The 144179-nt window shown below is 36.5% G+C and overlaps 11 protein-coding genes, 2 long non-coding RNA genes and 1 other non-coding gene across 17 annotated transcripts in view; 5 read left to right on the top strand and 9 right to left on the bottom strand.

Annotated features, from left to right (window-relative positions):
• The first annotated feature begins 7412 nt into the window (after window positions 1-7412).
• On the top strand, window positions 7413-8549 carry LOC145636681 (uncharacterized). Its single transcript, XM_081688244.1, has 4 exons — window positions 7413-7653; window positions 7790-7913; window positions 8005-8304; window positions 8409-8549. Exons 1-4 carry the CDS (start codon window positions 7418-7420, stop codon window positions 8547-8549), a joined length of 801 nt encoding a protein of 266 aa, XP_081544370.1. The 5' UTR covers window positions 7413-7417.
• A 4989-nt stretch (window positions 8550-13538) lies between these two features.
• LOC145635862 (K(+) efflux antiporter 4-like) lies at window positions 13539-30497 on the bottom strand. Of its 2 annotated transcripts, none has more exons than XM_081687235.1 (20): window positions 29887-30497; window positions 29604-29647; window positions 26493-26551; window positions 25935-26013; window positions 25744-25805; window positions 25576-25651; window positions 23113-23187; window positions 22708-22779; window positions 22532-22615; window positions 21831-21899; window positions 21289-21366; window positions 21001-21089; window positions 19221-19317; window positions 19083-19136; window positions 16703-16798; window positions 15483-15671; window positions 15312-15389; window positions 15060-15104; window positions 14239-14328; window positions 13539-13940 (listed from the first exon to the last, which is right to left on the bottom strand). In XM_081687235.1, exons 1-20 carry the CDS (start codon window positions 30110-30112, stop codon window positions 13911-13913), a joined length of 1692 nt encoding a protein of 563 aa, XP_081543361.1. In that variant the 5' UTR covers window positions 30113-30497; the 3' UTR covers window positions 13539-13910. The 2 variants fall into 2 exon arrangements, with proteins under 2 accessions (XP_081543361.1, XP_081543360.1); XM_081687234.1 differs by having other exon boundaries at window positions 13539-14097; window positions 29887-30366.
• A 7433-nt stretch (window positions 30498-37930) lies between these two features.
• On the top strand, window positions 37931-40902 carry LOC145634609 (uncharacterized). Of its 2 annotated transcripts, XR_014113446.1 has the most exons (4): window positions 37936-38075; window positions 38516-38720; window positions 39863-39998; window positions 40569-40902. It is a non-coding gene; the product is annotated as an uncharacterized LOC145634609 (long non-coding RNA). The 2 variants fall into 2 exon arrangements; XR_014113445.1 differs by lacking the exon at window positions 38516-38720 and having other exon boundaries at window positions 37931-38075.
• Window positions 40903-57366: 16464 nt separating this feature from the next.
• LOC145636683 (uncharacterized) lies at window positions 57367-57774 on the top strand. Its single transcript, XM_081688245.1, has one exon. It carries the CDS (start codon window positions 57367-57369, stop codon window positions 57772-57774), a length of 408 nt encoding a protein of 135 aa, XP_081544371.1.
• A 1837-nt stretch (window positions 57775-59611) lies between these two features.
• On the bottom strand, window positions 59612-66323 carry LOC145636684 (uncharacterized). Its single transcript, XM_081688246.1, has 8 exons — window positions 66016-66323; window positions 65792-65912; window positions 65207-65689; window positions 64757-65122; window positions 62674-62838; window positions 62104-62592; window positions 61954-62010; window positions 59612-59665 (listed from the first exon to the last, which is right to left on the bottom strand). The coding sequence occupies exons 1-8, from the start codon at window positions 66321-66323 to the stop codon at window positions 59612-59614; spliced, it is 2043 nt and encodes a 680-aa protein (XP_081544372.1).
• Window positions 66324-74524: 8201 nt separating this feature from the next.
• LOC145636685 (uncharacterized) lies at window positions 74525-75635 on the bottom strand. The gene is made up of 4 exons (XM_081688249.1): window positions 75608-75635; window positions 75427-75564; window positions 74906-75195; window positions 74525-74845 (listed from the first exon to the last, which is right to left on the bottom strand). The coding sequence occupies exons 1-4, from the start codon at window positions 75633-75635 to the stop codon at window positions 74525-74527; spliced, it is 777 nt and encodes a 258-aa protein (XP_081544375.1).
• A 3123-nt stretch (window positions 75636-78758) lies between these two features.
• LOC145636686 (uncharacterized) lies at window positions 78759-79352 on the bottom strand. Its single transcript, XM_081688250.1, has 2 exons — window positions 79027-79352; window positions 78759-78945 (listed from the first exon to the last, which is right to left on the bottom strand). The coding sequence occupies exons 1-2, from the start codon at window positions 79350-79352 to the stop codon at window positions 78759-78761; spliced, it is 513 nt and encodes a 170-aa protein (XP_081544376.1).
• A 131-nt stretch (window positions 79353-79483) lies between these two features.
• Window positions 79484-100448, bottom strand: LOC145634610 (zinc protease PQQL-like). 2 transcript variants are annotated; one of them, XM_081686021.1, is made up of 21 exons: window positions 100103-100448; window positions 98492-98738; window positions 98282-98407; window positions 95081-95218; window positions 94850-94984; window positions 94502-94759; window positions 94295-94432; window positions 94144-94213; window positions 93848-94061; window positions 89536-89641; window positions 88937-89170; window positions 87066-87230; window positions 86813-86962; window positions 86640-86731; window positions 84976-85057; window positions 82475-82558; window positions 82273-82389; window positions 82061-82171; window positions 81860-81940; window positions 81506-81688; window positions 79484-80038 (listed from the first exon to the last, which is right to left on the bottom strand). In XM_081686021.1, the coding sequence occupies exons 1-21, from the start codon at window positions 100309-100311 to the stop codon at window positions 79967-79969; spliced, it is 3012 nt and encodes a 1003-aa protein (XP_081542147.1). In that variant the 5' UTR covers window positions 100312-100448; the 3' UTR covers window positions 79484-79966. The 2 variants fall into 2 exon arrangements, with proteins under 2 accessions (XP_081542147.1, XP_081542148.1); XM_081686022.1 differs by having other exon boundaries at window positions 98492-98733; window positions 100103-100346.
• A 1772-nt stretch (window positions 100449-102220) lies between these two features.
• On the bottom strand, window positions 102221-104680 carry LOC145634611 (anthocyanidin 3-O-glucosyltransferase 7-like). Its single transcript, XM_081686023.1, has 2 exons — window positions 104125-104680; window positions 102221-103232 (listed from the first exon to the last, which is right to left on the bottom strand). The coding sequence occupies exons 1-2, from the start codon at window positions 104585-104587 to the stop codon at window positions 102343-102345; spliced, it is 1353 nt and encodes a 450-aa protein (XP_081542149.1). The 5' UTR covers window positions 104588-104680; the 3' UTR covers window positions 102221-102342.
• Window positions 104681-105938: 1258 nt separating this feature from the next.
• LOC145634612 (uncharacterized) lies at window positions 105939-106903 on the bottom strand. Its single transcript, XR_014113447.1, has 2 exons — window positions 106399-106903; window positions 105939-106274 (listed from the first exon to the last, which is right to left on the bottom strand). It is a non-coding gene; the product is annotated as an uncharacterized LOC145634612 (long non-coding RNA).
• A 17271-nt stretch (window positions 106904-124174) lies between these two features.
• LOC145637422 (small nucleolar RNA R71) lies at window positions 124175-124281 on the top strand. Its single transcript, XR_014114208.1, has one exon. It is a non-coding gene; the product is annotated as a small nucleolar RNA R71 (small nucleolar RNA).
• Window positions 124282-135785: 11504 nt separating this feature from the next.
• On the top strand, window positions 135786-136274 carry LOC145636687 (uncharacterized). Its single transcript, XM_081688251.1, has one exon. The coding sequence runs from the start codon at window positions 135786-135788 to the stop codon at window positions 136272-136274; it is 489 nt and encodes a 162-aa protein (XP_081544377.1).
• A 1427-nt stretch (window positions 136275-137701) lies between these two features.
• Window positions 137702-141436, bottom strand: LOC145635863 (GTP-binding protein YPTM2-like). Its single transcript, XM_081687236.1, has 8 exons — window positions 141131-141436; window positions 140659-140731; window positions 140480-140527; window positions 139753-139800; window positions 139601-139672; window positions 139353-139508; window positions 138513-138616; window positions 137702-138107 (listed from the first exon to the last, which is right to left on the bottom strand). The coding sequence occupies exons 1-8, from the start codon at window positions 141142-141144 to the stop codon at window positions 138014-138016; spliced, it is 609 nt and encodes a 202-aa protein (XP_081543362.1). The 5' UTR covers window positions 141145-141436; the 3' UTR covers window positions 137702-138013.
• A 1254-nt stretch (window positions 141437-142690) lies between these two features.
• Window positions 142691-144179, bottom strand: part of LOC145635864 (uncharacterized) — an 8305-nt gene continuing 6816 nt past the window's right edge. The window contains exons 8-9 of the mRNA XM_081687237.1: window positions 143129-143242; window positions 142691-142997 (exon numbers count right to left, since the gene is read on the bottom strand). Coding sequence (XP_081543363.1) covers window positions 142836-142997; window positions 143129-143242 — 276 coding nt within the window. The 3' untranslated portion in view covers window positions 142691-142835. The remainder of the gene's footprint in view (window positions 142998-143128; window positions 143243-144179) is intronic.

Raw genomic sequence — 144179 nt, forward strand, 5'->3', positions numbered from 1 at the left:
TTTTTGAAACAACACCTCCGCTGGGAAGTCAGTCACTAAATGCCTCACATACCGTTGTGTGTTCGAGTCTGCCATTCTTTCGGCCTCGGCCCTTACTGTCATAGCATCGCAATACCGAATAACAAACTGAGACAACGTTGTCTGCTTGTCAACATACCCTTTAAAAAAATGATTGAAACTCTCTGAACGTTGAGTCGTTTTCATCCCAGCCCAGAATAAATGTTTCAAATACGCGGGAATCCACATTACTCGTTCCTCATAGAGCCCTATTCAATATAACTGCAATTATTAGTTTCATCCAATATACACTAGTTTACGACAAATACTAAGTGACACAAACAAAGACAGCTACAAAAGCTTCTGCTACTTGTATGTACTAATTGCAGTGGTACATTAAAATTGTTAGTGGCAAAACAAAAATAACCATTGGAACAATGCTACTACTTAGTGGTACATAACGCACAGACCAATATATTTACTCAAATATTCAAATCATCAACACCCCAAAAACACATACAAAATCATGAGTAACTTTACTAAGAAACGATAAAGTATAAAACATTGAGTGGAAGAAACTAACCCTCTAGCCAAGCATTGTCTTGTAGCTCGTAATGCTGAATTGCATCACACCATCGAGCTTCAAATTCATCAGCATCTAAACTACCGTATATGAGGCTATCAAAGTCACCCTTTAAAACTTCGTAATCATCATCACGCTTCACATACTTACCAAATTTCTGCAGGATGTGCCATATGCACCACCTATGGGTCGTTTCAGCCATTGTACAATGCACAACTTTCCTAATTGCCGGATCTTGATCCGTCAGAATAGCTGTAGGGGCTTTACCGCCCATACAATGCAGCCATGTCCTCATCACCCACTCATACGTTTCTGCTGTCTCTCGAGAGATCAATGCACAACCAAACAATATACTCTGTCCGTGGTGATTCACACCAAGAAATACAGCAAAGGGCAAATGGAATTTGTTAGTCAAGTACGTACTATCAAAACAGACAACATCGCCAAACTCCTCATAGGCAGCTCTTCTCCTCGCATCCACCCATACAACATCTTGTAAGGAAGCATCCTTCCCAAACCTACACAGATGGAAAAAATTTTGATTATCTGCACTCATTTTGTTGAAGTACTCAATCATCCCATTTTCATCACCCTCGGTAAGCTCCAACCTCTTTTTCTCCTCCTCAGCCACCGCATTCGTCAAGTCTTTTTGAGTAAAAGTCAACTGATCCACTCCATTCACCTGCCTACCGAAACAACCGTACATCTGGGAAACCTTCACCCTTGACTTCTTCGCAGAAACCACCTGTTTCACCAAGTGCTTATGTTTGGTAACCAAATCGTGCTTCCTGTACATGGAAACATCCTTGGACTTTCCCGGTGTAACTGGATGACCACTGTGCTCCAAGTTCACCCTACGAACAACCTAATTCCCTTCTGCATTAACACTTGCATACAACTCCACCTCACATCCATACTTTTTTGTTTTCCTTTGTACAACTGTCTCCTCGTCCTGAATCAAACCTTCCTTCAGTGGATCAACTTTACGCTTCCTACACTACTAGAAATAGGCTAAATTGCGACGGAATACTTACGACGGACATGTTGTTCCGTCGTTAAGGTGGATAATTACGACGGAACAAAATTCGTCGCAATTTAGCGACGGAAAATTACAATTACGAGGCATTTTCCCTCGTAAAATTTACGACGGAAAAAAGTTCCGTCGTAATTATAAACTTACGACGGAAAATTCCGTCGGTAAAAAATTTGCGACGGAATTTTCCGTCGTAAGTTTATAATTACGACGGAACTTAATTCCGTCGTAAAACTCATTGTCATATTTGAAATTTAATTTTGTAGCCTTGACCTAAAAAAAGGGGGGGAAAGAAACGCAGAGAGAGAAAGAGAAGTAGCGGCAGGAGAGAGAGAAAGAGAAGGAGAGAGAAGAAAGAACGCGGCGTTCCTGGTGGTTTCCGGCGACGCCCTGGTGAACGAAAGAGAAGGAGAGAGAAAGAGAGAGGCAATTTTTGGAGTCGTTGCACAAAAGAAAGAGAAGGAGAGAGAAAGAGAGAGGGAAGGAGAAGTCGCCGCGATTCTTCCGCCGTCGGTGACCCAAACCACAGCCCTCCGTCACGCAACTGTCGCCGTCAGGTCAGTGTACACCTTTTATTTATTTATTTATTTATTTTTTTTCCATTCGAATCTGAGTTTTTTTTGCTTTGACCACCACAACCGCAGCCTCCGACCTCCGGCCTCCTCCCTTCCCTCGTCGTGGATGGTTGTCGTTGCCGGCGCCGCGCCAAGGTCAGTTTCCCCCACTTTTTTTTTTAATTTTTTTTTGTTAAACAATAAACCCTTATTTATTTAATTTATTTTTTAAAATATTTTGTAGGATTTGTACAATTAGATTGTTTGATTGTCAAAAAGAAGTGCAGATCTAAAGGTTAGTCACATTACAAACTCTAATATTTTGTATGTATGTTACTTTGGTTTGGTTTGGTTTTGTTTAACATAACTTAGTTAAGTTAAGTTTTTTCTAATATAATGTGTTTTAGTTTAGTTTTGTTAACTTTTTTTTTTTTGTAAGTATGTTAGTTTAGTTTAGTTTATCTTTTTGTAAGTATGTTAGTTTAGTTAAGTTTTTTTTTTTTTTTTTTAATATAATGTGGTTTAATTTAGTTTAGTTTTACTAAAGTATATTAGATTAGTTTAATATTATGAAACTTTAGTTTAGTTTATTTTAATATAATGTGGTTTAATTTAGTTTAGTTTTACTAAAGAATATTAGATTAGTTTAATATTATGAAACTTTAGGTACGTTTTGTTTGTTTTGTTTAATATGATGTATGTTAGATTACTTTAGTTTATTATAATCTAGTTTAGTTTTGTTTAGTTTAATATAATGTTTCTTACTTAAGTTTAATTTTTTATAATGCATGTTACTATATTTAATATTATGATATGTTAGTTTAGTTTGGTTTGATTTGTTTATATTAATGTTATGGTTTTATGATATGTTTGTTTATGTTAAGTTTAATTATGATATATTTGTATAATTTTTTGTATGTTAGTTTAGTTTTAATATTTTTTAAAAAATCATTTGCATAATCATATGCCTAGATACCCGTTCAAGGCATACACATTAGGAGTATGTCTTGAATAGTCCCCGGTTGGGACTGTCCTTGTACGTTTATTCTCACTTAGGTGGTGAACGTATTCCTTTGTTTTAATTCTAAGGAAGATCCTTGCTTGTCATTTCTCTATAATGTTCTCTAGGTACATATATAGGTGTTTCTAATCTCCTATATTGTGTACTCGAGGAACTGTAGGGAGATGCTGCCGGATTTTCCATAGAATTGAAATTCTGGCACACATTCACTAGTGAGATTGAACGTACAAGGATGGGTTAGGTTGGAGTGATAAGGACCCTTGGAAATCATTTCTCTTCTCATTTGCATTTCCATAACAGTTTGATCTATAATGAATATATATTGTGCTTTATGACTAATGTGATTAATGGCATATGTGTTAGTTGTGTAGAATTTGTAATCATGAAACGAAAAGAACGTAGCTGGATGTACAAAAGGAAGGTTGGGAATTCTATTAATCCTGAGTTCTTGAAGGGGGTAGATGAATTCCTTAAATATGTGGAAGATCATCCCGAGAGTAGCAACCCGAATGAAGTTAGGTGTCCATGTTTTAAATGCAAAAACAAACGTCTCTGGGATCCAGATACGGTCAAACTTCATTTGTATCGCAGCGGTTTTTTACCTAATTACTATGAGTGGATGTGTCATGGGGAAGGGTTTCCAGGAACTCGTAGAAGGGAGTCAAATGAATATCGTGAAATGGTTTTGGATGCCTTTGGTCAGTCTCAAGATCAAGGCCATTCTGAAGAGCCACCTGTTTCATTAGAGGAGGAGCCTAATGCACAAGCCAAGCCATTTTTTGATTTGTTAAGGGCTTCTGAACAACCGTTATACGAAGGGAGTTCATTGTCTGTGTTAGAGATGGCTTCTAGAATCACTAGCCTAAAGTGTGAGTATAATTTGCCGCACAGATGTGTTGATGGATTTGCTTCTTTGGTTAATGAAGCGATTCCTAACAACAACCACATGGCCGAGACATTCTATGAGGTCAAGAAAATTGTTAAGGGGTTAGAGCTGCCCCATGAAAAGATTCATGCATGCCCGAAAGGATGTATGTTGTTTTGGAAAGATGATGCTCAATTATCTACATGTAGGGTGTGTGGCAGCGACCGATACAAGAAGACTTCTAAAGGTAGCTTAGTGCCTTTGAATGTTCTATTTTATTTCCCTATCACACCTAGGTTGCAAAGGCTTTTTGCAACTAAAAACATTTCTGAGGAAATGACATGGCATGCTAAAAATCCTCGAGTTCAAGGCACAATGGCACACCCTAGCGATAGTGAAGCGTGGAAACACCTAGATAGTTGCTTTCCTGAGTTTGCCTCTGAACCTCGTAATGTTCGACTTGGCCTATGTACGGATGGATTTGCTCCACATGGTCAGTTTGGGGGCCAGTATTCATGTTGGCCTGTCATTTTGACCCCGTATAACTTGCCTCCGTCAATGTGTATGAAAAGACAGTTCATGTTTCTTTCGTTACTCGTTCCGGGTCCTAAAAACCCTAAGGGCAACTTGGATGTTTACATGCAGCCTCTCATACACGAGTTGAAACAGTTGTGGGAAGTTGGGGCAAATACTTACGATATTTCGAGAAAACAAAATTTCAATCTTTGAGCAGCCATCCTATGGACCGTTAGTGACTTCCCGGCTTATGGTATGTTATCTGGTTGGACCACAGTCGGTAAGAAGGCTTGTCCATATTGCATGGAGAAAAGCAAAGCATTTTGGCTCGAAAATGGTGGTAAGGTTTCTTGGTTTGACTGCCATCGTCAATTCCTTTCGACAAATCATCCTTTTTGAAATAGTAAAAATGCATTTTGTAAAAACAAAGTCGAAAAAGGTTCACCACCTCACATCATGTCAGGAGAGGAACTTTGGGAATGTGTGAAAAACCTCCCGAAAGCAACAGATGGCCCCGAGGCACTGAAACGTCTCAAGAATGCAAAAAAAGGGTGGTTCAAGCAAAGCACTCTATGGGACCTTCCATATTGGAAACATCTGCTTGTTCGTCACAACTTAGATGTCATGCACGTTGAAAAAAACTTTTTTGATCAGTTGATTCACACTATAATGGACGTGAAAAAGCAATCTTGTGACACCCCATCAGCTCGGAATGACATTGCTAAATACTGTAAACGGCCCCAGCTACATCTTCAAGAGGATGATAGAGGAAAATAATTCATGCCAAAGGCTCCATTTGCTCTTGACAAGGCTCAGAGAAAGGTTTTGTGTGAGTGGGTCAAACAGCTGCGGTTTCCTGATGGTTACGCTTCCAATTTGAGCCGATGCGTTGATTTGCAATCAGGTAAGTTACATGGAATGAAAAGTCATGATTGTCACGTGTTCATGGAGAGGTTGTTGCCCACTGCTTTGAGAGAATTGCTCCCTACCCATATATGGAATGCAATTACAGAGATAAGCCAATTCTTTCGCGATTTATGTTGCTACACAATTACAGTTAGCGACATGGAGCGATTGGAAAAAAACATAGCTGAGATCCTGTGCAAGCTTGAGAAGGTTTTCCCCCCATCTTTCTTCAACTCCATGGAGCATTTACCAATTCATTTGCCATATGAGGACAAGTTATGTGGACCTGTTCAATATCGGTGGATGTATCCTTTCGAAAGGTAAATCAAAGGTCCTTTCTCAACTCTTACTTTCATCTCTTTCATTGATTTCCGTTACTTATACTTCTACGGCTACATAAACATAATTACAGGTTCCTCAATCACCTGAAACGAAAAATTGGTAATAAGGCTCGTGTTGAAGGTTCCATATGCAACGCTTATCTCACTGAAGAGATATCAAACTTCTGCTCCAATTACTTTCAGCCCTCAGTTGACACAAAAACACGAGATCTAGGTCGAAATGTGAATGCTGATGTGGAATCCCCGGCTGACAACGATGAAATCCCAGAGCTGTTCACGGTGGATAAGGGTCGTGTGTCAAATTTGGGTAAAACTCGGTATTTAGATGACAAGGAACTCGAACGTGCTCATTTGTTCGTTTTAAGAAATACCGGTATTCTTGGTAAATACGAAAGGTATATATGTTTACGATAAACTTTTGAAAATCCCTTTAATTTAATATAATTGCTGCAATGATTAACCATGTGTCATTAATCTATTAGGCAGTTTGAGGACTACATTCTTAGTACTCAAACTTATTTGTCGAGAAGATGTCATGGAGAAATGCGAAAGTGAATTCCCTGATTGGTTTCATCACAAGGTGATAATACTTTTCGAACATTGCATCTCGATTAATTTGTGATAATATAATATAATATATTTCATTTCAATTAGTGTGACGCTTGTATTCGTAACGGTTATAGGTGAGAGAACAAAAACCAAGTTCCGATGTGTTGCGAGCATTGTCTATGAGGCCTTTCAAGCGTGTTCGAACTTGGAACCAGATATTTGTCGGTGGCTTTTATTTCCACACACAGTCCTATGGCAAACACAAATCTACGATGAATTACGGGGTGTGTGTGTCAAGTGAGGACGGTGGAGAGTACTTTGGCATTTTAAACGACATAATTGAACTTGTCTACACCGGTCCCGAAAAAGAGTACAAGACTATTTTGTTTAGTTGTAGTTGGATGGATTGTGGTAAAGGAATGAACATTCATGAACAATACAAGCTTGTCGAAGTAAATCATACTAAGAAGTATCCCAAGTATGATCCATTTGTCTTATCTTACCAAGTGTCTCAAGTGTATTATGCATCTTACCCTAGCCTTAAACGTGATCGGGTTCAATGGTGGGCTGTATTTAGAACTCAAGCAAGGTCGGTGATTGATGCTCCGGTGGATTTAGAGTTTTTGCAGGGTCCTTCCCCACAAGTACATGCAACGCTTTGTCCACCAAATGACATTCCAGACTATGAACTTGATAGTGATGATGATGATGACGATGGCTTTATTATCTCAAGCGATGAAGAAGAAGAAGAAAGCATTGGCTCCAGTGACAGTGACGAAGAAGAGGACATCGATGTATTTTTAGATGACACTAGTGATAGTAATAATGATAGTGATAATGATAGTGGTAGTAGTGATAAGAGTAATGAAGAGGAGAATATGTAGTTACTCCTTTTACTATTGTCTTCGAATGTTTAGTTTTTAATGACTACTCGGATTTGTAATATTGCATTACATTTTTGGTCTCATTTTATTATTTTAATGTCTTATGGATCTAATTTATGAATTTACAATGTGCGACTATGGTACTAATAACTTTTTCAGGTGGTCATCATGGGAGGAGGAAATAAAGGAGAAACGTCCAACAGGAGAAAGTCTAAGGGGAAATCTCCGATTGTACGTGTTGACGAGGATGAGTCAATGGAGGAAGCGGAGGCACATGATTTGGGGGCCTCTCAAGAAATCGTCAGAAATGTACAAGGGCAACAGGAGCAACAGCAGCTTCAGGAACAGGAGCTACAGGACCCGCATCCTAATGACTTGCTAGAGTTGGACCCTTCCACACTTTGGTGCATATGTATTTGTATAATGAAATATCCTTAAATTTGTATTTACTTTGATAAAGTGAATTTGTATTACTTTAACCATGTTTTGTTCACTTTTTGTTGATTATCTACTTACATGAATGTCTATCCTTTATTATAGGTTTGATGATAGGCCGGTGAAGAATGTGCTCTCCGACTCGCTAACCGGCTACTATGTTCAGCCTTGGAGGAATTATGGAGAGGTTGATGAAGATTCGCGAGAGCACTTTTGGAACTTGTTCAACGTATGATAACTTTAACCTAACATAATACATGTTTTATAAATTATATTGATGGAGTTGAATTTTGTAATAAAGACATTTTCTTGATTTGCAGAAAAAATTCAAGTGGGCACCTGAGTTAAACAACCAAGTGAAGGACACTTTCGAAGAAAAGTTTGCAAATCGCCTACGTGATACGTTCTACAACATCACACACAGGCTGAATGGTCGCAAACCAAGATGGCTTAATAAGGATGTCCACGAAGGCATGATGAAAATTGTTGCCACCGATCCAAAATATCAGAAGCGGTCGGAACAAAACAAGAAGAACCGAAGAGGCGGATCCATGGAAAATGTCGTTGAACCGACCCACTTTCAAGGTTCAATGTCATCTGTACAACATGCTAAAAAGATGGTAAGGTTACTACAATATGTCCAGTAACAATTATGTCATTTGTCTATTAATGAATTTTGGTGGGCTAACATGTTTTCATTGATTTTCTGCATGTACATATAAAGGCTGCAAAAAACCAAGGCCAATTACCAAATGCCCATGATCTTTTCTTGAAGACACACTTTAAGGAAGTGCCTGGTAAAGGCCAAGTGGCTGCCAACAACAAAGCAAAAAGGATTGCGGTAAACACTTATTATATGAGTTGAAATATGGCAAATGAGCAAAGTAGAACTCAATATATGCTTATTTTGGATGAATTTGGATGAGTTAGGGTTGAAAATTGACATATGTGCTTATTTATCTTAATTTCTATCCTTAGGCACTTAAAAGTATGTGATATTTGAATGTTATAAGAAAGAACGAGTCCATTTGCTTGAAAACATAGAAAATAGGCATGGTTTTAGCCATATAGGCCAAATTTGGATGATTTTGGATGAGTGAGGGTTGAAAATTGACTTATGTGCTTATTTCTCTTAATTTCTATCCTTAGGCACTTAAAAGTATGTGATATTGGAATGTTATAAGAAAGAACGAGTCCATTTGCTTGAAAACATAGAAAATAGGCATGGTTTTAGCCATATAGGCCAAATTTGGATGATTTTGGATGAGTGAGGGTTGAAAATTGACTTATGTGCTTATTTCTCTTAATTTCTATCCTTAGGCACTTAAAAGTATGTGATATTGGAATGTTATAAGAAAGAACGAGTCCATTTGCTTGAAAACATAGAAAATAGGCATGGTTTTAGCCATATTGGATGATTTTGGATGATTTTGGATGAGTGAGGGTTGAAAATTGACATATGTGCTTATTTCTCTTAATTTCTATCCTTAGGAACTTGAAAGTATGTGATATTGGAATGTTATAAGAAAGAACGAGTCCATTTGCTTGAAAACATAGAAAATAGGCATGGTTTTAGCCATATTGGATGATTTTGGATGAGTGAGGGTTGAAAATTGACTTATGTGCTTATTTCTCTTAATTTCTATCCTTAGACACTTAAAAGTATGTGATATTGGAATTATATAAGAAAGAACGAGTCCATTTGCTTGAAAACATAGAAAATAGGCATGGTTTTAGCCACATAGGCCAAATTTGGATGATTTTGGATGAGTGAGGGTTGAAAATTGACTTATGTGCTTATTTCTCTTAATTTCTATCCTTAGGCACTTAAAATTATGTGATATTGGAATGTTATAAGAAAGAACGAGTCCATTTGCTTGAAAACATAGAAAATAGGCATGGTTTTAGCCATATAGGCCAAATTTGGATGATTTTGGATGAGTGAGGGTTGAAAATTGACATATGTGCTTATTTCTCTTAATTTCTATCCTTAGGCACTTAAAATTATGTGATATTGGAATTTTATAAGAAAGAACGAGTCCATTTGCTTGAAAACATAGAAAATAGGCATGGTTTTAGCCATATAGGCCAAATTTGGATGATTTTGGATGAGTGAGGGTTGAAAATTGACATATGTGCTTATTTCTCTTAATTTCTATCCTTAGGCACTTAAAAGTATGTGATATTGGAATGTTATAAGAAAGAACGAGTCCATTTGCTTGAAAACATAGAAAATAGGCATGGTTTTAGCCATATAGGCCAAATTTGGATGATTTTGGATGAGTGAGGGTTGAAAATTGACATATGTGCTTATTTCTCTTAATTTCTATCCTTAGGCACTTAAAAGTATGTGATATTGGAATGTTATAAGAAAGAACGAGTCCATTTGCTTGAAAACATAGAAAATAGGCATGGTTTTAGCCATATTGGATGATTTTGGATGATTTTGGATGAGTGAGGGTTGAAAATTGACATATGTGCTTATTTCTCTTAATTTCTATCCTTAGGCACTTTAAATTATGTGATATTGGAATGTTATAAGAAAGAACGAGTCCATTTTCTTGAAAACATAGAAAATAGGCATGGTTTTAGCCATATAGGCCAAATTTGGATGATTTTGGATGAGTGAGGGTTGAAAATTGACTTATGTGCTTAATTTTCTTAATTTCTATCCTTAGGCACCTAAAAGTATGCGATATAACTCCATATTGTTGGTTGTTTTTTTAACAATATTTTATTTTATCTTCAATATTTTGTAGGACACCTACCAGAAGAAGCTCGAAGAAACAATGAGTCAGGGGATTCAGAAGAGTCCCAATGAGTTGTACTGGGAGTCGGTGGGTGGGCGCAATAAGAAGGGGCGTGTGAAGGGACTTGGCCAAAGTGCAGAGCTCTACTATGGTAAACAGGGTCGAGGTTCCCGTTCTTCACAGCAATACACGCCGTCTGTCATTTCTCAAATGCAAGACCAGATGGAACACAGGGTGCAAACTCTCCAAACTCAAATGGAAGCCCGAATGGCTGAAATGGAGAGGAGATACAAGGAGAGTTTCGATGAGATGATGAGTCGTCTCAACAACAACGACTCATGTTCCACCATTCATCCTCAGCATCGAGACCCTAGGAACGACCCGGGTGTTGGTGGAGCAGGCCAGGGTTTCCAGGCGATTGCGTAGCTTAGCTTTAGTCTAGCATAGAATCACTCTAACCTAGCTTTTGTTTGGTATAGATACCAAAATGTGGACTATCTTTTGTACTAGGACATAATTATTATATATATATGTACATAACCCTAATTTCGTAGGTCGGTAATTAATTTTTTAAAAACAACAATTTTAGGACTCAATATTTATTTATTTTTTTTTTGTCGATTTATCATTAAAAAAATTCAGGTTTGAAAATGCAGAAAATTACAAAAATTTGTTTTGGGCTGGAAATACTATTTGCGACGGAATATTTCGTCGTAATCTAAGGTTTACGACGGATTATTCCGTCGTAAATAATTAATTGCGACGGAATATTTCTGTCCCAAAATATTATTTACGATGGATTTTTCCGTCGCAAATCTTAGATTACGACGAAATATTCCGTCGTAAATAATAATTTGCGACGGAATTTTCCGTCGTAAATAATATTTTGCGAAAGAAAATTCCGTCGCAATTAATTATTTACGACGGAAAATTCCGTCGTAAATAAATATTAACGACGGAATATTCCGTCGTAATGTAAGGTTTGCGACGGAAATGTTTCCGTCGGAACTTTGCGACGGATCTCCATGAAAGACCAATTCCCCGTCCGACGCTTTTATTTCCGTCGCAAACTGGCCATTTTCCTACAAGGCTTTTCCGACAACCATTTACGACGGAATTCCGTCGTAAACCAACTTTACGACGGAATTTACATAGTTTACGACGAACTTTTTCCGTCGCAATTTTGCTGTTTTCTTGTAGTGCCTAGAAGGTCTTCCGTAGCAGTCACAGGTCCACTTAGCATTCCTCCGCTGCTTACAACACTTTCCAGTACCCAATTCCTTCTTCACCTTCACCCATCCAGAAGCAGCCCTCACTATTCCAAACCCCTTTTGCCTAGCATAGCTCCAGAAGTAAGTATTTAACTCATCCCAACTACCAAATACCATGCCCAAAATTGGGGGTGGTATTTCCTCTTCAACACCGAACACAGTTTGCACCATTTGCCTGCCCTTCTTTGGTGTTGTGAACCCTTCACCATCAACTACGTTTTCACCATGAACTGACTCATAATTTGACCCCAGATTTTCTCCACCATGAACTGACTCATAATCTGACCCTTGATTTTCTCCATCATCTCCTTCTCCCATTTCATTCTCCTCCTCCTCCTCCTCATCCCATTCTGTAAATCCATCCTTACTCCCTAACCCCTCATCATACACATATACATCATCCTCACTATCATCTCCAATTGTCTCAAAACCAACCTACAACACATATACATCCACATTTCATTGTAGTGGATCATTATAGAACCAAACAAGACAATATAACCAACAAAAATATCATGCATTCTGCCCATATTCGAAATCACACAACCCACAAAACCAAAATTTTAGAACAAATGCCGTCACAAAATACATAAAAAAGGAAAAATCAACATTAATATACATCTACTCCATCAATTGAAACTACATTAGCCTACCATCAATTGCAAACAACAACAACAAAAACGATTACAATTGAAAAACAAACTAACCCCTACTCCAAATTCATTACCCACATTACAATATACACAATACTTACTCAGTTAAATACTACCCCTACCAATAACCCCCAGCATGATTACTTAATTTCAAAATACTCAATACAAACCCTAACCTCTCCTTACCCAAGCTTTACTTTTTAAATTTCACAATTGCTTTCATTCATTACCCCATTCTCGCTAAGAAACTAACAACAACGCTTTAGAATACATAAGTTACCATCTCAGAGTCGAATCTCAGCTCCCTTGCGCAACCATGCCCATCTTCTCCATCTTCCCGAATTGCTTCCGCCAGATCGACACCCAAAATATCTTCTACCCAATTTCTCATTCTACTAATCCACTGCTGCACTTACGAATTCACAATTTGACAAAAAAAAAATTGGCTTGCTGAGCTACATTCTTCGTCTCCATTGATGAAGAGCTTCCATTTTTTTTTTTTTTAATAAAATTAACTGACATGCAAGTCATTTTTACCTTAGTGAAAATGTTTTCCCGCTTCTTCTTTTCACTCCCTGTTACACTTCAGTTGTCCCGTTATACTAATGGCCCACTTGCATGATATAAAGTTACAGCTAATTGCAAAATTGTCATCCTATATGTTCCTTCACCCATAGGTGCTATGCGCCAAGACTTAACCGTCCTTAGCTTCTTACCATAGAAATTTATGCGATTTTCCAGGAGAGGTTGAAGTTCAGAAATAACAACAATTATAAATAATTTTAGTAATAAAATCTTGCGTTTAAAATTAGATTATGACAATTACTACACCCTTGATTTTGAATATGAGTGGTATAGTTGAGACTTAGTAGTGATAAACATCCCTTGTTTACTTTCAAATTTGACAAAAAATTGACAAAAATTATGACAATTACTACGTATTAACGTATATCCTTTAAATCCTCAAAAAAGAAGGAATTCAAAATAAAGGGGTTTGAAATTGTCAATAGAAGCAAAAATAAGTGTTTGCTAAACGCAAAATATAATCAGATAAACCTTTTCTTAGAGATAAAATTGATCTAAATAATTGTAAAATTAACCTCCAGAGTAAAGTTTAATGTAAGACAAGCAAATGAACACCGGAAAATTTGCATCCACTATAAATTGTGGATTTTCAAGATACAAAGAACGAAAAATTTCTTTTGCATTCACTTCTATTTAGTGTTGTATGGATCGCTCAGGAAAAATAAGCTCTCATTTCTGATTATACAATTAACATTCCTATAGCTGCATCAGCAGTTCTACTAAACTAAGGAAAGGGTTAGGAAACAGGAAAAATTAAATGAATTACATTACAAAAAAGAACACTAATATACAAAAAATTATGCACGCAATGGGGATACACTTCCAGCCGCTTGAAACTTAGGCAAGTTGAATTGTATTTTTTGTACATTTTCCATTCTTCACTTGCCATATACCTCAGTTCTCAATCTGTCAGAGAGTTTGTATACAGTAGACGCCAATATTGGCGCAGTGTGGCACAAGTTGATTGTCAGTCAACCTCCTTTGCTGTCTTAGGCACCTGTCCCCCAGAGTAAGAAGCCCATCAGGTAATACCCGAAATTTGCTTTTCTGGTTCATGTTTTTATTTAATATCATGAATCATGAGACCCCCCTTGAACGATCAAAGCTATACGCTTAACACTGTCTGAGCGAAGGCTATCGCCTTTAAATCCAATCTGGGAGGATAAGCAATATACAAGTAACCTCAAAACACAAAATTTTACGAGCAGGGAGAAAAATGGCATCTGAATTAAGCAGTTAAACCCAATGCACATACTGAGCTGTTATAACTATTAAGTTCAGTGGAAGATAATTACCTCACTTGAAATGTCAGGAGAAAACCACCGCAGCAACACTCCAAGATGAACAACTGCAGGTATTAACTTAAACAGCAATGGTGTAGTCACCTGAAATATTGAATTTATTAGTCTATAGAGAGAAATCTAAAAAGCATATCAAAGAGTGATTCACATTGCTAGGACAAACCACAAAGAAAGGAGGAAAGAAAAGGGAAAGAGAGCAGGAAGATAGTGGATAATGACAGTGAAGATTTAACCTTTAGTGCTACTGCAGGTTGTCTATGCAAAGGTCACCGTCCTCAAATTTATGTCCAACTAAGTTCTTGTCATTTTAATGAAGATTTTCAGTTACTAAACAGGCACTTAAAAACTTAATACCTGTATATTTTTAAGCAGTATCTGATGGTCTAGGCTGTTTAGCAATCCTCATGCTCTCTCTTTTCGCTTTAATTTCTTTTCTTTTCTTTTCTTTTCTTTTTATCACTCATTACAACAAAAAGGTGTCAGAATATAAAAAGTGGAAGAGGGGTCAGATCATAGCCTAACATCAATCAATCACTTAAGTAAACAATGTTCCCACTTCCCATACATCACAAAAGCTAAAGTATTTCCTTAGGGACTGGCATCAGCAGACAGCAGAGCATAACCCTAAACCCACTACATAAGTTGCGAATCAATATTCGATAGTCCATCAGTATAACAGTGCTACATGAAGAAAAGAATAAAAAGAAATATACAATCCACAAAAATAGAAATCATTAAGTGTAATCATTCCTAAATGTAAAGCGATCTGAACCTATGAAACTTGAGTTCAAAGACATGTCAGTAATCGAACTTACCAAACTGAGAGCGGTTGTGCCAAGCAACAGTAAGTAAACTTTTCCCTGCAAGAAAGAATTACACTCGTTATGTCATGCAAGAGAAGGGAAGTGAGTGGAAATCTTCGGGGGGCTAAGCCCAGCATCAGCCACTCCCGACACAGGTTACAAAAAATATATAACCAGTTCAAATCCTTTTTTTGTAGCAAAATAATTCAAGAGGTCCTCCAAGAACGATAAGATCAGAAGATAGTAAGGGAAAAAAACACTAACCCCAACCAGATGCAAATTGGAAGCACGACTAAGAAGAACAAAAGCAAATTCCCCAATTTGGGCCAATGACATCCCGACCTGTTAATACAAATCAATAAACTTTGACCATAACAACTACAGTCTTAAAGACTGGCAAATTGGGAAAGCTGTAATTACAAAATCAAATCTTACAAGAAGTGAGGTCTTGTTGTTGTAACCAAATGCTTTGACTACTACAGCAATCACAAGTGTTTTTATGATTATCACTAATATGACAGCTGCCAGTAAAATGTCAACATGACTCCAGAGGAAATGAACATGAATTAGCATTCCGATGCTCGCAAGAAAAAGAGCGGCAAAAAAGTTCCGTATTGGCTCAATCTACAAAAGCAGGCATAATGTATAAGGGAAAAAAAAAACTGAAAAAGCATTCTCCAATTATCAAAATGGAGACAGAACTAACAACATTGTCATTAAACATTCAAAAATTGAATGAGAAACTATCTACCCTATGTTTGAAATAATGCTAAATCCAAGTAATAAACAATACTCCTCTAAGAAAAGAAAAACAAAAGAGCACGCATACTTGATTATTATGGTAATATGGTCAAAATTTGAAAAAGATGAGTGGGTGTAAGGAAAATTAAAGGAGATGCTGGAAAAAGGTTGGTAAGTGTACAATAAAGAAAGAGATTGTATAAAGAGGGGTGGGTGTATGATAAAGTAATAGGGACTGCGTAAAAACGGGGTAGGTGTAAGAAAAAGGTAAATAAAGTAAGACAGTGAGTGAAAAGGTGTAAATATAATGGAGCCAAAGGGGTGAGGTAGAAGAAGTATTGCCAAAAATAAAATAACGTGATGCAATCAAAAAGAAGTTTGATTGAGTATTGATAAGTCAAAGAATTTAGAACAAAATACAAAGTGTTGAGAACTTTCTGAAACAGATGAAAACAATAGGTTTTAAAAGCTTTTAGTAATGAAAATAGTTGTATAGGGAAATGAATAGCGCAGAGAAATGTGGAGCTTGTTGCAATATCACAGGAAGAATATTGAATGCATTAAAGTTTAAAAATTGTAAAATCAATTTTTAAAAACAAATGCAAGAAATTGAGTTATGTTATCATAAATACGTAGTAATATAGTTTAGGAAAGTAGGAACTGTATAGGGAAATGTGGAACTCATTGCAGAAGTACAGGATGAAATCTGAATGTTCCAGCTACAACTTTAGAGCTATGTCATTTACAACATACTCAGAAAGTAAGAGCAAAGTTCTATTGGTGAGCCGAGGCTCTTGTTCTTCTTCAGTTATAATCCGTAGAAAATGAAAATTAAAATCAGAGTTGAGTCATAGTTGCAATTGCTTTTGCAATGACATGGATAACTAAATATTTGAAGAAACGAGAAGGCTTGCCTGTTCAAGTGTATGCTGAGCAAGATCAGTAGTTGAAATCATAACTCCAGCCGCAAAAGATCCCAGTTCAAGGCTTAGACCCAGCTTATCACTAGACTGATAAGATAAACTCATGTCAAATGATAGACAAAAAAGGAAACCTGTGGTATCTTTATACAGCTCTCAAAATAAATAAAATAAAGAATTAAGGGACTGTAATACATGAAATTCATGAACTTAAAAGTGAAAGAAGAGATAAAGTAAAAAAAGAGTAGAGAATCAATTCATGAAGCTAAAGATGAGAGCTTTACAGCTCTTCAATTTCAAAGGTCAACTCATTTTCTTGCTCATCAGCTAATTTAACTAATCCCAAGCTACTGGCTTTCTTTTAACCTCAGTTGTCCATTCAAGTCATCCCATAGCAATCAGTGCCAGAGATTCAACTTCCATTCCTAACAATTATCTAATGCTCCTTTGAGCATGGATGGTCAAATTCACAAGAGCTTTCACTAATAATGTCCACAGTGCTACCCCCCATCCCCCCCCCCCCCCCACCTTCCCAAAAAAAAACAAACAAAAAAAAAACCTACAAGTTAGTACGCCTCAACTGGAAGTTCATCATGTAGTGAACAATCTATTCGGACTTTTTTTTTTTTTTTTTCCCCAGTAACTACGCCAGCACGTCTCTTCTGTAGGTGCCACTATACAGGAATGAAATGCAAAAGGTTTATGGCAACATTTAACCAACAATAATCCCTTTTCTTCAAAATGAATCAATTCAACTACAATGCCAGGAAACCAGGCATGCTGAGCTTTGAAAGCAAAAGACCCGACGTAAAGGGGCTCAAAGCCTCAAATTGGTCACTAGTCAACTAACTAAGTCCTAACTTGAGTTTTATAATTTGTAGACAGGTTCTCTGATTATTAATACTCCCAATGTTTCCTCATCCCAAAATGCTTTCACACCTGCATCAGCTCCTAACAAGTCTTCTTCCTAATTCCTTAACCCTTTCTAATCAGCATAAACTGATTAAAAAGAGGAAAATTATGCAAGATAACTTGGAAGTTGAACATCAATTGTTTCCCCCAAATAACCCCAACTTATAATCAATTACCCAAATTTCCTAAAATGCAAATATGAGTCCCAAAGTATTCTTATTTTAATTTAAATAAGGTTTCGGTAAACAAGCTTCACTGAAGAAAACATTGATGAAAAATCACATTCCATTATAGATAAAAAGTTCACTTTAAAAGAGAATTTTGACACTACAAGATTACTATGGTAATTCACTAATTCTGAACAAGAGTTATTTTGAAAAGCACCTTAAACCAAGGGTAAACTTGTATATTGAAGTTGAAAATGAATATACAATTCTTCTTTCCCCGTCCAACATAAAGGTCAATAAATTATGCGTCTCAATTCGTTTGACCTCAAATCCCAATTCAAAACCCCAACACTACAACATACTTATTCATTGTTGTCATAATTACATTCTCGTACTCCCACAAATCTCATTCTTCCCTCATCTCAAGATACTTACACATATCCTTCCTTCTGCTTTTCTAACAAGTTCTCTGCCCAATCTATCTCTATTCTAGGTCAAGTGACTTTAAATTTATTTCTATTTATATCAAATGTCTCAATAACCTATCTACTATTTGCTATAAAGTTACATAAGTGTATCCTTTTCTGAATCAAGGCCTTGAAAAAACAAACTATACGCAATCAAATGACCAAGTTGGAAAAAAAAAAAATTAACACGGTTTAATTTTCTCTGCAGAAGCCTGGTTAGAGCACCCATCCTCTCTCGGTATAAAAAGACCGCATATATGTAAGCTGGCAGGTTGTGAAACGGAGAGATCAAAATAGAGTTCAAAATAAAAAAAAAATTAAAAAAAAATTAAAAAAAAAAAAAAAAAAGTAACACTTGGTGTATAAGATCTTACATATGTAAGCTGCGTAGGTTGTGAAAATAGAGAGTTCATTTAATAAGTAGAACTCGATAGAATAACAACTGTATAAAAAAAAAAAAAGATACCTAGTACATACCATCATTACTAAAGTATAAGAGAATCATAGCAGTAATTTCATTCATTGAACTCTGATCAAGTTAAGCAACAAAGCTGATCTTTATTTGAGTTCTTGCCTAGATGAAAATTGCATAGGACCACTTCTATTTTGCAAAAATAACTATAAGCATGTACGTTTTCCTTTCATTAGTTAAATATCACACAGTTAGGGCACATGGAGCGAAGTTCCTTTCCCATTGATCATATTTAAGAGTGACAATTCCAACAGCAGAAAGAATAGAATCACAAGAAGTATGAACTCAATTACTAAGAATACTATTAAGTGGGTAACATAGAAGAAAATACAAATATGAGGGAAACTGAGGCTAACCCAAGCAACAAGCAGGCAGAAAGCCACTGACGCCAATTGATAAAGTTCATTTGTCTGCACATATAAATACGCAATTAAGATCAAAATTATAGACCAATCACAAAAGAGAGCACCGTTTCAAAAAGCTTAATTGTTTACCTGTGAAGAAAGACTGATCATCAGCTTAAGAAACCGAGGAACAAGAGTTCGAGTCAAAATTGACAAGATAGCCAAAAAGGAGATTAAAGTGAGGAACCTGGATGGCACAAACAATTTCAAATAATAAATGAGAATATTGCCACAGTATCCTACCAAACAAAGAAAGTGAATTTTAGAATCCCAAGGGCAAGCACACAAGCATATACTGAAACAATGCAGGAAGATCATCAAAACCTTTTCAAACAATTTCTTTGGACCTATATATAAACGTACTAAGTAAACATTACAATTAATTAAGAACTCCATTGTCTCAAAAACTAGATATGGGAACATCAGCAGTTCAGCAAAAGAATTTCAACCATAAAGCCTTCAATAGAGCAAGGGATTTCTAAACCATGTGCATATTGCCCACCAACAAATTCAGACAGGAAGATTTCATGGAGGTTTATAAACAGGTATGATTTGAAGCGGATAACCTCAAGGACTAACAGCAGTAGCACAATCAAACTACTGAACAAACACCACTAGAACCATGAGCCATGGCCACAATGACCACCCAAATCGGTTCCAGCAGTAATCCATACAACCATACCCTCCCCCCCCCCCCCCCCCCCCCAAAAAAAAAAAAAAAAAAGAAAGATTGAAAGTTATTATGACTATCATCTCATAAGTGCACTGTAATGCAAGCATCTACTTGGCCTTATCTATTCAATATATCTTTCACTCACAATCGCATACTCAATGCTCTACCAGATACATGTAACAATCAGTTGAACACAATTCTCAATCTTTCATTCAAAAGCAAGAGGTGCTACAGAACAATGTAGCATGGAAAAGAGAACGACTGAAACTAAATCAACTGGAAGTTAAATCACAAAACAATGAAGTAACAGAGAAAAAATAAGAGACAAGAATTAGTAAATACACCATTTAACCATTTTATCTAGTATTTCACAGCTTCCCTTTACTCCTTAGTCATATAAGTAGAATACTCTACCCCTATTTTAACTGGTGCTGCCTCACCAATTTACTTAAGTTGGACCTGTCTCCCCCTCCACTACCCCCCAAAAGTCACTACAGAAAACAGAGGACATGCTTCAAATACACCATTAATTCACTATGGTCAAGGAAGCAGTATGATGGAAGGCCAATAGCTGAGTGCAGTAAATTTGGCTAATGTGGGGAAACAGGGTATCATTGGGCTTAAGTTGTTAAGGCTATTTAAAAGCAAAGAGCGAGGGGTCTTAAGGTAGCACATTATGGGGCAAGAACAAGAGAATTCTTAGGTTGTAGAGTAAAAAGAGGGAAGCAAAGGGAATTTACAGCTGGAATAGCTTGTCTAAAAGTAGGCATAGGAAAAGGCAGTTTCCTTGCAGTCAGTTACCAAGCCATGGAGTCTGGATCTTTTGAGAGTGTATTAGTGATCCAAAGCTTTACGCCCTAAATTTTACTAGTTACTACACTAGCGCTACAAGAGGCTAATATATGGACCAGTGCAATGTCAAACTACTTTATAGATAGAAGATACAAATCAATAAAGCATTAGAAGTTTATGAGCATTGCAAAGTTATGTGTCAGAGTAACTAAGGTGAGCAAAAATTAGAAGAGGGCACATGGAGTTATTACAGTTCCTGCCCCATTTTAAAAACATTTATCCTGATTTGTTGATGACATATGCTAAGGTGTGAAGATTGCATCTCATAGTTGCCCATTTTACAGTAACTACCGACCCATAAACTTATATAGAATCTCATCAATCAATAAGCTAGAAATTACTCACGATTTACTCATGGATATAACTCCTTGAAGAATGCCAGAGGTACCACCAAGAACTGGTAAGAAAGCAAATAGCAAACCTACAGTACAATCCTAGCAACAGCACAGGATTATTAGTTAGAAGCATAAGACTGCATGATCAAATACTAAACAGGATCAACTGACTGCATGCATATATACCTCACTGTCCAGAGACTCCAGACAACTAATCCCCCAACAAATTACATGTCATTATACAGGACCAATCCCACATCTGAATAAAGTTAAATGACAGTATAAAGAAGATGCAAACCTGCAAAATCAGGGTTCCAACAGTGACTTGACCATGAAGGGCATTAACACTATTTTTTTCCATCAAAAACTTCAAGACCTAAGGTAGTTACAAAGAAAATTCAGAATCATGATAAACAATTAACAAAATTACAAGATAAAACAAGTTGTAGTAAGTACGCAAATAAAAAAGAAGAGTACTGAAAACAAAATGTAAACAATGGATCAAAGATGATGCATATACTTTCATATTACAAAAGGTCAAACTTTTGTACTGACAAGGGAAAGACACCTTTTCTTACAAATACAAACACTCAGCATTCGTTTACACAAATAACGCTCATCAGTAAAAATTAACTCGTTAAAGATCCAACAATAGTATTCTGGCCCAACAAATTTTATTCTGGCCCAAAGAATTTTATTCTGGCCAACATTTCAACACAAACTACAAAACTTATGTTTTGAGAAAATCACCAAAACAAGAGCCAGCTCAACACCAAATACATTAAAAAATGGCATAACAACTTCATACAACAATGCCCAAATAAAAGATCAGAGACATACCACTGCAGTCGAAGACATTGACAGGAATAAGCCAACAAAGACACCTTCGGATGTTTTAGCACCACATAGCTGTAAAATCAAAACGCGGACACTGGCCATCATTTCTCACAATAAATGCATTTCACAGGACTCTAAATTAAATGTTCTAAACAAGGAAATAAAAAAAATCATTAATGAAAACCACATTAAATCTACAGAACCAGATGTCCTCTACCCCCCAAAAGTCACTACAAGAAAACATGTTCATCACAATTATCACCCACACTATCATCAAGAAAGCTGAAAATATATTGTGAAAATTTCCTTTTAACGATTGCATAATAGTAGGTTACCCACAATCTGGACCTAAATAACAAATAAAGTCTGTTAATTTTTGTTGCAATGTAACCAAGTAATTTAACTACTCACCTAATAGATACTTTTGAGTTATACTTCACTCCATTTTGCTGGAAAAATTAGAATTTTAGAACTATTCATACTCTCTTATTACGTCTTATTGTGAATTATACGGAAGAAAAAATAGTCATGTGGATTTTGTTGGATTTGTATAAAAATTAGTACATGATTAAAATCTAATTTTTGTAAATCTTAGTAAAATACTATTAAAGATATAGTTTAAATTGTGCAATGACAAGTGTAAACTCTTAAGTGTTGCAAATAAAATGGAGTGGAGGAAGATATAAAGTGAAGAATAGACATACTGAAGCTGTTACTCCGCAGAGGAACATGAACAGAAAAATTTGGGATACACCCCCGAGAATCGCTACATTTCGAACCACGCGAAGCTGTGCAGTAATTTTTAACAAAAAATTGTCAGAAAATTATTGGTTAAACTTTTAAGCTCCAATGAAAGCGCCAACATTAACATTAAAAGAACCTTGGATGCAGAGAACTCCAAGCCCAATGCAAATAAGAGAAATATTACTCCAAATTGAGCCACAGTCTCAACCTGCGGCAGCAAAACAGTAACACACAAATAGACATGAGAAATATTCAGCACAAGGACTTCAATAATCCATCCATCTTACAATATTTTCCCAGCTCGTAATGTGCACATAATGGAAATTGGAAAGCATTGAGGCACAAATGAAAAGGGAGCACATGATCCCTGATCACAAAGACAGACCCCAAAGTTTAAACCCCCTGTGCCCCACCCTTGATATTCTTCCCAAAAGCAAAAAAATGATATCATCTACTATTATAGCAAAACATTTATTAACACATCGTGAAAGAAGGCAATGTTTTACGATAAGTGATTGCCAGAGAAATTTATAATGCATACCTGTACCATCTCAGTCACAAAACTGAAGCCCCCGGGTCCTATAATAGATCCTGCCAGCAGATAACCAGTGATAACCTGCAATGTTGACCTTTTTAAAATTAAGAGAAAATACTATTGTTCTCAGTACAGGAGAGCAACAGTAGCATTACATAAGAAAACCGAAAATGTTATACTCTTGCCTCATTTTTCATTTTAAAGTATTTCTAAAATTTTGACACAATTTCCGTCATGAGGAGTTTCAAAAAATTCAACTCACTTTTTATTCGACGGTGTTCTAGAAAGTTCGACCACTTCTACTTCCTCCAATCCTTTTTAGTTGATTTGTTTTGAATTTTGCCACTATTCACAAACTAATTTGACTAGTTTAAGTTGCTTAGTGTGTATTTCTAAACTACCTTAGAATTTTTACTTTTTGACAATTACAAATATTAACGATTAAATCTTTGCATTGCAAACGTGATAAAAGAAATGTGTCAACAAAATTCCATATTTGGCAAATCATTTTTACTATATTATCCCCCCTCCTTTTTCATTCACTCTCTCCTTTTTATTACATCTAGGCCACCCACCTACTTTTTTACTCCCATCTCTCTTATTCTATCCCCTTTTCCTTACACCCACTCACTTTTCCAAACTTTCCAAGAAACAAGAGTCATTTCCCATCTCATAGAAAAACCTTTTTGCTTTGCTTAGTCCTACCCCCCCCCCCTCCACTAGAGATGATCCTATTTGGTCACATACCTAACGAGAACTCCTATGATCCTTTTATTTTGGTAATTCTGAATAAACGTCTGGATAACCAGCCTAAAGGTTCTCTTATCTATGCCAGTGATAATACTGATCATGACCTTGACATGGAGTTGGAGATGCTAACTATGATGAATGCGCTAGCTATGGATTAAATGTCTTTATAATTATATAGCCTTAAGGCTCTTTCTTAAGGACTACTCACTCCATCTAAAAACTATAATTATATCAATAAATTTAAAATTTTAAAAGATAAGAAGAAAAGAACAGGAAAAAAAAAAAAAAAAAAAAAAAAAAAAAAAAAAAAAAAACTAAACTACTAAAGTGATAGTAGATCAAGATTGGTTTTCACATAATATTTTTAATCTAATTAATTAAGTAATGATAAAAGACAACGATGACTCCGTATATGGCAGTGGACAAGTAATCCTCCATCAAAGTAAAACAAACAAACCAACAGAGTCAACCACGATGACAAACCAGTTAGGAAGAAATCTACGAAAATATTTGCAAATGTCCAAACACCAAAGACAAACTACGAAGGCTAACTGATCCCAAATGAGATTCAATGTGAAATCCAATCAAAGGTCCTATCATTTCTCGCAAACCAACAAGATGCAAAATAATCATACCAACCAAAACCAATGCATGAAACTTGCACGTGTGTCAAGACTTAATCTAGACAAATTCACTACACAAATACAACCTCAAATGCACGTGTCAAAACAGTAATGTAAAATTATAAAATCATATAGCTTCCATTCTCCCTAGACCCCACCTCAAAAGCACAAAAGATACATCCTAAATATGGCTTTGTTTGGAGTTCCAAAGTTGTAACTTATCATTAGTATTAAGCCCATCCAAAACTGCTGTTCAGAGTCCACAGATCACCTATTCACCTTCAACTTCAAAATGTTTGTTAAGGGAAGAAACTGAGTTCTAGGGCCTGAGAGGAATTTTGCAAGTGTTTCTACAACAATTTAAAAGAAAAACCATCATAACTATTCCCCAATCTGGCTCAATTCATTAGAAACAACATTCAAGAGCATTCAACAAATATCTGACCTCCTCCACGCAATCAAAGGGACCTCCTGAATTGAAAGTTCCAAGTAACTAAGAAGCCAACAAAAGAAAGAAATAAGAAAAATTCACCGACAAAGCAAGTCTCTAATACTACTAGGAAACAATGCATTTATAGTACTCACATTTGTACAACTATCACACTGTTCCTTTTGTGAACATTTTGCAAGATTTTGACCCTATGTGACCTTATCATATCAAAGTTGACGACTATCAAATGCCACACTTGAGCAATGAAGAAACTTGGTAGAAAAGAAGCATATGCTTTGACCTCCCCAAATCCATGAATCCATGTAGCTGTGCATACAGCCATACATTAATCCCACTGACAATTCTCTTAACCTATTAAGATCCAAAAGGAATTTCTGCAAAACTGTAATCTATATTTTATTGAAATCAGTTGACCATTTCTAACTTTACAGGTCACGGAGATAGAATTAGCAGATAATATATCGAAGCAAAATCATACAAACAACAGAATGTTACACGTGCAAATGCAATGCCACCACAAAAGGCTGAGACAATGGCAACAATCAGCACTCATGCAATGCAATGCCGCCACAAGTTGCACATGCAAATGAAATGCAACCACAAGGACAATCCATCAGCAGAAGGTAGTGGCATCAAGAGTCATACCGGTTGTCCGGCACATGCAAATGCAATGCCACCACAAGTTGCAGAGACAATGGCAACAACCAGCTCTGATATCAACCTGCAGAAAATTCAGAAATAGTACCCTCAGATATGAAATAATTGTTACCACCTAAAAAATCAATCAATTGACAAGAGAAAGTGGTGAATAACCTAAGGTCTAGCTGCAGCATTGGATACTTCGATTTTGGATTGGATATAATGAAGACATTATCCTGTAAGCAACCATTGGGAAAGCTCAGCCATAAGTATTCATGTGATTTTGAAATTTTGGAAAAGATAGTGAAGGGAAAGATGATGCCACTACAATAGCTGTCAGATAACACTCAAGTTATAGGGTGTACCTTTCTATCTATCAAGGTCGGTGTTTCTTCAGGTCCATTCTCATTGTCCAGATTGAAAACTTGATGAGAAAAAAAAGATCTGAAACAGAAACACAACACATGTAAGAGTTTCAAATACACATATGGATAAGCTACTCCTGTGAAAGTATCACATGAAGACCACACACACACCCAAAAAAAAAAAAAAAAAAAAAAAAAAAAAAAAAAAAAAACACTTTGTATTCTTTATCATTAGCAAATTTTAAGAACACGTAATTGAAATATCTCAAAATCAAAACCAGCAAATCAAATACCCTCCCATATTATAAAACAATAAAGTTTTCTGAAAAAAACAAAAAAAAAAAAAAAAAAAAAAAAAAAAAAAAAACCGCCAAAGTTTGCAACAATGTCAAGCTATGCATATCAAACCAGAAATTAGAAAGAACCATTGTTTCAAAAACACCTCAAATAATCAGCTATCAAGCACCAGTAATTCCTCTTTTTTCATGAAGTAATATCAGAAAGCAATAAATCATGCTACAAGCCAGCTTGTTTATCCACAAAATAAGTTATCCATACTTCTCCTCCTTTGTTTCATTTTTCTTCGACTTCACTCTAGCAACCGTCTCCAAAACAGCCTGTATGAGACAAAGAAAGTTTCTTTAGAGTACTTATAACAGGGGTCTAATAAGAAAAAGATAAGGCAGAAGCCACATATAATAATTTTAAAGCTACATGTGAATATTTGATACAAGCAGGATCCATAAACAACATATAAAACCCTTATAACTAGCCAATTTTCCAACTACCTACCTCCTTCAGACCTTAACCCTACTGTCAAAAGGAGAATCTAAAATGAGGCTTAAAAAAAATTGCCTAATACTATATAAAAAAAAAACCAAACAAAAAGGTATCAGAAAACCATGATGCTTCTCTTATAGCAATACAATGTAGGCCTTCTCTTCAAATGCAAATATATTTACAATACTAAGCAAGTAAGCAAGGTCACTTTCAAAAAAAAAAAAAAGTTTCAAGAAACGTGTAAAAATTCATAAAATAATTATTTATTTTTAATAAAATCAAGAATATAATTTCCCTACAAAAGAACTTATTTTTGAAGTAATTAAAAATCAGTAATGATACAGCCAATAATACAAAAGACATAGAAATGCCACACATCCCCCCTCTTCTATTTGACCACCTTTAAACCTTCATATTCCTTAATCATTAATCACTCCTTCCCAATTCAAGGAAGCTACACCCTCCTCCTGCCAGTTCCACTGAGAGAAGAAAGCTCTGTGTGCAATAGTTAATGATTGGAGAAAGTAGAAGACATAGACAGATCAGAAGCAAAGTTCTAGGTGGATGAGATGTCAGTCTTCATTGATGTCATCCGGTAAAGGTCAGAGCTCCAGCAATCTACTGCAAGAGAGACTACTTGGTGTCAATAATGAGCATGTCCATAGCAATTCAAACAAAATTTCTTGCCTTGTTAACATTCATTGGTAAGAAACGGGCATGGAAGGTACACGTCCTTTCAAAATGCTTCAAAGATCCTTGACTGCGACGTTACAATTTTGCGAAGCATAATCGTTGCCCGCCTAGCATTTCAGAGGTAATTTATACCCAATTTTGGCCTTTTGACATGTGATGTGTTTTAAATAGCTTTGGTCAACACTTAAAGTCTATATATATGTCGTTGTTTTGGGTTGGTTATATTGGTTATACAACCATACAACTATTTTAATACAAGGGTAAATGGGTGGTAGAGGACACTTAAGTGCAAGGAAGCTACTAGGGTTAATCCTAGCCTAGTAAGAATAAGTCATATCTTTTTAATGTTATATTAGGAGTCATGCACAGGTTTATTAGTCCCTTAAGGACAGGGTTTTACATGTAGGAAAAAGGTGGTTTATTATTAGGACTTTAGGAGTCCTAGTCTAATTAGGTGTTTATTTTCTATGTTAATTAGGTGTGTTATATTGCCTATATAAACGATTTATTTTAGACTGAGTAAATTGAGTTTGTGAGTTTTCATGAAAACTATATGAGCTTGTGAAACGCATGTTTTCATGAGTAAGTGAGATGCTTATGCAACCCAAATTGGTAGTCTAAGCAATTTGGTTCCCTAGTTTTAGTTGATCCTAAGATAGGAGAGGCTAATTAATATCAACACGTGAAAGCACAATGACACTCTGAGGAGATAACATAATCATGTTACATTGATATTCAAACACCACTAATTTGTACAAAATTTTCTTTGCATCTGCTACTTAAAACTTCAATTGTTGAAGCAAATATCTTTGCCCACATAAAATAGCAGTTTTCTTTCTTCCTTAGTGGGTACACCTCATTAATGCCAAAGGAACCAGCTACATACACAAACCATCCGAATCCCAATTCATCTTTCTTTTGCAATCCACATCCTTGACCCTTCCAAGTGGAACTCCAAATATAGATAAATACTAGGACCAAAGCTCATAAAAGGAAAACACCAATGTACCCTTCAAACAAAATAAAATTCCTAGATACAATAAATTTCTTCTTAACGTACAATCTTGATAGGAAGTAAGAGCTAAGAACCTTTAATTTGAATCCTGCCCTAACAAAAAAAATTCTACCCTTTAAGGTCAACCAAATCACCTTGGAGGGAACTCACAATGAGATTCACTTTTAAAAAGATACAAAAGCTTATAATAAACTAATGTATCACAACAACACTATATCAAATGATCACCTTCAATCCATACCATCCGTTGGCATGGAACTCAATCACTCAAGTAACAGAATCCTCTCATCAAACACCAGGAGCTCTAAGGAAAGTAACTTATATGCCTTTGATTTTCATCCTAACACCGTTAGATAAACTGAAGCATTAGTACAAGAGGTGAACCTACAAATTAGTGAAAATTGATTCTTCTAAAAAACAATATAGTAAGAGCACTCTGGCTCCATTCTCTAATATGCCAATCATATTCTTTGTTTCACTACCTTTTCCCAATTTATGAGATTCATCATTGCTACTATTTGCACGATCCTATACTAAGATTAATGATATAAATCAAAATGCAAAAAACCCAGATATAGTGAAGTAGAAACATTAAATGTAATCACCATCCATATCCTATAACAGTTAATACTCATAAATAAAGAGGTTACCAGCTAACAGCTCCTGACATACAGTGAAGTTGGATTCTGATTTCTGTAGAATCTATACTTAATCATATCACGTCTTACAGCTTAGCTTATTTCATAACTTTCTAGAGCTAATATCCTGTTAATTATATGTCCTGGATATTCATTCCAGAAGATAATATAAGACCCAGGAGGCCTGGACATAGAAAGATCAATTTAATCTATTCTTTCAATCTTGCAAAGATATCGAAGAGCCGACATACTGCAAAGCACCGTAATCAACACATTGCATGTTATTCAAAACAATTAAATCCAATGCCAGTTCTATAAACACACAATTGAATATAAACCTGAACTCGGCACTGTCATCAACACAAACAAGCTACTTTCTAGAAAAGGAAACACTTTGCATGTGATTCCACTAAACAATATCTCAGATTTCAGACAGCCAATCTCACAAGAACTCGAAAACGAAAGATCCGAAAACATGCAAATTCAAACTAATTTCACACATCTACATTACCAAATTAAGCTTAAAGAAACGGCATTACTAACCTGCTGCTCCGCAACACTGTTGTTAAAACTTCCAGAATCAGCAACTGCACAAAATAACCAACTATTTTATTAATAAAAGATCCACATTATTCAATAGAAATCACACCGACAATTTTCAACACTGATCTACCAACCCTAAACTAAAGCAAAACCACAAATCGAAAATCCGAAAAACCCTAACTCATGCAATTGGCAACAACTTCAACCAAAAATTAGGGGAAAAAAAGCACAATATCAGATCTAATCCAAAAACCTCAAAAACGAAAAAATTAGAATTAACAACCTTCATTTTGATCATTTTCGGGGAATTCCTTCTCCAAAGCACGATCGAACATGTCGGCGAAACTATTAGTAGAATTCGTAGTATTGGTTTCAGTGAGATTAACATCGCCATTGATAAAGCTCGTCGAATCATTGGAGATGTTTAAACAAAGAACGAAAGGCGAAAAGCAGAGAAGAAGATCGAGAAGAATGAGTAAGGAGAGAGAAAATGAAGTGAGTTTCGCCATTGTTGTTAGGTTGGTTGCAACAGAAATGAGGAGAGAGAAAAATATGGTGGACAAAACAGAGCGATGTGTGTGTGTGATAGAGTAGTAAGGGCGCGCCGCGCGCGTTTTCGACGGCTTCGGAGATGGTGCTACTACGAGTGTGTGCGTGCGTTTACGAGTGTTCGATTATATGCCAAAATGCCAAAAAAATAAGGGGACATTGTATCAATTGAGTATGAGTCAAAAAAAAAAAGGAAAAATTGTCGTAAATAATACGACCGCTAAAAACAAGTCGACCTTTTAATTATCTCTAAATAATACCACCTTTAGTACTAATCCGCTCTAATTAGGTTACAATAAATTGTAACCGGTTACAATAGGTGAACTGGTGACGTGTCACAGACCGTTGGGAAATTTATTTAATTTTTTTTTTAAAAAAAAACCTTTCTCCTATCTTTTCTATTTATCCTTCTTTATAAAATGTTCTTCGTATTTGTCACCATTAGCATGAAAACTCAAATGCTCTCTCTTCCAATGCTCCTTGTTCATCTCTGTTATTTTTTTAAAAAAAATATCAAAAATTGAATGGCTGGCAAGAGGCAATCATCTAGTGGTTCATCGTCAAGCTTTGTGAGGGAGGAGAATCAGAAAATTCACTGCAGTTGTGGCAATTTTGCGGTGGTGAGATCTGTAAAAAAGGGTGCTAACATCGGGATGAAGTTTTATGGTTGTCCTTTGTGGCCGGTTTGTTTTAAATTACTCTCAATTGCTCTAAAATGTTCTGAATTGCTATCAATGTAGCTAAAGTTGATTAATTTGAGTTTGACAGTTTCTAATTGCAAATTTAATTACATTATTGTAGGACACCCAATGTGAAATGTTTAGGTGGGTTAATCAGAGCAACCCCATGGAAGATCTTCAATATCATGTTTTGGAGAAGGAAACAAGAATTTGCGAGTTGGAGTATGAGCAACAATGCAGAGAAGATAAAATCAAGAGGTTACAATTGAAGAAGGATAACCTAGAAGAGGATGTTCAAGAAATGAAGAACGAAGTGTATGCGATGCGGGTAGAGATGATGAATTGTTCGAGGAACGAGAAGAATTTATCCATGGCTTTGGTTTTTTCTTGGATTTTCTTTGTTGTAGTCTTGTTTTATGTCAAATTTTAGGTGGGATTTTAGGTGGGGTTGTAATTTCCTTGAAGATATAGTAAGGGGACTTGTTTTTATATTTGTAGTTTGTGTTCAGATGTAATGGTACTTGAGTAATGAAATGCAATTAGAAATAATTTCTCAATATAACATAATTATTGTCTTTATAGATGTGAAAGCTGATAACATATAGAATGATTGTTCAAAAGACTTAGCTTACACATGTTACATTGTTCAAAACACAAGCCAATATACACTACATTGTTGTTCAAAAAACTTAGTGCTAATCATAGTTTCTCAAAAGTACATAATCTGAACAGAAGTTTTTATGGTTGTTGCTGATGGACTGTAGAGGTTTGGCTTGACTGTGTGGATATGTGTGGCTCTTGATCTCTTGCTCTATTCCTTGTAGAGGGGCCCTGAAACAGAATTTTTAAAAATAAAGTTAACAGTCAGTAAAGAACAGGAACAAAAAACAGATAAAAATATGCTTACTTGTAGTATTGGGGCACCATCAGCACTGAAAAGCACACCAACCCCAATTGGAACCTGACCCCTTCCTCTGCCTCTACCCCTTCCTCCTCTTGTTCCTCTAACTGAATGACTTGCATTAGCAGCACCACCTCTAGTACCACCTCTGGCAGCACCTCTAGCACCCCTACCACTGTAAATTACCCTTCCACCCCTGCCTAAGTGAGTTGGTTGTGCAGTGTTGGAGTGGTGTTGCACATTAGCAGAAGAAGCTGAAGCATAGGGGGGGTCAATTACTTGGTGATCAGAAGATGTTCCTGCAGACCCATCTTTTCTAGGTCTTCCTCTTCCCCTTTTTGCTGCTGGCTCTTGGTGAACATAATTGTCTTTATCAGGACATCTCCTCTTATTGTGGCCTTTAACCTTGGAGAGACTACATGTCATTTCAATTCCAGTCCTTGACAAAGATCCTGGCTTCTTTGGAAGTTCATAAGGATCTTTGATCCTATTTTTTCTAGGTCTTCCAGGACCTACTTTGATGGGAGGTGGGTCTAAGTTGCAGGGCACCTTAGGCCAATGCCTCTCTCCTTCACATGGAGGAATAGACCCACCATAAACCCTGAGGTATACATCCTTCTTATAACATTCATCCACAAAAGATTCAGCATCCTTGTTCTTAAAGAAGATACATGCTATGGCATGACAACATGGGACCCCTAACATATCCCATCTCCTACAAGTGCACTGCTTTGCCTCTAGATCTACTTTGAGTTGGTCAAGGAAATGCTTCACTTTGAACATTGTGTCTGAAGAAGGTAAAACATCACAAAATGCAGCCTTACTTTTTTCCTTTTCTAATATGGCCTGGATTCTAGGACACAAAACAGATGTTGACTTCTGCATTTCTTGTCTTTTAGTCACCAACCTTTGCATCAAAGCTACTCTAATGTCCTCTAACATATATATCAGATGTTTTATTCTGGCATTAATAATGTATGAGTTGAATGTTTCAGCCATATTAGATGTTATTGCATCTGTCTTAATGTCAGAATTCAAGAAAGCTCTACAAAAGAGGTTTGGGTTATATGAAGTGAAAGCTATGGCTGCATCTGGATTTAACTCTCTCAACTCCTCTAAATACTGGTCATAATCTGCTATGTTGTAGGATTTAGCAATTTTCCAGAAATGTAATTTCATTTCATCTCCTCTAAATGTTTTATGCCATAATGCAAAAATGTGTCTAGCACAGTGACGATGCTCAGCATTTGGAAGGACAGCAGCAACAGCATGAATAATAGCCTTGTCAAACCCAAAAAAAAAAAAAAAAGCAACACAAATCAACTACAGCTCACCAAACATACATAAATCACCAAATATGATATCATATCAATCCACAACTGAAATAATAGCAATTTTTTTTACCTAATTGAGGTTTAGTGTTTACCTGGTGCTCATCTGATATAATTGTAACCCCACTGCCATCACCAAGCTCCAAATCAGATTGCAATTGGGTGATAAACCATGTCCAAGATGAGTTGTTTTCACCTTCAGCTGCTGCCCATGCTATGGGGTACATTTGTTCATTAGGATCTCTCCCAACAGCACTTAGAATTTGCCCACCAAGGAAGGTCTTTAAGAATGCTGCATCTATACAGATCACTTTTCTGCACCCTTCCTTCCAACCTTGCTTCACTCCTTCAAAACAAGTGTACAGTCTCTGAAAAATAGGTGGATTTGTCTGCTTGGAAGTATCAACCACCAACTGAATACTTGTATCAGGGCTTGATGATTTGATAGCTTCTATATACCTCTCCACTTTCATATAGTGTTCCTTCATGGAGCCATGGAGTAGTCTGTGTGCATGGTATTTGACTTTGTATGCAAAATCCCTCTTAACAATAACCTTATAAGCTCTCCTAATTGCTTCAATGATTTCCTTAGCTGGCCAGTGAGGCCTTGCTTTAAAAATCTCCAACATTTCTCTTGCAGCCCATGTTGATTTGAGTTGTCTGTTCTTGTTCATATTCCTATGACAAGTGTGACTGCCATCCACCCTCTTCACTAAGAATGTTGCATTTCTGGAATGCCATGCACCATACAAATAAAAAGGACACCCCTCAACACATCTCACTCCCACATGTTGCTGCCTGTTCTTGTTACTCATAACAAAGATCAAATCCCTGCCGTGCATAATTGCATACCTAGCTACAGCTTGTTTAAAGTCACTCCTATTTGCAAATCTCTGTCCTACTAACCAAGTGAATGTAGAAAAATCAGTCTCACCACTCACAAGCATACCTCTCCTTCCCTTCCTTCTAGCTCCTGCATTTTCATCATCACTATTCTCAGGTGTGTGAATCTCTTCTTCACTATTTTCATACTCACTGACATAACCACCAGCACCAGATGATTCAGCAGCAATATCTACTTTACCCTTTGGTTGTTTAGGAACACCAAATCTCCCTTCACAGGCCTCTCTTTGAAGCTGACTTGCTATTTCAAGGATCTGGCTGTTGCAATTTTTAACCCTCTGTCTAGCTAATTCTACCTCTTCATCACTGTTGTCTGACTCACCAGTGAATAAATCAACCCTATCAAGACCCTCATCAACCTCAAAGTAACCATCATCTTCTACCTCTAGATCTACATCATCATCTTCACCAATTCTTTCATCATCCTCACCCTCAGCAGGCACAAACTCAGGATCTGATTCATCCTCAGAATCAGTACCAAAATCACAAAGCTCTTTCAAGGTCAGTGGACTATCTGGCCTATTGTCTTCCCATTCATAATCTGTAGTGACACTAGGGTTTGACTGATTTTGGTTGGCAGTGTCATGTGCAGATTCTAAGTTGGAAATAGCTTTTGAAGTAGTGGATGGTTGAGTCAAACTGTTGTTATAAGCATGTGGTAAAGTAGATGCTGTTGAGCCAACTTTTTTGGTTAAAGGGGGACCAGGTAAGGAAGTTGATGCTGTTACATTGGATTCCATGTGCTTTCTGGGGCTTCTCCTAGGTGGGCCCAAGTGCTGTGACTCTGGACCCTTTTTGGGAGTTAATTTTTTAGGCTTAGTTGGTATGGGGGGTGGGATATTTTCTGAGATTGGTGGGCTTGAGTGGCTATCAGAAGGAGAGTGCAACACATACACATCAACACTCCTATGCTTCATCACTATCTCACCCATTTCTAACACTTCTGCATCCCCTATTATCTTTCTTAACCCATCTGCTAAAGACAGATTGGGAACTAAAAAATATAGCCCTGCAATGTCACTATAATCCCCACATTTCTTTCCAAAGTGAACTAGCTCCCAATAACATAATTCATCTGGAGCAACCTGAAATGTCCTTCCCATACCACCCATGTACACTAACTCTCCTTTACCAACAACATGCTTAAATCTGCCCCCATACCAAAACCTCAAAGTCACATTCTCAAACAACCTATTATTGCTCATTATCACCTAAAATTAAGCACATAAACCCAGATTATCATCACAAACAGATCAATAATAGATTGCACCAAAAAATAAACCCCAAAAAAACCTCAATTTAGCAATCCAATTAATGTTATTCTACAAGAAATCAAACATATTCGACAAAACCAAATTAAGATACAACAAGCATAATCAAACACAAACTAAGGTCAGACATTTAATTCCCCCAAATACCAAACATGCATAATCGAATCAGTCCACAAAACCCAGAACAAATAAAAACAATAAGAGTTTGAAGATCGTACCTTAATTTAAGCGACTATAATTGCAAATTCCGTCGCAAGCAAACAACTTTAGGGCAATTTCCGGCGCAATTCTTATCTTCCGACTTGTTTCCCGACTTGCCTTCGTCACTCTCTGCAACTAGTACAAATTTAGGTAAGCTTCAATTATGGCGGAAGAGATAGCAGTAAGATTTGGGTAGTTGGAGTAATTAATTGCCAGCTGTGCAATTTAGGAGGGAAATAAAAGTCAAGAGGTTTTTTTTGACCTGTTAACTAATTAGTTCTAGGTTGCCAGTTATATAACCTAATTAGAGCGGATTAGTACTAAAGGTGGTATTATTTAGAGATAATTAAAAGGTTGACTTGTTTTTAGCGGACGAGCAAAAGGTCGTATTATTTATGACAACCTATTATTTAGAGATAATTTTTCCTTATTTTTATTTTTAAAAATTAAAGGAATAAAAAAAAGCCTTCTTTTTCCTTGATCTACTGTCCTTCCAGAGCCACCCCTCCATCGTCATATCAGCTGCCCGCCGGAACAGCCAAAAACCGACCAAACAGACCCAATTGCAGCCACCCTCCTTGATTCCCTCCCACCTAATTCACCACCACCACCACATCCAGCCACCCACACACCGAAAAAAACCCCAAACATTAACTTCCCTTCCCTGTCACTCACTCCCCACCTGAACCATTCACCCAAATCGACAACAACAAAAGCACAACCAGCTAGCAACTAGATTGCCATTGCCGTAAACTAACTCCTCCAGCAACACCGCTTCCGCCGCGTATAACATAAAAAACCGGTCAACAACAGCTATATTATACTTTTGGTTGGCCAATTTAGCCCAATTTCAGATTAATTGAAGCCCCAATTCAGCCCAATTTCAGATTAATTGAAGCCCCAATTCAACCCAATTTCCGATTTATCAAAGCCCCAATTCTGCCATTGAAGGAGTGACAAAGGTAGGAGGTTTGATGAGCTTCAAAGGAGAAGGAGAAAGAGAAAGAGGATTTTGAGTGGTGGCTAAGCTCGTAGGATTGGGGTCAGCGTTTAGTGGTAGTTGAGCTCGCAATTGATGTGCATTGGTAAGAGAAGGCAGGGGCAAGAGAGTTGGAGTTGAGGTTGAGTATAGGGGTTGCAGAAGGTGGGGATTAGTTGTGGCTTGTGAGTTGTGATTGTTGTTATGGACGGTGGTGGTGTTTGCGTGGGAGTTGGTGTGTGGTGGTGGTGTGGAGGTGGTTGACAGGTATGGAGGGGGTGAGGTGAGATAAGAGATATTAAAGGAAAAAAAATAAAATTTTAAATTAGAAGAAAAAAAATCTAACATGTTTTACAGGTTAAAGGTAAAAAGGATCATTTTGAGAATAAGGGGAACAAAGGTGGGATTATTTTTGGAATACGCAAAGGTGGGATTATTTTGAGAAAATGTACTAAAGGTAGGATTATTCTTTTCAATTTTTCCTTTATTAGTTTCATATTCGTTTCCTCCACTGCTCTTAACTACTTTCGCTTTTAACAATTTTTTTATTCTTCCTCCTACCCCACTACTATACCTCAATATTTTATTATTTTCTTCAATTTCTCCTAAAACTCTGCGCATGGAGAAATGGAGCAAGTATTCAAAAATAGAGGGAGTACGAATCAACAAAGGCTGAGTACACATGCACTCATAAAACTAGCACACTATAACATAATTAACTTAATTATAATAATTAAAACATGTTTGCCATAAAATCACAAGTCAATTTACCTTTGATTCATAACTAGCAGTATTATTTATTATTTGATTTGGATAATGCATTGGATGAGTTTCCTTCCTTACCTACCCCTTAATAATAAGGGACCTCTCACTTGGAATTTAACCAAGCGAGTACCAATTATATCACATTGTGACAGAATTTCAGTGCATAATAATAATAAAAGACAACACATAGTCATCAGCACATATCCCAAATACACTACAAGAAAAAGCGGTATTAGCAACTAATATTTGCAACTACCCTAAAATTCAGTCGCAAAAATGTATTTGCAACTGAAAGAGACAGGTAGTCACTAATTTTGCAACTTATTTTGCAGTAGTTGCTGGGCGGTTGCTATTTTGCGACTAATATTTGTGATTACCATAATATTTAGTTGCAAATTTTTATTTTGCGACTGAAGGATACGAGTAGTCGCTAATTTTGCAACTCATTTTACGGTCGTTGCAATGCGGTCGCTAAATTGCGACGCTCTTTTTTTTTTTTTTTTGCGACAAATTTGTAGTTGATGGGGTTGATTATTTTGAATTATTTTTTAATTTAAAAATTTGCGACTAATATTGCAACTAAGTTGGTAGTCGCTACCATTATTTTTGAAATTTATAAAAGATATTTTAAAAAATCCCTTAGTATATGAGTAGTTGCTGCAAAAAAATTAAAAAAAAAACCTTAAAAACAATTTGTTGCCAAACTTTAAAGAAAAAAACTTAATCATTCTTTATAAAATTGCTTCATAAAAAAAATTATCTTCTTAAACATAGTACAGAGTACAAACACTCTTCTTCGTAAAAAAAAAAATGCAAAAGGCTTCATTTCAGAGAATCAACCCTCATTGTTGCTCTTCATCTTCCTCCGCTGCACCACCACGTCTCCTCCCAAGTAAGTTGTTTAAATGCCTGACGTCCCTTCCACCCTTCGCTTATTGAATTTTTCCAGCTACGATTTTTAGGGTTATCGTTGATTTTTTCGTTCAATTATTGTTTTTAATGTGGTTTCCATGGTTTAATTGATGTCAATTAATTAAAAATCATTCACAATTTATTGAGTATGCAAATAGCCCTAATTATTTTCAATGTAAAAGTCCCAATTCTGGTAATTTCGACACTTTCTTTTTCTCCACTATTTATTAAATGTGTACTTTCTGAAGAGGGGGGGTTTGTTGGTTGTTTGTTAATTACATTCTCGTTTTGTTTAGAATTCCTATTCATTAGTGGGTATTGAGGTTCGCTAGTTCTAATTGAATTCTTTTTTTTTCTCCGATTTTATTCTGTTTTTGAGCCTAATTTGTTGCTGGTTGGTTGTCATGACAATGGTTGTAGGTGGTTGCTGCAATGATGTGGTGTTATATAATTGAGTTGTGGGGGCAGCAAGTTACGGGCTAGAATAACAGTAGTTTAATTGAGTGCGGAAGCATTTTCTTTCTTTGTTGCTGAATTGTGAAAAACCTGTTTGGATGCATCTTGTCATGACCTTCCCCAAGTATAGAAGATAGCATGTCATGTGAATAAGTATAGAAGATAGTTCGTAAGTCTTACTTAATTATTAGTTATTGTACTTTCTGGTAAGTTAATTCTTGCTTTTCAGTATTTTAACTCGAATTATTATGTTAGTAAGTATGTTAAAGAATAGGATAATGCTTCCAACTATTTAAAACTATACCAGAAAGTTATTATAATTCTGAAACTGCTTTCTTGATTGAGCTATTCTATTGTGAACTTAATGATGTTCTCCTTCTCTTTATTTTCTGTCTATTTCAGTGTGAGTGTGTGCACTTGACTGTTTGTACCTAGGTTATGTTTGTTGCAATGTTATATTCTGCAATGGAATATTGGGGATTATATGTTACAAGTGGGTAAAGGTTTGTCTTATGACTCTAAATTGCAGATATAATGTTCATAACTTTTATTTATAGCTTTCTCTTCATTGAAATTATCTTTTGTCTATGCTTAAAAATTGACATGACTTATGAGTTTGAACACTTTTTTGCTACTGGATAATGGAATACTATTGTTTCCTTAGGAACTAAATTTGATAGTTGTTATACCTACATAATTACATGTATTGCTCAATTCTCTTATACCTTTATTAAATTATATGCTAGTGACCAAAGCTCATAATACTGATGCGAGAGCTTAATATTTCCAGAATTATACTTTATGGAATATAAAAGATAAGATAGAGTCATCACTTTTGAGGCGGTATCTTTATTGTCGTTGTTGTGCAAGGGCTAGTTGTTGCCATTTTTTTCTTTTTAATTTGTGTTGCTTTGCTATTATTACTATGTATTGCAGTGAAGCAAGGGCTAGCTTATTGCCACCCTGACCATTTTCCTAACTTCATATTTTATAATTCATAAAATTGATTGATTATGACACCGTTGATTTCTTCGATTGCATTGGAATATTGGATCATAGACATTTTTGCTCTAACCTTTGTTTCCTTCACCCCATTTTTCTAATCAATAAAAAAATTAATGCAGCCATTGAGCATGCTAACTATTAATAGCTCAATGTGAATATCATAACTTATGCCTTAGTGTTTTTGAAATTACATGTTAATTATAATGAGGACATTTCATCATAAGCACTACATATGAATTAATATGTAGATTGTTCTCCATCACATTTTATTATCTTGTCTTATAACTATTTTTGTGATCTAAGCAGGTTTAGTGTGATGGCAAAGTAGCACTTTACATGAATAAGGAATTGTTGAGAGTCTTTGCGAAAGAGAAGAATACAAGGGAGTAGCTTTGTAAAAAAGCCTTGTCAATATTTGTTATGCCAGTATGTCAATGAAGAGGTATAGTTTTTTTCAATGGAAACCAATTCTTTATTGCTTTCCTTTATTTGATTATCAGCGTAGAAATTTTTTTTGGTTATGGATAATATGATCCATGTTTGTTTATGACAAGTACTAGGAAAACACACATGCATAGTGTCTTACTTTCTTTTAATTGCATATATCTTGTTTAAAGTTGGAGTATGTACTAGTAATATTGTTGGAGCTTGGAGGGAATGAGAATTGATTACATATTGGCAATGAGAAATGATTACATATTTATTTAGTGGATTGGAGGCTTCAAATGATTCAGATTTTTCATCCCATTTTTTGCTAGCTAAACATTCTGTAATCTTACTGTTTAGCTAGCAAAAAATTATGCTTTGTAAAGAGCTATATATGATGGACAAAGTCTATTTGCAATAACTTCAAGCTAACTTACTGTGTAAGATGGTGTGGCCTGGTATGGCCTATTGGTTTATTGCTGAAATTTTTTTAAAAGCATTGCAATTTAATCTGTCTTGAAATTCTATCATGGGGTGTTTGCTAGAGTAGGATTAAGTCTAAAATGTTATCTTTTTGTCATGACAGGGGTGAAATTTTGGTATGCGCTCTTCCTTGGCTGAGGAAATAAAGCAAATTTTAAATAAGATATAAGATATTACTCCTTCTACTGCTACCTTACTACTGCTGCTGCTACCTTACTACTGCTGCTGCTACCACACTTGTTTCTATTGTTACCATGCTGTTGCTACTACTGCCGCACTGCCATTAAAGCATCGCTTCCAATTCCATGCGCTACACTGTGCTATAAGAGATTAGTGTATATTATGATTAACATAATCTACTCTGTATTTTTTTGTAATATAAACATAAATTGTATTAGATTGTGAACTTTTATCTATATAATTGATTAATTATTAATTAAGCATAAATAAAGCAATTTTTTAAAAAATAAAATATTTGAGCCATTTTTTTGCTCTGGTTTTGACAAAAAAAAAATGGAGCAAATAACCACCTTTTGCGACTATTCTATTCGTCACAAAAGTAGTCTTAAAGCATTGGTTTTCATAGTCACTAATTCGTCGCAAATATTTTACAACGGACAATGATTTAACTGCTAAAATTTGAAGTAGTCGCTAAATGGCAGTTGCAAATTCGTCGCTAAATTTGCAACTATTAAAACCGTAGTCGCAAAAGTTTGGTCTTATAGTCCCTAATCTATTGCAAAAGTAGTCTTAAAGCATTGGTCTCCGTAGTCGCTGATCCGTCGCAAATATTTTACGACGGACAATGATTTAGTTGCTAAAATTTTAAAGTTAGTCGCTAAAAGGCAGTTGCTAAGTCATTGCAAATTCGTCGCTAAATTTGCGACTGTTCAAAAATTAGTCGCAAAAATGGATTTGCAACGAGGTCTTTAGCAACTTACCAAAGTAGTTGCAAATCCGTTGCAAATCCATTTTTGCGACGGATTTGCGACTAATTTGACCGTCGCTAATCCCTCTTTTTCTTGTAGTGATAATTAATTCTTAAATTAATTAATGAGCACATATAATTTATTTTAATTAAGGTTCCTTGCCCAATTTTGTGAGTGCATAACTTTGCACGAAAATTACCTTGATGTATGTATAATATGCACTAATAAATTTCCTTGATCCAACATCAACTTATGTGAATTTTAGCTCCTTTAAACATATATAAGCTAAGTTTTGCTTGATAAATACATGCCTTTTTGATAATGAATAAAAATAATATAACATGATTCAATCTCTTTCAACTTGTATCAAACTCATAATAAAAATTCCGACATACTTACATGCTTACATATAACTATATATAAGACATGGATAATCAAATCAATTCAACCAAGTATCACTACAAAAACTCAACATGATACTAATACCATACTTGATACCATATTTAACTTCTTATCATATATGGTACTACACATAATTAGCACATCTAAGTTGCATACGTACCTATACAGCCTTTGTAACTAGCTACAATGCTAGAAATCACTCAAACTTAAAGTCATTGTGGGTGGCTGGGGTGGGAGGTAGTCAACGTGGCAGTGAGGTGGCTGCAGTGATGTTGGCTACGGCAAACATGCGTTAACCTATATTCAGTATGAAAGGAAAAAGAAAAGGAGAAATAAGGGGAAAACAAAGAAAAATAGAAAAAAGAAAATAAATAAAAGGGAAAAGAAATGAAAAATACATAGTAAAAATATGATTTTTAGCCTCCTTGTGTGACATATTTTGGGGCTATAGGAGATATTTATAGAGTAGAGAATAAAAAGTTTGGGCTCTACAAATTTGTGGGATTTAGTTAAGAAATATTTGACTCAAATTCAAATAAAAAATTTGGGCCGATTTAAATGAAATGGGGTATGTCCAATAGGAATATGTAGGAATAATTTACATGCAATTATTTAAACGATTCAAAATAAATTATAAACGTTTAATCCAAAATAAAATTTGCTTTTATCAAATTTAATAATTTAAATACTTAGTCCTCAGTGATAGGTGTCAGGCTACGAGTGGCTGAAAAATTACTTTTACTGTTCACTAGGGTTTTACCCTGAGCATTTTACCCCCTCTATAAATAGAGGGATTGACCTCCCTTGCATTCACATTTACGTGAATCTTTGGGAGAATCTTTGAACTTGACTTGCAAAGACTTTGACTTCTACATCATCCGACAGTCGGCCCCCTTAGTTTGCCTGCTCAACCAGACGCCCAAGACCAACGACTCTAGTTACCTTCTTTTAAGGTAACCGCCTGATCCTTTCTTTACTTATTTCTTTGCATTTTTCTTTATCAAAAATAGTTTCCCAAACGCACCCGGCATGACCTAGGTTAGAAATTAGCCGGTCACCGGGGATGGCTGAATCTAGAACTAGGAGTGTCGAATGCTTGTTCGAGAACTTTCTTTTAAGTACATCTCTGAATCCGACAGTGTCTGTGCCTCTGCAGAACACGATGGCTAGAACAAAGCAGACAACAGGAGATATTGGACAGATGGTTCTTAGTACCATTCAAATAGTGAGACTGTCTTCTCTGACGGCTCCATTAGGGCGCTTGTCTCTGAAATAAGTAGGGAACCCCCTAGTACCGTCAGCACTCCAAGTGACTCATTCTTGGAGGAGTGCGATGAGGAATATGAGAACCCCGGGATGAGTGGATCGGTGCCGGATGATGAGTTGGGGGGACACTGCTGGTTCAAGCCAGCGGGCCCCCAGCTCTGAAAAGAGCTCTAATGATGACTTTGTGTCTTCATCTTCCAACTGCGTCCCCCTTGACTCGGAGGAGGCGCAGTCAAATCTCTAAGCTGCCAGAGAGTCCTTCTCCGTTGAAAAGGGAAAGGGCTGGGAAGAGCCGTCTGCTTCCAGGTGGCACGAACGTGCGCCTTACTATCTGCACGTCCCAAAAGGCAGGCGTAAGATCATGAAGGATGATCTTCCCAAATTTCTTTCTGATCATGTCATGGGACATGGTTTTCTTCTGTCCGTGCCGGATGCGATTAACACGGTCACCTAGCCTAAGATAGCCTGCTATGGTGACCAGTGCTTTGGCTGCTTCGAGGCAGCCATCCAAGCAAGACTTCGCTTTCCTCTCCATCCAGCTGTGGAGAGGATTTTGGACGCAAACCAGATAGGTATTTGGCAACTAGACCCCAACTCTTGGGTCAACATTTTGGGCTACATTTCCGCCTGTGAGATTCTGGAGGTGGATCCTTACTTCGAGGCGTTTGCTCACATGCATTATCTGAGCAGGACTCCCAATCCAAACGGGGTCGGCCGGTTTACTTTGACCAGCCATACCCGTTACATGATGACACTGGGGAAAGAGAACAAATGGAAGGACTGGAGATTTAAATTTTACATAGTTTCTTCCCCAGACTTCCAAAGAAACAAGCGGTACAACCGCTAGACCCAGTATCCACGCCTCTTGGCTAGGAAGAAGGCCCTTACGCCTTTTCCCAGGCGGGCACAAGAGGAGATTTTTTACCGAGGCCTCTTTACTGTGGCCGTCCGGACGAACAATGAGACGGGGATTAAGGAAGTCACCCCCCAAAGCTATATTCCCCGATTCGAGTGGCTCTCGGACGGGACGTACTTGGCCGCCTGCCGCCTTAGTACTGAGATGCCGAGAGGTAGCTGGCCGCATGATTTTATTAACTTTGCTTGCTTTGTTTATTTATTTCCTTGCTAACTCTTTGTTTTTTGTTGCATACAAGGCAATGGCCAATCTCTCTGCTCACAAAAAGCCAACCATCTCAGCCGCCTTCTACCGCTCTAACCTCAAGCAGGCGGATGAGCAGCCGCCAGGCGGTACTCCTAAGGTAACGAGTTTGCAAAGTTTCTTTCAACGAAATACTTAGCATATTCTGTTTCTAAGACTCACACTTAGAATTCTTTTCAGAGTGGTTCATCAAAGCCTGCCCCCTCTTCTCAGCCAAATCCCAAGCTGCGCAAACAGTCGGCTGGGGATGTTTCCTAAAGTCGAAGGAAACATGTCGCCACCAAGCCTCCGAAGAAGGGAACAAGAACCTCCTCCCATACCCAGACTCCAACAAAGCCGGACGCTCAGCAACAAGTGTCGAAGAGTGGCAAACAGCCACTCACCAATGCTGGCGGCACAGCAGGCGGCAACAAAACCGCTGGGGGAGAGGGAGGTAAGTCATCCGACCATCCGACCATACGCTTTATAAAGTGCATCCTTGCTCAAAATCTTACCTTAGTTGTATTTGTATCAATAGATGCCCCAGCGAGGCCAACCGTCCTCCAGATGGCCAGGCGGATGCTTAGGACGCTTGATCCTGATGACAAGGCAGCCGTCAGAGGGGTCGACACCCTGGACCTTGATGGCATTATGGCGCTTCTTTGCGAAGTAAGTCTTCCTTCTTACAACTTGGTTAATATTTTTATCGAATGGTTTTTGATGAATTTCCTTGTTTTGGACGTCTGCAAGCTATGCTGCGTGTGAGCAGTCTCAAAGGTCCACTCAATGAGACGATCAGGGAGGTAAAGGCAGCGAATGTCTGGGCCGCCTCTACTCTGGACAAGCTCAGTTTGAGATTGCTCAAAATGAGATTTTGACATTTGATATGTTGTATTCCCAGGCGTCAGCGAATCTGGAAGTTCAGTAGAACTTGGACGCAGCCAAGCAGCGAGTGAAGGAGCTCTAGGATCAAGTCAAGGGCCTTGAAGAGAAGCTGGAGACCCTCAAGGATATGGAATCCAAGGCGTCTAACCTGGGGGAGACGGTCAAGTGACTCCGAGGGCGGCTGAGCAACCAAGAGACCCAACTCCGGACCAAATATAGGTCCTTGATGGAGAAGGAGAAACAGGCCCTGGTTAAACAAATGATGGACGATAATGAAGTCATCATGCGTGCGGCCTGGGCAGCAGTTCAGCCGTATGCCGATTATCAAACTTGGAAGGTCCAGTTTGATAAGGCAAATGATGAGTTCAATGCCCGGCTCCTCAGGGAAGCTCCGGAGGCGGCCAAGAAGGAGGCGGCTTCCCAGCATGCCTCTGAGGAGTCTAGCTCGTCTGGCGGTTCATCTTCTGGCGACGAGGAGGATGATCAGGAGGGAGATGAGGTATCAAAGGAGCATGCGCTGGAGGACAAGGTGGATGCCAATGCTGAAAAGCTCCCCTGATCTTTAAGCTTTAAGTTATTTATTTCTGCGGCCGAATGGCCAGTTACTCTGCTTTTCTGGCCTGTGTGCCGAGTAATTATGTATCTTTACCGACCAGGGGGTCGGGTGATTTGACAATTAATTCTTGGCTTGGCCAGTTAACATTCACAGTCGTCAATTTTAACGACTGTTACTTTTTATGAAGCATCCGGTCGTTTGACCGGTTTTATTTATATTGGTGTTTATGCTTTAAAAATTTTCAAAGCTTCCAAATTTTATGCATAGAATTTTGGCTAAGTATATTAACCTGTATAGTATGCGAATGTTCTTGCCCCTAGCCAAATGTCGCTTGGTTTCGGTTGAGTGGATTGATTGACTTAGAAATTTTTATACTTTGAAGAGTATAAATGGTTTCTGAGTCAATCAATCACTATGGTGACTGCCCCAAACCAAGTGGCATATGGCTATGTTGAGCAAAAGGTTCTATAAATGCATCCGGTCAAAGGCCTCACGTAATATGGTAAAATTGCCAAGTTTTTTTTTTAAAAATTAAGAACATATTAGTCCGCCTTCCTTGCCCCATAGCAAAAACAGGCGGTCTAATAGCCTCTAATCCTGAAACAGTAGCCGTCATCCGTCTGTACTAGAACATGCGGATAACTTGGTGCTTTTTAGATATATGCATTCAGTTGTACTAAATTTATGCATAAATAGTACCACTGGGGATTCAATGGTACTATATAAACTTTCAGTGGAACAATCAGCATGTGGTCCCCTATCACGTGATACAATCCGATCAAAAAATAGGTGTGGTCCACCTACATGCCTCTCTCTTCCTATCTCTCTCCTCTTTTCTCTTTCTACCATGTGTTTTTATAATATTTTAATCAATGTTATGCATTAGTAAATGCATAACTTTCCTCCATTTCTAGTTCCTCGTTTTACCCCTAGGCCCAAAGCATAAGCCAACCAATGATGTTGAAGAGTAGATGTCAAAAAAGTCTTACAAGGAGGAATTTTAAAGGGAGGAATGTTAGGCATTTAGAAATGCATAACAAAGGGTATTCATGTAATTATGCATATGTACAAACGAATAAATATTCTGATATCATTGGATGATCAAATGGTACCATTGAATATACAGTGATACTATATGTGCACATAATGGTATTATATAAGCATTCAGTTGTACTAAATTTATGCGTAAATAGTACCACTGAGGATTCAATTGTACTATATAAACTTTTAGTGGAACAATCAGCATGTGGTCCCTCATCACGTGATACAATCCGTTCAAAAAATAAGTGTGGTCCACCTACATGCCTCTCTCTTCCTATCTCTCTCCTCTTTTCTCTCTCTACCATGTGTTTTATAATATTTTAATCAATGTTATGCATTAGTAAATGCATAACTTTACTCCATTTCTAGTTCCTCGTCTTACAAGTATTTCTTTAAGCCTTGGTGCACATGAGACCCACGATTTTTTGCTCTAAATCCGATTGACAAATTTTTTTAAAAGGGTATATATATGATAAAGTATTACTCCATTTTTTTTTGACAAATTACTCCTTTCTTCTATAATAATTAGGTTAGATCCCGTGTCATGCTGTGATCTATAATTATAAACTAACTTAGCCCCATATGATGCACGACCAAAAAAATTTCTTTGAAATAAATATATTTTATATGTGTACCTTTTATGAGGAAAAATATAGAAACATAACCATTAATTGCAAAGTTATTTAGATCTAAATAATTCTGAAATTAGTAAAAATTTAACCACATTATACAATATGGAGTACTCTTAAACCGGGAGTAATTATATTTGGAAGCCAAATAATTTCTTATAAATCCATAATAATGTAGAAAAAAAAATAGAAATAACATAATATAATAATTGTCTTAAAATAAATATACTCCATGTATATAATTTAATAATTTAAGGTAAAAAAATAAGAAGGTTCAAAATAAGTAAAAATAAAAGTACGAATATAATGAAAAAAATAAGTAAAAATAAAAATAAGAATATGATGTCAACAATTGATTTAGGCGGGAAATTTTTTTACCACAACTTAATATCTGTACAATTTAAATAGGGGATGATGTCAACGGTTGTCACTTTAGTTATATTTACTAGATTAGCACTTGTGCTATGCACGATTTAGAATAAAACAAAAAAAAAATCAATATAGTATAAAATAATTAAATCACAAAATGAGAGTTTTTTTTGAAAGAGATCACTATTACGTCTTTGGTTATTTGATGTTCACACTTTAATTTATTTATAAAAAATATTTTCCCAATATTAAATTTGGAAGGAGAAAAATATGAGAAAAATGATGCATAAATAATTTTGGAGGAAAATTTTTTCATGAAAAATTGACATGTGTACAATGATGATGTAAGCGGTTTTATTTTAGTTATAGTTATAGATAGATTGACGCAGTTAAATTTGTAACAAACATGTTAATGTAACATTATTTCATGATAAATCTTGATTTAATTATTTGTTGCTTGTTTGGAGGCAAATAAAAGATACCTCACACCGACAATATCAAACATGGAAGATATACTTTAATTTAACATAGCGAAATTACGAAAATGCCATTAATGAATACGGGAGAGATATGAGCCGTCGAATGTAGGGTGATTAAAGGATGCGATTGGTTCCTAATTTCTATTATTCACCTTGGTTTTCAAAAGATATATATATATATATACTTTTATGCATAAAGTATTATGAACTTTTATATAGAACTTATATATATATATATATATATATATATATATATATATATATATATATATATATATATATATATATATATATATATATATATATATATATATATATATATATATATATATATATATATATATATATATATATTTATCACGAGAATTTATAAAACATAAATAAAAAGTAGCAAAGATACATTAAAAAAGTAAATTTACATTGAGTATACAAAAAAGTAGAGAGAGAAAGTAAATAAAGTACATGGAAAAATAAATTTACATGGAAAAGTTAAGTTTGTACAAATATATTTGCAAATGGGAGAGAATTTTGGTAAAAAAAATAATGTTAATTGTTTGGATCACCAAAAATGACATAAGTGTTTATCAAAAGGAGACGGAGGGAGTATAAACCTTTGTAAAAAAAAAAAAAAGTACTCCTCATCGTCACGACAAAATGACCAGCTAGCTTTAGATTATTTATTGTATTGTTATTTTATTTTATAATACATACAAAGTACTTTGTACTCCCTCCGTCCCTTTTTATTTTACATTCCTATTCGTAAAATTACATGGGAATTAAGCAGCTTGGAATAAAACAAATTACAATGGTAATTACAAGACATTAATTGATGTCTTTGAGTAAAACAAAGATATAATAATATTTAATGTTGCATATATCATCAATCTTTTGAAAAGAAAATTAATCAATAATATTTTTTTTTTGTGGAAAAAAATGACCAATCATATTCATCTAAATTGATGCATATGGATTATGAAAATAAGAGTAAGAAAATAAGAGTGAGATTTAGAAAATAAGAGTGAGAAAATAGATGAAAACATTTATTACAAAACAGAAAAATAGGGATAATTTGGGATATTTGGTAACAATTTACTTTTTTTTTTAAAAAAAAGTAAGAATGTAATTTTAAAATACTCAAAAAGGAAAGCAGGAATGTAAAAAAGGGACGGAGGAAGTATATATTTGGGATTGAACTCTTTTAATTTCTTTTAATGTACTCCGTAGTTTGGAAATGACAATTGTGGATACTCGATTAAGGTCCGGTTGACTTCACCATAAAATAACGATATTCAGTTAAAATAATTTTAGTTCAATGAAAATCAGTAACTCTACTTAAAAAAATATATATAATAGAGAATCAATAAAGATAATTTTATTTCACCAAAAATAATTTCAGTTCATTAAAAATAATTTAAATTCGCCAAAAACAATTTCAGTTCGGTATAAATAAGGTAAAGTGAACGGGACCTAAAAATGATATATTCAAAGCTTTTATTTTCTTAATATTCAGATTGTTGACAGCAATATATATATCAATTAGTACTTGAATTGTACTCTAAGTACCAATTAGTAGTGTAATGAAATTACTAATGATACGGCATACTAGTGAAGATGCCTTAATGATATAAATGTCACAATTTTTTATTACTTGTATCATTAAGAATTAAGATATCTTTTTTTTTTTTTTTTGAAAACAAGAATTAAGTTATCTTCGTTACTCCTTACGGAGTATCATTTGCATATTCATAACATTACTAAATTGGTACTCAAAGTACAATTCAACTACAAAAAGATACGATCAATATCTACTAAAATAAAAGATACGATCTTTTTTTTTTTTTTTCAATATCTACTAAAATATACTTCATCTGTTTCTTTATAATTACAACACTTCTCTTTTATGTTTGCCAATGCATGATTTTAATTGTAAATTTCTTTAATTACCAATATGTAAAAATTATAAATATTGAATATTATATTAGTATAAATCGAGACGAATCTAACAAAATTCGATATGATTATATTTTTGTCTAAGTATGAATCATTAAAACTAGTCAAAGTAGAACACATGAATAGTGTGAAAGTCAAACTGTTGCAACTATTAAAAAAAAAAGGAGGAAATACAAGTATTAGGTTAGGGTCTGTTCTCATACGTTGAAATTCAATTCAAATCAATTCAATTCAGTTCAGCTCAGTTCATTTCAGCTCAGTTCAGTTCAGTTCAGCTCCTAATTTCATTCTCTTATAAAATATTCATTTCATTTCAATTCAGTTCACCTGAGTTCAGTTAATGAGAACGGACCCTTCCCGTGCCATCTAATTTTCAATATTGTATTTATCATTAGTTTAACACTTTTTTTTTTTTTACTGGAGTTTAACACTATAATTTAACTATAAAAATTTATATCTAATCACAAAATAGGATGAAAGTTATGTAATTACAAAATTAAAAAACAAAAAAAAAATATATTCAGCAAAGAAAATAGAAGGGGAAATACATGCACAACTAATAATAAAAATAGGGTTTTGTAATACATAAGGGCTATGCATAAAAAACAACAATTTCATGTTATTAATGCTCCTTTTCTTGTTTCAATGCAATCTTATCACTTATTTTAAAAACATATTTATATCTATACTTCTATACTTTAGTTAGTATTTAAAAACACAAACCACAATTTTTAAATGACACATGACATTACAAGTCACTCAATGCCCCATATGACACATGTCACCTCCCTTAATATTTATATTCAAGTAAGAAAATAAAGTGTTCCATTTCCACCATAATAAAATAAAGTTCAATTAATTAGTACTCTTACATAAACATGTGAATTATAATAAAAATAATCTTTTTATCTTTTTTTTTTTTTGAATAAATAATCTTTTCATCTCCTAGACTTTAAATATAATTTAAACTAATATATTTTATCATATTTCACAATCTTCATGTATAAATATCTAAATAAATTCCTTATCTTCTTTCACAGTTTTACCACCCTCCATCTTTTTGTCCTTTAAGTTTTAGAAATAAAGCAATTATTTCATATAATTAACCCGAGTAATAACCTGTGCTTTGAACGGGCCAAAAAGCTAGTTCAATTAATAAATTCCCTCTGTCCCCTTTTTTACACGGGAATTAAGGAACTTGGAATTAAACAAAATACAATTAAAATAAAGTACAATGGGAATTACAAGACATTAATTAATGTCTTTGACAAAGATAGAATCATATTTAATGTTGCATATATCATCAATCTTTTCAAAAGAAAAAGGACCAATAATATTTTTTGGTGAAAAAAAAGGATAAATCATATTCATCTAAATTGATGCACATGCATTCAAAAAATAAGAGTGAGAAAACAATAGTGAGAATTAGAAAATTAGAGTGAGAAAATAGAGAAAACATTAATTACAAAACAGAAAAATAGGGATAATTTGGAATATTTGGTAAAAATTTACTTACTAAAAAGGGAAAGTAGGAACGTATTTTAAAATACTTAAAAAGGAAAGTAGGAATATTAAAAAGAGACGGAATGAGTAGTATTGCTGATGGGATAATTTTTCATCAAAGTGCATTTATTAGTTCATTATAACTACTATTGTACTGTATTAGCCCATTAAAGTAGATAAAATTACACATTATCAGACACACAGGCAGTACGACAAGAAGTAATTTTTCTTCAATTTTTTTTAGGATATTAAAATTACTTTTGTTTCGTAGTAGAACTAATTGGTAAAATATGTAAAAAAGAATAAGTAAAATACAATCTATCTAAAAACAAAAATTTACTGCATATTAATTAGCGTCTTAAAAAAACAAAAAAAAAAAAAAAACACATAACTACTTCATATATAAATTACAACATCTTGTTTTCAAAAAAAAAAAAAATTTACAACGTCGCCAATTAACATCTGCAAATATATATATATATATATATATATATATATATATATATATATATATATATATATATATATATATTAGTTAAGTTTGATGTCATAACATGGGAAAAGTCCCCTGATAGGGTGAATAGTCCCGATCTAGGGTTGCGACATCCTTGTTCCCAAATTCACTAGCAATTTCACAATATTTCTAAGCCAATTAAATCCTTAAATTTGTTACGATTAACCAGAATGGAGGAAGAATTACTGGACGAGTGGAAAAAATTAAAACTGATGGAAGATGAAGGTGTTGTTTTGGGCGGAGACTATGTCGAAACGGTGACTGACGATACAAAAACCCAATTACATCTTACGTTGGTTGGAAAATTGTGGACTGTAAAACCTTATAATCTTGAGGCGATGAAGCGTACCTTGACGAATGTATGGAAATTAAAGGAGAAGTTTGCTATTAGGGTAGTAGAAACGAATTTATTCGTTTTTCAAGTTTTTTGCTCGGAGGACAAAGAAAGAGTGTTGGAAGGGAGGCCTTGGTTCTTTGATGAAAAATTGTTGCTGTTACACGAGGTGTATGGAGATGAAAAACCTTCGGAAATAACCTTCAAACACACTCCAATGTGGGTGAGATTGCTCGATGTGCCGCTCAATAAGCGCTCTGCTGCTGTAATGTATGACGTTGGTGAGTTTCTTGGAGGTTTCATGGAGTTGGACGACTCTGATCCGTTGGGATGGGGAGAGAGTATGCGAATAAAAGTCCTAATAGACATTAATAAGCCGTTGAGGAGAGGATTGTTTCTTGGCATGGGCAATAAATCAGTCTCGTTAGATTGATAATTAAAATATGTACGTTTAGCCGATTTTTTCCTTTTCAGTGGGTGTCTGGATCACACAGAGAGGGAATGTCAGCAAAAGGATCAAGCTAAAGACGATGACAAGAAGATGGTCTATCAGTATGGACCTTGGCTTCGAGCCTCTCCAAAATAGAAGACCAGGTTTGATGCGGGTGAAAGAGACTTTGAGAGAGCCTAGGTTGAAAGCCTTAGGACTTCAAATATCATCAAAAAGACCCCTTCATATAATGACCCTGATGTGATAAAATTGGGACCTGTTGGAGCAGTGAGGAAGTTATGTTTTACCTCTCCGAATGAGCAACGCAAAGAAATGGGGGCTGATGAGAAGCGAGGCAGGGAGGCAATGCTGAAGGTGATTAAAAAGGGTTCAGAGGGGGAGATGGTGCTAAGGGCAGTGGGGATAGTTGGACAGGTAGACAAGGTGGCATGTTATGTTGCACATAGGGAAGGTGAGGGAAATAAGAAGGAGGAGGAGGGTAATACAAATATAGAAAATAAAAGTGGGAATGATATAAGGGGGGAATTAATAGTTGAAAAAACAAAAAAAGAAGAGAATAAGCAGGGAGGGGGAGATCAGACGGTTGAAGAGGGAGGAAAAAGGGAGGTCACTTTGACTGGTGAAAGGGGCAGGAAGCTAAAAAAGGTTGTCTTGTTAAAGCAGAACAATAGGGGTGAGGAGGGAGGAGAATTGTTAGCTGGGAAAAAAGAGAAAGAAGGGAGATAAAGGGAGATGAGAATGACATGTTGGTGGATGAAGATGTGATGAATGATGAAGCAAAAAAAACGCAAAATAGTCTTGATTGATCAAAGTGTGGCGGGCCCCACCCCTTGGGCTCTCGGTGAACAATGAATTACACACTTTCATGGAATTGTAGAGGTTTGGGGAATACCTCGGCGGTGAGTGCTCTAGTCTTCCTTGAAAAACCCCAACTGATTTTTTTGTCGGAAACTAGACTAAAGAAGCATGAAATGGAGAAAATCAAGACAAAGTTGAATTTTAGTAATTTGCTGGCTGTGTGTTGTGAGGGTACAGGGAGGAAAAGAAGTGGGGGGTTAGCTCTGCTATGGAAAGACTCGTTTGATGTGGAGATAAGTTCTTACTCTATGAACCACATTGATGCATGGGTATGTTGGCCAAAAATAGGAAGATGGAGGTTCACGGGAGTTTATGGGTTTCCGGAGGAAGAAAATAAATTCAAGACCGGTCTTTTGCTTGATAAACCTTCACAATAATCATAGTGGTCCGTGGATTTGTGGGGGTGACTTTAATCTCATGCTCACATCAAATGAGAAAAAAGGGGGAAGGGACTTTAATTTCAATGAAGCCGAGATCCTCAGAAATGCTATGGCAGTGTGTGAATTTGAAGACATGGGTTATATGGGACATGATTACACATGGACTAACAATAGAGGAGGGGAAGGAAATGTGCAAGAGAGACTAGATTTATTTTTTGCTAATAAAGAGTGGCGTGCTCTTTTCTCTGGATCCTTCGTGTCACACCTCTCGAAACGAAAGTCGGACCATCTACCTATTCTTTTGTGTATTAGTGAAGGGGTTGGGAAGCAAAAGAAGAAAAAAATACAGGAAACAGTATAAATTTGAGGAGATGTGGTTGAGGGAATAAATGTGTGGGGAAGTAGTAGCAAATGCGTGGCATTATGGTGGGGATATATGCTCAAAAATAGCTCATACTTCCAGTAGCTTGAGTGCTTGGAGTCGCAACAAATTCGGTGACTTTGTGAATGAGTTGAAAGATTGTAGAGAACGGATGGAGTGTCTTCTAAAAGAGGACCAAAGTGATGATATCATAGCCCAGATGAGAGCCTTAGATGACAGAATGGACGAGTTGGAATGTAGAGAAGACTTATTCTAGAGACAGAGAAGTAGACAGGACTGGCTAAGGAACGGGGATAAAAACACATCTTTTTTCCACCAAAAAGCTAGTCAGAGAAAGGCAAGAAACCACATAAAAGAGATAAAAGATGCGGCTGGCAACCTTCACCGAGAGGAGGAGCAGATTTCTGAAGTTCTAGCAAGCCACTTCGAAGACTTATTTTCATCAGGTGGGCAAGGGGAAGCAGAGTGTGTAATTGATAAACTGGACTAAAAAATAACGGAGGAACAATTCGGTGATCTTTATGCCCCGTTTAATGGTGAGGAAGTGCGTGAAGCGCTCTTCCAAATGCACCCCATAAAAGCCCCCGGGCCCGATGGTATGTCTGTAATTTTCTTTCAAAAATTCTAGAATGTTGTTGGTGATGATGTGATTAAAAATTCTCTGAGTATTCTTAATAGTGTAGGTAATGTAGGCTCCATTAATCAGACTCATGTTGTTTTAATTCCCCAAAAAAAAGAGTACGAGTCTCCTGTTGATTATAGACCTATTAGTCTATGTAATGTCTTGTATAAGATAGTCTCAAAAGTTTTAGCAAATAGAATAAAAAAAGTGCTACCTACTATTATTAGTGAGTCTCAAAGCGGCTTTGTACCAGGTAGATTAATTACAGACAACATTTTGGTGGCTTATGAATGTATTCATTATCTGCGAAAGAAGAAGACTGGAAAGAAAGGATTTGTGGGGCTAAAACTTGACATGAGCAAAGCATATGACAGAGTAGAGTGGGATTTTTTTGGAGAAAATGATGAATAAATTTGGTTTTCCTGAGATGTTTGTGAAAAACATTATGAATTGTGTGTCATCAGCCTCTGTCGATGTTCTTGTGAATGGACATCCATCTCGGATTTTCAGGCCTAGCAGAGGGCTCCGGCAGGGAGATCCTCTCCCCTCTTTCTTGTTCATTATGTGTGCGGAAGGCCTCTCAGCTCTTTTGAGAGATGCGGAAAGGAAGAAGTTGATATATGGAGTAAAATTTGGTAGACATGTGGAACCTATCTCTCATCTGTTTATTGCAGATGACAGTCTACTTTTTGTCCGGGCAAATGAAGATGAAACTGACAAAGTCCTGGAAATTCTTTCTACTTATGAAGTGGCGTCGGGCCAGAAATTGAATATGGAAAAATCAAAAGTGTCCTTTAGCCGAAACATTGATCGCGAGAAGAAAAATATGCTTCAGATGAAGTTATCCTTTAAGGCTGTCGAGGGACATGACAAATATTTAGGCCTCCCAACATATATTGGTGGGTCTAAGAAGATTTTTTTCCAGAGTATTCAGGATCGGGTTTGGAAGACACTTAAAGGGTGTAAGGAAAAGTTTATATCTCAAGCGGGCCGAGAAATTTTGATTAAGTATGTGGCTCAAGCTATTCCTACATATGCAATGCAATGCTTCTCGATTCCGAGTAGTATTTTGAAAGAGGTGGAGAGAATGTGTAGGAATTTTTTCTGGGGTTAAAAAGGAGACGAAAGGAAAATCTGCTGGGTTGCGTGGAATAAGATGTATAGGGCAAAAAAATAATGGTGGTATGGGGTTTTGGAATATGCAACTCTTCAACAAAGCAATGCTAGCAAAACAAGCTTGGAGAATTTTGACGAACGAAACTTCTTTGATGTCTAGGGTGCTAAAGGGCAAATATTTTCCTCACTCTTCTTTTTTAGAGGCAAAAGTAGCATCCAATTCGAGTTTCACATGGAGGTCAATCATGAGTGTGAAATATGTAATTGAAAAAGGGGCAAGGAAAATTGTTGGATCAGGGAATAGTATAAATACCTGGGATGATACTTGGGTCCCAAATTTACCTGATTTTCGTGTTATGTCTCAAAGAGGGGTTGGTGATAATATCCCTAATTTTGTCTCTGAGCTTTGGGAAGATAAGAGCTGGAATTTGGAATTATTGAATGAGTTTTTCAATCAAGGGGAAGTAGTCCATATAAGAAGTATTCCTATCCCGCTGTTTGATGATGTGGATGCTTGGACGTGGCATTATTCAAAGGATGGAAATTATAGTGTAAAAAGCGCGTACAACTTGTTGATTGAAGAGAAGGAGAGGAGTAGAGCTTCCACTTCTGCAGGAAGGTCAAATTTCGATTGGAGGTCTATATGGCATGCTCATATTCCGCCAAAAGTGAATTTTTTTGCGTGGCGATGTGTCAAAAACAGCCTTCCTACTAGAAGCAATCTAGCTACAAGAGGTGTAGATGTGGACATGTTGTGCCCAATTTGTGGTGAAGAGAATGAATCGGTTTTGCATATGCTGTTGGGTTGCCCTGCTGTAGGTGCGATTTGGAGATACTCGGCCTTAAGGTTGGAGGTGGAGCTAGGAGAGGCAGAGGGATTTAGCGAGTGGTGTTCTGTCATGAAAAGTAAATTTAGTGACAGCAAGTGGTGGGATCTTTTCTGGTGTGTGGTGTGGGGTGTATGGCTAAGGCGAAATGGTAGGGTTTTTGAAGGCAAGAAGAAGCCGGAGCTGGAAGTCATCCACTAAGCGACTAGCTTGGTGGGAGAGTATGCAGAGGAGTTGGAGAAAGCTGAGGTGAACCAGCCTGTCCTACAGATGGGTGCTGTTTGGAAAGCACCAGCTGCAGGGGTGTTCAAACTCAATGCAGATGCGGCGTTTGGTGATCAGCATAAGCTAGGGAATGGGGGTATTTTGTGTGATAGTGAGGGAGATGTTGTGCTGGCTTGCTGCGAGTGTGCCCAGGGTAACTTTGAGGTTGATGTTGGGGAAGAGTATGCTATGAGACAGAGCTTCAAGGTGGCAATTGAAGCAGGATTCGGAGATTTTGTGTTAAAAACTAATTGCATTAAGATTTTCCAACATTTGAAGAAAGGCATTTCTCCCCCAAATGAGTTTGGCAAAAATGATATACTGAAGCTTTTGAAAGATTGCCGCAGGGTGTCTTTTTCCTTCATCAAAAGAACCGGAAATGAAGCAGCACATTGTTTAGCAAAGTTAAGTTGAATTTTAAATGAGTTTAGAGTTTGGCTTGAAGAGTACCCGCTTGATTTACAAGGGGCCATTTGTAACGATATTGCAAACTTGATGCCTTAATAAATATGTGCTTTCGGTTTGTGTAAAAAAAAAAGTTTGATGTCATAAATTTTAAATAACTTGTTCCAAAATTTTAACTTATATGTTCAAAATTTTAAAACGTGTGTTCAAAGATTTTCAATTATATGTTCCAGATTTTAAAGCGTATGTTTTATTTTTTTACTTGTATGTTCTAAATTCTTTACTCACACTTTCTATATTCTATATCAGTTTGTTCTAAATTTTATTCACCATGTTCATAGTCTTAAATCAAATGTCTAAATTTTACTCATATGTTTAAAATTTCATAAAGCAAATTTTATAAATTTTTAATCACTTGTTCTAATTCTTAAATCAGATGTTCTAAACATATTACTCACATAAATGTTCTAAATTATTGCTCATATGTTCAAAATTTTAATTTAAGTCACATGTTCTAAACATTTACTCACATGTTCTAAATTTTAAATCAGATCTCATATAAGTATGAATTCTCACATATTGACCTATTCTCATCGGATTATATATATATATATATATATATATATATATATATATATATTACAATACTAATAAACCTAAAAATAAATCAACCCAAATTAATAAACCCAAAATATATAATCCCAATATCATGTGAGATATCATGTTGATATCTTTTTATTTTAGCAGAATCTAATCAAAAACTTCATCTCGTCCCAATTTTAACTCTAAACGAATCATTTGTTATTGAATCCCAATCCCAAATTCATGTGAGTATCATTCATTGGGATATATTTCAAAAATTGTAATGCTCATTAAAAAGAACTAGCCTTCTTACCCGTGTAATGCACAGGATGTTTATAAGGGGTACAATAATAACTTTTGTTTTATAATATGTTTTAATTGAAAAATGAAAAGTTTATAAAGGTTTTATAATTGAATGTAATTGTACAGATATTAAGTTAAGGGAAAATGAATCAAATAACATTCATATATGTATTTTTCTTTTTCTTTTTTTTGAAGGGAACATTCATACATGTATTGAATTAAAGCTAGTTTTTTTAAAAAAAAATAATAAGAAAGGAGATTAATTAATGAAGGGAGGTGACATGTGGCATTGGTCAAAAATAAATTTTAATTACATGTGGCATGATGGGGATGATGGTTTGTGTTTTTAAATACTAAGTATGGAGTATAGATTCTGTAATTGAATTTGAACAATCATGCAAAAGAAAGAAAAAAAAAATAAGGCAAGTAATATCTTGAATAATTGTTATTGCCTAGAAGAATGAATCTATACTTTCGGGAAAATGAATCGGATGATGAGAATTGAGTGTTTTTTTTCTTTTTTTTTTTTTTTTTGGGAGAATTCTCTTTGGTAAACTCCAACTTTTTAATTTTCGTGGTAAACGTTGAAAAAACTTATTATCGATGGTAAACCCTAATTATCAATGATAGTCAAATGGTGACATTAATGATGTTTATATGCAATTAGAAGCCTAACCATAGTCAAATAAATCCTGACCATGGTTAACTATTTATTTTTTAATAGTAAAATTATATTTACAAAAAACAATCCCCTGTTCTTGCCTTGATTTCTGGGTACGGGCTGCTGGTGAGGACCACCCCCTTCCCCCAACCAACTACCTGGCACCACCCTTTCCCTTCTGCCGGCGCTCAGCGGTGACCTCATCACCCCTCACCTCCGGCGCCACTCCACCCATATTTCTCACAGTCATCCTTTCTTCCCTCACCCAAACACTCACAATAAAAAAACTCACAAAAACAATCAAACCAATTCACAAAACTTCAGACCCTTAATGAAATTTCTACCATTATCAAGCTGTAAAAATGAAGAAACAAGAAAGCCAATAAGAATCTGAATCTTGTTATATATCTAGAAATGCGAGGCCCTTATATTACTTCAGTAGTCAATTTGCGCGAGTTGTTCTTCTTGGGAGTTAGGATCTTTCGACATCACAGTCGCCGACGCAATTCGAGTGGTTTTGGATTTTCAGATGAGGATTTTGGGGTTGAGGGTTGCGTTTTGGGGTGGGGAAGGAGAGGGGAACGAATCGATGCATGGAAAGGATAAGGGGTGGTGAGGCTTGGGCTACCGAGATAGATCTCGCTGGCGAGGGGAAGAGTCGACGACCAGCAGGGGAGCGTGTGCAAAGGGGATGGGGGCTGCCGGCTGAGGGAATGGAGGCTGCCGGCAGTAGCTAGTGGCAGGGAAGTTGGGTTTTTTTTTAAAATAAAAAGAAAAAGGCTAACCATGGTTTGAGCTTACCAAAGAGAATTTTCCTAGGAGGAATTAATTGTACATATTGAATTAAAAAAAAAAAATACTTCACTACAAGATTTGAACTCAAAACCTCTAATTCTAGAACTAATTGTCTTACCACCAAGCTATGTGATTTTTTTATATTAACTTTTGAATACAAAATATTAATATATAACATTATGAAAAACAAATTTAATTAGAAGAATATTGAATCATAAATTACAACATATATTATTGATCAGTTCCATGTAATAATTCGGGACATCGCCCAGACCCAAAAACTAGTAAGAGAATTATAAGCTGTCATTAAAGTCTTTATATAGTCTTAATTATAATGCCTGAATTAATAAGCTTTTTAAATCAATAATAAATTAGATTCCATTGAAATAAGAAAAAGAGCATTAATAACATGAAATTGTTATTTTTTATACATAGCCCCAAGGGATTCCATTGAAACAAGAAAAAGGACATTAATAACATGAAATTGTTGCTTTTTATGCATAGCCTAAGGGCTATGTATAACAAAACCCTTATGTTTATTTTATTTTTTTTTGGAATCTTGATTTTTTTTTAAAAAAAAAATAAAAAATCCTAAATTCACAAAGATACATATACAATAAATAGAATTTCGTTACTTGAATGTTCAGTATTTTTTTTTTTTTTTTTTTTTTTTTTGACGATAAGAACTAAAGAACAAAAGAAAAACAAAAACAAGCCTAAAACGACCACAAAAATAACTCTCGTGTGCGTTCTTTCCTTGCTAACCAGTGTGTTGGAGAAACCCAGGTCCTAGGGACCTTCACGAACCTGCAATCCAGAAAAGCAGAAGAAAGAGCCTAGATATCCCGAATTAACCAATATATCGAAACATCATCCCGCTGCTGCCTTCCCATAACCCGACACAGAGACTCACAATCAAAGTAAATCAAAAGCCGACAAACACCCCTAATGTAGGCACTTCGCATCCCCCAGTAGCAAGCCTGAAATTTAGAATGCAACGCTGAAGACGAAAGAGAAGCTCGGGCGTCACCTCCACACACAATAGGAGAATCGCAATGGCGGAAAATCCAACGATTAAAAACTCCTGAGCATACTGACCTCGCTCCGCCCACTGAGAAGCAAGAAGCAGCACCTCCTCGGCCGAGGCCGGCAAATGTCGGAAACAGAAGTTATTATGAACTAACCAAATGGCCCACGAAACCGCGAAAAAGTTCACCAAACCCATCCAATCTTTAGAAGCCACAAACAAGGACACCATAGTAGAAAACCATTGGATAAACGGAAAATGACAGAGACCCTGCCTGCCAAAGTGAAAAGAACTACGCACCCAAATGAGGCAAGTGAAGTAACATTCCCGGAAAAAATGGTCTATCGTCCTTGCTCCAGGTGACAAAAGCAGCAAAGAGGATCGGTAGCCAGTCCACAAACAACCAAAACCGAAGCAACTGAGAGACCAGACTGAACAATTTTCACCCAAAGATATTCCATTTAGGAAGAAGGGGAAACCCCCAAAACCTCTTCCACCAAAAGGGGGTAACTGAACCCATGGGATAAGAGAGATTTTGTTCCTACTAGAGTAAAAGAGAATAAGCACACTTTGAAGAGAAAGAGACATCCCTTTAAAATTCCCAATAGACGAAATCATCTATTTGTTCCTGCGGACGGTCCAAACTAAGAATCCTTGTAGCTGTTGGACTATCAAACAACCGAAGTATCCTCGGGGAATCCCACACGTATGAACGCGGATCAATAATAGCAGACACATGAGTCAGGAGCTCCGACTCGAGCATACCAGCCTTAAAAGAAACCTATCCCCTTGGGGACCACTCATCATCCGTGATGCAAACCTTATCACCACAACCCACCTTCCATCGAAAACCTGGAGCCACATCCAACAGGGCTCTCTGCAACCCACGACAACCTCAAGAGGGACGAGTGATCCAAGCTGTCGGCGTAGTAGCAAAGGACAAATACTTTGAAAACATCAGCCTGGAAACCAGAAGCTGAGGATTATGCATAATCCTCCATCCTGTACATGCTAAAAGAGATGAATTAAAGCAGGCAACCTTGCGCAAACCTAAACCACCCATATCCTTCAGCATATGAAGAAGAAAAGCTGAACGTAACGCCAAGCCCCTCTTGGAACCATAAGACCTCCACCATAAGTTGTCCAACATGTTATCCAGATAAGAGGCAATCGAAGAAGGAATCTTGAAAATAGTCAAAATATGATTAAAGAAGGCTACCAGCATCGAATTTATAATAATCAGCTTAGTTGTTGCTGAAAGCTGAAGAGACGCAAAAGCAGACAATCGATCCGCCACCTTATCAACCAGGAATCGGAACTCTGAAACTTTAATCCTTCCCAGTTCTACCGGGAGGCCAAGATAAGTACAAAATGAAGACTTCAAATGAAGACGAAGACTTTGAGCCATAGACTGACGGAAGTCTGGAGAAGTGTGAGGACTAAACTTGATAAACGACTTCTACAGGTTTATCACTTGGCCCAAAGAAGTACAGAATTCAGTAAGAATGACCATGACATTGTCATAGGCTTATGGCGAAACCTGGAAAAACAACAGCGAATCATCTGCAAAGAAAAGATGAGAAATGGTAGGACTACCTCTAGAGATGCGTAGGTCGGAAATCAAGCACTGATCTTCCGCCCTGCGAAGAAAGGCCGACAATACTTCCATACAAAGCACAAAAAGATATGGCGACAAAGGATCGCCCTGCCAGAGACCACATTTTAGATGAAAGGAGGATGACTGTAGAAACCCATTTGTGCCTCCCCAAAACCAAACCCGATGATAAGTAACTTTCACGTCGAATTATAATTGAATGAAGTGAAAGTGTGGAAATTTTAGTGTTGCGGATAGCTTTAATTTCTTTTCTCCTCTCTCTGTTTTCGAAAACCTATTTTAAGAAAACAGCCAATCCAGTTTGGTTGGTCCATGATATGGGTCCAATAGTAGTGTATTTGTATAGGGCTTGAAAAGAGCTTTCCAACGATATATTATAAGCCCAATTCCGATGAATATTGAGGAAGTTATGGCTAAATTACTAAACTGGGCCCGGTTTGAGCCTTATATGCGGCCTAATGATCTAGAGGAGGGCCTAATATAGATTTATCATTCCTAATGCAATTAGGAATGGTTTTAGTCTTCTAGATTCTTCTAGAAGGTTCTTTTCATTCCTAATTCAATTAGTATTGATAAATTGACTTTTGTTGACTTTTTAGAGTTTTAATCAGAATAAAAGAATGTTTTGAGGAAAATACGATTTTATCCTCCTGTACGGCAATTTCTATCTGATTTTAGAAAACGCGTCAATATTTTAGTTAGCGCCAAATGCCAGCATTACCGCCTGGCGCTAATGTCAGCGTCTGGCGCTAACCTCGTTTTACGCGTCAGAACTCTGTTTTGATTTTTTTTTTATCTTTTTGGCTGATTTTCTCTATAAATAGCCTCCTAAAAACTCCGTTTTCATTCATCAACTCTCATCAAGATTTTCTTGATTACTCTCTCTCTCTTTCTCTCTTTTCTAAACTAGCCTTTTCTTAAATACAAAATTCCGCATTCGCAAGACCTAGATACACCTAGCCATATTCGAAGTTGCCTTCGCCCTAGACGTGAAAGGTTTAATTTATGAGGGTTTGGTCCCAAATCTCTCTTTCAATTATTTAATTTAATTGTTGTTTATTATTTTCCTTGAAGTTACTAACGAGTGTATTTTGTTATTAGAAAGAGGTACGAGGCATCCAAGGTAAGTGCTTTAATTGTTTAATTGATATTATCATGCTTAGATTGTTATTATGATTTCTAGTATCATGTTAGGATGTTTTTCTTAATTTGATGTTTAGGGTGACAACAATAAATTCTCATGTTTAGGGTAAAGAATATAATATCAAGTATGATGTCTTCTATTTTCTTTCCTAATGTTTATTCATGTTAGTATCATGTTAGAGTTAAAATTTCTTGATTTTTATATGCTTAGTGACATGCTAGGGTTTGTTATTAATCTTGTTAGTATCATGCCTAGGATCTTATTATTATGCTTTAACATGTTTATGATGATTGTTATTTTAATTATTATTATGTTGCTTGATATTTATTGTTATTGCTTGATCACACCTTTTATGCATGCTTAAAGGGAATTTGTACTTGTAATCACGCTTAATGAGATAATTAATAATCTTATTTAGGGTTAATATGATTATAATTCAAGTGATCGCCAATAATAGATTTATTTGTGCATTAATATTGAACCAACATAGATAAACAGGTTTAGGGCAAACCTAATGATTGTATGTTAGTCAGAAAGCGCACATGAATACGATAAGAATAAAGTAGAGGCCTATTATTAGGGCAAGTTCAATCTCTTTTAGGTTGGATTTGTACCTTTATCCTCGAACTACCAGTCATGGTTCAAGACCTATTGGAGTTGATGATCTCTTGGATCGTTAAGGGGTGTAACCTTCACCTCGTGAACGGTTTACAAGTTCCTAAAAAAAACTTGTTGGCGACTCTTTTGCTTTATCTTCTTTCCCTTTGGACGCCACCGTACTTTAGTGTATGATCACAGTGGGGTTCAAGCTAGGGATAACGCTTGAAATATTCCCTACAATGACAAACTCCTATTCACAAGAACCTGGTAAGAGACAGTAGTAACACATTGCTCTATAATATGAACCCAGTAGGGGGAAAACTCAAAAGCCCGTAAAACCTGGGACAGGAAGTCCCAACGCACACGATCATAAGCTTTGTTCATGTCCAGCTTAATAGCCGCATAAAAGCGCTTACGAGCTTTAGAAGCATTCATAAAAGACAGAATCTCATGAGAAATCAAAGCATTATTGGAAAATAGACGGCCTGGAACAAAAGCATTATGAAACCCCGAGATAAGGGAAGGAAGTACCTTCTTCAAACGACCAGTGATGCATTTGGCAATACATTTGTACAGAACATTACATAACCCAATTGGCCGAAACCGAGACACCAACTCCGGTTGGGAAATCTTAGGAAGAAGAACTAAAAAAGTTTAATTCCAATCCTTTAACATGTAGCCATGAGCGAAAAAGTACTGAATCGTAGAGATTACTAAAGGTCCCATATCCTCCCAACGAGTCTTGAAAAAAGCCGAAGTATAACCATCAGGACCAGGCGATTTGTCGTTAGCAATATGAAACATTGCAAATCTGATCTCAGAAGCCGAAAAGGGAGACATTAAACTAACCTTTTGTGAGTCGGAGAGAGTCGAAAGAGCAAGGTGATCCCATTGCAGAGACGGCTTGGTCCCAGAGGAAGGCACTGGAGAATACAAATCCAAGTAGAAATCCTGAATCAAGGACCTAATACCATCTGAATCAGATACCCAATTACCAACTCCATTCTTGAGACTAACAATTAAATTCCGACGCTTACGAGCCTTAACCACCAAAAAGAGTAACTTGGAGTGCGACTCACCCATAGCATCCCATTTCACTTTAGCTCGCTGTTTGCGGTAGAGAAAAGCGACTATTGCCTTCGCAATCCGTTCCTCTCTGGTATTAAGGAAGAGGACTCGCGCCACTAGAGACTGCATCTAAAAAGATCGAGATGATAAATCTTAAATTAAGGCCTTCTAATTGATACCCCAAAATTTCCTATGTGAAAGATACCAATTCCTAAGCCAATCTCGAATTACATCAAGTCTACGAGATAAAGAAACAAACGGGGAACCAGCGAAATGCAAACTGCAACCCTGATGAATGATGACCGAAACCTCTTGAGCAGATAAACACCAGTTCTCAATTATGTAAGGACGCCTAACAGTATCCTGACAAACTAAGTCCGAAAAAATAATGGTTGCATGGTCCGAGAATAATAATCGGTTGGTGAGTAATCTTGGAATCCGGTCAATCAACAAACCAATCCTGAGTTTCATAGGCTTTATTTAACCTTTTAAAAGTCGGATCCACCTCAATTTTGTTGTTAGTCCAACTGTAAGGCAGTCCAGAAAAAGGAACATCCACAAGGCCCGTCTCTAAACGCCAATTAATAAAATCCATTCTCCCTGGAATATTCGTGGATCCACCAACTTTGTCAGAAAGAAATTCAACTTGGTTAAAATCACCCATCAACAAAATATTTGGGTAAGATCTGACAAGGGCAGCAACAGTAGACCAAACGGCCGATCTATCCACTATATGAGGCGCTCCATACACAAACATCACCATTTTTTTTATTTCATCACCAACTGATATTTTACAAAGTACTAGGTTTGGGGAAAAAAACAACGGTACTACATCATAAGGGGTAAGTCAAAAGATGAACAAACCTCCACTTAGGCTAACATCATCTACCTCATAACAACCCGAAAAAGGAATAGATGCTAAACTTTGCACAAAATTATCTACGGAAACCATGGTTTCCATAAAAAAAAAACAACATCCAAGCAGTGCGAGTGGACTAATGAGCGTAGATACGGAACTTTAGGGGAGTCCGCTTGTCCAGACCCCTACAGTTCCATGCGGCTAGCTTCATGCAGACCCTGGTGGCTCTAATGTAATACCTCGTATTTTTATATGTATTTTAATAAAAGTAAGTATTTTAAGAAATATTTAATTAAATTGAATTGTTTTATTTAAAGTATTTTAATTATTTATTTTAAATAAGTTTAGAAATATTTATAAAAGGAAAGTTTATTAATCAATTAATTAATTGAGTTGGGGTTTAATTTAAGGAAAGTTTTATTTTAGTAAAGTTTAATTAGGGAAGGGATTAGGAAAATTAAAAGAGGAAAGTTTAGGGAGGAGGGTTTCTAGAGAAGGGGTATAAATATTCAACACATGAGGCAAATCAAACTTTGTCCAGAGTGGAGAAAACCCAAGGTAAACTTCTCTCCCATTTCTCCTTTTTTTTTTCTTTCTTTTTCTTTCTCTTTTTCCCCTTCCCCTTTTTTCGGCTCCCTCCTCACCACCACCGCCCGACCACCAGCACCGGTGGCTGTCAGCAGCAGGGAGAGCAAGCCGCCGGCAGCAGGCAGGTGGCTGTCGGCTGCCTTGGCTTTCGAAAAAAAAATAGAAACTTTATTTTCAAAAACCAAATTAATCCTGAATCTAATTGTTATTTATGAGTTTTGGGATTTGATTTTGATGTTTAATTATGAGTATTATGTTAATTATTTTTCAAACTATGTTTATAATTAAAAAGCCCCAATTTTTGAAACCTTAGGTTTTTGATTTATAAAATATTGAAGGGTTATGATGTATAATGGTTTAAACCTTTGATTAAAGTGTTTTAAGCCTGAATTACAGCAAGTTTTAATTAAAATATAGTGCTGGAATTTTCGGTAGAGCATTAAAAATCAAGTTATTTAAGGAATTTTAATTACCCTTTAATTGGGATTAAAGTATGATGTTTTAAATATAATTTCAACTTATTTTAATTAAATTATGAGGGGTTTTATAATAGTATATATTGCTGGAAATTTGTGTAGATAGGATTTTAATACTCTTCTATGATTTTGAATTGTAGGAGACTTTGAAGTGAGCGATTTCTATTAGTTGTGGCGATTTTAAGATTGTTTACAAGGTACGCTTGCGTATAGTACTTAGCATAATTATACTGATGTAATAGCATGCTAGATGTGTTTAATTGATTACAAGTAGTATCATGCTAGATTTGGAATGGAAATTATGATTTGGATGTTGTTGGTGATTGGATTATGAAGGATGACTTATTTGTGATGGGTTATTGAATGAAAAAGAATGGTTTAGAATATTATTTAATAACCACATATTTATTTGTGGCATGTTAGAGAGCATGTTTAATTAAACTAAATGTTTAATTTGGTTTGCAATATTGAAAAGGAATTTTATTACAGTTCATATAATTTTTATTGATGCTATAAGCATGAGGAAAGAGCTATATAAGTGTCTATGTACACGAGGAATAAATTGTAGGAAATTTTAGATTTTAACACCTCACAAAAACGCAAAAATTTATTTTAACACCTCCATAAAAAAAAAAAGGATTTTAAGACCAAATAAATTTCTACAAATTTGGTATTACCACCACTTAACTGATTCTGTTTAGGAATTCGTTAAGGGGGTCTATAAGCCATGTGTCATGTTATTATTGGCCAAAAAAATTAAAAAAAAAAAAAGAAAAAAAAACCTAAAACTACCCAGCCACCACCACAGCACCACCCCCACGCCACCGCCGCCTTCCCCCAACTCACCACAGCCCTCCCCGAAACCACCACCCGTGTCGCACCACCACGCCCAACCCACCTGAACCGCCCCTCCCTTTCCCGCCACCATAACGCCCCCAAAACCACCAAACCTAAAACCCTCGTCCCCCTTAAACGGCCACGAATCCGGCCTTAAAAGGCCGAAATCGGCCGGTTAAGGCCACTAATCCCCAAAACCGGCCGATTTCGGCCTTTTAAAGCCGGATTCGTGGCCGTTTAGGGGGGACGAGGGTTTTAGGTTTGGTGGTTTTGGGGGCGTTACGGTTGCGGGAAAGGGAGGGGGAGGGTTCAGGTGGGTTGAGCGTGGTGGTGCGACACAGGTGGTGGTTTAGGGGAGGGCTGTGGTGAGTTGGGGGGAAGGCGGCGGTGGCGCGGGGGTGGTGTTGTGGTGGTGGCTGGGTAGATTTGGTTTTTATTTTATTTTTATTTTATTTTATTTTTTTTATTTTTTAATTTCTCTTTTTTTGTAACAAATAAAATGCTGACACGTGTTATTGTGGGCCACACTTAACGGAATTTTTGGATGGAAACTGTTAAGTGGTGGTAATACCAATTTTTTGGAAATTTATCTGGTGTTAAAATCCATTTTTTTATGGGGGTGTTAAAATCAATTTTCGCGTTTTTGTGAGGTGTTAAAATCTAAAATAACCTAAATTGTATGTTGGTGCTTTAGTGCACTTAAGGTGTTTTTAACACCGAGGGATAGGATTTGTGGCGCTTTATGCGTTTTAGGTGTCATTGGCACTGAGGTAGAATTAAAAAGGATTCAACATTAAATATTATGTGGTCACTAACCATTCAAGAATTAAATTGGTATATTTGATTGATTGAATAATTATTGTTGATTGAATTATTATGGTTTGAGAGTCATCACCAAGTTTAATAATTTGTAAATAACGTAAAGTGAAAGAGATTACGCACCAAAACTCTTGGAACGTATATTCCTTGAGTATGAACATATGGGGGAGTTATGGGGTTTTATATTTAACCATAACTTCTACTGGAGTACAGGACGCTGTACATTCCTTTAATTATTATTATGCGCAGGAATTTCGCCACCTATGAGTGTGTTTGATGCTGGCACGGTTAGCTCACGTGTCAGTAACCTCAATTTATTTGGGGGAGGTTAGTGGGGAAACCCGTTCGATGCGTAGTCAACATTAAATAAATTATGTATTGTATGGTGAGAACTTTTATTGGTTGTTGCATGCTTGAAAAATAGGTGAACGAGGTAAGTTGTATGCTGATAGGAAATTGTATGTGAGTGTGTTAATTACGCTTATGTACTCAGCTTTGTTGATTGTGTGTTTTGTGTGTTTATTGGCCTTGTCTTTATCTTGGCCCTATGATGACCCATTTTTTAATGGAGAGTAGTGAAAACAAGTAGAGAGAAGGTTTTCAGGTGATGAAGCATATTCATGAATAGGCATGAGTGAAGAGCGAGTCATGCTAGTTTCTATAAATATATGATGTGTTTATTGCTTTAGTTATTTATGACATTATTATTATGCGTGACTAACGAAGAGGTTTTGAGTTCGATTTGGTTTTAATAAGGGCCTACAATGGTTCCAAGTCATAGGCTGACTTTATTTTACTTTGTTTGACTTTGGTTTGACTTTACTTTCTGACAGGCTAAAGTCGTATCACCTAATCAAAAGTAATTCCTAAAACCACTAACTAATGCAGATAGGGAAGTAGGGTCGAATCCACAGGAAAACTGGTCTTTCTATTCCTAATTAGTTAAAGCAATCTAATTATTAAGTAACAAATTAATAATATGGAAAGGAAACTAAACTACGGAGTTAAGAGTAAAGAGAAATCAATGAATAAAGGCCTAAGGCATAGGTTCACCAATAAATAACATTCCAGGGTAGAACATAATAATCAATCATCAATGCATCAATTAATCATATCATAAAGGGATTTCGCTACGTATTACAATCACAGAATTAATCTACCGGTATTAAATCTCATCTCTCGAATCTCGACTTAACCATTTATAAATTAACCTGCCTATAGAAACTAAGCCTAAATATTAATTCTCTTCTCTCGAATTTCGAATTAATATTGCTAAACTCATACATAAAAGACAAGCGTTAATCTAGTTGCACAGCATTAAATCAATCAATAGGAAATTAATCAAGCATTGATAATCAACAACAATAATTTACCCCTTCATATTATTTATGGATCCCCATAAACCCTAGAAAGAAAACTACTCAAACATAATTAAAACTAAACTAATCAAAGCAATTAAACAAGACATGATGAAAGAAATAAATTAAATAATTGAGATTAAAGTAGAAGAAATCGTTACCGAAGTAATTAGAATTAAGGAGTTGAATTAAGAACAAAGTTGTAGAGAGAGAAAATAATCTAAAACTAAGTAGAGAGAGAAATTCTAAGAGAATAAGTATTAAAACAAAAGGCATTAAATCATATTTATACAAAAATAATTACTCCTCATTAAAACTAAGAAACTCCGCTGAATAAAACTCTTCAAAAATCTCGCGCCCGATTGGACCCGCCTTTTTTTCCATTATGAGCATCTCTCAAGCGCGAAATCTTTTTCTTGATTAACCCCGCCCAGTCGGGTGCGCCTTCGAGCGGGAGCTTATTTTGGCTGGGCCCAGACACTTTGGCAAGTTTAGACTTCGATTGGGCTCCGATTCTTCGGCCAATTCGGATTTCCTCTCCGGGTCTTGAATACTCGGTCCAAATGCCTCGGAATCTCAAATGCTGAGCCCTTAATCACCGGTTTGATGACTCTAACCGGCCATGGGCTATAAAAACTGGTCGTACTCATCCAATGCTCGTAGTCACTTCATAATATCCCGGGAAAATGCTCCAAAAGTGCAAATCCCTACAAAAGTCAACCAAAACTACGAAAACACTAGAAAACACCAATTAGTAATAAAAGTGGCTCTTTTCCAAAAATACTACCAATTATGACCAAGGGACGGGGGTAAAACACTATATAAAATGGACATATCACTTTCGTTGATTGACTTTTTAAGTTGACTTGTTTTGAATGGTTTTGAAATTAGTCTTCCGCTGTATGTCTTTGATAGTTGTCTTAGCCATTTTCACGGTGGCAGTAATGTTGTCTTAGATATTCCTATTTAAAGTTTTAAACATGGCAAAACAGGTATTTTTAAAGAAAGAAATTTCTAGGGTGTTACATCTAAGGGGGAAGCCACCAAACCCACAATTGAAGTAGCAGAAGGAGAACCCGAACCATCCTGCCCTTTCCTCTTCTTGAAGGGAAGGAGATATAGAAAGCAAGCAGAATAACTAGGACTGTCATCAGCCAAACCAAGTAAAGGAGGAGTCGAAGCTACATGGTGTGTCAACATTTATTTAACAATTATGAGAAACCTTAATTATTCATAAGGGTAACCTTATTTTGTAACCTTAATTAACATACGAAGTTTGAGTAATATCAATTAATTTTAAGAAAAAAGTAACCTCACTTATTCATTTCGTTAACTTTAGAAACCATGGGCTCCTAATCAATTTTAAAGTGGAGAAAGATAGAGATAAAAAAATAAAGAGAGCCCATATGATATGAGATAGAGATATCTAATATATAATTGTAGAGTTATTTTTGCAACACTTAACTACATCACTCCAAACTATCAATCCTCAAATTTGATTAACTTTACTTAAAAAAAATCCATCATAACTTCCTATTTTATAACTTATACTCCCTCCGTCCTCGAAAGAACGACCCATTTGAGTTGATTTCGCGGGTATTAAGAAACTTAATTTGCAAGTACAAATGTATGGGAAAACACAAATCAACAATAATTTGCAATTAATACCTTGAAAGATAGCACAAAGATCTGAAAATATACAAGGGTAAAATAGGGAGGAGCTACATAATAAAAATATTTAAAGATATATTGATAATTTTGTAATTTTAATAGATGTTGGGAAAAACAAATGAGTCATTCTTTTTGGGCTAAAATTAGGCCAAATGGATTGCTCTTTCAGAGGGAGTACTAAACAAATTCAATAACTTCTACTATCATATTTACACAAATAAATTAATAATATTATATGGAATAGTAATGTAATAAAAATAACATTGATATATACTATTAATATATTTCGTGCTTTAGCACAGATACGCTCTAGTATTAGGTAAAAAAATAAAGAGATGCATCTAAATCTAAATTAAAACCTTCATTTATAGGAAGTGATGCATGTAAACCAAAAAAGGAGGAAGTTTATATTAAAAAAAATTAATAAATAAATAAATAAATAAAATTTTTTATAAAAACCTCATATGCATGTAGATGTAATAGAACCATATCAATTTGAAACATGATTTTATTTATTTCCATGCCTAAACAAAAAAAAATGAAAAAAAAAAAAAATTAAAACAATGTCGCACATGGTTTCTAAAATTCACAGGTCAGTAACCATGAAAATGCCATGTGTCAAATGACTCAGGACAATGTGCACCGGATCAATTTCCTGCGTTTCAGTAGTGCTAACCATACGATGAAAACTTGTACTTAGTAACCATGAGATGGCCATGTATAATAATTTGGGACAATATGCACTGGTCCAATTGCAATTTCCTGCGAGTTCAAAGCACCGATGATAAGATGGAGACGTGTACTTTGTAATTTGACTATTGACAAGTAATGACAGAAAAATGTTTCAGCAAGAAAAATGGCTATACTTGCAGAGGATCATTCCCCTATTCTAGGGTATTTCTTTTCATTCATTCTATCTTTCTTACAAGGCAGCTTTCTAATATATATGGACACACTGCCCTTACAAAACATGACATCTGTCCACTAAATCATCCTAGGGAAATAACAAAAAGAAAATGCTATCACAAGACAGCTAGCAGAGCAAAAAGACAAAAAAGGAAAGTAGTAGGAAATTAAATTAACAACAGCATACAGAGCAGCAGCAGCAGCACACACATGCACCATCTTCTTTTCAACACTCCCCCTCAAGCAAAGAGGAAAGGGACTGAACTCCCAGCTTGCTTAATAATTGATGTTATTGAGCTACAGGTAGAACCTTAGTAAATATATCAGCAATTTGGTCCTTCCCTGGAACATAGGTTGGCTTAACAGACCCATCTTTGACCTTCTCACGAATGAAATGACAGTCAATCTCCACATGTTTAGTTCTCTCATGTTGGACATGATTTGCAGCAATAGACAGTGCAGCTTGGTTACCACAATAAATAGGAATTCCTTCTCCCACCTGGATACCAAGATCCTTAAATAGCTGTTTTATCCACAATACTTCACATATAGTCAATGACATTGACCTGTATTCTGCTTCTGCAGTTGATTTTGCCACAACACTTTGCTTCTTAGCTTTCCAAGAAGGGGAGTCACCCAAGACAATACAGAAGCCTGAGGTAGATCTCCTGGTAATTGGACATCCTGCCCAATCACTGTCACAGTATGCTTTTAATTCTGCACCTTTATCAGAAGCAAGCAGAATTCCTTGATTACAAGAACCAGAGAGGTATCTCAACACTCTCTTTGCAGCTTGAAAGTGAGTGGAGGTAGGAGAATGCATAAATTGACTCAGATTATGCACTGTAAAAGCAATGTCTGGCCTTGTTATAGTGAGGTAAATGAGTTTCCCAACCAGCCTTTGATACACTTCTGAATGCTCTAGGGGAGTTCCACTTGAGTGAGTTAACTTGACATGACAGTCCATAGGTAGCCTGAGAGGTTTGCAGTCACTCAGGTTGTACTCACTGAGTATGTCCTTGACATATTTCTTCTAAGACAAAAATATTCCTCTTTCAGTTCTGTCTACTTCAATTCCCAAGAAATACTTCAATTCTCCCATATCCTTCATATGAAACTGAGTGTCAAGATACTTCTTTGCCTGAATGATAAACTCCAAGTTGCTCCCAGTAACTATAAGATCATCCACATAGACTAGGATTGCTACAAATCCTTTTTCACTCTGATGAATAAAAAGAGTGTGGTCTGTTTTTGACTGTGTGTATCCATAGCTTATGAGAGCAGAGCTAAGTTTGGCATACCATTTCCTAGGAGCCTGCATGAGACCATAGAGTGATTTGTTCAATCTGCACACTCTATTACCATTTTGAGTTTCATCTTTGCCATGAAACTCTACCCCAAATCTGAATCCTTTTCCAAGATATCCTGGTGGAAGCTTCATATAGACTGTTTATGCTAATTCTCCATGAAGAAAAGCATTTTTTACATCCATTTGATGTATGTGCCATCCTTGATTTGCAGCAACAACTAGAAGAGACCTTACTGTAGTCATTTTAGCCACTGGTGCAAATGTCTCTTTGTAATCCACTCCATACTTCTGATTATTTCCCAACACAACAAGTTTGGACTTGTGTCTTTCAATTTTCCCAGTTTTTGGATTGTATTTTGTTGTATACAACCATTTACATCCAATAGCATGCTTTCCCTTGGGAAAGTAAGTGATATCCCTAGTATTACTGTCTTCAAGTGCCTTGAGCTCTTCATTCATTGCCTGTTGCCAATGTGTGTGTCTTACAACATCCTTGAAGTAAACTGGATCAGCTTCCTATACTTGAGATGCCATCATACAGAAGAATTTAGATGTGACAGGAGTTTTTGCCACTTCTTTCACAGCTTCAGCATAAGACACACTCCCCATTTTGTAGTCTTTGTGCCACACAGGTGGTCTACTCTGTCTTCCAGATTTCCTTACAGGCATAGTATTGTCCTGAGGTTCACTCTCAGTCTCACTGGTTTGTTCATTTGTAGGTTCAGGTTTAGTGTTTGAGTTGGGTTGAGATTCTGGCTCATTTTGTGTGGTTCTAGTGTTTGGGCTTGGGTTCTCTCTCACGTTCTCTGCTCCTTCATTACAGTCATCTATTCATGGTTTCTGCACGGATTTTTCACTCTCAAAGACTTGTTCTCTTGATATCACACTTTGAATCAAGTGATATGGATAGATATTCTCATAGAATTTCACATCCCTTGACACAAACATCTTCTCACTCATCAACTCCATGAGCTTATATCCCTTCTAATTTTGAGGATATCCAAGAAATAAGCATGGCAACCCCCTGGCATCAAATTTATCACCTTTCTTCTCTAGATTATATGCCATTGCAAGACACCCAAATGCTCTCATCTGCTCATAGTGAGGTTGCTTGCTGTGTAGAACTTCATAAGGAGTTTTACCTTTCAAAATTACACTAGGTAATCTGTTAGTTATATAGACTGCAACATGAGCACAATCACCCCAGAATTTTCAATGGAAGACCAGCTTGAAATCTCAGTGCTCTTGCCATCTCAAGTATGTTTCTGTGCTTTCTCTCCGCCCTTCCATTCTACTCAGGCCTGTCAACACATGATGTTTGATGTGCAATCCCCAATCTGTCAAAGAAGGGTCTGCACTTTTGATCATCAAACTCAGGTGCATTATCACTCCTTATAGTCTTCACCTTCTTGTTATGATGAGTTTTTGCCATATTGACAAAACTCTCTATCACCTTGAATGCATCTAACTTGTGAACAATCAGATTTATCCAAGTTACTCTTGAGTAATCATCTACCAAGGTTAAAAAATACTTGTATTTTCCCTTAGTAGGAACTCTATATGGTCCCCATGTGTCTAAGTGTACAAGTTCAAATGGCTCTTTTGCCCTTGAATCACTTAGATTGTATGGAAGTTTAGTAAACTTTGCCAGAGGACATGTCAAACACACATCTGAGCTGCTTGATTTCACACCCTTCAGATAATGAATCTTCTCAATCCTGGCAAATGGAGCATGCCCTAGTCTATGATGCCACAATGTTCTGCTACTCAAGACAGGAGCATTTTTCACCATGCTTGGAACATTGATGTAAGTGCTGGTGGTCATTGCACTCTTCTCACCATTTTTGATTCCATTCTTACTCATGATCTCCTTTTTCATTTCTTGTATCACACTCTCAATTGGCTCACTTTTAAGATAGTATAGCCCATTTTTCATCACTCCAATTCCCTTTACAACACTTGACTGTAATTCTTCAATAATACAATATTCAGCATAGAATTGTACTCTACACTTTGAATCTTGCAAAAGTTTGTTCACAGAAAGCAAATTGTGTTTAAATGATGGAACATACAACACATTCTTAAGAGATAGACCATTCTCAAGCCTAACATTCCCAATATGACTTATACTTGCAGTATGACCATTTGGCATGTTAATTTTGGGTTCATTTATACTTTTAACAACATTCAGTATGTTATCTAAGTTTCCAGTCATATGGTCTGATGCACCAGAATCAATAATCCATCCATTTGTAATAGATTCAGCAAAATAACAGGACACCATACCTGCATATGAGATTTCTAACTCATCATCAGTATCAGGGCAACTTGCCTTTGTAACACCCTAGAAATTCCTTTCCTTTAAATACCCATTCTACTCTTTTTAAAAATACGATTTAGGAAAAACTAAGACATTACCGCAACCGTGAAAATGGCTAAGGCAATTATCAAAGATACACAGCGGAAGACTCAAAATTAAAAATCGATTAAACAAGTCAACTCAAAAGTCAACCAAACGGAAATAAGGTTTAAAACCAAACAAACAAGTCAAGTAAAATCAAACTACAACTTGGAACCATTAAAGGCCCTTATTCAAAAACCGTTCCAAAACCAAACCTTTGTGTTAGTCCACATAAAATATGTCATAAATAAATAAAGCACAAAACACCTTATAACCTAATGAAAACTAGTAAGATTCACTCTTCTCTCATGCCCCATCATGATCATGCTTCAATACCTGAAAAGTTTATCTCTACTTGTTTCCACTACTCTCCATTAGAAATGGGTCATCATAGGGCCAAGGTAAAGACATGGCCAAATACACAAACACACACAATCAGCAAAGCTGAGTACATAAGCGTAAATTAGCCACACTAACATGCTTTCACCTATTAACACACACTTACCTCATTGCACCTGTTCACAAGCACACACACCAATCAACAAGACACAATGACTAGACACTAATTAATTCATTTTGCGTTGATTACGCATCGAATGGGTTTCCTCCTCCTAACCTCCCCCAAATAAATTTGAGGTTAACTGACACGGGAGCTAACCGTGCCAGCGACAAAACCACTCAAAGGAGGCGGAATTCCTGCGCATAATAATAAATAAAAAGGAATATACAGCGTCCTGTACTCCATTAGAAGTTATGGTTAAATATAAAACCCCATAACTCCCCCCCATTGTTCATACTCAAGGTATATACGTTCCAAGAGTTTTGGTGCGTAATCTCTTTCACTTTACGTTATTTACATGTTATTAGACTTGGTGATGACTCTCAAAGCATAATAAGTCAATCAGCAATAATTATTCAATCAAACAAACATACCAATTTAATTCTTGAATAATTAGTGACCACATAATTTTAATGTTGAACCCTTTTTACTTCTACCTCAGTGTCAAAGACACCTTAAATGCATAATGCGCCAAAATCCTATCCCTCGGTGTTAAAAACACCTTAAGTGCACAAAGGCACCAACATACAACTTATTCCTCGTGTACATAGACACTTATATAGCTCCTTCCTCATGCTTTAAGCATCAATAAAAATTATATGAACCATAATAAAATTTCTTTTCAATATTCCAAGACAAATTAAACAATTAGTTTAATTAAACATGCTCTTTATCATGCCATAAATAAATATGTGGTTCATAAATAATATTCTAAGCTACTATTTTCCAATCAATAATCCATCATAAATAATTCATGCTTCATAATCCAATCACCAATAGCATTCAAATCAAAATTTTCATTCCGAACCTAGCATGACATTACTTGAAATCAATCAAACACATTTAGCATGCTACTACATCAACATAATTATGCTAATAACCAAACGTACCTTGAGTACGTTATTAAAACTGCCACGACTAGTAGAAATTGCTTACTTCAAAGTCTCCTACACATTAAATCCATAATAGAGTATTAATATTGACTCTAAACAAATTTCCAGCAATATATACTATTTTAAAACCCCTCATAATTTAATTAGAATAAGCTGAAATTATATTTAAAGCACCATAAATTAAGTCTCGATTAATGGGTAATTAAAATTTCTTCAAGAAACATAATATCAAGTGTTCTACATAAAATTCCAGCACTTTATTATAATTAAAACTTGTTGTAATTAAGTTTTAAAACACTTAAAACAAAGGTCTACCCTATAATACATCATAATCCTTCAATAAATCATGAATCAAGAACCTAGGGTTTTAAAAATTGGGGCTTTTTAATTAAAAACCAAATCTGAAAATTAATTAACACAATTACAATAACCAAACATCAAAATTAAATCTCCAAACTAATAATTTACAATTAGACTAAACCCTAGATTAGTTTTTGGTAATAAAGATTTGATTTTTGGTAATCATGATCTCTGAGGCCCGTAAGCATCATCCAGTCCATTGAGAAATTGAAAGAGTTTTTGCTCTTCATTCTGCTTTCCCAATGCTGTGAGAAAGGCTGCGACTTCAACATTCACTTCTCCAATAGCTGGAAGAACATTTAATGACTCCAATTCCTCCCATATTGTCTTCATTTGAGTGTAATACTCACTGATTGAAATGCTTTGCTACTTAGTTTCATACAACTCCTTGTTGAGTTTGTATTTTCTTGAACCATTCACAAGAGAGAACCTTTTCTCCAGTTGGTTCCAGATCTGTTGAGCATTGCTCACAAACAGAATGGACTTTCGAATTGATTCTGAGACAGACTCCAAAATCCATGAGATTATCATGTTACTACATGTATCCCATGCCTCAGCCTTCACAGCATCTGAGCTATCCGTCACCAAAGTTCCAGTCACAAACCCCAACTTCCTCCTAGATGCCAGAGCTATCTCCATAGACCTCTTCCATGACCTAAAGTTGGAAGATCCTTGAAGCTTCTTTATGGACTGGAAATTGTTTCCATATGAGGGATGTAAGTATAGTGGACTGGTAGCATCTATGGTTGTTACCATTTTCTTCAAAGATTAAAGCTTTCTTGAATCTAATAACAGATTCTACTAGATCTAATATGAAAAATAAAGAAAGATTGAATTTTTAGGCAAAATTGAGCCTATGGCTCTGATACCATAATGACAGAAAAATGTTTCAGCAAGAAAAACGGCTATACTTGCAGATGATCATTCCCCTATAGGGTATTTCTTTTCATTCATTCTGTCTTTCTTACAAGGCAGCTTTCTAATATATATGGACACACTGTCCTTACAAAACATGACATTTGTCCACTAAATCATCCTAGGGAAATACCAAAAAGAAAATGCTATCACAAGACAGCTAGCAGAGCAAAAAGACAAAAAAGGAAAGTAGCAGGAAATTAAATTAACAACAGCATACAGAGCAGCAGCAGCAGCACACACATGCACCATCTTCTTTTCAACAGCAAGCCCAACCTCCTTTCCTTACAACACATCTCCCATGACTTCCAGCATAACTTTTCTCAATCTAACACCTTGTATTGGAAAAAAATTTGTATATTCTTTAACCAAATGTCAACTACAAAAGGATTCTCTCTCAGTCAAACCTTAAATGAAGCCATGTACATAATTCTCTAGGGCTGTTTCCTTCTGGGTTAATTCCTACTTCGCGAAGATCTCCACAGAGCTACTGACAGAATGGTCAGACCAGCTATGGCTACTGCATACTGTTACATAAAGTCTGAAGTTAGGAAGAAGTAAACAAAAGATCCAAAGTATAAGACAAGCAGATAGCAGTAATAACACAAGTTATATCATTACTGCAATAGAAACATGAACACTTTGTTCACGTCATCATGCAGATGTTCAATATTGGTGGATGCAGTTGGCAAAATCAAAAGTGCAGGGCAATCATGTAATGAACAATTGTGAACCAGCCAAATATTGGGTCTTCGTTTACACACGGACTGTTTTTGGAAAATTAAGATAATCTAATTATCCAATCAATTAACACCCCTTCATGTAATTTGAAGTTTTGAACTACTAGCATACTGTCGGGCATTGGCTCCATAATCCATGCGAGACCATTAATAACCTGAGATAAAGATTAATGTACTTTCACAGGTCAAGTTGCAGGGGTTGTACTTGTATCCAAGCCTCCAGGGTTTACCTAACACTTTGTTTGGATAGAAGGAAATGGAGGGAAAAGAAAGGAAATTGGAGGGGTATATACTCTTTCATTTGGATAACAAATGAGGGAGAGAATTGGAGGGGGAGAGAAATGGATCTCTCCAACAATGGAGATATTTGGAAGGAAAACTCCTCCTTCTTCCCTCCCCTCCCCTTCCCTTCCCATCCCTTCCCCTCCCTCTCCTTTTCCTTATCAATCATCTATCCAAACACACCAAGTCTCAAAACCCTAGCCCCAATGTACCGCGTGTATAAATCTCTGTACAGAGTTGCAATTTCCTAGCATCCCAAGTAATCGAAAAATTGTTGAAGACGTGACTCATCTCTATGTAGCAATATCTTCACCAATGCCCAAGATATGACAGTATAAACAAGAAAAGTATAATGCTGACCCCAATCCCCCAAAATTATTTGCCTACAAAAATATCTTAATATGATCTTCTAGTAGTGTAAATAAGTTTTTATCAGCCAATATAGTGAATTTTTAAGTACAAGTAACCACATTAATAACTACTACTTATATCTCTAAATTAAACCTCATGACTGTTTTGGTTTGTCACAATATAAGCAGTATATAGAATTTGTGAACCTTGAACTTTCCAGTGTTAAACTGAACAATGAATCAATGGATACGACATAGAGATAAATGCTCAAATAGTGAAGGATAGTTGTGTTTTTAACTCAATTGAATAAAAAAGACCCCTACTTTTCTAAAAAAAAAAAAACCAAAATGACCCCTACTTAATGCGGCCTACTAATATAAAAAGGAGTAGATGCTCTACATGATATCCCCCCTTCCACCCACATCGAACTCAATATCGAATGAAGTACATACTGTAACTGTACCACATTTGCAATGCACAGGTACAACTAAGTATATAAGTCCTGGTTGTACCAAGAAGTAAAATTACAGACCTGCTTCCATCAGCCTGAATCCTCACGACCTAATCCAACCCAAACAAACAACATGCAAAAGCTGACACATTCCAAATTTTCCAACTGACCTTTGAATTTGGGAAGCTTTCCCAAAAGCATGACTTAAGTAATTGGAAACGTGTTGTTTGGGGTATCAAAATGACCACAGTATACTTCTTTCTGCAAGGAAATGGAAGTATCCTTTGCAGTGCAGATTTTGATGTCGAAGGTGTTAGAGATGTTCTTACTTTCAACCGTGCTTCTTCTTGAATCTGCAAAGCAAAACCAGTAGTAAGAAAGAATTTTATCTTCAGGAAAGAGATAACCATTACATAGCAAGTGAATGACATTAGTTGCTGCATGTATAAACAGAAGAAATGCAAATAGAAACATGGAGAGAGCTTAAAGAAGCACAAAATAGGGCTCCAATGAAAACTTCTAACCTGAAAAGAAGTGCCTAAATCACCAGAATAGACTCTTGATTGGTAGCTTCTAATAATCCTTTCTAGCCAATAATAGTTCTCCTGAGAGGAGATGAGATTAATAAGGAACATAAATCTTAACGAGTACACTCATAATGACAGCTGGAATCACATCAATTTATCTAAAAGATAGAGCCTTAAGGACAGCATATTAGAACTTACCTGCAAGCCATTTTCATGGGCTCTTTGCTCAATTTCAAGTATGGTTGAGATATCTTCATCTGAAGGGCCTTCATTCTGCAGATGCAAAACCTCATCTAATGCCAACTCAGCCTGTTGCAAATCATTCTACATTATATTTAGCTCATTGTAGCACAGTCCCTCTTCAAAAACAAACATAATAGATAAAAGAAAAAGGAGGTACAAAGGATGACCAGAGTCGAAGACATGGAAGGATCACATGAAAAGTTAATGCTGATGTCTCCTCGTACATCACCAGTTCTTGATGGCTTATTTCCCCCCAAGAATACAGATACACCTGCAGAGTAAATCTAAGCCAGATATGCACAAGAAAATCAGGAACATCCTCCATACAGAAAAAATTGCAAATCGAAAAATTATGAAAGACAAGCCCACCTGCCCATGTTTAAAGCGGAGGACTTGTATCATCTTTGTCTCTAGCAACTTACTCAGAAATCCGACACAGTGAATCTCTTCAATCTAGCACAATGGAGAAAGGGTAAACAAACAAACAAAAAAAAAAAAAAAAAGCCAACAAGTGGATATTAATACTTGGTCAGGGCAGGGCGAGCCTTTTCTTGTTTATCTAATGTAGACATGCAGTAAGAAATTCAACTTGTTACTTTGATTTGTGTACCCACGTTAGGCACTCAACACTGAGACGAGAATATAAAATTTTCATCCTACACTTCAATATCATTCAGTCACCCAAACACTCAATTATTCTGGACTACATAGCTGTAGAGATAAGATGTATTAAGAGAGGAAAAGTGAAGAGAAATTTATGTGAGATATACTCACAAATGGGATTAAGAACTAGCTAACAAGTCAATCTGAAATGTGTATATATGTATCTGTAACATGAAAAGCACATGCAGCATGTCTTGTAAAAGTAGGATCATGTTCCATATATGCTGTCGCCGCATCTATGTCCAATTTCAGGACTGTTCTGGTGTCACAAATTTTAAGCCCTAATGAATTTGACACTGTTATGTACTCATTACCTGACACTCGTAACAGTGTGTGAATAACAATTCTACTTAACATGACTTATAATAATAAAGTCCTGCGACAAGATTTTCCAATCCAGAGATATAACTGGATAATATTACTAGACTACTATACACCATTTTGCACACAACGCCATAAGGGATATATGCTGTCAAGTCTGTTCTTCATTACACCTCTCAATTATTATCTCCTCATTAGATTGGGGAGATCATGGGAGAAGGGAGAGGAAAAGTAGTCAACAATTTCAGATAAGGTTTGTTTTTCACCTCAGAAGGGGTAAAATATTCAAGACTCGTGAATCACTTAACTCCACTGAACAAGTCAGAACTAGAATAATGGTGGAAATTAGGAATAACTTGAGACTAATTAAACATTAGTAATAGAAAATTAATGAGCTAAATATGCATAAATTTTCATCATATATTTGATTCACAGAGGATTTAAGGAAACAGTATCAGTAAGGAATTTTTGTATAAGGTTGAAAGGTTAATCTAAGACGGGTTTGAGAAATAGCTGAGTTGCACTATTGTAAGTACTTTATTCCGAACATTTCCTAAAAGTAGACGATAACTAGAAGACAGATTTCAACGAAGACAAAGCAGCAATGATTGGTTAATGCAACTTTGCTTAGTCGAAGCGAAACAGCATAGAAACTAAAATTTAAACCCAATTCCAGAAATAGATATAACTTTTAGATCCTTGCTAAAATCTTGCTTTGAGACTGAAATTAACGATAAGAAAATTGCTTGGGACATATTTATAATTGTATATGTGTTTCTCCTTGATACTCAAATCTTCTATGCGGAAATGAATGCAAAGGTTTCTAATCTAGGTCCAATAGGGAAATGGGATTGGTTTGTTATGCAAGCTATCTGTAAGAAGACCTATCATCACATGTCTGCGACTCTGGGTATTTAAATATTCACATTCAGAATATGCTTTTCCCAATAAATGCATGAAATAAATGTGACCTTTTTGATATAGCTCAAGATCAATAGACAAATAAAAGGTTTCTTAGCAAGCTCTCAAGGAATAAGCCATTGCAATCTCTTCATTAATTTTTTTTTTTTTTTTTTTTTTTTGAGAGAAATAATCTCTTCATCCTTGTGGAACCTTGTAGTAAATTAGCAGCCTAGGCAACTTAGATGGTACTTTTGGAAAGGTGTATGCATTAAAACAATATCAATAATGACTCAATTGAAAATTCTTTCCATCTCCTCTCCTCTTGGCCATTGAATGGCCAATGACACTAAACTTTTAAAAAGCTGACATGAGTTATTTGGTTATTCAAGGCATGCGCTATAAAATTTTGAATTATTTTGGAATTGAAAGTCAAGTTTAAGAAATATCCAAATATCATAACAGGGGAGTATTCAAATTGCAGTGTTAGCTGATTACGGTTTGGAACTTCTCCTCACTACCCGATACTCTGGAGGATCTAGAAAAGGACCCTTGAGTAGAAAACAAAGCTCTTATCTTAACGGAGTAGAATAACAGTTCCATATTTGCCCATTTACTTTAAATTCTATTCAAAATCCCTGTTATAGCAGCACAAAGGCCAAGGAAGGTTGCATGGGACAGCCTATGGGCAAATGAGGATTTTGAAGGGCTTTCATTGGGTTTAGTGCAAAGATATTTGCATACCAAAGCAAAATGGAGGTCTTTGTGTAGAGCCATAAATGTTCACAGAACTTCACAATGCCACAAAACTACTGCATACAGGAAGTACGAGAATGAAAATTTTCAAAAGCACAAATGTTTTAATTTCAGAAAACAGAATCAGATCAAATCAAGAAAAACAAACTTCAAACGAAAGTTTGACAAAAAAGTTGACTTGCTACCAAAAGTCCTCAAATTAGCTAAGTAATGAAGGTCAACACTCTTACCATAGCCCCATTCTTCAACTCCACAGGAAAACATAACTGTACTGAACACTGTGCTTCCACCATAGGTTTGCAAACAATTTCCCTGAAACAGATTCTTTGTCTCAAAATTTATAACAGTTAAGAATGTATATGTGAGATCGCAAACAGCACAGGAACTGCTCATTATATCCAGAAGTAGCTCTTTTCTTTCAATTCCATAAATTCTCTAGCAAAGCACCAACAGACATGCCAAACATGATAGGAGATGCTCTTTTCTTTACTTTTCATCAATCTGTATGACAAAATATAGATTCTATAAAATAGAGTTATAGAGAACTGGTATGGGGTCCAGGGAGAATGGTTGGGATGCTCTATCAGGTGCTAAGGTCCGCTGATACAGTACTTTTTACAATTTCATATCACATATATTCTTTGTTTTTGCCCTTGATCAGGTACAAGGTTAGGGGGGGCCTTAAGATGAGGGTCTGGAAACAAATCTTGGCAAAGGATAAGGCTTTACTATTTCTTTCCCTTGTTTTACACAATTCCTTATCAAATATAAGATATTACAAATTTATTAGGTGTATAAGGGTTTCTTTTAGGCCCGCCAGACAAGTGAAGTGATAAGGATATTCTCTAGTTTTCTCATGTAAAAATTGCACAAGTAGTTGGATAAATCACCCCGTGTTTTTGTTTTCCCACATTCAATTTACGTCTGGAGACCTAGGATCTGAGGATAGATAACTCTTGTCTGCAAACCATGACCCCTTGTTTTAGAGGTTAACACCTACTATAGAAATTAAAGCAGGTGTCTGAAATATATAAATGCGCACCCACAGATGTGTGTGAAGTGTTTTCAGAATGGCAGATCAGGAACTTATCTCTTCCCATAGTAAGAAATTACCTATAGAACAGATTGTTCACCATTAAAGAGGATCCAGGGCAGTTGTAAGTCTTCTGTTTTATCACAGTATGACAAAGTGAAATTTGATAAAAATAAAGAAAGGACGTCTTTGACTCTTAAAGATCATCTTCCCCACCAACTCACAAAATAGAACCATTTTGAAACAAGCTCGACAACATGGATTAATGGAGAGAAATTTTTACCATCATAACTAGTGGAAAACTGATTAACAAGAATCAGCAGTTATTTTCTTACTCTCTTAATATTGAAAAATTTATATAGTTGCAATATTACCAATAGCACTTTCCTTTAGATAATTTTCACATAGTTGCAATGTTACCTGTCTTGCTTCCCTTCCCTTCTGTAACATCACCAAAATTACTTCCTTGACAAATATGACGATATCTTACCTCAAAATATTTTGTAGAGGAGTGTGTTTTGTCTCTATAAAAAATAACTTCATAACTTCATTAATCTAGCACTACTGAGCCACAGGCCACCAGTAGACAACTTTTGCATGTTAGCAGTAATAATTAATCCGGTGGTGAGCTAGGAAAGAATCAGCCTTATTACTGTTATTAGGCCATCACCTATGCCAGGTAAGACTGTACAAAAATGAAACAGAAAAAGGAAAGCTAAAGGACTCAAGATTTGTAGTTCATAATGACAGTTTGACAACAAAAACCTTTTGATTTGTCTTCCATCATCATTTTCATAATAAATTCCTAGGTTTTAACATACATAATAAAGATTGCTATATTTGATTTCGGAGAAAATCTACCTAATAATTTTGTCAGGAAAAGTGAAGGGCAGGCCATTGAGGTCATCACGGCTGAACTGTAAAATCTGAACGGGAGGCTTTGGTATTCCACCCTGCATGTAAAATTAAAGAGTGCAAATGATGCCAAACAGTATAATGTTAAGTGTAATGAAATTTGAGAAGCTACTGCTTACCAAGTACTGCAAAATCAATGGACTGGCAGTAGCAAGATCAAGGTTGCCAACAACCACAACCGTGAAAGTTGATGGATCCTTGAAACAGTTGCTGAAATACTCACATGCTTTATAAGCATCAACCTTTTTAAGGTCGCTTATTCTAATAGGCTGCACATAAAAATTAGTAAATCTTAACGCACCACCCACCCAGAAATAAAAAATAAAATAAAAAAATTAAAAAAAGGGGGACAGGCATAAAATTTAATCATACCCTAAAGAAATATGAGTTTCCATAATTTATCTCCCTCACACGATTTTCAAAGGCAGTATATGGATCTCTCTCCTGAGCACGGACAGCTTCTTCTGCCATTTCCATCACTTTTTTAACTTCTTCCTCTCTAGGCTCCACATTTGTTATAAAAAGCTGATAAACAAGCTGGATCCACAACTAAAATGTTAGCCCACAAAATGATAACTAAAAAGAAGGGAAATATTCACCTTGCCAAAGATATATGGACAAATATGCAATACAGTTTATTTTAGAAAAAATGTCTAAGGCATACGAGTAAATTGTCTTATGTGACATGCACAGGCAATAGAAACAAAATGCTGGCAGTGTTTTGGCATAGAGGTTTGAGATTTCAAAAAACAGATAATGAGTTAAAACAGAGACAGTACAGTACTGGGTTAGTGGGTTAGAGACCAGAAACATCATATTGCCCAATTTAGCTCCCTATGAATCATCAAGATATCCAACGCAACAACTGCATCTTCACTATTCTTATCTTTTGAGCTTGAATGTGTCTCATTGGCCAATATATTCCAACAGAGGAAGAGCTAGTCTGGAAGCCACTTTATAGAACTTAAAACTTTACAAGCCAATTTAAGATTGTTAAATTGAAGAGACTTCATTATCTCCAGCCTGGGAGGACAATTGCAAATTTGCAACCAATCAACAGATTTTGTGTCCATTGTTTCATTTATTTATGCTATGTTTGGATAACATATTAGAAGAGAAATGGAAGGGAGGGAAATAGGAGGAAGGGGAAGGAAGGGAAAGTGGAGGAAATGATGAGCTCCATTTTCCCTCCAAATCTCTCCAATTTTGAAGGGATGGTCTTTATTAAAGGAGGATGGAAAATGGATCCCTCCCTCCCCCAACATATTATCCAAACAAGGAAGTTTGTCTCCCTCCCTTTCCCTTCCCTTCCTTTCCTTCCATTTTTTGTTATCCAAACATAGCCTTATTCTTGGCATTAATTAGGTGGAGGGTTGCTAATGCTCATTTCAAGAGTGTAGGAAATGACAGGGAAAATCTTGAGAGGAACATTCCAATACCAAAACTTGAGATTTGGAAGAAAAGAACATATCATTGATTGTTTGAATGGTACTTACAAAAGGTGAACAAAATGCCTATTAAACCCTCTGTTACAATAAGATTTAGACTGTAGAAATACAGCCAATAACTGAATCAAGTATAGATTACATGAAAATGCAACACACAAGAAAAAGTAATAGGAGAGGATACAAAGACACTTGGAGAGAGGGATAGAGGTGTATAGGATCGCATAAGAACCTTATACTACTTGAGGAGGTTATGTGGGATGAGGGCAAGGAACATAACTTTAGGGTACAAAGGCACTGTAACAAACTGGAATTTTGGGCAAAATATTTAAGTAGAAAGTTAATTTGATCAATGAAATGAGAGTTACAAATGGTAATCAACCTTTGAAGAGGCTGGACTCTCTCCATATACAGCTAAATCTAAACGAAACAACCAATAATAATTCCCATGTTTTATTTCTCTCTAAATCTTAGTATTTATAGAAGCAGATAATTACATGCATTCTCTCCAAGCTATACATTTATTTTGTAGCTTGACTGCCCCTTAATATTAATCAATGCATTACAGGCACATTACTGTCTTCTGATAGAAAATTTGCAGACCCTGTTAGCCTTCCAATCTTTTTCAATACGTTTCAATATTAAAATGGGTCCTCATAACATCAAAGACAGAGCACTGAGGCAGTTAGAACCAGAAAGTTCACCCAACAGAAGAGAAAATTTGTTACCAACAACCAGCACATGATGCATAAGATAGATCAAATTGAAGCAAAGGAAACAGAGCTCCAAAGAGCCAACCTGTAATGCAGTCTCCAAGTCTGTTGGTGAACAGTCAGCAGAAAAAGTTCTCATATAAGGTCCAAGCTTTGTTCCAACCTCAGCCCTTTTACCAGCAAGCATGTCCATCAGCACAGATGGTTTATGGCCAAATTTACCAAGTTCACCAGCAATAGTCGAACCCATGGAACATGAAACATAATCAGGTTCTGAGAGTTCTGATAGACCTCCATATGAGTATCCACTTATAAGAACCTGCTCAGATATCATAACACATATTAACGCACCATATTCAAAACTCAAGAATACCATGACCAGTAAGGAGGCAATTGATGTTAGGCTGCAATTAATTCAAAGACGTGCAACTTTAAACTAGTGTATAATCCACAAATTTCACAAGAAACACACTGGAAAACTCTTTAGGGAAATAACATGATAAATGAGATATAATATCCATAGCATCAAATATAAAAGGTTTTAAATAACATATATATATTATTTCACCTACAGATGGAGAAAGGATCAATTTTTCACAGGATTCAGGCCAATTGGCCATAGATCTATTAGTACCAATGTATCACTAAAGCAGTTCATATAGCAAACCCTTTCAATCATGATACCTGATCATCAAGGAAGTCAGTACATTTATAGCAAACTCTCATGCCATTTGATAAAATTAGCTCAGTGACATTGATATCGGCATATTCTTGCTGCTGATCTACACTCCTGAGCCAGACATGGAGACCATTTAGAAGTCTGAAATCTGAATACAGCTATTACAATTTACAAGAAAACTCGAAAAATAAAAATAATTTGGGGAACTTTGGAAGAGATTGATAACATAGTTAATGCCAAGAAAAGGCAATCAAGACATCCCTTGCTAGTATTCACTTAGTTGCTGATTAATTTTCAGGGAGCCAACAAATTATCAAAGGAAAGTGTATATAATTCTGTTTCACATTTACATAAAGTGGCAGCTCAAGATCACTTCATCTATGAAACAATTTGTTGACAAAGAAATATATACACAAACAACAAGCAACTGTATCAACAGTAATCTGCCTCTGGCAGTAGGAACAGAGTTTAAAAAAAATAAAGAGAAGCATAATAGAATATGCAATTTACATCACATTATGACATGTGTTTCACAAACGTAAAAGCATTGCACAGTAAATTAGCCAAAGGACATGGAAGTTCCTTTAAAATCAAATTCCATCAGGAACCCATTATAAATGGAACTATGGTGAGACTAGATATCCACTAAGGATAACAAGCATGAGATGAAAGGAACTTAATTACAACAAAAACTTGAGTAATTTCTTCATATGCATATAAAAGGTGAAAAGAGAAGAAGGGGGGGGGGGGGGGGGGGTAGGAGGGGGACCTTCATAGATTAAGTCCATCTTTTTCAGCAATTTTTTTTCTCTTCCTCTGAGGTCCCCTAGAGCACGGTCGCTTCTTTTGCTTCAAGATAAAGCTTGCCACATTTTTCAATATTTTACTTTGACAGCAAATTTTGCTTGAAAAATTTTTACTCCGTACCCCCACCTTTTTTTTTTTCTTCAGAATGTTCTAGTTTGAAAATCTTTTAGCTATTCACAATTTCAAGGAATCTTCTAAATTATTCCCAATATATACGAAAAATATAGTCCTGTGGAGTCCTATTCGTTTTGTATCAACGAGAGCATTAATAATTAGATATTAATCATCAAAAATGTGCATTGCAAACCTGTGTAGTCAAAACAAGAACATTAAAAGAAATGAAGAAAGCGACCTTATTAGACCACTGTTTCTTCACCATATTTTACTATTATGATTTTTTTTCTATCTATGAAAGAAATTTAAGGTAAAAGTTCAAACACAATAAGTGTGGATGACTTATACTATGAAATACAGAAAATAAGACCAATAATTCATTAATTCTACATCCTTTAGACAAATAAATAAAACTACATCAGACATAACACCAACAAAACTTAACCATATCTGTCATGAAGAGAACCTAAAAAACGAGTAGGTATGACTTATGAGTCAGAGACTTTAGAGAGGATCTGCACAGGAACTTTCAGGCTACACAGCTTACTTTCAAAGAGAAATGACATCTACACAGCGTCATGATGGCAGGGGAAATGGCTGGGAAAGGTAAGGGGACAAAAGGCTTTAACAGTAGATGAAGAAAACATAATAGTAAATGCTGAGAATTTAAGATTTCTGGGATTGAAATCCATTAGGGATCAGTATTAACAGGAATGATAGGTGTACTAAATAGTAAAAACATAACATATATACACAAGTCAAAAAAAAAAAAAAAAAAAAAAAAAAAAAAAAAAAAAGAAGAAGAAGATTGAAAACCTGTCAAAGATTGTTGGAAGGTAAAATGTAGCACAAGAAAACAATTAGTCACTTTATTTGAGTAAAACAAGGGGCTAACGCCTTGTGGAGCCCCACTGCCTTCTTTCAAAAGGAAGCAAACAGGGAAAGGATTATCAAGCAAACCTGGCAATTGACTAATATTACTCCATTTTCTATTATGTAAACTTTACCTAAAATTAAGAATTCCAAAAAATATTCTGACATTAAAACATCACAAGGAAGATCAACAATAAATGCATGAAAACACTGTACGGAAACAATAGCCAGATCCTCCAATAAGTTGAGGGGGGGGGGGGGGGGGAGGAAGAAAGAAAAAAGAAAAAAAAAAAAAAAAAAAAAAAAAAAAAAAAAAAAAAAAAGAAAGAAAGAAACGGAACAACATCAACCCTTGATGAATCACATTTATATAGGATTTAAAGGCACGTTTATGCTAAGTTTATAGTTGCTTTTTAGGTCTTTTAGTCGTTTTTTAGGTCGTAAATACATAAGTTGTTTGTTTTGTACTCTATTAGGTTCCGTTTGTGTTTTTCTTAATGTTTCAGGTGTTTTGATAGACATTTGGACGCTTTCGTAGTGTTTGGAGTTGATTCGGATGATATTTGGATGGAAGTCTATTAATTGAGTTTATAAATCAAAGATCCCACGTTCGTGGATGTTGATTTTGAGATTTATATGCATGAGGAATGAATATAGCATCCACAAGGGTTGTTATGCACTTTTCGGAATTGAATTTGAATTAGAAACGAAGTTAAACGATGTTTTACAAAGTGGCAAAAAAGACCTTTGGTCACTCTTTTGATCATAACTTGAGTTCTGCAGATCGGATTGAAGCGATTCAAATTGCGTTGGAAACTAGACTTGAAGAGCTTTCCAATGATAGGTAGCACGACTCAAGAAGATTCCCAGAACAGAAGTTATAGACGTTTGAATCTAAGCAATACAGTCAGCCACCCGCGGGATGTTGATGCGCTCCTGTCCCGCGACCACTCGACACCAGCCATAGCTACTGCCAGCCCGCGCCCACAGGTTCTGGCGAGCCAAAGCAGCCCATGAGGTGCTCGTGTTGTCGACTTTGCTTGCGGTTTTCTGCCACGTCATCTTTTATCATCCAATAATAAATCAACCTATGTAATCTTTATTTTCTTAATTATTTTCTTTATTTATTTTTAGATTAGTTTTAGGATAATATAAATACTCAACGGATATTATTTTTCCCTCATGCCTTATATCTTTTATTATTTTACGTTCTTTTGAGTTTTCTCTCTAGCCCTAGTTTTTCATGGACAAATCCATGGATTCTTCCATAAATTTGTCTTTGAATTTTTAATTCTGAGGTAATTTTATTTCTTTACTTTAATTATGTTTTCTTTATTAAATCTAGTTTTAATTATTTCTTTCATGTTTGAGTAGTTTAATTTCTAAGGTTTGGGAATCCATGTTTATACAATGAATCTTGATTGATGTTTTTAATATTTTGATTATTAATTTCTCTAATTGATAGTGCTTTATTGTTAATCTTGCAACCTGATCAATTGTTTGATTAATTCATGTTAATAAGAGTTTGAATCGAAAGATCTTACTTTTAGAGGCTTCCCTACAATTAGCAATTCTGATTATGTTAGCGACCGTACTGCATATGTTGAATTGAGAGCGTTAAGACCCAACCGTAGGCTTAGCAATTGCTCTAGATGATTGATTGATTGAATTGTTATTGATATTTGATATATTTAGAGCTATAAACATGGTGAACCATAACTCTAAATCTTTTTATTAATTGTTTTATTCCTATTTTAAATTAGACTATTTTTCTATCCCAATTTCGTGACATAGTTTAGTTTCTCCATACCTTAGAAGTTAGATTGAATAACCATCTCTATGTGGATTCGACCCTACTTACCCTACTACATTGTTAGTTGGTTTTGTTAGGAATTTATTTTTGACAGGTGTACGACAACCTATCAACCCTTTAGTGAGCCGTTTCAAACAAATTAAGAAGTGCAGAATATATTAGAAGATAGTTCATCCAAAGAACCTAAACAGCTACAGAGCAAAATGAGTAAATCACTCTCACCATCTCGAAATAATCTACCTTTTGTTTTTGCATGGAGATTATGTGAGTAATTATAAAAATAAAAAATAAAAAAAAAATTAAGAAAATTGAGAGAGTTGGAACCATGAAAAAATAACTTTGACGTGATGGAGAGATAAAAAGTAACATATGCTCAAAAGGGAAAACAGGACAATAGAAAGATTAGATAAGTACGTCGCAAAAAGCAAACAGGAAGATTAGGAGGGACAGAGTGGGATATTTAATAGTCAGGTAGATTTCACACAGCATTCACACTTCCAAACTGTACAATAGCTCTTTGCTTAAACCAAATGCATTTATATGAAAAAAGATTGCATTCATAAAAGAAACTTTTGTCATATCTTGATCATTCTATATTGATTATTGAAAAGTCGGGCAACAGAGCTTGGTAAGAAAAAGGAGGATGAAGGAAGCATGCAGAACTCAACCAGGAAATCAAATGAACAAGTTTTCACAAGATTAGAAGTTACCCAGAATTTGGCTTAATAGTAACTATTTCTTCAGGAACTTGTTCTTCATCCCAAGCCGAGATACTTTCTCCTTCTTCAAGACTTGTGACTTTTGCCACAGTATTTTTAAGGTCATCTAAAGTTACAGTAGACTGAGGCTCAATTGCCTTAATGACGCAATTGCATGTTGTGCTGAACTTACGAGCATATGTGGCTACCTCAGCCGCTGAGATGGCTACAAATGATCAAATTAATCAACAGTGTGATGGATGAGTCAATGCAGGAATTCATAATCGCATTTCCGAACAGATACTTACATGGTAGAAGAGATTTTTGAAGTTGTGCCTCAAACTCAATTCCAACAACAGGTTCATTGCAGAGAAAATGCTAAAAGAGATATAAAACATAAAAAATTCAAAAAGAGGGAAAAGACAAACACCAACTGAACTATCGAGTATATTAATTTACCTGCACATACTCATCCCTTAAGCTGGTTGATTGTATTTGATCACGCTCAAGATAAGCAGATTCGATTCCAGATAATAGTAAAGCCCGAACAATGGATATTTCACGTTCTGAAAACCCATGCAGGTGAATCCTTGCAAGCTGTAAATTAAGCGTCAGCTTCCAAAAATAGCTAATAAAACTCAAACTGGCACCGAGAATTTACCACACCTCTGTGAGCATTGCCTCCAAAGCCTCAATAATTCCATTCTCCTTACAAGATGAAGTCAATATGTAAGCTTTAATTGGATTTACTAGATTATCGGATGCAGCAGAGCATGAATGAAAAGGTGGATCCCTCCTACGAGAAACTTTAAACAATCTCTGGTTTAAAGCTAGAAGGAACATGGACTCCACAAGCAAATCCCTGTAGTCCTTTATGGTCTTTAGCTCTTGTGCTGGCACTTTACAGCTTATCATTACTGCAGACTACGATAAACAATGCAAGAGAAAAGTAAGATAATATCTTCAGCTTTAATAAATTTGCAGCAATGCACCAACAGACAATTCAATACTTACACCAGCAGCTTCAGATTCAATGAAACATGAAAAACGTGGTTCATCATGTGATGGAACTGGAAAACGAGGTATGCCTGGAGGCTCGTCAGCTGAGCTTTTCTGTCCAAAGTATGTCCTGATCAATTCTACAACACTCTGCATTATAAAGAAAGACAGAGGAAGAGTCTGATTTAATTTTCACATATAATTTGCATTACTGGGAGATATTTTGGATTAATTATAAGTAGAAACCTCTGAGTTGGGAAAGTCTCCAACAGCTATCAGAGCCATATGCTGTAAATGGTACCACTTTTTATAAAAATGCTTCACAGTTGCAGCAGAAACTGTTCGGATAACTTTTTCAGTTCCAATGGGCAAGCGCTCAGCATACTGCAAAAAATGAGGCCTTTTAAACTTCTGATTAGTTAACAGGTTTTGGATTGTAAATGAATAGCTAAGAGACACACCGACATAATTTTAAACGATACATATGCTCTGTTCTCATAAGTATCTTTCCACGAAAGGATCGTCCTCAAATACACCAAAGCCAGAATAACAGTCCTAATTCTGGCTTGAAAATATGCTTGTTATTTTATACACAGAGGTCCTGATGCAAGAGTGAAATCACAAGCTTACGATCAAGATGATTACAATCTATTCCTTTCATTGATATGGATCAGCCTCTTAGAGTCTTTCAAATGGAAGCTTTTATCACTCAACAAAAAATCAAAGGTTTGGCCATATTACTTACAAAGTTACAATTAGTCATAATCTTGTCTAATGTCACATAAAAACAACAAAACCTAACTAAAACTCTGATGAGATAGCATGGCTGTTTATTTGTGAGTTTATCTCACACATACACATGAGACAAATAAATTACAAAGATTTGCCTCCATAAATGCAAAAGGACACTATCCGACAAGCTCAGCACCCTACAAAGTACAAACTACAAAAAAGGCCCTAAATAAACATAGCTTGAACAAGAAGAACACTAAATTACACAATTGGCTAATTCTAAAGACAATAAACTTTCCCTTGTTTGCAGATGATACTCATAATAACCAATGTCACTACACAAAAAGAAAAGAGAAAAAAAAAATAAAGGAAATGTCATTTTGTTAATTGTAGGAGTATATATTTTGCAAGAATTCCGTCGGAGTGGTGTAGATAATTATTTAATTGATTGTACTCCACTTACCTAGGGGAAACTAGGTAACAATTTCCTGCATTTAGTGGAAAATCAAAATTGTGATGAAGTGCAACCCCATATGGTATTATCAGCCAAACAACTCTCAATTTTAATATCCTGATAATCTTGGTACCCTAGGTATTTATATATCTATCGAATAACTACAAACTACAAGAAAAATATGACAAAATGTACTTTAACAAATTAAAACTGGGATATCAATCATGTAGAACCAAATACACAATGTTTCAACTTTCCATCACCGCGCAATGATACCAACTTAGAGGGGTGTCTTCCCAAATTAGGCTTTGTGTGACTTACATCTTTCCAAATTTTAAGAAAATCAAACGTTTTTCACCCACCCCTTTCTCTTGCTCCCCCACATTAGCAGCCCCTCTCCCTCCACCAGTGAACTCCCCGTCCTTCCCAATGAACTTCCTCTTTTGCTCTTCTCCAGCAACATCCCTCAAAAAACATAGGCCTCTGCTCTTGCTCTTCTCCCTTCATAAAACATGTGGGTGCCCAAATTATAACTTATCGCCAAATTTTAACTGAATTCACATAAGCCCAATAAAAAAAAAAAAAAAAAAAAAAAAAAAAAAATTTCTTTGTTTGATCATCAATCACCAAAAAAACAAAAACAAAAATTAATACATGCATTTGTGTTTATAACTAAGTTGTAAAACTCAAGGAAAGTAGAAAATCAAAATAAGATGTAGAACAAAATTAAAATTAAAGAATAAAAATAAAAATAAAAGGCATTGAAAAATAAAAATGAAAAAAGGGAGCAACATATAAATCATTAGCATACTCAAAATTTAACCCGAATTTGATTGATATTAACTAACAAACACAATGATTTAACATCATCACGTCCAAACACATCCATCATTTGGACTGTTGCCTTCTTGCATGAGTAATGCTACTACCAACATCACCCTTATCTTCAGATTTCCTGCTTTAATAACAGCAGAAACCCAAAAACCCAGCCTATGAAGCTCCCATCCTCCATAACAGCTTTGATATCCTCACCTCTAGCATTCTCATGAAGATCTTAAGATGACATTTTCCAAAACTCATCTCAGCATCCTACTCAGGGAGGAATTGTTCACTTACAAGCAGCAATTAAAAGAGAAGCTTCTTGCTGCAATTGATCAAAGGGATGAAGAATATATGAGGTTGTTGGTTACTAGTGGTGGGGTGGCACGTCCAGTGGAGAAGGATAAATTGGGGTGATGGTCTGGTGGCTTCATTGGGGTGGAATTGTGGGGCTCAATGCTTGGTGGGTGCAGATGAGAGAGAACGGGAAGGAAAGAGAAAGAAAAAAGGGTAATGAAAAAAATTAACAAAGGGCTCGTTTGGTTGAATGTAGGAATTGCAAATTCCTTGGAAAATTGATTTCCCATGAAATTGAACATCCTAGGAAATTCTAAAAAGTGTTTGGTTAACTAAGGGAAGTGGAAATTCCCATGGGAACTTCCACTTACCTAGGTCCCTCTAGGTAATTAACTTCCACCATTTTGTGGGAAGTAAGGAATTTCTACTTCCCATGAATTTGTCAACCAAACAACTTCAAAGAATTTCAATTCCTAGAATTTCCAACTTCCCATGTTTTTATTTGTCAACCAAACAACCCCAAAGTAAACCAAGTCACCTATTAGTGACACGGTGAACCACGTTGCAGACTGATATGATAACAGTCAGAAGACACACCTCAAAGTAAGGATCATGCCTAGTTAACCAAAAGTTAAGACCATTTAAATTAGACAGACAATAGTTAGAACCCTTTAATATCAATTTTTCCTACTAAACATTAGCAATATACTCCCTCTATCCCTATTTACTTGACACATTTTGATTGGACCCACTTGCCAATGCACAACTTTGACAACTAAAGAATTTCAAAAAATAAGATAAACACAACATCTTACATAATAAAATTTGTTTTCATATTTTAGCAAATAAAATGGCCAAACTAAGTTATGTGAATAGTGCAAAAAACCAGAATGGAAATAAATAGGGATGGGCAGAGTACTTATTAATCATAGTACAAAAATTCAAAATGTGCTAAGTAAATAGGAATGGATTGCTTATTAATGATAAGATAAACAATCCAAATTTAATAATTTTCAATATAACCAATTTCTTGTCACTGAAGACACAAACAAAGTAAAATAAGAAAGACAGTAGTGAGACACAATGTTCAAAGACCATGTGTTATAAGGATCTAATAATGACTGAACAATGACTTCAAGTGATACCTTAGAACCTGCCATCATCAAAGCCCAATGTGAATCCTGCATTCGACCATTGGCATTTCGGCTTCCCCTGTACTCTTCCATCACAGCTCCCCTCTCTTTCTCTAAGTCTTCTGCTGAGACCCGAATCTACATTGTGCATTGTCCATTATCAGAACCATATCAATAACCTTGCTCGAGCTACCCACTCAATCACAAGGAAAACTATACTACCTCACTACTAAACTCTGCCAAGACTGATATAGCCTGTGGTAATAGCTCAGGTTTGTCTACAGGGACAAACAACTCATAAACAGTATCATCAGCTGAAGTCATGGCATTCTGGCAAGCACCAAATTCTGCTCCAATACTTTCCATAAACTTGACAATATCATGATTTGTATATTTTGTAGTTGCATTGAAAGCTAGATGTTCAACTATGTGAGCAACTCCTCTTTCATCTTCCTCTTCCAAAACTGAGCTGCAAATCCGATGTTCAGAATGTGGACAACAATTTTCAAAGAGACAAAGGCCACACACAATCATACAGAGATTCAGAGAGTAAAGAAGAGGGAAAAAAAAGCAAGAAAGGAGAAGATCATTTAGCATGAGGTCCATTACTAATCCATATTACAGAAGATCAATCTAGAAGTACAAGCGGGAACCATATATCTTCATCTTAAAATAAAACTTTGTTTAAGCTGGGCAGGGGAATTGTTCAGTTCAATAATCCTCCCAAGTAAAGGAGCCAGATTCAACAGAAGCAAGTTGGACATTCATAACCCAACTAAATTTCTGCTACTGCCCTCAGTCCCTGACCACTCAATTATCACCATCAAATGAATCTATCCCACCTTAAAACCTCTACCTATCCGAATCCATTAATATTATGCCTAGTTCACCACACCAACTAAAACCATAAGAGCAAGCCCAAGAAAATGCCACTTTCACCCTCATGGCCTCACTATAACTTCCCTCTTTTTTGTTCATCCATCTTTGATTAAGCCTATACCGATAAAGGTCCCCAAAATCACGGTAAAAATAAGTTTAAATTAAGACAATCCTCTCATCTCAAAGGGACAAAACAACCATGACATGCAAAAGCAAAATACAGCAAGGTTTGCTAAAGCAAAATACAACAAGGTTTGCCTGCCCGAACAAATCATTAATTGACATTACCTCTATTCCAAAAGGACATAGAATGCGAACATGAATTATGAAGTATTTACACACGTGCAGAGAAATCTTTGCATTTACTACAAACAAATTCCATCAACATTCCTAAATTTCACACAAATATGGAGTTGAGTAATATTTTGCATTATATACACAGACAGCATTTTGCATTATATACACACAAATTCCATAACATACTGAACTAAGCGCAAATAGTATTCCACATAATTGCACATAAATTACATCTACATTAACAATCCAAATCACACAAAAATGGTATATCACATCATTCAAACACATATTCCATTAACATTACAAATTACACACAAATTCCATTATGATTCCAAATTACACACAAATTCCGTTACCATTCCGAATCACACACAAACAGCATTTTGCATCCTTTGAACACAATCTCCATCAACATTCTAAATCACACACAAATAGCATTCCGCATCACTAACACACAATTCCCACCAACTTTCCGAATTACACACAAATAGTATTCATAAATCACATCATTCACCCAAAAAATCCAACAATTTCACACAAAAAACAACGCTACATTCTCAAAACAAATCCTCCAATTTCACAACATTAAAAATCAAGCAATTGTGCTAAAAACTGAAATCATTAAAATGAATTGAAAAAAGAGTGAAAAACACAAACCCAGCCTTAACGACAAGAGCAAGAGCAGCGCGCATTTTAGGTTTGGAATTGGATCGAACATAATAAGTGAGGCCATTGTCGAGCTTGCCGTAATCAACGCCGAAAGGTTTATCTTCGAGCGGCTGCTCCAAGTCGACGTTTAGCAGCTTAAGTGATCGGAATCCATGCTTTTTCGCAAGTTCCGGCGTCTCTGCCGGCAGCAAATCCATAATTTCCGATTACTCCGGCGAGTTCTTCGTCGGCACTCGCACTCTCTTTTTACTCAACCCCCAACCTCTGGGAACTACTAGTAACAATGGGAATATGACACCATGCCCACCGCAACAGAGATTTTATTTTCTTTTTTTTTTTTTTTTTTTTGAAATAATTTTATTTTCTTTTTTTTTTCTTATTTTATTTTATTTTTTATTACTCATATAAACCATGATTAATGCTACAATTAATTAAGGAAAAATTGTTAGAAACTACCCGCTTAGTAGGTTATTTTGTCAAGAACTACTCGCTTAAAATTTCTATTAAAAAAACTACCCGCTAAATTTAAAAATTTGACTAACACTACCCATTTTGGTTTTCTGACAACAGAATCTAACAAGTGTGTCCGAATTTTATTTTTTCCCTCCAAAATTTAAGCCTAAAGCTCGTGTATAGCAACCAACCTAATCCCCTTTACAGTGACTCACCTTTAGAACACTAAATTTTCAATATTTCTCCAATTAAAGATAGCGAAAGTAATTGTGGTTTTAATTAAGAGATATATAATGCTTCTAAAATTAATGTTAAATTCACTAGTTTTGGCTTCATAATTGAGTTATTCATCATTTTGTGTTTAAATTTTGGAAGAAAAATCAAAAGTGAGCCCCAATCGCCATATTTCATTGCCGGAAAACCAAATTGGGTAGTGCTAGTCAAATATTTTAATTTAGTATGTAGTTTTTTTTATAAAAATTTTAAACGAGTAGTTATTGACAAAATGACCTATTAGACGGGTAGTTCCTAACAATTTTTCCATTAATTAATTGCGAAATAGCGACATTGTGTATCCATTGAACATCGAGCCTAAAACCCAAAAAAAAGGATGGGTATTGTAAATACATCTCCCTCCGCTTTATTAGTTGCTTTATTTCTCTAAACATAGAATTTTAGGAGTAATAGTCAAAAGTACTTCATATTATTAAGTTGGTGTAGTAAAGGTTAATTTTGTTTTAGTTTTCATGTTATTTGGTTCTATGTTTGATGTTCATTGGGTAAATAGATAATCTATATGTTTAATTAATTACTCCCTTAGTTTCTTACACATTCTTATGTACTTCATACCTCGACTTTCACTTTGTTAAATCTAGGACAAATTTATGCATATGAGTTGGCAAAGTTATGCATGTAGGAGGAGAAACCGAGCAAGTAGGAAATCACATTAAAAGGTATTCATGTTGGACTCATGCCAAATTTGGAAAACATTATCCACGAATGATACAGGGTCCTTTAGTGTGTCGTCTCGTGTGTCAAGTCAAGCTTGTGGTATGCTATTGTTAGGTCAAACTATATTTGTGTTGTAGTTAAGTTGTGTCGACTCGTCTCATGCCCATCTCTAATGGATGATTCTACAAAAGTCATCCTTATAGTATTGTCAATGGTTGCCCAAGTCAACGGTGGTCATCAAATATTTAATACATATCTCTCTCTCTTCCACTTTATTCATGCCCAATTCTCATACCCTATTATGCCCATATACTTTCATTGGTTGCCCATATACTTTCATTGGTTGTCTTGGTTATAAATATTTTATGCACATAAAACATTAAAAAGATATTAAAAATAACACTGTAGGCCAATTATTATAAGACAAGTGCCACACTCTCACGTTTGCCAACCATTTGCTACAGACCTGGTCACGACATTTCTCTCTCCAAAAATGCTATTTTTTGCATTTATAATATTATTTATTCTTCTCTCTCTACATGCTCATTACAAAAGGGCAATGGATATAACTACCATTATACTAATTTTTTATTGGTCTTTTAATTTATTATTTAATATCAAAATTAATTGTAAATCATTTATCTAATTTTTTAAATTCATATACCACGTAAAAAAACTTATTAAGTCTTTTAAAGCGTCTAATATAAAATTAAAATTATTCAAAGTATCTCTTGAGGCAAAGCTCGGAACACAGACTAGTTAAATTATTACAAAGAACATTCAAAGACAAAATATTGAAGAACATTGAAAGACAAATTAATTTTCTAGTGGACTAGGGTGACTAGTTCTATCAAAGCATTAAGGTTCTCAAGTGAGCTACCACCTTGTTTAGTACTTTCTTCAGCCAACTCTCTTAGCCCTTCTACACTCTTCCTCATCTCCTTCCCTTCATTGCTCGACAAAACTCGATGCAACGCCTTGATCATCCCGTTTCTAGTGAAAACACCGCCTTCAACTCCAACCCCGAACTTGTATATGCACTCAATAAACCGCTGATTCACCCTCTGATCCCCAAGCATTGGCCTACATATAAGAGGCACCCCGTTCACAATACTCTCTAAGACCGAGTTCCAGCCACAATGTGTTACAAACCCTCCTACGGAAGGGTGTCCTAGTACCTTCATTTGTGGTGCCCATTGCAGTATCTTCCCAAAAGCCTCATCTTCCTTAACGCGGTCTATGAACCATGATGGTAAGTGCCCCTTATTCGAGTCATTTATCGACCATAAGAAAGGGAAACCTGCACACTCTAGAGCTTCTGCAAGGGCTACAAACTCGTGTGGCGGGGGTGCCATTACTGTGCCAAAGCTAATGTACACAACAGATTTTTCCTTTTGTTTGTCTAGCCAAGGAAGACAGTCATATTTGTCGAAAACGACTTCAGATGGAAACATCAAAGGGAACGGTGCAACACAGAGCAACCTCATTTTGGATTTGAGGTCATTGGTGATTGTGGCTGATAATTTCTCGAAAGTGTTTACGATAACAGCTTTGGCTTTAGGCAACATTAGTCCCATTTTGTATACCATTTGATCGAAAATCGAGTTTATACTTTCTGTAACCAATCCAGGAACACAATCTACTATGTCTCTAAGGCGTACATTCGAAAATCCAGGAACACAATCTACTAGTTCATCTTCGCGGCCTTCGATTCCTTGTGAAAGGTTACAAATAAAGAATGTTTCAAAGAATTTTATTTCATAGTTGTCAAACTGAATTATTTACAAAGAACAGCAAACGAGAAACAACTTAGCTCCTAAATAAATAAAAAATGCAAAGAAACACAATTTCTTTTTGTGATAAGAGTATTAGAAAAGGCAAAACTTAACGAACGCCACGGAGGCATTGGATAAAATAACTAAAAGTAGATTTGTTAAATTGAACTAAACATTAACTATACCAATTGACGTGTGATTTTGGCATGCATTTCTAAATTAATATCATTTATATACTATTTTTAAGGCCGGTTATGTTCATTTTATTTTTCACTTATTTCAGATCTAATAAGTTTAGCTGTTTAGATGAGTTCAAATAAATTAAGACAAATTCAAATTAGTTCCGTTTAGGAAAAAAAATAAGTTCCGATAAGAGTTACCCAAGTTCAAATTACAACTTAAAAAAAAATTCATTCAAATAACTTAAGTTTAGATAAGTTTAAATATGTTCAGTTTAATAAGTACAGATAAGTGAAAATCTAATGAATGAATAAGCTCAAATAAATTCGTTAGCAAGATCCTAATTGAAAAGATAAGGAGAATATTTTAAAAGATCATTTTCTTAGACTCTTAGGCTATAATCCTCAATTTATTTCAATAATCAATTCAATTGACAAAATTTCTGTTTTTTTTTTTTTTTTTAAGAACCTAAGGTAATTTGGAAGCTTGATTCTTTTGGCATGAACATCAATTTTCATAAAGCTTATTATAAATCGCATAAATCAATGTCAGATGTACAAAAAAGCTGTCACATTTTCATAAAAAATACGATTATAATTCAATTTCCTAACACAGAATTAATATGGAACGGAGGGAGTATATATAGAATACCTTGTTTGAGAACGCCAAATTTAGTCCGAAGAACATCCGTATAAAAAGCAGCAGAAAGACTAACAACATTAGCAGTCCAAATAGGAAACCAAGACAAACCCTTCTCCTCAGCAATCTCACAACAAAACCAAAGAAATGCATCAGATATCACACAACTAATCTTCACACCAACTTCCTCCTCAACCTCCTCCATTCGCCGTCGGATATTCGACGGCGCAGAAACAATGAAGTCCTCAATAGGGTTACCCCCGGCCTCATTGTTCTTTTCCTCGAGGTTGCATGGAATAATGTTAGTAGCATCCTTGGTGCTGAACAATGCAGAATTGGATTTAACAGTGTTGATAAAGGAGAAGCGGGTGTCGGGTGAAGCGGATGCGAGGTGTTTTATGAGATGGAGGAGAGGGGCAGCATGGGTTCCGAATGGGAATGCGCAAACCGAGACGTGGTGGTGAGGGGTGTCCATGGGACGGTTGGACGGGTATGTTGTGCTAAAACTGCTAATGTTGTTAACTTGTTATTGCTGGATGTGCATGGAATATGATAGGCTTGCTGCTAAAAAAAGAACTGAATTGACAGTGATAGTTATAACTAACTCCGTATAAGTAAGATAATGAGTCCTCAGAAAATCACAAAGGAGATAATGAGTCCTCAGAAAATCACAAAGGATGAATACAATTGTGGTTCAAACCAACTACCAACAACATGTATGACTTTGTGTCGGTACTTGTATTTTTGCTCTTCATTGATTACATATTGACATACAACTAGATAATAATTGAGCCAAGCTCGGTATTATTAATTATTGAAATATAAAAGTTTTTAGAGAAATATACTCCGTCAATGGATTTTCCGCTGCGAGTCCCAAGCCAGGATAATGAGATTAAGGCGTTCAAGGCGAAGAAGAGGAGAAATATAACATATAGACAATTATAATATTGTGAATACTCTATGTATGATGATTGATGATATTTGTACTCTCTCGATTTTTTGATGTTTTTTTTCGGTATCTCATGTTAAACGTGTGGGTATCTATGTCTCACTATGTAGCACGGTGGATTTTTGAGGTTGTAATGAATTTATTTGTTTAGGTCAATTTCCCCAAAGTCTTTTAATTTTGGTAGAAATTGACCTCTTTTAATGATATATTTCCCGCGGGTGGTTTCAAAAGGAGATGGTGATGACGGTGGGGTTAGCGGTTGGGGAAAGCTATTAATCATTAAATTACAATAATTAAAGGTGTATTGGGATATTAATGTCAATTTTTCGAAGGAATCTGTCTTGATTTTGGTTTATTGACCTCTGACTTCCCCTGTTTTTTTCCATACCCATTTTATCAATCATGGAACATGTGGAGAATTTTTTATATAATTATGGTGATGATGATGAATGTTGTTTTGTTTAGTACAATTTCAGAAAATTTCTGCAAAAAAACTGATGCGGGTATTGAAAAGGTGAAGGGCATAGTGATCCGTTTAAGACATACTGTGGGCATTAGTATGTAAAATGAGGACGATGTTAAACAATCCCTAAGAAAATGAGCTCAATTCTATACACCTGACTTGTTAATTCATTGGTTAGATTAATAGAGAAGCAACAACTTTCCTTGATACTTCCTCCTTTTTCTACTCCGACTTAATTAAGGAGCACTACATTTTAAGAGTTCCATATTAATTTCTTAAAAAAAAAAAAATAAATAAAATAGAAAAGAATCAAGATTTTCATATCTATATTTATATCTATAATATATAATATTAATAAAACCCTATGGAACAACAGAGTTATATACACTACTAGGTACTGAACTTTGCAAAATGTATCAGGCAAGGTACTGAACTTTCATTTGTATCAGACAAGGTACTTAAGGGAGAGTACTAAACTTTCCCACCTACAACAACCGGTTAACAACCAAAAAAAAAAAGGAAAAAATAAAATTCTGACAAAATTTATGGAAGGTACTGAACTTTCAATTTTTTCCAAAAATGTTTGTTGCAGCTCCATTGAAGGTCTGTTCCAAAAACCTTCCTTCATCATTGAGCTACCAATAATTTCATAATTAATACTCCGTATAAAAAATTAAACCAAAATCGAATATTATGCGATTCAATAAACTTCAAATGCGATTCTGGGTATAGCTCGGTACACAAATATCTCTGCAACATTGAAATTTACATACAATAATTAATAATAACACAATCAAATAAAATCTCATTAATTATAACAAACTAATTAACCCCAAATTACAATAATTAACCATAAAAAAAATCATTAACTTACATGATAGACTTGAGACTTAGGGTTTAGAGGAAGCCAAAATTTGAAGGTTATTGAAACCCAGATCTGCAAAGTCCATCTTCCGACTTCCACCATACAAAAATTGACAGGAGGAATTAAAACATCATCATCTTCTATTCTCCCTCCTCCATTTTTGCCACCATCTTCAACCTTCTTTTTCTTCTCCTTTTTCTGCTGCTTTTTCCCCACAATGTTACGCTTATTCTTCAAGAATTTTATATAATTATTAAGTTTTATTGATTGGAAAATTACTTATAAATAATTTGCAGACGAAAAGAAGAAAGGGGCAATTGTAAAGAGCAGCAACTACAAGAATAACCCTAACAAGTAATCGAATTGTTCTCGAAAATTAATTCCCGCATTATTTATAATAGAGGCAAATTAATGAAAAATTTATACTTGTATAAGAAAACCCCATAAAATAATCCAAATTAAATTGGGGTTGTAAAACGAAGGAGAAGATAAGATAGAGAAAGTTGGATGAAAGAAATATAATATTCTATCTAGAGAGAGAAAAAGTTGTTATCCATGATTTTTTTTTTAATCAAATAAACTTGTTACAATAGGTTACCAACTGAAAGGTTACCTCCAGCCTAGGTTAAAGTACTCTATTTGATACAAATGAAAGTTCAGTACCTTAATTGATACATTTGGCAAAGTTCAGTACCTTGTAGTGCATATAGCTCGGAACAACATGGTACCGCCATGTGTCATCCTTCCCTCAGCATGACTAGGCGACACATGTATGAGTGTGATGTGTCATTCTATGTGTCGCGCCTTTCCCCTAATATACTACCTCCGTTTAATGTTTTTTGCAACTTTGAAATATTTTATTTCTCACAAATAATGCCCAAAGTTGCAAAAAACATGAAATGGAGGTAGTAATAAATTGATTTCATCGGCATTAGTGTTATGTGTTATCCAATGTGGCACTTCCTTATACATGATTTGCACTACATGAATGCTACTCCGTAATTGTCATCACCTTTCCCCCTTTATAAATAAGTTCGACTCTATTATAGGGTGGATCCGTGGATAAAGCCCCCAAAAACTGAAAATATACAAAATAACATACGGAATAAGAAATTAGGTGCAAAATAAGAAAAGACATAAACATAAGGATTTTTTTGAAATAACCACCTCTTTTTTCAAATATTTAAAATAACCACCCCATAAAAAATAAATGGAAATTTCACCAAATGCCACTAACAAATTTAAAAATTCACCAAATGTCATTGCACTTTTCAGAATTCACCAAATGCCACTCAGTTTTTAAATACTACCTTCGTTAACAGTAATCTGAAACAAAAGGGCTATGCGCGGACTCCTAGGCAAAACTTTTAAAGCATCATTATTGAAAAATAAGGGCACTTGATTAAGTATTAATCCTACTTATAAAAAAAAAATTAAATAAAAACTCATAACCACCTAAACCCAGCACTAGAACCAACACCAACACCACTGACAACCACCAGAACCACCCAACCCACCGATTCTTAGAACCCAAAACCACCCCCAAAACCACCGAAACCCAATCATGAACCCAACCAAAACCCCCGACACCCCACCACGAACCTAACAAACCACCCACGAACCTAGCAAACCACCACAACCCACCCAAAACCACCACGAACCCAACAAATTAACCAACACGAAACTCAGGCCACCCCTAGGCCACACGAACCACCCCCACGAAACTCAAGCCTCCCCCCACAAACCAGATCTGAAACCCATCCCCATGAAACTCACGCAACCCCCATAAACCCACGACCACCACCTATACCCAAACCCACGAACTCGGATTAACGACTAGACCCACGAACTCGGACCCACAACCTGACCCACGAACTCGAACCCATGGCCAGACGAACCCAAATCGCAAGAGGAGAGAGATAGGGGAAGATGAACAAAATTGTAGAGTTAGGGTTTGAATTCTAAAGATTTTTCAATTGAAGAAGAGTTAGGGAGATGAATGGTTTTGATGAAGATGTATGATTTTTGATGAAATTGATTACAGTAATCAGATTTATTAGGTAAAGAGTTAAATCATATTAGTAATTTAATTAGATGTCTAAGTTGTTTAAGTAAGGGTAATATGGTCATTTTGTTGGCAAAAAGTTACTAAAAATGGAAAGAAAAAAAATTGTTGCACATAATAGATAGCAACCGAAAATGGCAAATGTTGCAAATAACCGTTAACGGAGGTAGTAACTCACCGAGTGCCATTAATGACTAACGGAGGCTTAATCATGACACATGGATGGCAATCGATTATTGGTTTAAAAAATATAAAAAAAATAAAATTAAAAAAACTATAAATCCTAACCCAACCCAACCCCACCACCGTAACCACCTGCCCAAGCTAACCGACAGCCCAAAGCCAACCGCCGGAACTCCTTGACCTCCTGCCGGAACCCTCTAACTTTCCGTCGAAACCCGTCGGAACCCCTGATGTCCCGCTGGAACCCCTTGACCCCATCAAAACCGTCAACTCCACTTAATTCTCCGAAAAACCACCCCAACCATCGCAACCATCTCACGCAATGCCCAAAACTCTGCCTACTTGACTCCAGCACCCACACAATGACCCACAAAACTCCGTTTACCCGACGACCTTGCGCTGATGCCCATCCCAACCCCCGCAACCACCTCACGCACCAACACGACGCATCACATAGCCACCATAACCGACCATGGAAACCCAGAAATCAAGAATAGAACCTGACTGTGGAAACCCATCACCATCAAACGATCGAAATCAACCATATGGAAATCTACAATGGTTGATTTCTATGGCCGATTTCATCGTTTCAAGGGTGGAGGATAAGAGGAGTGGTTTTGCGCGGTGGTTGGAAAACGCTGGGTGTTTAAATCAAAGCTCATGTTGGTGGTATTTGGCGTCAGGGCAGGTTGCGTGGGTGGTTTTGGGGTCGGCGCGGTGGGTCAGGTGGAGTGCTTAAGGGCCGATCGACCGTTTTTTGGTGGTTAAGGGGGTGGACGGCTGTTTTCCGGCGATAAAAGGGGAGGAGGCTAGGGTTTGGTGGTGGTGGGAAGGTGGCCGGGAAATTTTTGGGTTTTTTTTATTTAATTTTTTCATTTTCTTTTAATTTTTAAGAATTAAAATGAATAGACTAATCATATCATTACATGTGACATGTGTCATGATTATACCCTAATGACTAACGGAGTTAACGGCCATTAGTCATTAATGGCACTCGGTGAATTATTTAAAAACTGAGTGGCATTTGGTGAATTCTGAAAAGTCCGATGGCATTTGGTGAATTTTTAAATTTGTCAGTGGCATTTGGTGAAATAGCCGAAAGTTAGAATTCAACACCCATAAATCTGAGTCCGACCAAATTTCCGTCAATAGGGCCCACCTAACGACTATTTTTTTCATTAATTATACTCAAAGCCTTGATTATTTTTTCCCTGATTCATTTTCATCAACAACGGTCATAAAAAAAGAATCTAGAATCACCGAAAAATCTCTAAATTCTTTTAAATTCTTCTGCAAATCAACAAAATAAACAAAGGAAGCCCTAATTAATGAGCAACAATCTATTTGTTGTTGTTCAAGTAATTGTTACTAATCTATATATATATTAAAACTCAATGGAAAGTCATGAGCCCGCCACGTGTCATCGTGACTAGGCAGATGATGTGGCGCCATGTCATAGTTGAACTCCAACGGTTTGGTCTTTGGATTCCCTCAAATCTTATAACCCTCAATTTAAGAGGATGTTTAAGGTGATTAATCACCACCATTATTCTATTGATAAGTAACTCTCATAACCCTTCATTTAAGAGGATGTTTAAGGTGATTATTCACCCCCCCCCTTTGTTCTTTCATGTTTCTCTATAAATAGAAGAATCCTTTATTCTGGTTTTTATACTTGAAAAATACATCAAACACAATATTCTAAACACTTTCTCTATTGGGCATAAGTTACTTGACTCAAATTATCCACCTAAAAGTGTCTTTGTGGGGAAGTGATGTGTTAACCTTAAGGAATGTGTCGGTATATACAATTAAGCACATTGGTTGCACCGAAAATTCATTTTCAAGTTAGTGATTTTCATCACGACACACCGAGATTATTCCATTGTTTGTGAGATTATTATCTATTTGATCTTACTTAAATATTTTTATATTATTTGTACTCGACTACTCCTTTATTTATAGCAAATGTAACCTTTTTTTTTTTTTTTTTTTTTTGTATTTTACCACATAATTTTTATTATAAAACCTCATTTATAATATACATATAATGACCCGGGCCAATGATAGGCCGTCGTCGAGCCTACTAAAGATAAAGTCCTATCTTGGTCTCACTAGCTAATAGCAAGGGTAAGAAAGGGTCGAACCCAAGAGAGGCGTTGAATCAACCACCGAAATACTACCGCATAAATTAGCTAAATGAAGTCGAAATTGGTTTGGTTTTATGTAACAAGTGCTAGTTCAAGTCAACTAGAGCTAGGGGGAGATTAACTATATTTAGAGAGTTCTAGGGCTTGGGATATGCCACTCAATTTCGTCATAAATCACAATTAGCAAGTAGCAAACAATGGTAATTAGGGGATGATATAGGGGAAGTCATCTAAAGCACCCAACTACTCTCTCAAGCTAGAGGGATTACTCGAATTATGAATACAACCTACTCTCGTGGTTACGAAGCATAAAACAAGCGTTAAAGCATAATCACGATGACAAAAACATTCCCTTGACTGGAAATTCCTATTCTCATGGTATTTCAAGTCAATTAAGCATAAGGGAGCTAACTCAAGTTCATCTCTCGATCCTTCGTTGAGAAAGCTTAGATAATAGTTCTAGCAATGGCCATATACAAGAACTAAGCAATTACACCACTTAAGCTCAACTAATTAACACCTAACAATTACCAAATTAGCACATGCAACAAGTAATTAGTGACTACATTGAGGGTTTTACCCAAACCCTAGAAAATTAGACTACTCACAATCCATGGAGATTTAAGCAATTAAGGATTTCAAGTAACTCATGAACAAGAATTAACCAAGGATTAAGCTAAATAACAATCTAAGCATACAAGAATTAAGCAAGATGATTAACAATCAAAGCAATTAAAATGGAAGAGAAGAGTGAGAAAATGTTACTAGAAGCTTCAACTTGAATATCAATGGTGGAACTTGTCTTCTACAATGATTGAGAATCAAATTTCCAAGCTAATAATTATAATCTAGCTAATGATTTGAGAATATTTGTGTTTCTACAATTGCAAACTAAGAGGAGGCACTAAAAACTTCCCTCCCTACAAATGAGCTTCCAAGGTTATTTATATAGACCCCCAAATAAAAAGGACGGAGAAAACAAGAGTCGGGCACGGCTACAGGTCAGCACGGACGTGCAACTATACCTGCACGGACGTGCTGATATTGGCACGGGCGTGCACCTGGGAGGCAGAAGGTACTGTTTTACTCAGGGCATCCTGCACGGACGTGCCGATATTGGCATGGACGTGCACCTGGGAGGCAGAAGGTACTGTTTTACTCAGGGCATCCTGCACGGACGTGCCGATATTGGCACGGACGTGCACCTGGGAGGCAGAAGGCTCAGTTTTGGCTGAGCAACCTGCACGGGCGTGCTGGATCATGCACGGATGTGCTGAATAACCTGCACGGACGTGCTGAGTTCTGCACGGACGTGCAGGCCTTGAAAACAGCAAGCAGTAGCTTCTGGTCATGCTGGAACACTTCTGCACGGACGTGCAATACTTTGCACGTCCGTGCAGACTCTCTAAGGCTTTTATCTTCACTTTTCTTCGTTTTTGCTCCATTGTTTCGGCTTCTAACCTCGGTTTATCATGGACGTGCACCTGGGAGGCAGAAGGTACTGTTTTACTCAGGGCATCCTGCACGGACGTGCCGATATTGGCACGGACGTGCACCTGGGAGGCAGAAGGCTCAGTTTTGGCTGAGCAACCTGCACGGGCGTGCTGGATCATGCACGGATGTGCTGAATAACCTGCACGGACGTGCTGAGTTCTGCACGGAAGTGCAGGCCTTGAAAACAGCAAGCAGTAGCTTCTGGTCGTGCTGGAACACCTCTGCACGGACGTGCAATACTTTGCACGTCCGTGCAGACTCTCTAAGGCTTTTATCTTCACTTTTCTTCGGTTTTGCTCCATTGTTTCGGCTTCTAACCTCGGTTTATCATGGACGTGCACCTGGGAGGCAGAAGGTACTGTTTTACTCAGGGCATCCTGCACGGACGTGCCGATATTGGCACGGACGTGCACCTGGGAGGCAGAAGGCTCAGTTTTGGTTGAGCAACCTGCACGGGCGTGCTGGATCATGCACAGATGTGCTGAATAACCTGCACGGACGTGCTGAGTTCTGCACGGACATGCAGGCCTTGAAAACAGCAAGCAGTAGCTTCTGGTCGTGCTGGAACACCTCTGCACGGACGTGCAATACTTTGCACGTCCGTGCAGACTCTCTAAGGCTTTTATCTTCACTTTTCTTCGGTTTTGCTCCATTGTTTCGGCTTCTAACCTCGGTTTATCATCCAAATGCCTCAAATGGTCGCCCTTGAACCTAAAATCCCAACAAAAACACTAACAACCCGTGAAGCAAGGGATACACAAAAGTTGAACAAAAATAGAGTAAAAGTGAACCAAAATGCCAATATACCAAGTAAACAAGGTTCGAAATTACTCTAAAATCGTATCAAATAACAAGTTATCAAATCCCCCCAAGCTAAGCTTTTGCTAGTCCTCGAGCAAAACAAACATGTCAAATCAAGAAGGAAGATTACTTGATAATAATCAAACCAAGAAAAGATACTTAAAGAGAAAACACAAACACAAATCCGCATGGCAAGAACCATAAACACTTTTAGCACAAGTGAAAAGCAATTTGAACCCCTAAGTCGCCTAAGAGGACGAGTTTTTATCTCGTGAGGGTTTCCCTTGAGCTTAACCCACAACTCACACAAACCACGCCAAAATTGTCATAACACATCATCATCATCAAGGTAATCAATACACACCAAAACCAATGTTTTTATTGCCCAAGTCAACTCATCGGGATATAAATCACAAGCAAGACAAGTGAGCGACTTTCAAGAATTACCGATCATACAAATGTACACACGAGTTGGGGGTAGAGAGGAGAATTAAGCAAGGTTGCACTGGGATACTTCCTTATACCTTTTACTAGTTCATTAGAGCACGTCTAGATATTCCAAAGTTGCAAAAAGCCCTCTTTCGGTTATAAAATCTCAAAATGCAAGTCCACATCCCAAAATGCACTCCCAATCCCCTTTAACTACACTCTAACTCGGAAATTTACACAAGAGACATCAAAATAGACAATGTGTGAGAGGCATCCACAATTTGACCTCTAGAGAAGAAAAAGTGAAAACTTTGAGAAATTTGGAGGAGTCTTTTTTTTTTTTTTTTTTTTTTTTTTTTTTTTTTTTTTTTAACATTCATTGCCCTCGCCTTTTTTAACTGTGAGCGGCTCTTTCTTTTATTCGATACATGTGGCTTATTATGCCACTTATTTCACAAGATACAAGTAGAACCAATTTCCTAATAGAGTTTCATTTAGGGGGAGGTGGGGAGGAACATCAAGGGCACAAGGGACCGCAATTCGATTCAAACATATCCTACTTTGGGCAAATTTGACAATATCCTATACTAGACGTGCAATTGAGCATTCATCGGTTTTCATTTCATATACTCTAATGCAATCAAGATTAATAAGCCTTTAAATGACCCCAACTCTTGCACACACCCTTCTAAAAGAAATTTTACTCATCATTCAAGAGTCAAGCAAGCAAATCATATAAGCATCGTCATTTGAGTCTCATCCAAGGGCCCCTTTTTTTTTTTTTTTTTTAGTGAGAAAAAAAAAATTAAGAAAACTAAGCTAATCATAAAAAAGAAATTTTAAGCACAATCTAAAAAAAAAAATAATAATAATAAAGAAAGAAGAGAAGAGAAGTATTCACAAATTAAGAGATTTGGATTTAGGGTGTTGGATTTCAAAGGGAGCAAATTTGGATGTTTAGGGGTTTGGATGCTAGGGGAAGGAACAAACAACATGCAAGGTTTATACCAACAAGGACATACAAGAACCAACATATGAACCAAAGAGAAAGACTTCCCCCCCAAGCTATCATAAACATTGTCCCCAATGTTAAAACAATTAAAGCACAAGAAGGGGAAGAAAGAGAACTAACTCATTGGCTCGGGCCTCCTTGGGAGCTTGAGCCCCCGGGGTACCAATGTCGGTAGACGTTCCGGAATTCACCCAATTCCGATCGAAGATCCTCAAAGCTTGTCCTCATATTTTCGTAGGAGGACCTCATGTCTTCGTGAGACTTCCTCATAGTCTCGAACTCCGTGGACATGCGGTTGAACCCGGCATTCATCATTTGCATTTGTTGCTCAAATGAAAGGGGTGGGTTGCCCTCACCCATTCCTTGACCTTGGTACCCTTCTTGGTACCCTTCTTGGTGCTCATATTGTTGTTGTTGCTGGAATTGTTGCTGATGCGGTTGTTGTTGTTGTGGTTGTTCTTCCTCTTGCTCTTCTTCATCATCACTGGGAATCCAAGGGTGGTCCCTCTCGAAGACCCAGTTGCTCTCGTCGTAGATGTAGGTCCGCTCCTGATCGGGGAGGTAGGCATAGGGGCGGCCACTCACGTGCCACAAGTAAGGATGTGGCCCTTCCACATCCGCAACCCATCTCATGGTCCGAAGCGACTGCATGTCTAGCTGCATCGGCCCTGGGCAAACCTGCTCATCTGCAAAATCAAGGTTAAGAGCAGAAGCAATAATAGTGATCATTCCGCCTATGGTGATGTTGCCGGACCCAGTGGCAACATCCTCTTGGTGATCGATAAACCAAGCCCCTACATCTAGGGCCGTACTACCCTCGCTCAAGTGCCATAGGAAGTGAAGCTCCCTAGTGGACACTACACCCGAACTATCACCTCTAGCGAATGTCGTGTTCGCTATGGTGCGCTGTGACATCCTAAAGGCGGGGTGGATTATGGCCGTAGCTTTATCAGTCCTAGGGTTGTAGTCGAAAAGGCCGGTGATCTTCCTCCAAAACTCACCCGCACAATAGTTACGGGGGGGCCTATCCTTTGGTCCTATGGTGCCGTTAATTGGCCACCCAAAAGCTTGGTTCACCCTCTTTATATTTAAGTTGTGCTGGGTGTTCATGAGTTGGAAGGTAAGGCGGCGGGGGGATCTATTGTTGTCTCGTTGCACTTGAAGGGTGGAGAGGAATTCAAGTGTCAACCTTTTGTAGGTCGGGGCGCTTAAATCTAGCCAATTTCCTAAGCCACAGCCCTCGAAAAGCATCCTAACATCGTCCCCTACCCCTAAAGCCTCGGCAACACTCTCGTCATAGAACTTTGTAGGTCGAACTCTCCTCCTACTTATTCTTATATAGTTATTCAAGAATGTTGGGTCATTGAACACGATTCCCATGGTGTCCACTTGTGGTGGATCAACGGGAGGAGGAGGAGAGGGGTTGCAGTACCTAGCATCCGTGTTTCTAGGTCGATTTCTTCTAGACATGGTCGGTCTTGATGTAATGCAATCAAACAAACCAAGAAAAAATAATCAACTCGCAACCACACAAAGAGACTAAGTCCGCAAATCGACCAACCAAAGCTCAAACAAGGCCAATGGGCACAACACAATCAAGTCAAGTTCTAAGTCTCCCACCTAAAACAAGCAAATCACCAAGCAACAAAGACCACTTCAATAATGCATCTACAACAATTTTTTATCGATTTCATGCAACATCACCAAACAAACCAACACAACAATCCACCTAAACAAGCATGTTCTTCCTTCATAAAAATCAATTTTTCAACCTCTCTTACAAAAAAAATATCCAATTCTCAAAACACACCAAAATTCATTCAAAGTCAATAATGCTTTTCAATTATCAACTATCAATCACTCACAACCAATTCAAACAAACTTTCTCAAGCAATTTCATGCAAAAATTCAAGAAATTAAACATAAAATTAGTGAAAGGGAGGAACGATTATACCGAGCTTATCATTGGTGTAAAACCCGCAAATGAACCTTTCTAACCCTCCTTTTGCTTACTTGAACTTACTCCTTCAACCAATTGTCTTGAATTTTAACTCCAAAGAAAACCCCCAAATTGATTTTTCAAGGTTAGGGTTTGAGTATTTTGGGTGATTTTTGGGTTTGAATGTAAGAAAAGGAGTAGTAGATTGTGAAAATGTTGAAATGGAGTGAAGATTTTGAAGAAGTTTGTTGAATTTGGGTGAGAATTTGAGGATTGCACTACATGAAAAATTGAATTTGGCACCGGTTCAAACCCGGCCTAAGGCACCGGTTTGAACCGGTGCCAATTTGGGGGGTGCCAAAAAGGGGTATAAAAAGGCACCGGTTCAAACCGGTGCCAAAACTTTAAATTGGCACCGGTTTACCGGTGCCAAAAAGTGCCTACAAAATTTAATTCACCACTTTTGGCACCGGTTAACCGGTGCCAAAAGTGCCAAAAAATTATATTTTTTTTCTTCTTAAAAATTAAATAAACTACAATTAAATGAAAATACACAATATAAATCGAACATCACAACATATAAATCAAATCTGTTCAATATATATATAATAAAAAAAAATTACAGTATAGATCAATAAAAAAAATTACAACATATAAATCAAAAAAAAAAATTGCAACATATGAATCAAAAAATAAAAATACAATATAAATCAAAATAAAAATTTACAACTTTACAATAGAAAAAAACCCACACAATATCTAAATCAATATACTTGCATCTTGATTCTTCAATTTAAGATCTAAGTACCTGCACCAATTAAAACAACCAAAATAAATTGATTAAAAAGATTTAATTAAGCTGCAAAAAAATTTTTTTAAAAAAAATCCAGAAAATCGAAAAAATAAAAAAGAAAAGCAGTTGAAAAGAAAAAAAAACACCCAGAACATCAGTTAAAAAGAAAATCGAAAAATAAAAATATTAAAAAAAAACCCAGAAAAAAAATCGAATAAAATCAAAATCAAAATCGAAAATCATTATAAAAAAAAAAAAAAAAAACCAGAAAATAAATATAATTAAATTCGATTAAAAAAAACCCCAGAAAATAAATATAAAAAAATTAGAATCCAGAAAATAAATTAAAAAACTCCAGTATTCGAAACCCAGAAAACAAAAAATTTAAAATCGAAAAAAAAAAAAATTGAAATCTGGAAAAAAAAACCCAGAGATCGAAAAACAAAAATGAAATCAAAAATAAAATAAACCCAGAGATCCAAAATCAAAAATGAAAATTGAAAAAAAAACCCAATTAGAAGAGAATTGAAATGGGAAAAAACCCAAAAACCGCATGCATTAACCCAAAATAATCAATTATTTTAACAGAAAATTAACCCAGAAATCGAAATTGAAATTGAAAAACAAAATCAAAATCGAATAAAACACAATTAAAAAAAAATCGAAAAGAAAAACCCAGAAATAGAAAAAAAAAAAAAAATCGAAAAAAGAATTAAAAAAAACCCAGAAATCGAAATTGAAAAAATCAAAATCGAAAAAAAAAACTATTAAATTCGAATTATAAAAAACCAGAAATCGGAATAAACAATCAAAAATCGAAATAATTGAAAAAAAAAAAATTGAAATCGAAAAACCTAGAAATTGATTGAATTGGAAAAAAAAAACAAGAAATCGATTGAAAAACCTCAAAATCGCTGTTGCATGGTGTTGTCTTCGATTTGTTGGTGGTTTTCGAGTGATCATAGAAAGGAGGAGGTAGGAGATCCAGAAAGATAAAGAGGCGAAAGAGGAGGAGAGGGTAGGAGAAAGAAAGAGGAGAGGAGAGGAAAGGAGAGAGAAAGAAAACGGCCTAATGAATTAGCTAGGGTTTGGGGGTAGTTTATAAAGGCGGTTTTTTTTTTTTAATATTTAAATGACCCGGTTCGAAAAGGCACCGGTTCAAACCGGTGCTCTTTTTATTTTTGGCACCGGTTTGGGTTGAACCGGTGCCTTTTCCCTTTTTTTAAAAACCCGCCCAATTTTGGGCCGATTTTTGGCACCGGTTTGGGCTGAACCGGTGCCATATGGGGGGTGCCAAATGCAATTTTTCTACTAGTAAATTGAGTGGGTTTTGAAAGAGGAAAGTTTTAGAGAGAGGAGGAGTGAGGGACGTGAGATGGAGAAATGAGAGTGAGTGAAATTTTTTTTTTTTTTTTTTGGATATAACCGTGCTGCTGCCAGGGTTTTTCGCGGTGGCACGGACGTGCAACAGTTGGCACGGACGTGCAGCCTCAGACAGAAGCCTGAATAAGGTTACTGACTTGCTTGGCACGGACGTGCAGGATTAGGCACGGATGTGCTACGTAGCACGGACGTGCGTAATTTGGCACGGACGTGCAGCCTCTGGCAGAAACTTTAATAATATACTGACTTGTTCAGCACGGACGTGCAGGACTTGGCACGGACGTGCTTAGCCACCTTGCACGGACGTGCAGGATTTGGCACGTCCGTGCCAATCTGGAGAAATTTAATTCAAAGTTTCTGATTGCTTCTGACTGCTTCTGCACGGACGTGCGATACTCTGCACGTCCGTGCAGACCTGATGCTGCACGATCTTCTTTTTTTTTTTTTTTTTTTTTTTTTAATAGTAGTAATAGTAAGGCATAATAATAATAGAATTATTATCATTACCATTAATATTATTATTGCTATTATCTACTACATCACTTCCACCAAAACCCTTTCTTACTTTTCTTTTCATCAACACCTACAAAAGACATTTGAGAGAAGAGTTAGTAATAGTAAGAGTGATGGAAATTAGATAATAGTTTGTGTGAGAGAGAGAGAGTTGAGAAACTCGGGTTGCCTCCCGGAAGCGCTCTTTTAACGTCACTAGCTTGACGGCATTGCGAGATCAATGAGAGTAGAGAACATCAAACTCATCAAGGTGAACAACCTTGGCTTCCTCATGCACAAAACCGTCAAAGTATGCCTTAAGCCTTTGGCCATTCACTTTGAACGGTTCACCATTGTTATTTGAGATTTCTATCGCTCCATATGGAAACACCTTCTTAACGGTGAAAGGTCCACTCCATCTTGACTTAAGCTTACCCGGAAACAACTTCAACCGGGAATTGAAAAGTAAGACCTTATCACCTTCCTTAAACTCCCTTTTGCTAATATGCTTGTCATGCCAAGCCTTGGTCTTTTCTTTGTAAATCCTTGCACTCTCATATGCATCCATTCTTAATTCTTCCAAGGCGTGGAGGTCAAGCAACCTCTTCTCATCGGCGCTTTGAAGGTCGAAATTTAATGTTTTGATAGCCCAATGAGCTCGATGCTCAAGTTCTACCGGCAAGTGGCATGACTTCCCAAAAACAAGCTTGTATGGTGTGGTGCCAATAGGAGTTTTGAACGCGGTGCGATAGGCCCATAGAGCATCATCAAGCTTTGTAGACCAATTTTTTCTAGACCTATCCACCGTTTTCTCAAGGATCATTTTTACCTCCCGGTTTGAAATTTCAGCTTGACCACTTGTTTGGGGGTGGTAAGCTAATGACACCTTGTGCCTCACACCATATTTCTCAAGGAGAGCTTGAAAGGATCGCTTTGCAAAGTGTGAACCCCCATCACTAATCACAGCCCGGGGCACTCCAAACCTTGGGAAAATTACTCTTTTGAAGAGCTTGACCACAACCTTAGCATCATTAGTAGGAGATGCAACCGCTTCCACCCACTTCGATACGTAATCGACGGCCACTAGAATGAACTTGTTCCCAAAAGAGCTCGGGAAAGGCCCCATAAAATCGATGCCCCATACATCAAAAATTTCAAGTTCAAGGATGTTGTTTAAAGGCATTTCATTTCTTTTTGAAACATTACCGGTTCTTTGACACCGGTCACAAGCTTTCACCACACCCCACACATCCTTGAACATTGTTGGCCAAAAGAAACCGCATTGCAATATTTTCGCCAAGGTCTTGTTGGCACTCATATGTCCTCCACAAGGTGAGGAGTGACACATTGTGATAACATCTTCAATTTCATTATCCGGGACACGCCTTCTAAAAAGGCCATCAACACCTTGTTTGAAGAGCAAGGGGTCGTCCCAAAAGTATTGGCGAACATCATGAAGAAACTTCCTTTTTTGTTGATAGGAGAGGTCGGGAGGAAGAATAGAGCAAGACAAGTAGTTTGCAATGTCCGCAAACCATGGTGCCGGGGCTTGGAGAATAGCAAATAGTTGATCATCCGGGAATGAATCGTCGATTGGCAAGTTATCAAGATCACCTACAATGATAGGCAACCGTGAAAGATGATCGGCTACCACATTTTCGGCACCCTTCTTGTCCCTAATCTCAATGTCATAGTCTTGTAAGAGCAAGACCCACCGTATCAATCTTGGCTTTGGTTCCTTCTTGGACAAGAGGTACTTCAAGGCCGCATGGTCGGTGAAGACTATGACTTTGGATCCCAACAAGTATGACCTAAACTTCTCAATTGCATGAACAATGGCTAGAAACTCCTTTTCCGTGGTTGTGTAATTCCTTTGTGCATCATCCAAAGTTTTGCTAGTGTAGTAGATAGCATGGAGCTTCTTATCCTTCCTTTATCCAAGAACGGACCCAATGGCAAAATCCGATGCATCACACATAAGCTCAAAAGGAAGCTCCCAATTAGGGGGTTGAATGATAGGAGCCGAAATCAATGCCTCCTTCAACCTATCAAATGCTAGCAAACAATCATTAGTAAACACAAAAGGGGCATCCTTTACCAACAATTGAGTGAGCGGCTTTGCGATTTTTGAAAAATCCTTTATGAACCGGCGGTAAAAACCCGCGTGTCCAAGAAAGCTCCTTATCCCCTTCACATTTGTAGGGGGTGGGAGGCGCTCAATGACCTCAATTTTGGCACGATCTACTTCAATGCCCCTACTAGAAATTACATGACCAAGAACAATTCCTTCCTCTACCATGAAATGACATTTTTCCCAATTCAAAACCAAGTTCACCTCTTGACATCTTTTCAATACTTTAATCAAATTTGAAAGACAAATGTCAAAAGATGAACCAAAAACAGAAAAGTCATCCATGAATACTTCAATTGATGATTCAAGCATGTCGGAAAAAATAGACATCATACACCTTTGGAATGTGGAAGGTGCATTACAAAGTCCAAATGGCATCCTTCGATAAGCAAAGGTGCCAAAAGGGCATGTGAATGTAGTCTTCTCTTGATCCTCGGGTTGGATTGGGATTTGGAAGAATCCCGAGTATCCATCCAAGAAGCAATAGTGACTATGTGATGCTAGTCTTTCCAATATTTGATCGATGAAGGGGAGTGGGAAGTGGTCTTTCCGGGTGGACTTATTCAATTTTTATAATCAATACACATCCTCCACCCGGTGACCGACCTCGTAGAAATGGTCTCACCCTTATCATTCTTGATGATGGTCATGCCTCCCTTTTTATGCACAACTTGAACCGGGCTAACCCACTTACTATCGGAGATAGGGTAGATTATGCCCGCTTCAAGAAGTTTTAAAACTTCTTTTTTCACAACTTCCTTCATGTTTGGATTGAGCCTTCTTTGGTGCTCAATTGAGGAAGCATGATCATCATCAAGTAAAATCTTATGCATGCATATAGTAGGACTTATCCCCTTAATGTCATCAATTTTGTACCCAATGACGCCTCTATACTCCCTTAAAACAACTAGGAGTTTCCCAAGAGAGGTATCATCAAGTTTAGCATTGACAATAACGGGATAATTCTCACTATCATCAAGAAAAGAATATTTAAGTAAAGGAGGAAGGGGTTTAAGTTCAACCTTGTGAGGAGGCGTAGTCCTCTCCTCTTTTACCTCCACATTAAGCACTTCCACTTTCTTTTCGTTGTGGACCAAAGGTTGGTTGAGTAAAAGATCATACCCCCTCGTTTCTTCACCTTCCTCAACTAAGCCCCCCGTTAGGATAGCTTGTAAAGGATCTCCTTCAAACAAATTTTCTTGGAACTTCTCTAAGTCCCTTTCCAATGTATCAACTCTATGAACTTCATCATACAATGGCTTTTTCAATGTTTGTGGAAATGAAAATGATATTTTCTCATCTCCCACATTCAAGGTCAATCTTCCTTGCTTCATATCAATCACAACACCCGCAGTGTTCAAAAACGGTCTTCCCAAGATTAGGGGCATCGTAGTATCTTCTTTCATTTCCATTACCACAAAATCACATGGCACAAATACTCTTCCAACTTGAACCGGTACATTTTCAAGAATTCCCAAAGGTAGCCTAACCGTGCGGTCGGCCAATTGCAAGGACATTCTTTTTGGCTTCAAGTCTCCCACTTTCAAACTCTTAGCAATAGAATAGGGCATCAAACTCACACTTGCCCCAAGATCACATAAAGTATCCATAGCCTCTAAGTCTCCAATCTTCACCGGTATTGCATAGCTACCGGGGTCAGCAAGCTTTTGAGGGAGCTTGTTTTGAATGATTGCACTCACCTCCTTAGGAAGGGAGATGGTTGCACTCTCTTCAAGCCTACTCTTGTTGGATAAAAGATCCTTAAAAAATTTTGCATATGTAGGCATTTGTGACATAGCATGAAGAAAGGGAATATTCACTTGCAGTCCTCTCATGACTTCAAGAAAGTTTGAAAACTTTTCATTCAATTTCTTTTCAACAATCCTATGAGGGAATGGAATGGGAGGCTTGTATACTTTCATAGGGGGCTTTTCTACCCTTTCCTCATCTCCCTCATTCTTACTTTGTGGCTCCTTTCTCTCAACATCAACTATCTCATTTTCAAACTCATCCTCATTTCTTACCACAACTCCCTCATCTCTCTTTTGTGGCTCCTCTTCACTCATAACCGGGCCTTCATAGCCTCTCCCCGATCTCAAAGTAATGGCCTTAGCTTGCTCCTTTGGGTTCACAACCGTTGAGCTTGGGAAGTGACCACTAGGATTGGAGGATGAACTTCCAACTTGTTGCGCAATTTGAGCCAATTGATTCTCAATTATCTTGTTGTGTGCTTGAAGTTGTTGGATGTTCGCTTGCATATCCGCATTGCTTCTTCCTTGTTGTGTAATGAAGGTTTCAAGTGCGGCTTCAAGACTAGATTTTTGAGGAGGTGGAGGAGCGGGTTGGTTATATTGTTGCCTTTGTTGGTTTTGGTCCCTTTGGTTAGGGTGACGGTAAGGAGCTTGTTGGTTTTGTGGATGAGATTGATTGTATTAGTTTTGAGGAGGGCCTTGATTTTGTTGTTTCCAACCCGAGTTTTGTTGGGGTTTCCAACCTTAATTATAGGGTTGAGAGTATTGATCGTTTCTTTGCCCAATAGCCTCAGCTTGTTCTTGGTTAGTTGAGTTGCAATAGGAGGACAAGTGATCATTTCCTCCACAAGTTTCACAAGACATGACTTGTTGTGAAGAAGAGCTTGGAGATGTAAGGGTGGCTTGATCTAGCCTGTGAGCTAGCATGTCAAACTTTGATGCAATAAGGTCTATTGCACTAAGGTCGTGGATTCCGCCCTTCTTTACTTGAGGTTGTCGTCTATCACCTCCGTATGCATAGTGCTTTGCCACTTCTTCAATCATCTTGTATGCATCATCCACTGATAGCTTTTTAAGACTACCACCGGCCCCGTTATCAAGGTTGGCCCTTGAAGTAGGAGTAAGACCATCATAAAAGCTTTGAACAATAATCCATAACGTGAAACCATGGTGTGGGCATTTTCTAGTGTAGTCCTTGAAACGCTCCCAAGCTTCACTTAAGGTTTCATCAATCTCTTGGTTGAAATTGGTGATTTTCCTTCTTAGTTCGGCGGTCTTTTCGGGTGGACAATACTTTCCAAGGAAAGCTCTAGTAACTTCATCCCATGTGGTCAATGATCCCTCTTCTACCGTTCTCAACCAATGCTTTGCTTTGTCACGGAGGGAGAATTGAAACATGTGCATACGGATGAACTCTTCCGTAATGTTGTTTTGCTTGATGGTTGTGCACAATTCGAGAAAGTTGTCCAAATGAGAAAAATGACACTCATGAGAACTCCCACCAAATTGATCACTTTGTATCATACGAATGAGTTGAGGTGAAAGCTCAAAATTATTTGCATTCGTAGTAGGGAGACGTATGCCACTCCGAAGTGTGAAAGCATTGGGGTGGTCATAATCCCGTAACAATGGTGGAGGAGGATCGTTGTCACCCATGTTATCTTCTTCGTTGGTTGTAAAGATTTCCTCCGGATCGGAATCCGAATATACAATAGAGAACTGGGGTGTGCCTTGCAAAAGCCTCCTCACGTTTCTCAAAGTCCTATTTAACTCTGGATCAACGGGAATAAGCAGTGATTGCTTACTCTTCCGTGTCATGCAAGGTCAAACAAAGCTAAGAAAAACGTTAGCAATAACTATCACAAGTTGAAAACACAAATATACAAAAATAAATAAGAAAAATTATGATACAAATATACACACTTAGACTCATTCAACAATAATACATTCAATGTGACTTTGCCTCCCCGGCAACGGCGCCAAAATTTGATAGGCCGTCGTCGAGCCTACCAAAGATAAAGTCCTATCTTGGTCTCACTAGCTAATAGCAAGGGTAAGAAAGGGTCGAACCCAAGAGAGGCGTTGAATCAACCACCGAAATACTACCGCATAAATAAGCTAAATGAAGTCGAAATTGGTTTGGTTTTATGTAACAAGTGCTAGTTCAAGTCAACTAGAGCTAGGGGGAGATTAACTATATTTAGAGAGTTCTAGGGCTTGGGATATGCCACTCAATTTCGTCACAAATCACAATTAGCAAGTAGCAAACAATGGTAATTAGGGAATGATATAGGGGAAGTCATCTAAAGCACCCAACTACTCTCTCAAGCTAGAGGGATTACTCGAATTATGAATACAACCTACTCTCGTGGTTACAAAGCATAAAACAAGCGTTAAAGCATAATCACGATGACAAAAACATTCCCTTGACTGGAAATTCCTATTCTCATGGTATTTCAAGTCAATTAAGCATAAGGGAGCTAACTCAAGTTCATCTCTCGATCCTTCGTTGAGAAAGCTTAGATAATAGTTCTAGCAATGGCCATATACAAGAACTAAGCAATTAAACCACTTAAGCTCAACTAATTAACACCTAACAATTACCAAATTAACACATGCAACAAGTAATTAGTGACTACATTGAGGGTTTTACCCAAACCCTAGAAAATTAGACTACTCACAATCCATGGAGATTTAAGCAATTAAGGATTTCAAGTAACTCATGAACAAGAATTAACCAAGGATTAAGCTAAATAACAATCTAAGCATACAAGAATTAAGCAAGATGATTAACAATCAAAGCAATTAAAATGGAAGAGAAGAGTGAGAAAATGTTACTAGAAGCTTCAACTTGAATATCAATGGTGGAACTTGTCTTCTACAATGATTGAGAATCAAATTTCCAAGCTAATAATTATAATCTAGCTAATGATTTGAGAATATTTGTGTTTCTACAATTGCAAACTAAGAGGAGGCACTAAAAACTTCCCTCCCTACAAATGAGCTTCCAAGGTTATTTATATAGACCCCCAAATAAAAAGGACGGAGAAAACAAGAGTCGGGCACGGCTACAGGTCAGCACGGACGTGCTGAGGTTGGCACGGACGTGCAACTATACCTGCACGGACGTGCTGATATTGGCACGGGCGTGCACCTGGGAGGCAGAAGGTACTGTTTTACTCAGGGCATCCTGCACGGACGTGCTGATATTGGCACGGACGTGCACCTGGGAGGCAGAAGGTACTGTTTTACTCAGGGCATCCTGCACGGACGTGCCGATATTGGCACGGACGTGCCGATATTGGCACGGACGTGCACCTGGGAGGCAGAAGGCTCAGTTTTGGCGGAGCAACCTGCACGAGCCTGCTGGATCATGCACGGATGTGCTGAATAACCTGCACGGATGTGCTGAGTTCTGCACGGACGTGCAGGCCTTGAAAACAGCAAGCAGTAGCTTCTGGTCGTGCTGGAACACTTCTGCACGGACGTGCAATACTTTGCACGTCGGTGCAGACTCTCTAAGGCCTTTATCTTCACTTTTCTTCGGTTTTGCTCCATTGTTTCGGCTTCTAACCTCGGTTTATCATCCAAATTCCTCAAATGGTCGCCCTTGAACCTAAAATCCCAACAAAAACACTAACAACCCGTGAAGCAAGGGATACACAAAAGTTGAACAAAAATAGAGTAAAAGTGAACCAAAATGCTAATATACCAAGTAAACAAGGTTCGAAATTACTCTAAAATCGTATCAAATAACAATTTATCAGCCAAAAACTAGTTATATGTTCAATTATTGACTCAATTGTTTAATTGTTGTATGCGACAATGAATTTCACCCAAAATTGAGAACCAAGGTTTATGAATATGAAAAAATGAAGTGAGGAAAAAAGTATCGAGGTTCTAAGTATATAAAACTAGTTTAGGTCCCGTGCCATGCACGGTAAGTCTAATTTTTTTTTTTTTAAATAATTGTATCTAACAAATAAAAGCAACGCTTTAAAGTAATTTCTTTAATATGAATCAATTTTATTACGAAGTATTACTTTTTTTGGCAAAATATACTATTACTTTGTTATCATATAATTGGAGTTGAATTAATATTTTAGGCAAATGTGTATTGAAGAATTATGAACACCAGATAAAAAGAAATATTTTTGTCATAAAGATAATATAAAAGATTTGGAATGATATTATTATAGTTGTATCAAATATTTACATAAAAAAGGGTTAAAAAGGGAAAGTGAGTTTTGGAGGGAAAAACAGCACCAGGATGTGAACTGTGTCACTCCTGGTGTCTGTTTTAGTATTAAACTAGATTAGAACCTGTGCGATGCACGGTTTATATAAAATCTATTTTCATAATTTGTACATTTTTTTTTTAAAAAAAATGGATATGTATAAATAAGAGTTATGCACCTTGACAAAAATATATGTACTTTTAAAAATTTAGATCTTCATCAAAATTATGATATAATACTTGTTCAACTGTGTCTAATACATATTTCAATGTAGAAGTCTATTTATAAGTGTGTTACTTAGAATTATTTCATTTTTTAAGGAAAATTGATAGTTGTAGTTGTAATGCAGAAGCTTCTATTATTCAAATTTCAAAATTATTAAATATGATAGATCCACAAAAAAAAAAAAAAAAAAAAAAAAAATCATCATTGAATTTAAGCGGAAATTTTTTATTATGAGAGTGGCATATGAACAATGATGACGTCATGTCAGCAATATTTTGTTTTAGTAATAGTTAATAAATTGTTGATGAAAAAAAATAGTTGTTAGGTGGGTCCACTTGACGGAAAATTGGTCGGATTCGGGCAATGGGTGGTGAATTATAATTTTTTTCTTTTTAATAGGTGGTTATTTTAAGTATTCGAAAAAAGAGGTGGTTATTTCAAAATAGGATGGTTTGAAGAGTGGTTATTTCAAAAAAAAATCCTAAGCATAGATATAAATTGCTACAACAAATTAATCTTCATAAACATCAACATAAACATAACTTGGCGCCACATGTGTCTTATGTGTCATTTTTTTTTTTTTTTTTTTTTTTTTTTTTTTGACAATAGCAAAGGAATTACATACAAACTAGAGGTCTAAGTTAGAAGTAGAACAACGACATGATTTGGCTATATCATTAGCACGCTGCACTTGTTCTCTTTTAACCTTGATGATAGCACATTTCCTAAACCGATTTCCTACCTTTCTAATTTCGTCCACCATCCAAGCAATGGAGATGTCCTTACCTCGAGAGTCCTTCAAATTTTCCAGCAAAAGGATCGAGTCCGAAAGTATTAGGATTTCCTCAAATCCTTAAGATTTGCTCCACTTAAGAGCCTCTATGCAGGCCCATGCTTCACATTGTAAAGCTGAGGAGGCAGTCCCATGTTTGCCTCCACCATCGAAGGTGTAGGATTGATCCGGACCCGTGATAGCCCATCCTATACTTGCCTTTAGAGACGCCTTCTCCCAGGAGCCATCAATCTGCAGAATAAAATTAGCAAACCCAGATTTATCTTCTCCTAGATGGACATGGTTAAAACCCGGTGGCAAAGCAGTCGTATTTCCATTCTCTTCAAACCCATTTGCGTCTTGCCCCCTATTCTCTTTAGAGAAAATCTCATGCTCTTGGGTAGCAATATTGACCATTTCTGTAACCGTTGTGATGGTTATGTCGATTCCCTTGAAGACTCTTGCATTCCTAGACTTCCAAAGACCCCACAAAACAGCAATAAATGTGGTGATCCGGTTGCTACGCCTACCATCCTTCTCGTAAAAGAGCAGGATACAGTGTTGGATCCAATTTCTTAAAGATTGGACACCAGTGAAATCAGAGCAAAGAACAGTAGGGTAGGTCTCCCAAACTGCTTTTGCTAGAGAACAGAATCGGAACAAGTGTTGGCTATCTTCCAAGTCCGTGCTACACAACTCACACATTGCATTAACTTGTATGCCTCGGTTGGCCAAGTTTACCTTTACCGCTATACCATTATGAAGGAGTTTCCACATGAAGATTTTCCACTTTGGTTGAATGTTCAACCTCCAAATTAGCTTTGCAAAATCTTCGTCTTTGGTGGAGAAAGAGAAAGTGTTGATCTCTTGGTTTCTCGAGAGAAAGTAGTAGCCAGTTTTGACACTGTATTTGCCAGAGGGGTGGTATTTCCAGTACAGGTAGTCATCTTTTGGCTCAGACGGGAGTTCCATAGAAAGGATTTCTTTGGCACTATTCCAATCAAAACATTGTCTAATCTTACCCGGATTCCAAGAAGCATGATTCCTGTCAATGAAGTCACTTACCATCCACCCCATGGAGGCTCCTAGCGTTTGGTTAGAGTTTGCAATTGGAATTCGTCCTTTCACCCAAGGAGTGCTAATGGCCTTTATATTTTCCCCGTTGCCAACCTTCCAAGCGAAACCTTCCTCGAAAGAAGAAACCACCTTTTGTAATCCTGATCTTCCCATAGATGGATTCCCTGTCCTCCTTAACGGAGTCATGATGTTACAAATACCATAAGGTTGGAAGCTAGTATGTACCTTTGATATAAGAAGCTGAGGGTTGAGGTGCATTCTAGAGGCTTGTTTGAACAGCATGGCATCATTGAGATTTGAAATGCCTCGGACACCTAAGCCCCCCATACTTTTCGGGAGTTGGATTACCTCCCTTTTCACCCAGTGTATACCTTTATTCCTGTTGTTCGACCACCAAAATTTTGTAATGACGGAGTCAATTTTATTGGCAATGCTTTGGGGAAGTTTTAGGCACTTCATGACATGAGCCGAGATACTCACCGGGACCGTGTTGATAAGAATTAATTTTGCCACCTGTGAAAGATGTAAGGAAGCCCAGGAGACAATTTTCTCCGTTACTTTGTCCACCAGATACTGGAAAGATAGTTTTTTCTTTCCCTGTATAACAATTGGAGCACCCAAATGCACGCCCACATTTGTGGTTTCAGACATAGACATAATTCTTTTCAGGGCAACTTTAACATCTTCTGGCATACCTGTGGAAAATTTCACAAGAGACTTCTGAAGTTTTAACCTCTGTCCTAAAGCCTTCCCAAACCGATGGAGAATATCCCGAACACACTGACAAGAGTCCTCAGTTTCCCTGAAAAAGAGCATAGCATCATCTGCAAAGAAAAGGTGCGAGATAGCAGGTGATCTCCTGGAGACCTTTAAACCCTTTATCTGGTTTATATCTTCAGCCAGAGTCAGCATTCTTGATAGGATATCCATACAGAAGAGAAAAAGATAAGGGGATAGAGGATCCCCTTGCCTCAATCCACATTTTGGGGCAAAGGGCCTAGAGGTGTGCCTGTTGATGACAGTTTTATAGCTTACTGTAGATACACACTGTGATATCATTCTTATCCAGTGATTAGAGAATCCATATTTGTTAAGAATCTTGGTGAGGAAGAGCCAATCTACCCTGTCATAGGCCTTAGACATATCTATTTTTACTGCAGCGAGGTTCGAGTTCTTTTTTGAGTTGATAAGATGCATAAGCTCATGACTCATGAGGATATTGTCTTCCATATATTTACCAGGGATGAAGGCGTGTTGATAATCCGAAATAATACCAGGGAGCACCAACTTCATCCTATTGACCAGACACTTAGAGATGCATTTATAAATAGTATTGCAGAGGCTAATAGGTCTGAAATGGTTAGCACTTTCCGGTACCTTCACTTTCGGGATGAGAACAAGGAGTGATTGATTCCATTCCTTTAGCATATTGCCAGACCTGAGAAATTGTTGTACGCTATCAATAACCAGTTGATCTACCTCCTTCCAGTACAGGTGGAAGAAGTCCACAGTGAAACCATCCGGACCCGGAGATTTAGACCCGTGCATATCGAACATTGCTTTCTTTATTTCCTGTTGAGAGAAAGGCCTATCAAGCCATTCTCGATCCTCCATACTGATAGAAGGAATGTGCAGCTGTCGAAGAAGTAAGTCTATGTCTTCCCCATGGTTATTATCAAGAGTCGGGCTAAAAATTTCCTTAACCGAATTGAGGACCAATTGCTCCACTTCATCATGCCCTTCCACCCATGTATCTTCATCATTTTTAAGGGTAAGAATATCCTTTTGTAGTTGTTTTTGCTTCACCCTCCTGTACATCAAAGTGGTTGGGCAGTCTCCATATTTAATCCAATTGGATTTCATTCGTTGTCTCCAGTACTCGAAATTAAGCTTGCATTCCGGAATAATTGAATTTATTTGATTGATGTAGTGTTCCCCCTTCTGGATCGAATCAATATTATCCCCCACACTACCTAACTCTTTCGAAATGTTCCTCCAATTAACACCCCAGCTCTTCTTATTCATCAAACACCAATTTTGGAGATTAAATCTCACAATACTTAATTTTTTCGAGAGCCTAAACATACAAGATCCATTCATATCAATTTTCCAAGAATCATGAACAATTGTATTTACCTCCGGAATTTTTAGGCACCAATTTTCAATTTGGTAAGGACGGTTCGACTTTCTTGTGATCGAATTGGAGTAATAAGTGATAACTGCATGATCCGAACATATAATCGGCTCATAAACTATTCTTCCCTCCGGAGTATGATTAAACCATTCTCCGGTAATGTATGCTCTATCCAGTCTTTCTAGAATGAGTTCGTGTTGTTCCCGTTTATTACTCCAAGTAAAACGCGGCCCCGAGAACGGAACCTCCGTGACATCACTGCTTAGTCTCCAATCTAAGAAGGCATCACTTCCCCTAATATTGCTTGCTCCACCCAATTTATCAAACCCACTCTCAACTTGATTAAAGTCACCAATTATAAGCACATTTTTGTACTCATCCAGAAGTAGTTGCAAAAATTCCCAGATGACTCTTCTATTTTCTACTAGAGGTTCCCCATAAAAGAAAAGCACATACTTAAAATTTCCATTAATTTCAGAAATTTTACATAGGATAATATTTTTTGACGAGTACAAACATTCCACAACTTCACTACACCAACTTAAAGCTAAGAGACCACCACTACTACCTTCCGAATCAAAACCAAAAATTGCGGTTGGTCTTAAGTAATCTAACTTAGAAGCGGCATTACTATAGGTCGTTTTTGTTTCCGAAATAAACATAAACGTAGGAAATTTGTTTTGGTAGATCCACACAAGATAGGGGATTGCAAGGGAATGTGGATCGTTTAATCCCCTACAATTCCATGCTACAATATTCATGGGTCACTCGGGGGTTGGAACGGTGCAACCACCTCACCCATCAATGAACCCTTTACTGATTCCAAAATGGTCACCTGTAAGGCAATATCCATATCATCTTGAGTTATCCTGAGATGTGAGGTAACCTCCTCACTCTTATGCCTTTTGCACGACTCCTCAAAAGAAGAAGACAGTTCTTGTGGCCTTTTTAATTTTGCCCTTCGCATCAGATCCTCATCAATTTCGACACCAAAATCCATAGCCATACTCGGGTCAGAGATGGCCTTCGAGGCAAATTTCTTTTTTCCTTTTTTATCCTTTAACCATATGCTGAACCCTCCCTTTTCCGACCATCTGTGCAAGCGTTTAAGCCTGCTTCTTTCACCCCAATTGTGAGCATCTTCATGTAGTCTCACTGAATCCCCATCACAAGAGTGTGAGTTGTGTTTTGTTGCTTCAATGATTCTCTGTCTTGAGTTAGCACTATCATCATAATTAAATAACTCAGTAAAGTTAAAAGAGCTAAAAGGGGATACCGGTGAGTTAGGGGGGTCGAACTCCGTGAGAGGGAGGTTCGGTAGCCCCGCGATTTCAGCGGTGGTGAGCCTTAGGAATGGCGCAGTAGAGGCTCGAGTGAGGGGAACAATTCTGCGAGGATCGTTGTTTCTGGCCCTGTTAATACCCAGAGAGAGGATAGTGCTTGCTTCAATCATACGCGCGTACTCTTCATCAGTTAAGTGCGGAGATTCGACTCTGGTAGTTGCCATAATAGAGGGGCTGAGAAAACCCGGATGTGGCAGCAAGGAAGGAGCAGGAGCTTGAACTCTGTTTCCCAGAAAACTGGAGTTATTGAAGCCAAACTCAACTGGGGAGCAAGCCTAATCAGAGATGCCTAATATGTGAAAGAGAAAGCCTGGTCCCCCACCAAGTTGTGGCCTTCTTTGGCCTGCTGAAGATTCACCTACTTCGAAAGTGGATCTTTCGACCATAGGTCTCTGTTGGGCAGCAGATGGTTCACCCACCTCGAAGGTGGATCTTGCAGCATTAGTGCGTTGTTGCGCAGCAGAGGATTCGCCCACCTCGTAAGTAGAACCCCGAAAAATAGGGCGAGGAAGGGGAGGAATGTACTTGTCACTTGAATGAGAAGATTGCTTAGTTTGAGTAAACTCCGCATAAGGATCATCACCTAATCCGAATCTTCTCCCTGGAGACAGAGTTAGATCGACCTGCATTGGCAACAAATCACTGTTTGCAAGCTCGGATTCATCAGATAATTCCTCCTCTCCGGTGTGAAAATGTTCACTATTGTCACTATCCGGAGAGTAAGGGGGATTTTCATGAAATCTACCATCATCATAATCCATATTCTCATGAGGGACTCTGTGATAGATGATGTTGTCTTCCGGTTCCTCTAGGAGCCTTAGATCTGCGCTAGTGTTGCGGAACCTGTAAGTATCCGGCAAACCACAAATATAATTAGTATAATACGGATATTCGGAGGGGCCATACAATACCCGTATGCCGTCAGCTTGGACTTCATCAAGCCTGCTTCGCACTCTCCTCCTAGCTGTCGTTGGGTGAAGCATACACCTAGCCGTGGAGTGGCCAGCACAGCCGCAAAGTTTACAGAACTTGAATACCCCTTCATAGCGCAAATACACCCAAATAACCCTATCTCCTTCCAAGGGGATAAAGCAACCAGGAATGAGAGGCAGGGAGATGTCAATCAACATCCTAGCCCGGAGTTCAGCTTGGAGAGGGAGGTTCCCATTGTTGTGGTCAATTTCCTCTATATAGCCCATATGTCGGAAAATTTGACGAGCCCACCCAGTAGTGAGGTAAGCTAGGGGCAAGCCGTAGACTCTTACCCACATCCTGGTCATGGAAAAGCTCATCTGATGCGGCACAAAATCAGCCTGGTGCCTTCTAAAGTTGATGATTCTGCCATCTATTATAGCAGTGCTGACTCGAATAAGCCCTTCTTGGTCGTCTCTATTCGAGCATTCAAAAAGATAGTATGGGCCAGATCTGTGGACTCTTACCATTCCCCTTTTGATCCACCTAGAGTTAACAATGTGTTGTACAAAGGCCTCCGAAGGTGGGTGTGGTCCAACAAAAAATCCAATGACACAAGCATTGAAATTAATAGTACTATAAGCCAAGTTAAAGTCTGGTGGAGGAGGGATCAGTGGCCCCCCTCTAAGATCCAGGTTGATATGCTCATTATGAGCACTATTTGGAGAGGAATTATTACTTATGATGAGCAAAAGACAAAGGAAAGGAATAAGGAATAAGTTGTAGGGTATGACAGAGAAAAGACAGAGAAGAAAAGAATACTAAGAGTAGAAGAGAATGTGTTTGGAAGCACTGAGAAAACACAGTTGCATTTATAGCAAGCCAATCGATATTGAAAGAAGAACCAGAATAAGCATGGGGAGCAAGAACATTGAAATAAACAATGCTAATAAAACCCAGCCGCAGTCTAAGAATAGGTACTGACGGCTAATAAAGAGATTAGAGCAATTAATGCTAAATTAGGATTGGTTGCATGAGCCGCCCAAATAAAAGTACAGCTTAAACGAAGCAATCAAGGATAGATAAAAGGTTTGAAGCTTTTCCAGAAGAAGAAATAGTTTCCAAGTGTAAAACAGATTGTCTTGGGTATAGAAAAAGCACTAATCTTGGGAGAAGAACAATAAGAAAAACCACAGACAGAAGCAAACTAGAGAAATTCCTATCCCACCTAGAGGGAGCTTTGGAATAGCTCCAATCCACGAGCTTAGAAGGAGATACGCTGAAGAGATACTAGAGGATATTAAGAGATATTAAGAGAACAGGATCAAGCGCTGCAGAATAGGATAAACCCTAGCTCAGGGGGAGAACTCACCGGAGGTGAAATAGGCTCACTTTCTAGTGAGAGAGGCTCTCGTTTTTAGAGAGAGAATAGGCTCACTTTGTTTCTATGAAACAAGTCATCTTATGTGTCATCTTATGTCACATCTTTCTTTCAATATTAAATGTCTCCACCTAGAGCTGAAAATACATAAAAATAAAAATTTTAAAATAAAACAAAAACATAAATAAATAAGACACAAGCAAAGAGACGACAATTAGAAACTTAAAGCCCAATAATTAAAAATAACTAAATAATACTCCCTCCATTTTATAATGTTAGTCCCATATACTATTTTGGACATTTCAAAAAAATCTACCCATATGGAATTTATTTCATTTATAACTTGATTTTTTATTTAATTAATTGATTGTGGATTGATGACATGACTCTAAGTTAGGAAATTTTTATCTTAAATTATGCAATCATGACTCGTGCTTTCCTAATGAAAAATCAAAAAAGTTAAATAAGGTAACCTAATTATGAAATCTATTGTACTTTAATGTTAGATTCCAATATATTTGTTTTCTTATTTTATGTGATAGATTCCATATGTGACTAACATTATGAAACGGAGGGAGTAATAAATTACAAATCTGATAAAACCAAAACCTTTATTGACATTATAAAATCTACACCTATAAATCAAAAATATGCTGCTCAGGTTTATGGGGTTGCGAGGCCTAGGACTAAAATGAGCTCAAAAATCTGGTGTGCACCTCCTGAAGGCACTATCAAAATCAATGCGGATGCGTCGCTGAGTGAAGATGGATGGGTGGGATTAGGTGCAGCAGCCAGAGACCATGAAGGCCGAATTATCTTTGCAGCCACGAGGAGAGTCAGGGCCTGTTGGCCACCCGAGATTGCTGAAGCCAAATCGCTTGTGTTGGCTGCTAAATTGGGGCGTAGATATGGTTTTGACAGGGTCATCTTTGAGACCGATTGCCAGCTCCTTTCCAAAGGAGTTACCTTCCTTTCAGACCTTGATTTGGTGTTGAGTGATATTTTAGAGCTTTGTAATTCTTTTTCTTTTGTTAGGTGGTATCATGTTTTAAGAGATGGGAATAGTGTTGTCCATCTCCTTGCAAAGCTAGTTCCTTTTGGGGTCGAGCAAGTGTGGGAAAATCATTGCCCTCGCGAGATTGAACCTTATGTATTGTCTGATTTCTTACTACTTGAATAACACTAGCTTGCATGTTTGGTTTCAAAAAAAAAAAAAAATGAAATCTGTGACTTGTATTCTCTATTTGTCAAAAGGAAAACATAGAACCACCATTTTTTAGTGTCCTTGAATTGAAGGGTCTCACTTCTTAACCACCGCCATTACGAAAAGTGTTTTAATAATTTATTGTCATTTAATTGTTTTGCTTGATTTACTATTCATAATAATTATCTTTAATTGGAGCAAACATTATTGCTTAATTAAATTTGGTAACAGATGACCGTTACTATTTCCAACTAATTTGAGTTGAATAATTGCACTAAATACATAACGTTGCTCATTACTTTTTAATTTTTGTAACTGATGTTTTCAATTACAGCCAAAAAAAAAAAAAATCATACCATTGTTTCTTCCTTTCATATTTGAAATAAATTTGGACATCAACCCAATCGGCCAATCCTATATATCATATATTACTAGACTATAGTAGACCTTGTAGTAATTCTGTAATTGAAACCCTTGAGGTAAAATATTTTTGATACTTAGCCTAAAGTTTATTTTGTGTTGAGTATTTATTGTTGGTGCTAATTACTTTATGCCTACTTATATGCTGTTTAAAATTGTTAAAGTCCTAATTGCATATTGGTAATTTTAAAACTAGCGACTAGTGCATTTCTTTCCACCCATATATTTTTCCCGAAAATAATACTTCCTCCGTTCTTTTATTATTGCACCACTTGCTGTTTTAGGAAGTTTCACAAATATTAGACTATTTCCTCTTTAGGAAAAAAATTATTTGTATTCACACTATAAATACCCAACATACCCTTGCTTTTTCATACTTACTTTAGTTTATCAATGTATCACATGGGCAATTTTGTATTTTAACCTTTCTCTGTCTTACTTTTTTCCAATACCAAAATACTTGTACCCAACCCCAATAATAAAAAAAAAAGGGAGAAAGTAAAGTAATTCTTTAGATATAAAGTACTGTTTACAAAATATTATCACTAAAGAAAAATCCAAGGCATCGCCCGGGCCACAAAATAGTTAATTGCTAAATACCCATTTTTGGTACTCAACACATGATTCCTCTCATCTGTTGAACTGTAACCTCGCCTATTCCTTAATTGGAAAGCCCAACCAGTGTAACTCTTATTTAAAAACGGAAGTAGTATTATAATGGGGAGACCGGAGAGTTTTTCTAGTGGCCAGATAGGGATGTCTGGTTCTAGACAATTTCTATAACCATTTCTCAGTCAGAGGGGCAGTTGGTCACCTTTTTTGTTCACTTACTTGAGCATAGCTACATAGCTAGATAGAGCACAAGTAAAAGCTAATACAGACTCCCTACCCTCTGCTCGAGGAAGGATCAATCCGAGAATCAAGTTCCAGGGCAGTGTAGTTCACCACCCAGGCTACCATTTGTCTTCATGACAAAGGATATATGGGTAATAATCGTAAATAACATGATTTAAAAGATCCAAATTAGATGCTTAAAAGCAAATAGAACAGTTTCATTGGGTCCAGAACAACCACCACTTTTAAGAGTATATCAAGCTACTGTTGATGAGAATAACAAATTTTAAATTCTATCCAACACAAAAGATCACACATCAATTTCATTGAGTAAAACATAATATACAGACATGAAACTTGCAATAAGACTGATGAACAACACACCCAGTCACTTTTCTGTGGTTGTGCAGTCCTGCTCTATGGCATGCCCTGATTAAAAACATAACAGAAAGACCCGTAAATCACGAGCAACAGTTGGACTTCTGTCCCACAGGCTGCCCACGGATTGGTACTGTTGTTGGTCTGGTAGCACTTGATGCTGGTTGGCTTGCCACTCTACATACGGAAAAAGTGAATTTTAGAAAACATTACAGCTATCCAGCCACAAAAGGGTAATTCATCAATTAGAAGTGTAGAACAGTACAGTGAAGCAGAAATCTAATCAATAACCAAAAATGGATTAAAACACATAGCCAAGCCATAACACAATATGCTCTTTAGACTGCCAAGTGTTAACCACCTAATCTTGTAATCTGAAACAATTACTCTGCAGACTTTTGATATAGGGCTTTTCCAAAGTTGAATAAAAAATCCAGCGCGTATACAAGGTCATACATCATCATATTTGGTCAAATCCATCTTGTAAACATTATAGGACTTGGTTTATAAAGAAGCTTTCGAAAAAATGATGATGACCATATTGATTTGGTTTTTCTCAAAAAAGAGAAAGCAAAACCTAACCTTTTTTTAATCTCTGCAGCCATTGTCATGAATGCGTCTTCTACATTTGTTGAATTCTTAGCACTTGTTTCCAAGAATGGGATTCCAATCTCATCAGCGAATGCCTTACAAAAGATAAGAAGCATAATTAATTTTCAAACACCTCATTATCAAATAAATTCGTCAAAATAACACCAATTCCAAATTAACTATTTCAAAAGGCCAAATGGTCAACAGAAATCTTATCTTGGATGTGCTTTCCCTATGTTCAATGTATCATAAGTCATACCAATAGGCCATAACAATAGATGTTCCCATACACAAAAACCATTCCCTCCACTGATCAAAATGACTACCACTTGAGCTCCATGAGACAAATGTCACTAATTTTAACCCACAATTGAAACAAAAAAAAAACCCTACACAGAGCATAACTAGTCATGGTTCCTACAATTGGATAAGGCCAGTTTCAATGATCAGCATATTGCTAAATGCTAATAGGACGAATCTTTTCAAAATATAGGTTTTTTTTTCTTTATAAGGTCCTTCATATTGGAAATTGACTAACAAGATGCTAGAACACTTTCAACACTAGGAATACATTTATCTTTCAATGGCACCAGATGACAAGTGGGATAAATGGTCAGCAGCAAGAAAAGGTGACACTTGGGTTTACAAAAAGCACACACTCTTCCAAAAGGGTGAGATTGAAACATTGATCTTCTCTCAAAATTTCATTTTTGCAGACAGAAAATAATATTGACCTAAATGATGGTTCATCAGAGCAGGCTGATCCAACACCAAATACCTCGGAATGAATATATGATATAAAATCAAAGTGCAAGAGTAGGCTAACAATACCTTTGCTGTTTCATATGAAACCACCTTGTTAGAAGTCAAATCACTTTTGTTTCCGACCAAAATTTTGACAACATTGTCACTTGCATAGCGATCAATTTCGTTCAGCCATTGCTTGACATTATCAAAGCTTTGTTGATCTGTTACATCATACACAATCTAAAAGAAGCATCGCATTAATGCAAAGAAAACACAAACATTAACAAGGCACTATGACTTTTAGATATGAATACAAAGATTCATCAGCTTACTATGATTCCATGAGCACCACGGTAGTAACTACTTGTAATAGTCCGAAAACGTTCTTGTCCTGCAGTATCCCACTATATTGGGCAAGAGTGACATCAAAGTCTGTTTCCAAGCTTATAATTCACATAGCAACTGCAAAAATGCAAATACTTACAATTTGAAGCTTAATGGTTTTCCCATCTTGCTCGACTGTACGAATTTTCTACAAAAGAAAATTAATTTCAGATAACTGATCAGTAAATAATACAGTTAAAAAAATTCATTAGATATCTAGAAACAAGGACACTAACATTTTACAACTCATATATTCCAGTACTTATAAAAAAAACAAAAGAACTAGTCTTTGAAATATTTTACTTAAATAATTATCATTGTTCAGTCTTCAAAGAGTGGACGTAAAGATAAGAAAGAGTAAATACATGAAAAGACAAGAAAAGAGGAAAAACCAAAAAAAAAAAAAAGGAAAGAACTAAATCTTAGCCTTTTAGGAATACCATCTTAGACTAAACAACTCTATTTTAACTAGTCAAAGCACCTTCGCCCTCTTTAATCACATTTAATATACAAATGTGACATTATAGCAATCTTTATGCCTACAAACAACCGGCTAATACCAAAGCAAGGATCACCTCACTTAGCTGACTAATAGCCCTAACATGTTCGGATGTTCAATATCACCAATTAATGTCTCAATTTCCAGATATAGAGTTTTATAACATTGTCCTATAACTAAAACATGAAACAGATCATTATTTCACACCAAGTAAAATTTACAGTTCTAATTGTCTACAGAAAAATAAAATCTACTCAACATAACTTTTTATAACGGGGTAGAGGAAGGAGGAAAGTAGTTCATTGCCACATCAGGAAAATATACTCACAAAATCAACGCCGATTGTGCTTATGTAGCTCTCGACATATGAATCATCCTGCATAAGAGAAGCATTAAAGCTCCAATTAGTACATACTACATAATAATCATTCCTTCAGAAGCATGAAGCAGAAAAGGAGCCGAGACCCATTTTCTCAATACAAACAAAACCAAAAGCTAACATTTTACCGCAAATCTCAGCAGAAGGCATGATTTTCCAACACCAGAATCTCCAATAAGCAAAAGCTTAAAAAGGTAATCACTGCACCACAGACATTGTTCAACATCAAAATCATAGCATATCAATCAATTGTCTTAGACTCAAAAAGATAACATAATCACAGAATAACATCTATATTAACCCACCAATCCAAAGAACTACATTTTCACCAATTTATTTACATACATTGTAATTTCTGCACAATACCAACAAACCATAACCATAACTAATTACATAATCATTAAAAACAAGTCCACCTATTTACAATTACATAATCTTCTGCTAACATCCAAACAACCTACACTATTTAGCCCCAATTAAAAAAAATTAAAATTAAAATACCAAATCAGAAAACCCTAACCCTAAAATCCAGTCTACTACTGAAATCAACCAAAATTCATAACAATATAAACAATAATCAGCTAAATTAAGAGAACATACTATTCTTGATTCATGCTGACAAATCGTGAAGATGATCGAAACCCTAGATTTGATCTTCCACCCAGAAAAATTGACGAGTGAAAGAGTAGAATTAGATCGATTGAGTAGCGAAAATAGGGAAGATGAGAGAGAAAATAGGGATACAGAGATTTGGGGGAATCGTGGTTGCAAAAAAATTGGGGGAAATTTGTTAATGAGACCGACGATTGAGAAAAAGAAATAGTGTGTGTGTGGGTGACCAGTGTTTATACTTTAGAAGAACGTGTGAAGGCCGGGATCTTTGTGTCTTATGAACTGCTGTGCACGGCTTCTTTTCCTTAGCCAGGTGTAGTAGCTTTTCTTTTGTTATTTAATTTGGAGTATGTTATGGGACGGCGAGAGTATAATTAATTCGGGTAATTCTTAACCCAACATGGCAACATGTAGAAGCATATACTGGACGGATCTTGTAATGGGTTAGGGGGCATTCGAGTAGTGATACAACCCATCATCCGCTTATTCAATTAGCGGTTTTATTTAAGGTATATAGGCTAGTTCAATTAGCGGTTTTGGTCTAAATCGGTTTTTAAAAAAATGCTTTTAACGGATGATATGGAAAGAATGCCGATAATTTTGTCAGAATGTGGGCTAATTAAGAAATTTACACTTTATTTTATTCGTCGTACTAGTTCTTTACCTGAGCAACGCTCGGATATTCACAAGGGAAAAAATTATTTTTTAAAAAATTACTATAAGTTTGTACGAAGTATTTTATTTATGTTATCAAATTATCATAGACTAGATACGGTAATGTAGAGTACTTATCGACTAATTTTAGTGTGTAAACATGTTTTATATGAATTTAAAATTGAGTTAAAATCCTTTTTTTTTAAGTAGAAAACGAACAACACATTTTATATGCTAACGATTAAATTAAAGATTCAAGGGAATATACATTTTATAGATGACGATTAAGAAAATATTTTATTTATTTAAGTTGTTATTATTTTTCTATTTTATAGGTTTTTATTTATTTATTTACGTGTGCTTTAGGGATAATGCTGATGATTACTTTAATATCTAGTATGGTTATTTTATTCACCTTATTTTGTTAAATTGAAATTATTTTTTTTGAATTGATAATCTTTAAAATTATTGATTTTTACTGTACTCTTTTTTTTTTTTATTAAGAGAATAGGGCTTTAGACATTTTCTAGTGAAGTGTTTTGTATGGAAATCACTCTAATCTGAATAACGACATAAAACTAGAACTTGGCCGAATAGATCCCAAATGCTTTCCCAGGTGTTACGCAAAATGATTGATAATCACAACAAATTACGTCAAATTAATAATTAGCTTAGGACCATTATTAGAAATTATCACTTTTGCGTGTGAATGCAAATAATACGGAGTACATAATAAATAGAGAGCATATTAATCATCTGCTAACCCAGCTTAAAAAACATCTTATTGACATACAGAGTACTTCGACATTAAATCCTTCTAAACACAATTGCGTAAATTTCCAACAAAAGGAATTATCATTAAAAACAGCCCTGTAACGGGTCAAAACTAGTAAAGAAAAGAGAAAACATAATGAATAAAAGTAAAATGTATAGGAAACAAAATTTAATAATTTCACCATTATCACATGATACTGTGGCCTTTATAGCTGTTAGAATATCAATGAAATGAACATAGAACTCAATTAATAAAGAGCTATGACTAAAGTTTCAAGTTTTTCAAGGTAGATGTCAGCAAAGGAAGCTTGTCAGGTGCCCTATATTTGTAGTCTCTCTCCAAGACTTTGGCGGCAAGGGAATGCAACTCACTCTCCTTATCCTCCTTGTTTCGGCCTTTGGCCAGCTGCCCAATGGCAGCAGTACACTGTAATTAGATTAATGGAAAATCATTAGCAACTTAAGGCAACTTGCATGTAGATGTTAGATGTGATGGGCGATAACACAAATAAATATGCCATGTAGGAGGTAAGAATGGAGGGAAAGAACAAAACTGACCAAGCAAACACCATAAAGTGCCCTAGTGTTCTTGCCTCCCGTAAAATCTATGGTGGCAGCATAGTATTTCTTAGCTGTCTGAAGGTTTTCCAATCCTCCAAGAGTGTAAAGCACCTATGTAGCAAAAGAAAATCGAACATAATAATTAAACAGAAAAAATATCATTCTTAACAGATATTATAGGTAAGGTGAAAACAATGCAAGTCAACATCAATCAGGCACCAGGCTATTCAGTGATTCCATCGTCAACAAGGATAACAAATGGAAAGTGGGTGCAATATTTAAGAATCTTATCCCATGAAATAACTCTAACACATAACAGTCCTAAGAGAAAACATACACCATCCCCTTGGAAAATTAATACTACCTCTGATATTTTTAGTTGCAACTTTGGGGTATTATTTGTGAGAAATAAAATATTTCAAAGTTGCAACTAATAAAAATCGGAGGTAGTATTAAATTAAATACTCCATGTTAACTGTTATCACAATACATGATCCTAGTCCTAGCCACTACATTAGAGAATCAGCGAGATGAGAAATTGTGGTCATAGGTAAAGCCACTTAATGTTAGGGTTCTAGCCTCTAGGTCATGCGTACAACATAACAAAACAAGAATGGCTGAAAGTGTGATATATGCAATGACTAATTGTTTCCTTGATCTTTATATGGCTAGCTGCTCCCTTTCACATATGTCAGTGTCCCAAACCCTAGCTAGGAAGAAAAGGAAAAGGGGTTTGGCTATAGGAGGGTATTAGTCCATTCAGGATTTTGACAAAAATAAATAGGCCAGGTCAGTGATTGGTAATTAAAAGTATTAGCATACCCAAAATGCTAATTACAAAATGCCGTTCTAACTAACAGTTTCAAAATAGCATATTGGGTTTTAATAGAAAAATGTTTACATACCTGCCAAGCTGCTGGTTCATACACACTTTTAAATAATATGTTACTGATATATGCTAATCAAAACTATTGATCCAATAATTTTAATAGCTAATACAATTCTATATGTTAAGTGAAGCCATAGGTATTCAGGGTGTATGAGCGTA

The sequence above is a fragment of the Chenopodium album genome, chromosome 6, assembly GCF_948465745.1.
Source record: "Chenopodium album chromosome 6, dcCheAlbu1.1, whole genome shotgun sequence".
NCBI classification, from domain to species: domain Eukaryota; kingdom Viridiplantae; phylum Streptophyta; class Magnoliopsida; order Caryophyllales; family Amaranthaceae; genus Chenopodium; species Chenopodium album.

Excerpts from the sequence above, each read along its gene's own strand:
- LOC145636681 (XM_081688244.1), top strand. The coding sequence starts at position 7,418 with ATGGGAGGAGGAAATAAAGGAGAAACGTCCAACAGGAGAAAGTCTAAG. Across the intron at positions 7,654-7,789 it reads TTGGACCCTTCCACACTTTG|GTTTGATGATAGGCCGGTGA; the intron begins GTGCATATGTAT and ends CCTTTATTATAG. Across the intron at positions 7,914-8,004 it reads ACTTTTGGAACTTGTTCAAC|AAAAAATTCAAGTGGGCACC; the intron begins GTATGATAACTT and ends CTTGATTTGCAG.
- LOC145635862 (XM_081687234.1), bottom strand. The coding sequence starts at position 30,112 with ATGGCGAAACTCACTTCATTTTCTCTCTCCTTACTCATTCTTCTCGAT. Across the intron at positions 21,900-22,531 it reads TCTGCGGAGTAACAGCTTCA|CTATGTGGTGCTAAAACATC; the intron begins GTATGTCTATTC and ends TTGATTTTACAG. Across the intron at positions 15,105-15,311 it reads CCAATTTGCATCTGGTTGGG|GGAAAAGTTTACTTACTGTT; the intron begins GTTAGTGTTTTT and ends TCTTTCTTGCAG.
- LOC145636683 (XM_081688245.1), top strand. The coding sequence starts at position 57,367 with ATGGGTGCTGTTTGGAAAGCACCAGCTGCAGGGGTGTTCAAACTCAAT.
- LOC145636684 (XM_081688246.1), bottom strand. The coding sequence starts at position 66,323 with ATGGTGATGTTTGTGTATGGAGCGCCTCATATAGTGGATAGATCGGCC. Across the intron at positions 65,913-66,015 it reads GCCTATGAAACTCAGGATTG|GCGTCCTTACATAATTGAGA; the intron begins GTTTGTTGATTG and ends GGATACTGTTAG. Across the intron at positions 62,839-64,756 it reads TTACTACTGTCTCTTACCAG|GGCGATCCTTTGTCGCCATA; the intron begins GTTCTTGTGAAT and ends GGTCTCTGGCAG.
- LOC145636685 (XM_081688249.1), bottom strand. The coding sequence starts at position 75,635 with ATGGCAAGAGCACTGAGATTTCAAGCTG. Across the intron at positions 75,565-75,607 it reads AGCACTGAGATTTCAAGCTG|TCTATATAACTAACAGATTA; the intron begins GTCTTCCATTGA and ends CTCATGTTGCAG. Across the intron at positions 75,196-75,426 it reads ATATAATCTAGAGAAGAAAG|GAGCAGAGAACGTGAGAGAG; the intron begins GTGATAAATTTG and ends ACTGTAATGAAG.
- LOC145636686 (XM_081688250.1), bottom strand. The coding sequence starts at position 79,352 with ATGGTAACAACCATAGATGCTACCAGTCCACTATACTTACATCCCTCA. Across the intron at positions 78,946-79,026 it reads TGGAACCAACTGGAGAAAAG|TGAGTATTACACTCAAATGA; the intron begins GTTCTCTCTTGT and ends CATTTCAATCAG.
- LOC145634610 (XM_081686021.1), bottom strand. The coding sequence starts at position 100,311 with ATGGATTTGCTGCCGGCAGAGACGCCGGAACTTGCGAAAAAGCATGGA. Across the intron at positions 94,214-94,294 it reads TAAGGGATGAGTATGTGCAG|CATTTTCTCTGCAATGAACC; the intron begins GTAAATTAATAT and ends TATCTCTTTTAG. Across the intron at positions 81,941-82,060 it reads CCCATGAAAATGGCTTGCAG|GAGAACTATTATTGGCTAGA; the intron begins GTAAGTTCTAAT and ends ATCTCCTCTCAG.
- LOC145634611 (XM_081686023.1), bottom strand. The coding sequence starts at position 104,587 with ATGGACACCCCTCACCACCACGTCTCGGTTTGCGCATTCCCATTCGGA. Across the intron at positions 103,233-104,124 it reads ATTTGGCGTTCTCAAACAAG|GAATCGAAGGCCGCGAAGAT; the intron begins GTATTCTATATA and ends ACCTTTCACAAG.
- LOC145636687 (XM_081688251.1), top strand. The coding sequence starts at position 135,786 with ATGAGCTCAAAAATCTGGTGTGCACCTCCTGAAGGCACTATCAAAATC.
- LOC145635863 (XM_081687236.1), bottom strand. Across the intron at positions 140,528-140,658 it reads GCCTTCTGCTGAGATTTGCG|GATGATTCATATGTCGAGAG; the intron begins GTAAAATGTTAG and ends TCTCTTATGCAG. Across the intron at positions 138,617-139,352 it reads TTTCATATGAAACAGCAAAG|GCATTCGCTGATGAGATTGG; the intron begins GTATTGTTAGCC and ends ATCTTTTGTAAG.